This window comes from Bos javanicus, chromosome 17, assembly GCF_032452875.1.
Source record: "Bos javanicus breed banteng chromosome 17, ARS-OSU_banteng_1.0, whole genome shotgun sequence".
Classification (NCBI taxonomy): Eukaryota; Metazoa; Chordata; class Mammalia; order Artiodactyla; family Bovidae; genus Bos; species Bos javanicus.
Genome location: NC_083884.1, coordinates 71,353,883 through 71,487,007, shown reverse-complemented (window position 1 = coordinate 71,487,007; position 133,125 = coordinate 71,353,883). Strand labels below are relative to the sequence as shown.

The window sequence follows — 133,125 nt, the reverse complement described above, 5'->3', positions numbered from 1 at the left end:
AAAGCGGGAGGAGAGGGGACGACAGAGGATGAGATGGTTGGATGGCATCACCGACTTGATGGACATGAGTTTGAGTAAACTCCGGGAGTTGGTGATGGACAGGGAGCCCTGGCGTGCTCCAGTCCGTGGGGTCGCAAAGAGCTGCCCACGCCCTAGCGACTGAACAACGTAGAAAGGTCACTGCAGAAACAAAAAAGACGTCAGATAGTCCTTCTCCTGGACGTGAGCCTCATGCCGCCCCTTAGCCGCATCTTATCAGACCTCCTGCCCCTCGGGCAGGTGCGGCCACCGCGCGTATTCCGGAACCGCCTGGTCCCGGGTAGCCTTTGGCCCCGCCGCGCCCTGCCGCGCGGAGTACGCCGGGAGCTGCCAGCTTCGCCCCGCCCCTCAGAGCACCGCCCCGCACGCGAGCATGACGGGAATGGGCCGACGCCCCGCCTCGCGGGCTGCTTGGCGCGCGGAGCTTGCCGGGAGAAAGGGAATGTGGGTGGGTTGCCCTGGCAACGTGCGGCTTGGCACGAGCTGAACAGTTGGGGTCCCGAGACCAGAGCGGCTGCTGCGCGCGGGCTTTCGAGGGCGGCGGGTGGTTCGGTTACTGCCCGGCGGCGGCCGAGCCTGGAAGGAGAGGGCGGGAAAAACCACGCGGGAGCGGGGCGTAGAAGCGGAAGAGAGGGGTCCGGGGCGAAGGGAGGGTGTGCAGCGTCTCAGGCCGTGTCGAGTGAGGGGAGCTGTGCAGGGTGTCCCAGAGCGAGGGGAGGAAGCGGAGGGGAGACGGGCTCGGAAAGTGCAGGGAAACGGAGAAGAGGGAAGAAACAGCGGGGCGGGCCTCCTGGCAAGGCAGGTTTCGTGGAGTCACATCACTGAGCAGACTGTAGGAGACCCGATTTCACTGCGTCAGCATGCCCCAGCCAGAGACGCCCTATCACCGAGCAAACCCGTACTCAGTGTTGGAAAAAGAATATATTTACGCACACGATAGAGGAGGGAAGAATGGTCAGGGAAAGGGGAGCGGGCAGGTCGGACACCCGAGCCTAGAGCCCCGTTGTGGAGCAGGGAGGGTCGTCATGGGTTGCTTGCGCGTGTAGTTGGAAGTCTGACCACAGAGCCCTTTCTGGCGCCTAGAGATCTAACCACCTTGACTTCCTCTGCCTGTGAGAGACTCATCTTTGGGTTAAGGAGGGGAAAGAGGAAGGGACAAGATGCCCAGTAGGAATTACAAGGAAGGGATGCCGATGGGAGGAAAGGGGAGAGAGCACCATGAAATCCATTCTGGTGAGAACTAGGCACTGGTTTTAAGAGAAGTCCATGTCCTGACACCCAGTCCCATTTTGCGGCTTCTGAGTGAGGTGGACCAAGTTAAGACTAGGGGCTCCGGACAAGAAGACTTTAGGTAATTCTTGTCAACAGAGACTTCACATGGGACCCCACGCACCCACCATCTTGTTGATGCTTTGTTCATTCTTTGCCCGGATACCTTGAGGTCCCAGCTCATTTCCCTCAGGGAGGACCTTGGTGGTCTTTTGATAGAACCTGCTGTGACCTGAGGTGAACGGCCCCTGTGGGCAAAGGCGGGAACACACGTTACCACTGATGACTCCAGGGAACATCACAGATTGAGTTTCCCAAAGTTTTCTGAGGCCGCCTTGTCATCTGTAAAACAATTACAGCTCTCCCCTCTCCAGAGGTGGTTATATATAGAGACCTAGTGAGACCCTGCAAGGGCTTTTAGAGGGTGTGGGCCCTCTAATGCAAGGATGAGTTACTTGAAAGGCCAGTCCCTGTGGCTTGTGGAGCCACTGCGGGAAGGAAGGGGATGGAGCCCGCTATGGAGATGGAGACCAGATGGAGACCACTGGCTAGCCGGGCCAGGTCAGCTTGATGTGTGGACCCTCATGTACCCCCATTCCCCCTGGCTCTGCTCTGGGCCCAGAGACCTGGATTTAAATCCTGGACCTGTCACTTACTAGCTGAGTGATCTTGGGCAAGACATTTTGGCTTTCCTGCTTAAGTAGGACAAAGCTGGCCTGTGAATGAAACCATAGAAACCAAGGCACTTCTGGTTCCAGAAGGAGGCTGCTGTGGTTGGGGAGGGGCCCTGGCCAGGAACCTGTTAGAGACAGTTATTTTGTCACCGACTGGAATGGCCTTGGGACAGAGCACCGCTGTCTACCTCCCCCTGCCTGTCGCGCTGTCTTTCTCAACCCTGTCACCCCCGTCAGCCTTAACGTTGGCCTTCCCCTCAGTTTCCTGCTGTGTTGGCCTGGGGATGGGGATTCCTGCAGAAACCAGTAAGCATACGATGAGGAAGCTCTCAGGTCACATTACAGTTCACGCGCATAGGCGAGGGTGTTCAGTCCTGAAGAGCAGCCGGTTCCCCAGCATGAGAACAGAGCCCTGAACAAACCACGGGGAGCCAGTGAGAGTCCCACCTGTGAGCACCGGGGAAAGTTGAGTCTTGAGTGAAGAGTTGGTTGGAAAAGGAAGCTGAACAGAAAAACTGGGTCGTCAACACACTCAAGATGATAAACAACCTTTACATAAATAAATACATATATGTGTATAAAGCAATTATCTAGATTGAGAAGTTACAAATTTTAAAAATGAGGACCACAGACATCACAAACTCAAGCAAAATACCCTGACATTTTTCTTAACTGGCAGACATAACTTCTCCTTTCAAATACTCCCTCTTCCCCCTATATTTTTTGACTGCAGACTCTTTGATTCACCTTTCATTTTGACCATGATTTTATGTTTCCTGCAGGGAACAGGGGATTCCCCCACCTCTCCTTTGGCAGTAAGCGTGTCCCCAGAAGCCATTTATGCACCAAAGCAGCAGACACAGGAGTGACTTCTAAGCTCGTGGACATATTCCACTCCACCCATACATTAGTGATCCACCGCCTTTACCTTCCCCGTAGCCACACCCCAAATGCCCATGACTCCCACGGGGGATGTGTAACAGAAGGGAACGGCTCTGAGCCATGGCAGCTGTTGGCAGGGGCAGAATTCAAGGGAAGATGGGCGGGCACCTTTGAGCACTGCCAAGCCACCAGTTCACTCTAATTTTGCCTCGTTCGTTTGGTGGGGTCGCACAGGTCCTTCTCCTGCCCCCCGACTCCCGCCGCCGTCCTCCAGCACACACAGCAGGGAGGTTCCTGGGTTTGTGGGCGCCCCCCCCAAAGCCCTCCTCTGGACAAGGGGAGGGTCCTTGGCCCTGAGCAGAGTTCTCCTGGGGGCCCTCCCCGCCCTGTCCACACATAGCCTTGGTCAAGCTGATCCTTGTGCCGCAGGCCGCTTCCTGAGGACAGAAGGGTGGGAGGACTCATTCAGGTCCCACCTCTCTGTCCACTGCGGTGGGGGGGGGGCGGGGGGGGGCGGGGAGGGGGATGGGGGGCGGGGGGAGGATGGGGGGCGGGGGGGGGCGGGGAGGGGGATGGGGGAGGGATATGGGAGGGGAAGTGTAGAAGAAGAAAACTGGGAAGAAAGGCGAGTGGGCCTTGGCTGGGGCGGGGGTGGGGGGAGGGCCGGGGGGTGAGAAGAGGCACCGGTCCTCTCACTGTCTTGCTGTGTGACATGGGGGAGGCCGCCTACGTTACCTCTCTGGGCCTCAGTTTCCCCTTGAAAGTAAGGCCGCTAGTCCCTCCCTCACAGGGTTGTTGTGAGGATAACACGAGGTAGCGTCCGGGGGAAATTGCTTGGGAAATTGGGAAAGGCCACTCATGCTGTGGAGCCTCTGGCTAAGGGGGACAGGAGCCCCGGAGGGCCCCAGACACAGGCCCCAGGGGCCTTGCCTGGGAGGGGAAGCCGCTGGGGCCTTTACTCAAAGCTGAGCCTGCCTTAGGCGGAGCAGCAGCTGTGCTGCCCACCAGAGCCCTGGCCCGAGCTCGGGGGCGGGGGGGCGGCACCCCAGGCTGCGGGAAAAGCCTGGAAAGCAGAGGGACTGCTGTAGTGGCATAGCTCCGGGGGCTGCAGAGGCTGGGGCCCGACAGTCGGCACAGCGGTGATCGGGCAGCTGTGGGGCCCGACCGGGCCGTGAGGAGCAGGGGCCACCTCCACAGGGGGCTGCGGGGCAGGGCTGGTGGACCCCAGTGGGGTGGGCACAGGGCCGGCTTGCTGCCCACCCCCATGGATGGTCTTCCTGCACCTGGTACCTGGCGCTAGCCCCTCTGATCCTGCCCTGCTCCCTGTCGCCTCCGCGATCTGAACACACTCGCCTCTGTCGGTGTGCACAGAGAGACCCCTTTAAGAAACCAAACAAGTGACTTGAAGTGAGAGTTTAGGGTTCATCTCCAGCAGAGAAAACGGGTCACAACGGGTTGAGTGGGCAACAGTGGTCAGAGGGGCGGTACAGCATGGAATGGAAGAGGAGGAGGAAGCCAGGGGGTGGGGGGGCATGGCGAGGCGGCGGGAGGACCGGTCAGCAGCCGGCCTGGGGCCTGGGGCACTTGCCAGAGACCCTCACCTGCCGGGCAGTTTGCTCCGCTTCAGCCTCAACGGGAGCAAGGAGGGCCGCGGGCACCTGCGTGGCAGGGCGGGCCAGGTCCCCAGAGAGGCTGAGGGAGCCGGACGGATGGAAGCTGCCCACTCTGTCCTCCCAAGTTCATGGGTCAGCGATACAGCTGCTGCTCCCCGAGCAGAGTGGCGGGCGGATGTGATGCGAGGGCAGGGGCCACCGGGCGCCTCAGCCGTTTCCCAGGGGTGGGGGCAGGCCCCAAATCTACTCGTCCCCCTATGCGGGCCGCGGGCGGCTTATAGAGCCTCCCACATCAGCCACCTCACGATGGGCCGGAACCCACATCAGTGAACTCTCAGGACACCTTGGACCCCAGACCCGGAACTCTCTCCCTGCCCTTTCCCATCCTGAATTAGGTCCAACCTCAGAGTCCAAATTTGGCTCAGAGGTTCTGCAAGGAGACGAAACAACAGAGATGCTCCCATTAAAGGGTCAGCCTGGAAACAGACCTTCTGTCCTGAATTTCCTAGGGTGAAATGCAAATCAAAAAATTAAATTGCTTTGCCCTTTTAGGTTAAAGTTCAAAGAAAGAAAAATGGAAAATCGAAGGTCAGGGGGATTAAGGCCCAAAGCCTTTCCCAGGGAGCCTGGTGGCCGAGTGCTCCTCGTCCAGGGACTGTGCTGTGCAGCCACCTGCAGGGCTCCCGGGCCGTCTCCACTCCTCGGCACGGTCCCAGCCTGTCGCGTGTGCCCCACCTGCCACCCGCCGGCCTGCGGGCTGCTCGTGGCCTCAGAATCCGCTGTGCTGAGCCCCGTGTGGACCCCTCTTCCTGCTGGCTCAAGGTCTGGCTGGAAATGGACAGAAAGTGGGCAGGAAGGAGCATGCCGGCCCAGCCCCACCCCTGGGGGTCCTGCCCCAGCAGAGGGTGAGCTCAGCCCCGCGGGCACGCACGGGGCCAGGCCCGGAGCCTCTTTGCCTTCAGCCTCCTCTGAGTCCATTCGAGCCACTCCTGCCTGCTCATAACCCTACCCTGTGGGCGGCCCAGCCTTTGGAGCTCATTTGTGATAACTTCCTCCTTCCAAGATTTTCGGAGCCTTGTACTTGCCGTTTCCCTCCAGCCACCCCTGACTGAGCTCCGCCCAGTGTCCATCGCCCACCCGGAGCGGATTCCCCTGCTGAGGGCAGGGCACATGGGGGCCGTCGTCCAGCGGGCACACCTGGCCGGCTCCTCACCGCACAGAGGCCGGCCGCTCTTATTGGATTCCAGGGACTTCCCTCCTCCTGGCCCTTTCTTGTGGCTTCCTGGCCCAAACATTTAAGCATTTCTGACATATTCCTCTAGATGTTGTCCCCTGGGCTCTCCTAGGCAAGAGAAAGAAACACTGCTGAGGCCAGCGTGGTCACAGCATCCGCCGCTGAGACAGCCCCAGGGCTCCACCCCAGAACCGGGCCAGCCCCTCCCACTGGCCTCCAGCCGGGCCTGCCCGAGGCCTCACGCCCGTGTTGGGACCCCTCCCCTAGTCTTGCCAGCCCATCCCGTGCACCCAGAGCTTCTCAGTGCTGCTTGCCCATCTCCTGTCGAAGAGCTTGCCCAGCTTGCCCGGCTCCTCCCCAGCCTCTCTCACAGAGACCCTGCCCACCGGCGTACTGCGCCTCCCAGCTCCAGGGGGCCGGCCGCGTCCCCAGCCTCGGCCCTGGGTTCCCCCACCCCAGGGAGCACCGCTGACCCGGGTGCTCTGTGGGCCTGGCTGCTCGCTGCCTTGCGTCTCTGCCCAGCCTGTCTCTGACTGTCCCAGCCTGTCCTCATGCTCCTTTGAGGACACCCCTCTTTCTCCTTCTTCCGCTGCTCCTGTTTTGAGCGTGAGACCAGGGCGGGCTTTTCAAACCGCTCTGTCCCCCCGCCCGCTGGCTCCCGTGCGCCCCTCTGCTTGCTGTGCCAGCCTCTGGTGGGCAATGACCTCCTGAATTGTTTTTCTGTCTCAGCCCCTCTTCTCTGCCGGTGATGTTGCTGTGAGTTCACAACCCCATACCTCCCACTGGCGGGCCGGCTGGGCTCCCAGCTCCAGGGGCCAGACCTTACCTGGGAATGTTCTGGAAGGTGTAGGCGGGCCCTCCATGGCCCCTCTTCTGACGGCAAACTCGGGGGGCCAGCACCTCCTTGTAAACTGACCCTGGAGAACCCCACCCCCACCCAGAAGCTCTCTGGAGCCCCAGCGAGGCCTCTGACGGCTCACAAACCCACCCACCCATGAGGACCCTGCTGCGTGGCTGGTGGAGCGCCTCCCCATCAAAGACCTCACAGCCTGGGCATCAGCTAGGGCACTGCCAAGGTGTGGCTCGCACCCAGTCCCCGAGGCCCCTGGCATCCATTCCCACAGCCTCAGACCTCACCTGGACTCCTGTGTGGGGTCCACTGGGGTCTGCTCAAAGCTTGACGCCAGTGTGCAAGACGGTGGGCTCGAGGGGCCTGCGTAGACCACTGCTTTCTTCCAATTCCATTTTGGGGGACTTCAGCCATATTGTGGGGGTCCCAGCACGTGCCACAAGGCGGGCTGAGCACATGGAGCCCAGAGGGTCACGCCGGCAGGTGGAGGGGGGTGGTGGGGGGGTGCTGTGGGATAGACGCACCCCACAGGGACCACGCCCCACCTCCGCAGGCCCGCAGCGGCTGGGCACTCAGGGAGGCCAGAGCTAGGCTTGGGAGGAGGCAGCCGGGGGACAGACCTCGTCAGGCAAGGCCTCCGAGGGGTAGGGGCCGGGGGGCCCACACGCACGGCACGTGGCGGTCTTCCTGGCCTTCCCTGACTTCCTTTCTGTGTATGTGTGGGGGGTGGCCACACACACCACATACATACACACAGAAAAATGCGTAGAACTTGAACAAGTGCAACGCAGACACTCGTAACAAGAGTGAGAGACGAGGTCTCCACAGCCCCGCTCCACCGCGGTCACCGCCAGCCTCACCGTGGCGGGCTGTCCCGCTGTCCCCTGGGAGAGGAAGCCTGGCCCGGCCTTCCTCAGGGTCCGAGCGCCTCGGCAGGGCTCTGAACAAGCTGGTTGCGGCTCGCTGGCTGGGACCTGTAAGCGCCCGAAAGGGCCGGGCCCACGGTGGCGCGTGTCCCTGCGGCTGGCCCACGGTGCTGCCCGGCCGTACATGTTGGGTGCCAGGAATGTGTCACGCTTTATTTATCCATTCCCTTCTCGATGGCTGTTGCGTGGTCTCCAGGTTTCTATGGGGTCGGCACCTGGGCGGGGAGCTGCAGTGGCTTCATTACCGCCGACAGGACGGGTAGGAGTGGCAGCTTGTGGTGCCTTAACTGCCTTTCCCTCATCTTTAAGCCGAACATCTTTGCCACTGGCTATTCCGTTTGTGAAGAGGCTTATAAAGTCCTTTGCTAATTTTTTGTTGGTTAGTCTGTCACAAATTTATAAAAGAGTTTTTTGTGTTGTTTTTGATATCTGAATGTGAGCCTCTCACCACACGTCTTTTGACCCGTCGTGGTATCTGACTAATCAGATCAAACGTGTCCAGCTCTCCTTAGTCATCTGTGCTTTCTGCACCTCACTGAAGCAGTCGTGAAGGTGATACGCTCTTCTGTGACCTGTGTGTCTTTAATTCGCTGTTTTATTTTTTTTTTTGGCGTGCGGAGGCCCTGGCGGCTCGCTGACCTGGGCTTCCCGCACACGGATTTTGTTCCCCTCTGCCTGATCCTGCATCGGGCCCACAGGTGTGTGCAGGTTTCTGCCCTGCGCTGATTCACTTCGCCTCACTTACGGCGCTTGATAAGAAATCTTGACATCGAAGCAGGTCCCCCGCCTTGAAAATGTTTTGGTTCCTCCTGACCCTTTGGATTCTCACAAACGTTAGAATTTGGTGATCAAATCCCACCCCAAGTGTGTGGGAATATCTCCTGGGGCTGTGTGGAATCGTGGGGCAGACTGGGGGGAAGTGAAGACACTATGGGGCCCTTCAGTGGCCCCCCGGGTGGGTCTGCGTTTTCTCTGTGGAGTTCAGCGCATCTCTGCTTCCTTCCCGGATGCGAGCGGTGAGCTCAGCAATTGCTGCTTGTCTCCCTCGTCGCCACCTCTCGTCTCGCCTCTTCCACGTGTTTGAAGCCACGTTCGGCGTGGTGTCTGTGAAGTCACAGCCTGTTCTGGAAAGTGTCTGTTTCTGAATCAACATTCACTATACCTCAGCGTTCTTTATTTTGCTTGTCTGGTAAACATGGGTTGTTGACGTAACAGGACAAGGGCTGTGACCGCCGTTCGTGTCCTTCTTTACCCCCCCACGATCACCAAGCCCCTCACCCTTGTCTACACGCGGGATGGCGGTAGAACCTGCACTTGCCTGTCGGCTTCGTCGCTGCGTTTTGTTCTGACTGGCAGCCAGCCACTCAGCAAGGAATCAGCCCTTCATGGGAGGTTCTGCTTTTGCAAACTCCCTTCCAGAACCCTCCTGAGCGCTCAGCTCTCGTGGTGCTTTGCTGTTGGTGGGGGAAAGGCCTGGGCTCTTTCTACTGGACGCGCCTGCTTCCTGGGGGGCAGGGCCGCCTGGGCAGCCCCACCCCAAACGCTGGTGCTGGCTGCAGGGTCACTTGTGTTCTTCTCTGAAGCCATGCGCCTCCCTGGAGGGCGTCGGTACCTGCCCCTTCCCCTCAGACCCACTTCTGGAGCAGAAGACTGGGGGCTCACTAGAACTTTATAGGCTTGAAACCCAAACGGTCTTTCCACTTCTGCCTGAACAAAGACAATATGGGCTTATTTTAGAATCAAGAAAAGTATCCTCCAAATTATCAGAGAGCAAAGGAGGAGAGGCTCACTCCCTGAAGCTGGGCTTCTCCTGGGGAAGCACTGGCAGACCCCGGCAGAGTCCACGCGCTTTTCTCGTGGGTGGCAGTCCTGTTGCCTCATTGCCTACTAGGGATCGGACCCTCGCCCCCCGCCCCCGTGTTGGAAGTGCAGAGTCTTAACCACTGACCACCAGGGAAGTCCCCGTCACAGTGCTTTTTGACCAGCCAGGTCTACTTTTCAGCAAAGCCACAGCGAACTTCATACCACCTTTGAAGGTCATGAGTTAAAGTAACAATTCAGGCAGGCATCGCCCTGCCATCCCCCACTGAGCTAGCAGTGGTGGGAAGAAGCTCTTTGGGGAGGATGGGGGCGGGGGGCTGGCTGCCACCAGACGCCCTAACTTACAAGCTAAGTTGATAGTTGTGGACTTTGGGGAGACACCTCTCCACTGCTGGCAGCATCACTGTGGCCCAAGAGGGCTTCATCCCCGTGGTGCTCTGGCCGGCCGAGGTCCGGGCCCAAGCTGGGGAAAACATTTGCAACTCCCAGCAAAGAGTTAGCTTCTCTGATACACAAAGAGCTTGAACACAACAAACCACTCAGTGGGGAAACGGGCTGGAGGAGTGGACTTGCTTTCCCGAAAAGGTACCAGGAATGGCACAGGTGGGGAGGCCCCGGGCTCCAGACGCGCCCTCTAGGGGGGACTTCTGGTCACTGCACCGATTTTGACCTACTCACCCTGCTAGGGACCTATCCTCCAGATACACCTCCACACGCGTGGCCACCAACAGCATGGGGCTGAGGGCTGAGGGATGGACCGAGCCCAAGCCGTCCTGACCGGGGCTGCTTAAGCAACTGATCTAGACTTAAGAAAAAAAAGCAAAGTCAAACTAGCGTTAGAATAGGCTACCACTTGTGGGCGACAAAAGTTGGGGGAGGGGTGTTATGTGTGTGTAAAGATGCCTCTGGGGGTTTCTGTGGAGCGGGTGGCCGCAGGGAGCTTTCTCTTGGGGGATCTTTGGAATACTCTGAATTTGAGCCCCAGACATATGTCCCCTGCTAAAACGAGAGCAGAATTAGGCAAGAAATCCGGTCATGGGGTCGCACTCACGAGACTTCCCATTTGTAGCTTTGGGATTGGGAGCCCTGTCTGGGGGGTGGACCCGCGAGAGTACCCTGCTGTCCCTGGATGGCAGCCAAGGCTCCAGGAGCGAGGGGACACAGCCAGCTTATGAAAACTGGCCTCTTTTTTTTCCCTCTTACGTGGGCTTCAAACACAGAAAGGGAGACGCACTCACTCAACCAGGAGGGTGAGTCTGGCAGAAGCGGCTCATGGAGCCTTACTATGCACCCACCTTTCCAGCTCATTCTGTAATTCTTGCTGTGAGGCCTGCAGGGCTGGAAGCTGGCTTGGCTCAACTGGGAAGAAGGGCTGAGTGGCAGGAGAGCCTCACGAAGCCCCATCCTGGGGGCCAGCACCGGGTGTGGAGTGGGGAAAAGCGTCAAGGAGGAGCTCACTGGCCCAGAAACGCTGGCATCGTCCTGAGCTCTGGGGTCCACGGAGCCCCCCAGATAATATTAAGACCCTAGTGCAGGCGCAGACCCTGCTGACACTTTCAGCATCCCCGGCAATCGCTGTGCCCATGCTGCTGAGGCTGACGGGGATGGGTCCGTGGTTAGGGAATATGGAGGAAAGATGTTTGGGGAACCCCTTCATTTCATCGATGGGGAAAACTGAGGCCCAGAAGGGGAGCCACAAGCACTTGCCTCCAGAGCCCCTTGAGTCAGGCTCCCAGGGGAAGCAGGCCTTCGGGCAGGGGTCTCAGGCTGGGGGAGAGGGCAGTGGGACAAGCCTGGAGGGGACGAGGGAGGCCTGGAGGGACCTAGGCTGCTAGGCTGTCCAGAGTGGACATGCCCCGAGTGGCCTCCAGGCTGCTGGCCCCAAAGAACACGGAGCTTGGTGCAGCTGCCCAGAAGCTGCTGGGGACACAGGACCAGGAGGAGCGGTGTTCAGGGCCTAGGCTGATGTAGAGGGGCCTTCCTTGGCGTCAGGGCCTCAGGGAGTGCGTCCTAGAAGGCGCTGTGCGGGGCTCCCGGGAGTGAGGAAGGGAGGGCATTCAGTGCACAAGCAACGGAGGCACCAGGCTGCAAACTGGGGCTGAGGGCGGCCGGTCCCCCTGGAGGCCGGGGGTCTTCACTGCAGACGACTGGTAGCACTGGAGTGATGGCAGAGAGCAGGTGGCAGCCGGCGCCCCCACCCCCGTCTGGCCCACCTCTGTGTGAAGTGTTCCTTGGAAATGAGTTTCTGCTGCTGGTTCCAAGGGTGCTGGCACCCCTGTGGGCAGGGCAGCTGCTGGCTCCGGGGGCAATAAGCCCGTGCTTTGGAGCTCACGGGGTGAGACAGGGAGTGAGGTAAGGGAAACGGGATGGCCTGAGCGGGGTGCAGCAGTAACAGTGGTTCGCTTTGGAGAACCCTGGGGTGCAGTAGGCGTGGCCACGAATGTGGGCCCTGACCCGCAGGTGCCCACAGTCTCCTCGGATTCCAAGGAGCCTTTGCCATGCAACACTGCAGCTGACCAGAGCCTCCGGCGGCAAGCCACGCTCCGCTCTCCCAAGCCCCTCCACCCTCCCTGAGACAGCAGGCGCTAAGCCTGGGCCTTCAGACGCCTGCAGCTGGAGAGCCCCCCATGGCTCCCGTGGGGCCACAGTGAGAGTCCTAGCTGGGGCATTGGGGGGCGGAGACGTGAGGCGGGACCCTGGGAGGAGGCAGCCCGAGTCGACGCCCCAGAGACCAGAACCAGGTCCTTAGCTGTGAAATGAGGAAGCTGGACGAGATGCTCCGAGACCCAGACCCCTACTCTCCCTATCACGGGCGCTGGGCCAGGCTGGCAGGAGTTCATACCCAAGAGGGGGACGCTGAGCCAGGCCACAACATGCCTGCCCCAGCCTGGAGACCCTGAGACTCCTGTTGCCTCACCGGTGACAGAAAGAGACCGAGGGGAGCTTGAAGACATCTGTGGGGGGGAGAATGACCCCCCCAGACAGGCCACACCCTCCAGACTCCTCCTTTCTAAGGTCATGACTGTCCCCTGTCCTGGAAGCTAAACCCTCCATAGCCAGGAAGCAGACTTGGGGCTGGGGGATGGAGTGCTTCCCGCCTCCCCAGCTTCAGCCTGGACTTAAGGAGAGCAGCCCTCAGGCGTATCCAGGGGAGCAAGCTGGCCCTGGCAGGCTGCCCCAGTGGAAAGTGCCAGTGAACTGGGTTGTTCTGACCCGTCCTCAACTACTGGCCTGGACTAGGTACCTGGAGCTTCCTGCCCCTGCCTGCGGGAAGCCACATGGGGGGGGCCACTGGCAGCTGCCCAAGAAGGGCCTGGGGTGGCCACACGCATAAAGGGGCCCTTGTCACTGTGGCTCAAAGGCAGGCCTGCTCCTCACTCCCAGCACCAGAGGCCTGCCCAGGCAGTAGAACCCTTTCCCCCAGTATCTCAGCTTCCAAAACCAAATTCACTTCAATTCCGTGGAATTTTAAGTCACCTCTCTCTGGGTGTTCTTGTCTGTCTTAGGGGCTGAGGTTCAGGGCTAGCACGAGTCCATAGGGGAGGCCCCAGAACCCGGGCTGATGAGGCAGGGGGAGGCCATCTCCGTGCCCACAACTGAGTGACTGCACTTTTTCTTATTTGGAAGGAGCTGCCGCCAGGTGGGGCCCAAAGGCAACTGGCCTGGCCACAAGGGAGCGAGCCCCTGCACTTGGAGAAGGGATCCTACCTAGGCCAGGAGACCCCAAGTACACTGGTGTTCCCGACTGTCCCCTCGGCGCCGAGACCTTCCTATCCTACAGGGGCTAACAGCCACCTGGAGGCTCTGACAGCTGCTGTACCCTGAGACTTGAATGGCACCCAAACCACGAGTTTGTTCTCGCAGTTAACTGCTGTGCCCCAGGGCCCGGGGTGGACAGGGCGGATCATCAGGAACTCAACCTTCCAGGCACCTCCCCCACCACCACACTGGAAAACGGCTTCCAAGCTCCAGAACAGGGGGATTTCCCAAATCACGACCCTGAGGCGGGCATCGGGGCAGTGACCCCGACCGAGTCCAGGTTTCTCTCTCCTCCCCGCCCCTCCTCGGCTCTACTGGGATTCTGACCCCTCCCCCAGTTCCTCAGCCAGCCCCGACCCACGTGGTGGCTGGGCCTCTGCAGGAGGTCGGAGTGGGGAGAGGGAACGGAGGGTTCCGGATCTGAGTTGGATGCCTGGATCTGGGTGCAGGCAGGATGCCAACCAAGTGTGGGCCCTCTACTGGGGGCTGAGGCGTGGAAAGGCTAGGCTGCAGACTCCGGGGATAACCCGTCCCGGCCTCGGTTCCACATTCACCGGCCCCGCCCTGCATCGATTCCTCCGCAAGCCAAGAAAAAACGAGGCAGCCCGCGTCTCCACACCGTTTATTGCTCCTTCCAGGGAGGTGGGGTCGGTGGGGGGGGGGGGGCGGGCGGGAAATCTGTGCGCGCCAGGGCTGCGGGCCCTGGGAACCCGAGGCCCGGCCCTCAGGCGAAGGTGGAGCCGTTCCAGCCCACGTTGGCCGCGTTCATGTCGCAGAAGTTGATGTAGATCCTGCGAGGGAGGAAGCGAGGCTGAGCCGGCCGTGCGGGTGCCGCCGAGGCCGCGCGCCCCCCGCCCACCGGCGCCCACGCACCTGTCCGGGCTAATGCGCAGGCGCTCGGTCAGCAGGCCGCACAGCAGCTTGCTGTAGGAGCGGTTCTGCGCGCCGCCGATCTTGCCGATGCTGTGCAGGCTGCAGAGCGCGCAGGGCTCGCTGGAGCCCCCGAAGGTCATGAGCTGGTCTGGGACCACGTGCACCGCGATGTACTGCGGACGAGGGGCCGCGGTCAGCCGGCTTGCACGCCCCCGCCGCTCCCGGCCCGGAGCCCCATCCCGTAGCCGCCCACACTCCCGGCCCGGAGCCCCATCCCGGAGCCGCGCTCCCCGCCCGGCCCTCCCCGCAGACCTGTGCCGGCTTGCCCGTGGCCTGCGCCAGCTGCTGCGTGAGCTCGGAGAGGAGCCCGTCCGGCACGGAGGCGCGGGGCACGTTGGTGTTCACCACGAACATCGGCATGATGGCGAGGGGCGGCGGGGACCGGCACGCAGGACTCGACCGACGCGCGCGCTAAGGCAGCCCGGGAACCTGAGCTACGTGACCACCGCCCGGCGCCCCGCCCCGACGTGGGCCCGCCTCCCGCGACGTCACCGCCGGTCCCGCCCCTGGGCGGTGGCGCGCTCCCGGCCGGTGACGTCACCGCCTCTGGCCCTGCGCGCCCTGTCCGAGCCGTTCTCCGCTGGGCGGCCGGAAGTGTCAGTCCTTTCACTGGGTCACAGCGATGTCTGTGTGCTGGGAACAGCGGTTAGCGGGACAGGTGACCCCTGGCCCTCGAGGAGGGCGCAGGCGGAGTCCCAGTTCATTCTACGGAGTCCTTGTGTGTCCGCAGTCTCCCGGGCCGCAGTCGCGCTCATGCCTGTGTATGTGTGTGCGTGTGAGTGATGGAGAGCGGTGGTCATTGCTGCATGTGGGCAGCGCTTGCCGCAGCGCGTCGCCATCCAGGGACCTTCCTGCACCCAGCTCTTGGAGTGGGTGCGATTGCCCGGAGGTGCCCAGGGGAGGGGCTGGGGGCACACGGAGCCCAGAGGCAGTCCGCAAAGCTTCAGTCCACCGGGCTACCTCTGCAGCGCTGAAAATGCCAGCTCCTCAGGGAAGCCCACCCCATCAGGTCCTCTGGGGGTGCCGTCTCTCAGAGCCCTGGGGGGGAAGTCTCTCTCTGCCACTGCTGGTCAGCTCGGGGCGCACATCGTAGGTGCCAGGCATATGAGAGACGTGGACTAAATACTGGCTGAATGAAGGAGTGAATGAACTTAGCCCTGACAGGGCAGGAAGAGGGCAGGGCCAGGGCTGAGCCTGTAGGCCCTGCCGTCCCTGAGCAGAAAGGCTGCCCAACTCCTGCTCTGAGGAGACCCTGGTCACGGGGCTGTGCTGGGGAGCGGAGCTCTGCCGGGCACTTGAGGCGGCATGCTGGTTGGGCCCAGTCTCAGATCTGTCCAGAGAGGTCCTGTCCTTGGTCTCTGGCAGGTATGGTTTGGTTAAGGGGGACCCTGCACATGCTGGCCTGGACATGGGCCCCCATGCCCATGGGACCAGGCGTACTCAGGCAGGAGGTCCCGTGGCCCAGCTGGGCAGATGCTCTGTAAAAGGCCCCTTCTGTCCCTGCTCTTACCCCAGCAGGCCACCTGTGCCGAGGTCTCTGTTAACCACGGATGCCCTCCACGCCCGTCTTCAGCTCGGGGGCTCCCCCAAGCCCCAGCAGGCAAGCCCGCACAGCCTGTTCTCTATGTCCAAATCCAGGTGCTTGCCTTTCGCCCGTCCCTGATCGCCTGCCAGGGAAATGGACCTCCCTCCACTGTGCTTGGGTCCTCACCCCTCCCGCCCACCCCGCCTAGTCTCTGTGAGCTGCCTGGGGCAGCAGATCCATATGATCATGTGACTTGCCCAGTGATACATGAAGAGAAGTGACCCAAATGACTCCAAGCAGAAGATTTAGTAGCCAGCGCCCGCTTGGCGGTTCTCTGATAGTGGAAGTGGGTGACACGGTGAAGCCCCCACCTCCAGCAGAGACACTTGCACCGATGATGCGTAGGTGAGCCCTGTGGCCCTCAGGCTGTTACTGTGGCACCGGGAGCCTTCCCTGGTCAGCACCGCCTCTGTTCACCCCTGACCTTCCCAGGAGTGTCAGTACTTTGTCTGTAGAAGGGCATCGGAGGAGGTGGCAGCCTCCCGGTCCCACTTCTTCCTAGCGTGGGCACCTGGCTCACCTCTCTGAGCCTGTTTCCCCATGCGTAATTCGGGCATGACGGTAGAGCCCCCTTTACAGAGGGCCGTGGTAGGGATCGAGTAGCCTAACTTCTGGCGATGGTCCGTCTGATCCTCGGGGCAGTGCTGTCACAGTGCCCCGGCTGGCCTGGTCCCCACCCTGCGTCTCACACCGCCCTCCTCGGCGGTGAATCTTGTGTGCTGCCCCGCGATGCCGTGCTCCCAGCCCCTGGCTTGGGCCTTGCTCTTGGAACGCTCATCCGCCTCGGGCTCCGTTCCTCGGGAAAGCCCTCTCCTTCAAGGCCGCCACCCTGTTTCCATCTGAGCTACCGCACTGCTTCCTTGCTAGGCTCCATGCGGTGGGGCACTGTCTTTTTTGGGCTCATGACTTCTGGGCCACATGACTCGGTGGCAGGCAGAGGGCCTCCAAAGACGACCTCGCCCTGATCTCTGGAACCTGTGAAGATGTTAAATTTTGCGGCAAAAGGGACTTCGCAGATGTAATTAGGGTTACAGACTTTACAGTAGGGAGATGATTGTGGATTATCTGGGTGGGGCCAATGTAATCACATGAGCCCTTAAAAGCAGAGAATTTTCTCCAGCTCAAGTCGCAGATGAGACGGAAGGGGCATTCAGAAAGCCTCAAAGCAGAAGGACTCAGAAGTGCTGTAAATAAATGGCTTTGTAGATGAAGGGGCCTCAGTCATCCGGAGCTGAATTCTGCCAACACTGAATTCTGCCAGCATCCCGAATGACCTCAGAAGTGGGCTCCTCCCTAGTTGATCCTGAGATGCCTTGACTTGCCTGAAGCGGAAGGCCAGTCACTTTGTACTCAACGGATGACTTGCAGAAACTGTGAGATAATAAACGTATGTTGTTTCAAGCTGCTCAATTTGTGGTAATTTGTTCGAGGAGCAATAGAACAGCATCACCCCTGCGTCCCCAGGGGCTCTGTAATTAGCTACCGAACAATAACCGGCCCTGCGCACCAGGAGGCCTTGGACCCCCCTACCATCCTCTCCCTCCTCACCGGCAGCATCTGTTTGCTTAGAACCTTCACCACCAGAGCCACTGGCAACCGGGCACTGTCACCGCCCCCCACCCCCGGGGCAGCTGTGTCCACGTGATGTGCAGACTCCGCAGGGAGCAGCTGCCTGCAGATGGGGTCGCCTCCCCGAGCCCTTCCTCCTGCCCTACTTGGAACCTGGACCGGACTGCCCGATAGGCAGTCAGATGGGACCACCAGGAGCCGTGCCCCACAGGTGAGGGCTGCAGGCAGAGACCAGGAGGGGAGGAAACCTCAGGATGTGGAGGACAGCTCTGGGGGACCCAGCATGCCCAGAGGGCTGGCAGCTGGGCCCAGGTCTGAACATCTCCAAGAGCAGGGCCTGAGTCAGCCAGGCTGTGAGGGGTGCCCGGGGAGGACGACTCTGTCCTCCAGTCCTCGTCCATGGGCGGCCCACTGCCCAGCGGCTCCCAGGGCGCCTTTGCCAGCCTCCTTCCCCGGTGTCCCTCCCCCAGCACTCACGGTTCATCTCTCGCGGAAGGATCCAGCTGGGCAGAGCCTTCAGCAAGCCCCTGTGCTCTTGTTTGCTGAGTGTGGTGAAAGGTGCGGCAAAGACCAGCCAAGTCAACCCCCTCCCCTCTAGTCATAGCAGAAGGAGACGTGGGGGCCACCATCCCAGCTGAAGGGACAGGGTTTTAAGAGGGGTGTCCGCCAGGAGACCACCATGCTACCAAAGCAGGGCCGGGACACGGTTCAGAGGGGGCGAGCTGGGCTGAACCTTGTGAATGAACTCTCTGAGTCTCAGCCGGAAAAGTTCAAAATAGGGGAATTCCTCTCCCGCAGACGTGGGTGAAGATGGGAGAGATTAAAGTACCAGCACAAAGCACCTGCATGCAGGAGGTGCTCAGCAAACGCTCCCCGACCTTACTGCATTGTCACCACGTGTCCTGGAGCAGCAAACGGACTAACGGGCCTGACCCTGATGGTGGCCTTGGGCTTTCCCTCCCCGGCGGCCCCGTCCCTTCCCCACCCCCGCCCCCATCCCATCAAAGCCAAGGCCAGGCCAGGTCCCGTCCACCTCCCCTGGCACAGCCTCTCCTATCTGCGGGGTCCCATCCGTGCCTCCTTACCCCGCTGGGGGCGTTCCCTGGGCAACAAGGACTCCCAACACCCAGCCCACACTTTTACAGCCAATTTAGCTGGGTGGGTGGCAAGAGGGACATGGCCCAAGGGCTGGGCCTGGGCTGGGCCTGGGCTGGGTGTATCTCTGCGGCCCATGCCGGGGAGCAGCGTGCTGAAGTGTGACCGATGCAGTCCCAGACCCGAGACACAGCCGGACGCCTGCGCTGCTCCTAGCCTGTACACCTCGGGATTGCAAGGTCAGTAGTGCCCCCTGGAGCCCAAGGAGGATCCAGGGAGGCCGGTCAGCAGAGGCAAAGTTGGGCCAAATGGATGGCAGGGAGAAGCCGGGAGACCCCACGGAGGGCTCCCGCAGTGCCAACTCCCGCCTTCCAGAAAGCACTACGGTGACTGGACCCAGAGGCCCTCATTCCCATCCTCCAACACTCCTGCCTCCAAGGGAGCCCCAGCGGGGCCTGTCCGCAGGAAGCCAGCCCCAGGTGACTTCTCCGCAAGACCTCCCCTGAGCCCGGCTCAGAGAGTTCTCACTCCATGAACAGCCCACTGCCCGAGGCTTCTGCTAACCTGGCGGTCACTGCTCCCTGTGGAAGCCAACAAGGTCTTCATGACACAACAGTGGCCGGCTGGCTTTCGTACCTAGGTGCCAAGGTAATCCAACGGGGAAAATGGTCTTTTCAGTGAACGATGCCGGCACCACTGCACCTCCATTACCAGTAAATGAATAATCGAGTTCCCTAGAGGTCCAGTGGTTGGGGCCTGGCCCTTTTCACTGCCAAGAGCCCGGGGTTCAACCCCTGGTTGGGGAGCTGAGATCCTCCAAGCTGTGGGGCGCAGCTGAAAACACTGGTGGACGCTAGGAGAAAATCTAGACGACTATGGATTTGGTGACGATTTTTAGATACCACACGACCCATGAAAGAATTGATGAGCTCAACTTTTTTAAAATTAAAAACGTCTGCTCTGCGAAAGGCACTGTCAAGAAGATGAAAGGGCAAGCCACAGACTGGGAGAAAATATTTGCAAAAGATGCATCTGATTGAAGGCTATTATCCAAAATATACAAAGAAGTCTTAAAGCTCAACAATAAGAAAGCAAACAACTTGATTTTTTAAAATTGACCAAACAGGGGCTTCCCTGGTGGCTCACTGGTAAAAAAAAAAAAAAAAATATTACGTCAAAGCAGAAGACACAGGTTTGATCCCTGGTCCAGGAAGATCCCACATGCTGCTGAGCACCTAAACCCGTGAGCCACAACTACTGAGCCTGTGCTCCAGGGCGGGGGGAGCACAACTACTGAGCCCACACACCCCAACTACTGAAGGCTGCTCGCCCTGGAGCCCAAGCCCCATAACAAGGGAAGCCGCTGTGGTGAGGAGCCCATGCGCCGCAACTCGAGAAAAGCCCACGCCGCAACAAAGACCCAGCACAGCCAAAAATAAATAATTTTTTTTAAAAAAGAAAATACTTAAAAAATTGGTCACTTTAAAGGGATACTCACCAAAGAAGGTATATACAGATGGAAAATTAGCGTATGAAAAGACGCTCCAGGTGTGAACTCGGGGAAGTGCAAACCACAGCAGAATGCCACCGCACCGTTATTAACAAACAGAACGGCCAGGATCCGGAACACTGACAACTCCGAATGTTGGTGAGGGTGTGGCGCAACGCTCCCCTCGCTGCTGATGGGAATTAGAGCGGCATGGCCACTTCAGAAGAGCATTTAGCGGGTTTTTACGAAGCTCAAGAGACTCTTGCTCTATGACCCAGCAATCATGCTTCTTCGTATTGACCCAAAGGATCAAAATGTATGTCCACACAAAAACCTGCGCATGGATGCGTGTAGCTACTTCACTCATAATTTCCAAAAGCAACCAAAAATGAACTGTGGGACATCCGGACAGTGGAATTTTACTCAGTGCAAAAAGAAATGAACTTTTAAAAGCTATAAAAAGACAGGAAAGAAACTTAAATGCACATTACTAAGTGAAGGAACCCAATCTGCAAAGGCCGCATAACTGCAGGATTCCAACTATTTGACGTTCTGGAGACCACTGTAGACTGTAAAAAGATCAGTGATCGACGGGGTGCGCAGCGCAGGAAAGGGATGACCACACAGAGCAGAGAGTGGATGCACGTCACCATACACCTGTGTAGACCCACAGCATGTACAGCAGAGGAAATCAGCATGGAAAAGTAGCTAAAAATTAGCATGCAAAATGCTGAGGAGAAAACCCCAGTGTAAACCGTGGACTTTGGATAATAATGAGGCGGCAACATAGGGTTGTGCGTTGCGACAGACATCCGCTCTGGTGGGGAACACTGATGAGAGGGGCTGTGCATGTGTGGGGGCCAGGGGCACACGGGAAATGCCTGTACTTTCCTCTCCATTTTGCTGTCAAATTAAAACTGCTCAAAAAAATATTTTTTTTGTTTTAAATAATGGACAAAAGATTTGAACAGATTCTTCACCAAAGGAGATCTGTGAATGGCGTGCCATTTGTATTAGTACATAAAAAGATGCTCACCACGAGGTGCCACTACAGTCAGTGGGATGGCTGGATTGAAGGGACTGAAGATGCCAAGTGCTGAGGAGGACTTGGAGACTCGAGAAGTCTCGTGGACGGCTGGTGGGAATGTAAAACGGTATCATCACCCTGGAAAAGTTTCTTCTACAGGTAAGCATGCATTCGTTATTAAACTCAGCAATTCATTTACCCAAAAGAAATGAAGGCACATGTCTACACAACTTGTGCAGGAATGTTCACAGCAGGTTTATTCATCGTGGCCAACAATGAAAAACAATCCAAAAGTCCACAAACAGGGAAATGGGTTACCAAATTATGGTACATCCATACAGCGAGATGCTACTCAGCCACACAAAGGGGTATGTGCGAATACACGCAACAACATGCGTGAACCTCAAAGCCTTTATCTGGAGCAAGACCAAACACAGACGCATACACACGGCGTGGAGTTTTATCAAACTGTCTGAAAAGGAACAGCCAGTGACAGAAGGCAGGTCCGAGGTTGGGGTGGGGGGTACTGATCACAAAGAGGCAGGAGGGATGGGTGAGCGGTCTCCCTTGGTCGTGGTCGTGGTTCGCAGGTATGCACACCTGTCAAAACTCACCGGATGTACACTTACTGTGGATTCACTTTATTGTATGTAAATTACACCTCAAAAAACTTGATTAAAAAAAAATCAACTCCTCAGAAAATCCTTTCGTGGCCACGCCCCTCTCAAAGGCTTCACAAGCTGTATTTTCTTCGCCTGCGTTTCTCTGAGTTTGTCATTGCTGGTTTCCTGCTGACAGCCTCCAGACATGGGGCGCCGAGAGGCCCCCGAAACCGTCTCTTTGAGGCTGAGCACCTGGCCTGCACACCGAGGGCTCCACAGGAGGGGGAGGGCCCGGGGCCGGCCCGCCGTGCTGGCCGAGCTACAGCTCCGTGGACCGGACGACCTCGGGGCCAGCCCACGCCGGGCCTCGGCTCCTCCCGGGGAAGTTGAGTCTGTGCAGCTCCTCTGATATCTCCATGAAGCTCTTGCCTCTGGTCTCGGGGAGGAAGATGCCCGAGTACACAGCCGCGCAGACGCAGACACAGAGGAACGGCACGTAGATGAAGTGCGACAAGCCCTCCTGGGGGTTGCAAGAGACCCGAGGCCTGCTGTGGCCCACGGAGCCCCCGCCGCACCGGAGGCCCCAGCACAGGCCCCGTGAGGGCCTCCGCCCTCTTGGCTCAGGTGAGCCCCATCCCCATTCAGGGTCACACTCCCTGGATGGATGGAGCCTCCCCAGGGCGGGGGGTTCTCACACTGACAGGGACAAAACAAAGGCAGGCCGCCCCCCGCTCCCGGGGGGGCAGGGGCAGGCAGGCCTACCATGATGAAGGGGAACACCAGCCCCACCAGGAAGAGCATGGTCCACATGAGCGCCCCACAGACCATGTAGGCAGCAGGCCGGGCCATCTGGTCAAACAGCTCCGTGGCCAGGATCCCCGTCACTCCGGCTGGAAGAGGGAGTAGGGACGGGGGGCTGCCAGTCAGGGCTCCCTGGCCTGCCTACCCCCTCCACCTGCCCCCGACAAGAAAGTGGGCCCCCCCAGCCTTCCTCCAGCCACGCCCTCCCAGAAGCCTGTACCAGGCAGGGGTGAGGGTGTCAGGGTTAGGCATGCCCACCCATCCTTCACCCAGACACCCCTGGTCCTTCAGCCAGGCCCAGAGGAGGGAGCCCCCGGGGCCCCAACTCACCAGGGCCGATGCCAAAGCTGAGGATGAAGGCGAAGATGCAGGCCATGGCCAGGTAGGCCATCCAGGAGAAGGAGCCCTGCGGGAGGGGCAGGGGGAGGGGTGAAGGGAAAGTGGGCGGGGCCCAGCCTCCCCCACCCCCACCCCCACGCCCTAACCCGCCATGCCAAAGGGCCCAGCTACCTGGAGGCAAAGGGCCACCGTGAAGACGCTCCCCCAGCAGGTCATCAGGCCGTAGCCCCCCGTCAGCAGCACCCGCCGGCCCGCCCTCTCAATCACCAGGCACTGCGAAGGGAAGGAGCCCTGGCTGACTCACCGCTGCAGCCCCGGTTAAGGTCCCCTAGGCCTCCGGCCCGCAGTGGGCAGGGGCATCATGCAGAAGCCGGGGAGGGCGGTGGGCGCGGCTTGCCACTTCGTGGATTAAGACATTATTAATTTCGCAGAGGGTCGCGATCACTCAATACCCATTGGGTTTCTCCATCTCAAAATGGCGGTGTGAGCAACTGGCAAACAGTAGGTGTTCAATAAATGCTCGCTCGCTCCCTGCATTTTAACACAGAAACCTGAAGTGGAAGTGCCTTAGCTTGGAGGCCTGTGGTGCCTGGAGCCTTAGCTCCCCGAGGGTCTCCACCCCGACAGGCTGCACCCCCAAGGTGAGCACCCCGACGGTCGGCATCCCCAAGGTGAGCACCCCGAGAGTCTGCCGCAGGGCTAGGCGCTGGGGGTCAGCCCCAGCAGACTCACGCTGAGCAGCGTCGCCAGCAGCTCGCAGCCCCCGGTCCCGATGGCCGCGTACTGGATCTTGTCCTGCGGGATCCCTGCCTGGCTGAACACGGCCGACGCGTAGGCGTAAATCTGCGAGGAGAGGGGCCGCTGCGCGCCGGCTCCCATCACGCCCGGCCGCAGCTGCCCCGCCTCCCCGCCTTCCCCGCCCGCTCGCATTCCCCGGCCCCGCGCGGCCGTCTCACCGCGTCGTTCCCGCACAGCTCCATGGCTCCGCCCAGCACCACCAGGCTGGCCACCTGCCGCCGCAGCGCGCGCTCCCGGAACAGCTCCCACGGGCGCCGCGCGCGCCCGCCCCCGCAGACGGCACGCTCCTGCTCCAGCTCGGCCAGCTCCCCGGCCAGGTCCGCGGGGCCCCGCAGCCGCTGCAGCGCTGGGGAGGGAGAGGGGAGGGGAGGGGAAGGAGGGGGTAGGGGAGGGACCGGGGAGGAGGAGGGGCAGAGAGCACTGGGCTGAGTTCCCAGCGTCTAGATGGCCCCCATAGTGAGCTCCCCAAACCCCGCTCCGGGTCACTTCACAGCCCCACGGACTAGGAAGGCTTTAAGAACCCGGGTGGTCTGCGGGTGCCTCACACAGGACACAGTTGTGGCCGGTTGCCACTGCCGCCCCCGGCTCTCCAGGGGTCCCCGTGCCCACGCAGCCCCTGGGGTTGCGGGATTTGGCAGCTGCTCCCACCAAGTGGGCATGTGTGCGCCGCCCCTTGGCTCTACCCCCTGACTCGCTCAAGGCCGCAGGGTTAGCCCAGCTGGGACGGTCCTAGATCAGCCGATGCCCCGCTGACCTTCGACAGTGACCAAGATGAGCAAAACTGCCAGCAAAAGCAGGCTGGACTGGCTGGTCCCCCGCTGACCCTGAAATCAGCAGGGTCCTGCAGCCCAGCTCAACAAGTGAATGAGTAGAGGAGGCCGTCATAAAGGATTGCTGTTTGAAGCTGGAGGTTTGGGGATTGTTCCTTGGGCATGCTTACTGTGGCCTTGGCTAGCAGGTGAGCCCACCAGTCTAGCTGGCATTAGGCCCTTGAGCCCTTGCTTGGGGTTTCATCATCTTGCCTGTGGGGGGGTGGCGGGCTCTTTCTTCACACCCCGCTGGGGTTTCCCAGATGGCAGGGGCTGGGTCTGTTCCCTCCCACTGCCCTGCCACTCAGGACAGGCCCCTGATAAAGAGCGTCGAAGGGACGGATGGATCATGAAATTAAGGCGCAGAGAGAGCAACAGCTTTTCCTACGTGAGAAAGGAGGACCCACATGCTCTGGCCACATGTGCCCCATGGCCAAGCGTGGTCCGGGGGCCCAAGCCAGAGGCTCACCTGCCCGACAGGCTGCAGGGTCTCCACAGTCAATGAGCAGGTAGCGCGGGCTTTCGGGGAGCAGGGGCAGGGAGGCCAGCTGGAGCACCCCGGGCACCAGGCAGCTGGCCAGCAGCAGGGGCCAGGCCTGCGGGCCACCCAGGAGCTCCCTGGGGAGACAGGAGAGGCTGGCCAGCGCCGCCTGGCCAGAGCCCTGTTGCCTCCCGCGCCCGAGGGCAGCGTCCCCGTTCCCCTGTGCCTCCTCCTAGCCAGCTCTGGGTCGGACACCCAGCTAGGGACTCATGGCAGGGCAGGGCCATGGCCTCCCCTTATCCCTGGCGACTCCTCTCTCCAGGGCCCTCCCCAGGGCACCAGGTTCTGCCCTTGCCTCTCTTTTCTGGGACAAACAGCACACGCTCCCTTTCAAAGCCCAAACTTGCCCCGTCCTCTGTCTAGACTTGTCCCTGCTGCCTGGTCCTTCGGGGCTGGAAGAGGCTGACAGGCAGCACGCTGGCCAGAAGCCCATGGACGGCTTTCAACGCCTTCGTTCAAGGAAGCCGTGTCTGAACCTACTTGGGGGTGGGGGGAGGTTTAGGCTGCCCCTTAACCACTCAGTGTGTGGGGGGGCGTGTACCTGAGTCCGACCACCTGACCCATCACGAGCCCCAGGGCGGTGAAGATGGCAGAGGTCATGGCCACGGCCCCTCGGAGCTCCTTGGGGGCGCTCTCCCCCAGGTACATGGGCTGGATGTTCATGCCTACACCTGGCCGTGCAGGGTGACAGTCAGTGGCGGGGCGGGCTCCCCCGCCCCCGTTGGCGCCCTGGCTTCCCATCCACGGCCCGAGTGCTGCTCCCTCAGCCTGAGCCCTGTGGGGCTTCCCCCCCCGCCCCTCCCTGCTGTCGGGCAGGCAAGACTCCAGTCCTCCCACAGTACTCCTGGAAGAGAAGCCCTGGTCACCCTTGGGGAGTGGGAGGGGCAGGAGGGAGCCGGCACCCATCAGCTGTAGGCTGTCCCCCTCCCACCTGCCCCAGGGAGGCATCTGGTGCCCAAGCACCCTGTGGGGCACTGGGACGGGCAGGCGCTGCCCCCCCCACCTGCCGCCCACCCCAGAGGGCGACAGCTGGCTGTGCCCAGGCACCATTCATCTGCCCAGGGAACACGGAACAGGGCTGGAGCGCTCCTGCAGGATTCTTGCAGCCCCTCCCTGCCCTCAGGTCGGGGAAACAGGCCGTGACAAGGCCCTGCCTCTCTGAGCACTGGCTGGGGGAGCTGAGAGGAGCAGGGTTGCGCTGATGGCCAGAAATTCTCAGAGGTACCCTCGCTCTTCCTGCAGACACTGAGGGAGGGGTTCCTTCTGTGCTAGGAACTTGGGGCACAAAGGCACCGTCTGACCTGGCCCCTCTGTCCCTGAGGTCCCTGAGTGTGGGCTGTTGTTAGTGACTCGCTTTGTGGCAAAGCGGATGGTGTGTGACTCCTGAGATCAGGCCATAAGCCTCCCGGGACTCGCTCCTCACGGGCCCACACACAGGTGGGCGCGCGCGCACGTGCGCACACACACACACACAGGCATGCACACACACAGGCGTGTGCGCACACCACACACACACACACACACACACACACACACACAGGCTCTCTGTCACCCATCACTTCCCCTGGAGGAAGCCAGCTGCCATGCTGTGCGGACACTCAGCAGCCCTGCTGGGAGACCCGCGCAGGCTGGGAGCGCAGCTCCCGGGAAACAGCACACAGGGGGACAGCATCTCAGCAGCAGGCCCAGCAGCCACGGCCAAACCTCAGCTCACCACAGCCCCGCCTGGCACGTCACAGCCTCCCGAGCAGCCCCAAGCCGGGACCCCCCAGCTAAGACACTCTGGGTTCCTCACCCCTAGAAACCGTGAGTGAATCAGCGTTGCTGGCTTTAAGCCATTGAATTGTGGAGCGCTTTGTGTCACAGGAACAGACGCCTAGTAAGGACATCGGCACCCGGCTGTATACACAGTAGGGTGTCAAGGGGACTGATGATGGCGCCCCTAAAAGCCCAGGTGGACACGCTCAAGATTCTGCTCCACCCCCCACCCCTGCAGGAGCCCCAGGTCCCTGGCAGGCTCCTCGGCTTCTGTAGGGATGACCAGAGGTCTCCTCTTACATGCCTCTCCACTTTGACCGCCAGGAAGCCCCCGGCTTAGCCTTCTGGGGATGTCTGTCCTCCCAGCCCTGCAGAGTGTTTCCATTTTTCCTAGATCCACTTCAGCTGTCTAGTTATATGAGCCTTTTAAGATAAATCATGACTAAGTGAAGCACGCCTGGAAAAGAGATCAATGAGTGAAAGGAATAAGGAGCAACGGGAAGGAAAGGGGACCCCCAGGCCCACTCCGTACCTGCACTGATGCCCACGAGCAGTCTTCCCAGCATGATCATCTCGAAGGAGCCTGCTCTGCGGCTGAAGCCAAACAGTGCTGCGGCGGCCAGCACGAAGACGTTGTTCACCAGCAGGGACTTCTTCCTTGGGGAAGCGGAACACAGGCGAGGCAGGCTCAGGTTCAGTGCCAAGGATGACCCCCCCCCCGCCCAGGGACCCTTCCCTGCATCCACAGCCAGCCCTGATCATGCCCGTGTGTGTGTGTGTGTGTGTGTGTGTGTGTGTGTGTGTGGAGTGTGAGTTGCCTGCACAGAAGTGACGCCGGCCACTGCAGCTGGGGTCGCCCATGGGATGCCCCCAGGGGCCAACCCCCACCCCCAGCCCCAGTGGTGCCTGCTAAGTTGCTTCAGTCGTGTCTGACTCTTTGCAACCCCGTGGATTGTGGCCCGCCAGGCCCCTCTGTCCATGGGATTCTTTAGGCAAGAGTACTGGAGTGGGTTGCCATGCCCTCCTCCAGGGCATTTTCCCAACCCAGGGATTGAACCCTAGTCTTCCGCGCTGCAGGCAGATTCTTCCATCTGAGCTACCAGGGAAGCCCCACGTCTCCAGTATACCCCTAGATTACTGTCCTTTCTGCCTCCACCACAGCTTGAATGGACAGAACTCATATTTTATGGGTTTATCCCTACAGACTGAGCACCGCTCTCCTCAAAGTCCTTTGTAAAGCCAAGTGCCTAATACCTGATTCCTCAGACCCAGTGAAACCCTGGCAAGGAAAGGAAGGGAAGCCAGGTAACCTCCCGTGTCCTCCATTCATTACAGTCACTGCCCAGAACAGGACATCTGGACGGCCCCTGCCCAGCTGGTTCGGCAGGACAGACTGCCAAACTGGGCAGGGGGCACTGGGCACGGCAGCGGCTCCTCCGACAGGAGGCCTCAGCTCTGGGCTCCTGACGCTGCGCTCGGAGGCGCCATCCTGAGGTCACCAGGAGAGCTGGCAGGAGATCCTGCAGCTCAGGTCCTGATTGGGGAAACGGGCCAGAGGCGGCTTGTAATTCAAAAAAAAGAAAAGGATGGGAAAATCTCTTCTTTCCAGTTTGGAGGCAGCCTGTTCCACGGTGAGTGTCGTGATCTGACACCTACCCCGGGTGATCTGCAAACCTGGGTGATCTGCAAACCTGGGTCCTGTGAGGGGAGTGTTTTCTACTGGGTCCAGACCAACTGCCAGATGCTCTGCCCTTTGACCCTTTAGACTGGGAAGACTGTAGTGCTGAGAGTGCCTCCAGAGAATCAGAATGCAAGACCTTGGACTTTGGAGCAAAGCCACAACTTCAGTGAATTATCTTCTGCTGCTGCTAAGTCGCTTCAGTCGTGTCCGACTCTGTGCGACCCCATAGACGGCAGCCCACCAGGCTCCCCCGTCCCTGGGATTCTCCAGGCAAGAACACTGGAGTGGGGTGCCATTTCCTTCTCCAATGCGTGAAAGTGAAAAGTGAAAGGGAAGTCGCTCAGTCGTGTCCGACTCTTCGAGACCCCATGGACTGCAGCCCACCAGGCTCCTCCATCCATGGGACTTTCCAGGCAAGAGCATTATCTTCTTAACCTGAAATAACTCCTGACTGGTCGCCTTGCCCTGGTAGCGGAGAAACATCAGACTGGGGGTCTGGCTGTTGTTTTAGCCAGCTGAGTCCTGGTTTTCTGTTGCTTGCAGTTGATGCTTCTGTTAAATACACGCCGTCCTGTGCACTTCTGCTTCTGACAGTGGAGGCTACCTCAGTAACGGTGGATGAGAGCCCACGGCACCCGGCGTCATCTCAGGAGCCTTGTGGTGCAGAAGCTGGTGTCCTCAGAGGGTAGAGCCTGCTAAAGGACCCAGGCTTGCAGGACTGTGGCATCCACTCAGCGCAAAGACTGGGGTCACCCTGGTGGGCAAAGAGCTGCAGCCCCTGGAAGCACTGACCCGATACCGGACTGGGAGACCGAAGCATGGACGTCAGCGAGGCGGGCGACAGCGTGAGCGGCTCCAAAACCCCGGAGCAGAGCCCTCCCTTGTTTCCAAGGCTCGGGGTCCTGTGCTCTAAACTAAGTTCACCCGTTAGCTTCCTTTCCCTCGATTAGTCTGTCTGTTCTCTTTCTTGGTCTCTCTTGCCGTGAGAGGTCTTGAGGGCAGTTAAGTTTACCGTCAGCGTGTAGATGGCAGGATATTGAGAGGGCTGCAGGGCTGGCACGCTGGCTGCCTCGTGGAAACCCCGCGTGCGGGCAGCTCAGCTCGGTTGTGTCGGCGCTGGTGGCTGTGGCGAGGCAGTGCCCTGGGCGGGCTCAGGAAGGGCGGGACTGGGTACCGTGAGGCGGCACACGTGGGGAGCCGAAGATACAGGAGACTGGTGCTGACGGGTGCTGGGCGGCCAGCCAAGGAGGGGATGGTGGGAGCCTGGCCTGCCTTCTCTCCCGCCGTCTCGGCCAGTAACAAGCTGTCTCCCAGGACTCTGAGCCCGAGTGCAGACGCTGCAGTCGGAGTGTGGCTGGAGCTGATGCGCTCAAGGTGACCCCCGCCCCAACCCCTCCAGGAGAGCCCAGGCTGCAGGCCCGCCCTCCCCAGGCCAGGCTTCTGAGCACCTCCTTCCGTCCGGTGAGCTGCCTCAGGGCCCTCTGTGCTCTCACAGTGTTCCATTCCTCAGTCAGTCTCCTGCTTTCGACCCAAGAACTGCCTCAGGTGGCTACAAAGGGGGCCTCGGGGAGAAAGCACCTGTTCATGGTCACGTCTAGTCAAACCCGTGGTCTTTCCACGAGTCATGTGTGGACGTGAGAGTTGGACCATGAGGAAGGCTGGGCGCCGAGGAATCGATGCTTTTGAACTGTGGTGTTGGAGAAGACTCAGTCTTCAGAGTCCCTTGGACTGCAAGGAGATCCAACCAGTCCATCCTAAAGGAGATCAGTCCTGGGTGTTCTTTGGAAGGACTGATGCTGAAGCTGAAACTCCAATACTTTGGCCACCTGATGCGAAGAGTTGACTCATTGGGAAAGACCCTGATGCTGGGAAAAGTTGAAGGCGAGAGGAGAAGGGGGCGACAGAGGATGAGATGGTTGGACGGCATCACTGACTCGATGGACATGAGTTTGCACAGATGCCGGGAGTTGGTGATGGGCAGAGAGGCCTGGACCCTGCTGAGCATTGTGCTGCGCTGCGCTGCGTTCCACTGTCAGACGTGGGTCCTCTCTCCCTCCCAGCACGGACTCTTCCCTCTACCATGTCCCCGGGAAATGTGGGCTTCTCGGTGACACGGCAGGCAGAGCCGGGGGCCGGTGCAGAGCTGACCCGGGCCTGGGCCTGCTGGGTGACCTGCCCCCCCCCCAGCCCATGGACTGGGCTGCCCCTTGTTGAGAGGCACTTGGGGGTCCATGGGGAGCACTCACCTTCCCAGCGTGACGGCCAGGGGCCCGGCGAGCAGCGCTCCCAGGAGGCCCCCGAGGGGATACAGGGACACGATGAGGGACCACGCGAGCAGGACCAGGTGGTCGGGCAGCGGCTGGCCGGTTCGCGTCCGCCACGTCTCATTGGTGAATTCCTGAACGTACTGTGGATGCAGATGCTGGTCAGCACCCCCACCACAGGCCTTCTTCCCCAGGCCCTGCCTCCGCAGGGCAGGAAACCTCCCCAGCCACCCTGCCCGTTGTTGGGGGACGGAACTCCCCTGAGTGCGGGGCGCTGTGCCGTCTTTGCTGCAGTGTGCCATCCTGGAGCTCAGAGCCGGCCAGTGTCGATATGGCCCCTCCGAGCCCAGGATCAGCCCCGTCTCTCCCCCAATCCCACCTGGCCCACATCAGCGGGCTCCCCCACGGGCCAGCTTTCTGATCGACTTGGCCGTCGGCGAGCATCAGCAGGGTATCAGAGGAGGCCGGAGGGGCGTTTGTCCCCCGGGCTCCATTCCTGGATGGGAAGTGAGTCCGCTGACAGCTGCTCTCTTGCACCCTAACCCTAACCCCAAAGGGATGGGAGGGCCCCAGTTCCGTCCTGGGACCTTTTTTCCTGCAGCCCCAGCTGTGTGACAGGACACATGACCTTCTCAGTCAGGTGGGTTAGAGGCGGCTTCTATCACTGGGGCTGAGAGATGCTGCCTTTCCACAGGCACTCGCTGAGCATGGGCACAGGTCTGGCGAGCTTGCTGGGGACTCAGAGACAATGGGACCCTGAGAGGGGACCAGCAGAAGGCTTAGTCCAGCTGGGAGCTTGCTGAAGGAAGGCTTCAGGCAGGTGATGGCATCTGGGTGGCTCTTGAGGGGCTTCTGCAGGAGGGGCACGGAGGGCTTGGCCCACGGGGGTGGGGGGTGGGGTCTGTGTTTAACTGCTCTGGGCACAGAGTTGGGGGAATCAAGGCGGGAGACAGGTGGACAAGTTCGGACCCCAGGGGCCCTTGGACTTCAGGTAGATGTGTGTGTGTGTGTGTGTGTGTGTGTGTGTGTGTGTATTAGTTTCTCAGTCATGTCTGACTCTTTGAGACCACATGGACTGTAGCCCGCCAGGCTCCTCTGTCCATGGAATTCTCCAGCTAAGAAGACTGGAGCGTGTTGGCATTCCCCTCTCCGGGAGATCTTCCTGACTCAGGGATTGAACCTGGGTCTCCCGTAGTGCAGACAGATTCTTTATCATCTGAACCCCCAGGGAAGCCCTCAGGTAGATGAGTCTGTCCTTACTCCTATGGGCACTGGGAGTCACAGAAGGTTTCTGAGCAGGGCAGTGGTTTGATCAGACTTGAGAGGACCTACAAGGGGAGAGGCTGAAGGCAGGGAGGCCAGTGGGGAGGCGGGGCTAGTGATCCCGGCAGGAAAGATGGGTCTGAACTAGGATCATGGCAGAGACCCAAGGAAAAATGGCTGGAAGCCAGAGATAGTCAGGAAGGACTTTGTGTTTTTCCAGGAGGGAGGGCAGAGTCAGGGTGGACCTCCTCCCTGGGGGCACAGGGGGAATTGTCTGTGACATCAGAGACACGGGAGCACATGTGAGTTTCAGGGGAGAGTGCAGAGCTGGATTTGAACTTGCAGGGTCTGGGGAACAGCCCAGTGGAGGTGGAGGCGTGGGAGGAAGCTCCACCAAGCGGATGGCAGCCTGAAGATGTGACGTGGGCCGCTGTTGATGCTGGGGTGGTGACAGTGGGCACTCAGGTACGTACCAAGGTCGGGGCATTGATAATGGAGAGGTTGTAGCCGAACTGGAAAGTTCCACCAATACCAGCCGCACAGATGGTCAGGAGCAGGACCCTGCCCTGAGCCTGAGGAGAAAGAAGAGGACCCAGTGGCCGACGGCAGCCCCCACCTCCCTCCGCGGGGCTGCAGCCCACCAGTCCCAGAATGGCGATCTGTCTGAAGCTGGCGGTGGTGACGTCCCCGCTTTGCAGATGAAGAAACGGAGGCAGAGAAAAGTTGCCTCCGTCACACAGCATGGAGCAGGTAGCAGAGGTGTCCGCCGCCTTCTGTTCTGAGCCCGGGATCCCACTGCCCCTCGGCCCTGATGGCATCTTCCTGAGATGGACAGCCATTCCCAGTGCCCTACCCCTAGCCTTGCCCAGCTGCCCCTCGGGCACGCCTGCTGGGGCTCAGGGGACAACACCCTGAGCTGGGGCCCCAGGGGGTGAAGCTCTGTGAAGCTTCTCCACAGACTGGCCGGGCACCCCCCTCTGTTAAGAGAAGGGGCCATGTGGACCTACATGTGTGGGGACCTGGAGGCACCTTGAGCCGCAGAGAGCAGCCGGAGCCCCGCTGATGCTGGTGGCGACCTCCAGGCTGGGGGCAGCCGGCGCACACACAGCTGATACAGCAAGAGGGCATCTTCTCGTCCTGGAGCAGCACCCCTAGACAGGCGGGCGACTCCCCAGGGCACCCCCAGGAGGCTCAGAGCCCTGACGCCCCGTCGTTAGGTTGGTAAGCTTTCCTAGGGATTCACCATCTATTTAGAGTTTGCCTCTTATATATAAATTTTTTTTAAGATTTTTTTTTACACTTTTTAAAAGTTATTTTTAATTGGAGAATAATTGCCTTACAATGTTGTGTTGGTTTCTGCTGCATAACAGCGTGCATCAGCTCTAAGTATACCTATATCCCCTTCCTCTTGAGTCTCCCTCCCACCCCCCACTTAAAGATTTTTTTGGTGTGGGTCATTTCTTTAAAGTATTTATTAAATTTGTTACAACATTGCTTCTGTTTTATGTTTGGGTTTTTTTTTTTTTTTTTTTTTTTCCGGCTGAGAGGCATGTGGATGTTAGCTCCCAGGACCAGGGATGAAACCAGCACCTCCTGCGTTGGAAGGTGAAGTCTTAACCGCTGGGCCACCAGAGACATCCCCGTCTTGTCCCTTTTGATTACAAAAGAGTATGTTCATTAAGGGGCTTCCCTGCTGGCGCAGCGGTAAAGAATTCGCATGTACTGCAGGAGATGCAGGAGACCTGGGTTCGATCCCTGGGTCAGGAAAATTCCTTGGAGGAGGGCATGGCAATCCACTCCAGTATTCTTGCCTGGAGAATCCCATGGACAGAGGAGCCTGGTGAGCCACAGTCTGTGGGGTTGCACAGAGTCGGATACGCCTGAAGCAACTTAGCATGCACACACGCACACACATGCTCATTAAATCTTTTGAAAGCTCAGTACACACTGAAGGTTCTCCACTCTCCCAGAGAGCAGTGACCTGCTTCCCTCAGATGTTTGACGAGACACTCACAAAGCGTTAACTGTACAAAAATCGGATTGTTGATCTTTTCCCAATAACTCTATACTACCTTTCATGTTCTGGAAAATTGTCGCCCAGCTATAAAGTATTGTGTCATATTTATAACTTTTTAAATATTTAAATACAAGTTTCATGGCAGAAGGATGTTTGGCTCAGGACTTTGTGAAAAATTTCCAGAACCTGAAGGCTACTTACTCATTCATCTGTGGAATACCGAGTGCCTGATCCAGCCAGGAACTGAGCTGGGGGGCAGATACGGGGGGCGGGTAGGGGCGATGGAGGGCTGGAAACAGATCTGCTTCCACCGGATGGTGAGAAACTGCGCTGGGGTGGGGAGGTGGGGGAATAGGCTCCCAGGGCAGGACCCTGCCGAGGATGTTGCCACCAGTCTGCGGGCAGCTCTGTGCCGGGCACCCTGGCCGGCCGCCAAGTTCCTATAAGGCTAAGTGACTTCCTCCCAAGCGGGAAGCCACAGAGGGAAGCCAGGTGGGAACCCGGGAGTCCGATCCCGATGGAGTCACGCGGAAGCTCCCTAATGGGCTGCTTGCCCGTGAGAGTCCCACTGGGTGCGCAGATCCGCAGGAAGCTGCAAGTCACCCGGTGAGAACTGAGCCCACGTGGCAGGGAGGAGGCCGGCAGGTCGCCAAGGCAGCATAAATTACTTAATTCCCCGAGACCGTGCATGGAGACCACCTAGGCCTGCGGCGACTGGTCATGAAAGCCTTCAAACACTAGCTATGGTAGCGAGGAGTCATTCAGTGAGTAAAGATGGCTTGCCTTCCCATTCTGGGCAATAAATCTACGGTTCTAGGTGCTGGGGATACAGCAGTGAACCAAAGAGACGAAACCTGGGATCTCACGGAACTTTCCTTCCAGCGGGAGAGTGACAGGCAGTAACTAATGAGCAAGGAGAACACGTAGAGTGTCAGCTGCTGCAGACACTCAGAGAGAGAAGGGGGAAGGGGAGGGGCCGGGGTCTGGGGTGTGCTCAGGGAAGGCGCCCGGAGTTGAGGGGGGCGCCCGCATGAAGACCAAGGAGATGAGGGGAGGCGCCGTGCAGGGGTGTGAAGGGACTCCGCGGGGGGGTTGGCCCTGGCGGGGAGCCCCCAGGGATGGGGCGTTGTGGACCTGCGCTTCCGGATGCCTGGCTCCCTGGGTGAAGCAGGAGGTGAATGGAGACGGAGTTTAGGGGGAGCGTGGAGGAGACGAAGGTGGGAAACAGGCCCCGGAAAGGAAGAGGAGGGGGCGCAGTGGCCAGGGGCTGCTGAGTCTGGGGGCGCTGTCCGGCCCGCACGAGAACCTAAGTGATGCTAGTGGGGGACAGGTCCAGCACCCTGCGCCCCAGCCATACCTTCGCCCGAAGCAGACCCGAGGGGAAGGCGAGACGAATGTGCGGTGGGCGCTTGCGAAGGCTGGGGCAAGGCGCACCTTAACGCGCGCGCAGGCGCACAGGGAGTGAGGGGTGGGGGGGCCCGCGAGCTGGTCTCCAGGGTCCGAGGCTATATTGGGGATGAGGCGGCTCGCGCGCATCCTCCATCCCCCCGTTTCTGCAGCTCCGAAGACTAGCCCGGGCCCACCTCTGCAGACCGGAAGGGAGCTCCGATCCGGGGACTTCTCGCCCAACAAAGCCTGCCTCCACCCCCCGCAGGTCTTGGCAGGCGGCTCTGATCAACGAGCTCGGACTCGCCCGAAATCCCGGCCCTGGTTCCCCGTGCATTGCTCCGCTGCGGCCTTCGGACCGACTTCCTGCCGGTCCCTGCCGCACCCTTCTTTGGATCTCCGCCGCCGCCCCTTCCGGCCCCTCTTCGGGGCCGCCTCTCACCTCCATCTGGCGCCCCCGCCCTCTGTCAGGTTCCGGGAGACCCCTGTCCCCGGGAGGGCCCCGTCCCCGGGCACTCTGAGGCCGAGCCCTTGATTCTGCGCGGACATCCCCACGCTCCTCCAGCCCAGGTGTCTCCGCCCTTCCCCCGGAGGAGGGGCAGGATTCGGAGGGATGAAAGGCCGACCCACCAGTCTCCGGAGCGCTCTCATCTGTCCGTCTCCCGCAGAGCCGCGGAGTAGGAACCCGGATGGGAGAGCGGGTCTCGGGTTGCAACCCAAGCATACATTGTGTGCGAGGCCGCGCTGGCCCCGGAAACAAGATGAGTCCAGTCCAGCGGACTTTGTGAGGTGAGCAACTAGCGGATCCACTGGGCCGGATTAATCTTTCATTTCTTAGGGCTTCTCAGGTCCTGCGTGAATCCAGGAGGTCGATTAAGGTCAAATCGAAACCAGACCTGCCAAAGATGCTATTTGTGGTCATGGAAACATAGACCCGAAAGTCACCCTAGGAAGTCATCTGAGCGACGACGGCGACAGGACACAGACCGCAAGCATTCCTCTTGCTCCTGCTTGGGTTTTATTTTCGTTGCTCTGAACTTTTGAAGCGTCATGTATTTTTAAGGAAAAATACGCAAGATAAAATATTAGCAGTTGCCAAGTGCTCGCCTTTCTGCATCTCTTGAGATGATCCACTGCTGTAGTAGCACCCACTCCGCCTTCCTCCCCCCGCCCCCTATGCCGCCTGGACACCTTGCTGGAGTCAGCTCCCCCCCCCGCCTCAGTGCGTGGGCTCCCCAGACACTAATTATTATCCTTGAGCAAGGAAGCTTGAGATTTCTCTTCGGCAAACATTAACCGGGAGTTTAACCTTCAGCATGTGCAAGTCAAGGTTGTGGGTGTTTGATGACGAATCCTCTCAACACCCCACACGCGGTGGCTTCAGCCTCCCTTGCGGAGGAGTCCCTGAGGCGCCACAAGGTGGAGCTCGCACCCTGTGCCCCGCGGTCGTGCTGGGAGTCCGGGCTGGGCTGTCAGATCTCAAGCGCGGCGCCGCGGACCCTGCGCGACGGGGCCGCCAAACCACGCCCGAGTCGGGGGAGCGTGGACAGCCGCCTCCCCCGCGGGCCTTCCCGCGTGGAGTCCCACCCAGTCTCGGTTTCCCGGGTGGGAAGGCGGAGAAGGCAGCAGGGGAGGAGGGGCGGCCTGCCCGTAGCTACCGTGCTCAGGACCTCCGCGCCCGCGGCCAGCGTGGGTGGTGGCGCCCCTCCCCAGGCCTGGGAGCCAGGCCCGCTCTCGCTCCTACACGCCCGAGCTTCTTATTCTGCAGATCGGGAAACTGAGACCCAGAGCGGCGGGGAGGGCGGAGGCCGGGGAGGCCCGCGCCCAGCATTCAACCGGAGGCGGGAGCAGCAACGGCTCGCACCGCAGGCGATCGATACCGCAAAGCCGCCTGGAGGGCTCCACCGGGTCCGCGCCCCTAAAAGCCGCTGGCTACTCCTAGCCCCGCAGAAGCGGCGGGGCCGCCTGGTCGACCGGAGCCCGCCCCTTCCCCCCCCCCCCCCCCCGCCCCATGAGGCCTCCATCACTACCCGGGCTCGAGGCCTTCCCCAGAGATGCGGCCTCCAGACCCGCGGGTGACCCGTCCAGCCCGCCCCGGGCGCTAGCTCCTAGGGACCCGCCCGCGCCGCGGAGACCCGCTCCGGCTGCGAGGGGCCGACAAAGCCCGCGCTGCCGGCGTCGGCGCGGCGGGACCTTCTGGGGCTCCGCGGGCGGAGACAAAGAGGCTTGAGCCGGCGCCCCGCCAGGCGCGGGCCCCTCCAGCAGGAGCTGCCTCCGCGGCTCCTGGCCGAGTTTGGGCATCCTCGGTTCCGCGATCCCCGGGTGATTTCGCTTCCTCTGTCCTGCGCGCCCAGCCCGCGCCCGGCCCTTGAGCCAGGGCCTTGGAGGGGGCTTGGGAGGTCTGCTACCCAGCCCACCCTGCCTCTGTCTCGCTGCGTGCCTTCCCTCTCTGATCCATGAAGTCGTGGGACAGGAGTCTGGGCAGAGGCCTAAGGCCTGGAACCAGGGCCCAGGCTGGACCCCAGAGGCCCCAGTCTGTCCTTCAGCCCGTCAGCTGGGTGCCCATCTTCCGGTGGAGTGGTGGCTGGGCCCCTACTGCCCCTGACCACCCGTGGGCCGAACGCCTTTGACCTGACTGCCCCCTCTCTGACCTCAGTGTCCTTCTCGGTCAGTGGTGCCTTCCCTAAAGGGCTCAGAAGCTGTTCCAGGCTGCTCGAAGGCTCCTCCTCCTTGTAGCCTTCCCACTTGGGCTGGCATCTCTACTCCACACCAGGAGCCTCCAGAGTGGGCACTGGGCGGAGCTCAGAGGCCAGCTGACCTTGGCCACCAGGCTGCCAAGGTGGGCAGTGAGCCACCACCAAGCTCAGCAGGCCGGTGACGGGCCTGGTTATGGTGGATCCCGATGGAGCCCCTGCGATCCCAGCACTTACTTCCCGTCTCCCAGCCTCTGTCTACTCACCTGTGAAATGGGGACATCATAACAACTGGCCTGCCCCCGACACAGGCGCTGCATCCTCAGCCTCACGTGTATCTACTGACTGCCTGCACCCAGCGTCCTGAGGGCAGCTACCCCGTCCTCTCTTTATCTCCAGACACACCTGGCCCACCTGTGGACCTGGCCAGCCAGAGGCAGACTCTACCCCAAGACCCAGCTCCGCCCGCCTCCCCGCCCCCTCCCCTCTGAGCTGGCATCCACTCCAGTTCTGGGACATATTTCCAACTTAATTCAGAAGAAAGAAAGAAAGAAAACCACAAGCAACCCCCGGGTGAGCAACCCTCCTGACCACCCTCTGATATTCGAGGACTGAGCAGTGGAGCCAACTGCAATTGTGGGACCAGAGATTTAAAGCCATTTTAATTAGAAGGAAAGAATGTCCTTGTGGTTGGCTGTTCTAAAACTACAGCTGTGCCCACATCTGGAGGCAAGGGTCGGGGTGGGGTTGTGGGGCGGTGGGGATGGCAGTTAGAGCGTCTGTAGCGCTGACACCCGCATTCCTTGCTGAGGGAGGCCCCCTCCCAGCAGGGCCCGTGGAGCGGGGGAGGGGGAGAACACCAAAGCAGCCAGTCCCCTGTGGCCGGGCCACCTGGGCAGGTCTGGGACGGAGCTGAACAGGGAGCCCACCCCTTCCTGGGCCCATCCGCCCCCAGTGCCTTCCCCACACCCCAGCCTGTTTCCCTGGGGGCCTAGTTAATGGGGCCTCTCTCTCACCAGCCCCGGCTCGACCTGGGCGCGGCTTCTGACCAGGGAGGGGATTCTGTCCGGCTGTGACATGAAGTGCTATTTATTACCTTTAACGAGCTTGTCGCTGGTTTTGTTTATCCATAGTAAGCCAACGAGGTACTTTCATACCTAATCTTAGATCTGTAATTTTGCTTTTTTTTTTTTTTAAAGAGGCCGTGATACCTCACACAAGTGAAGGGCAGGCGAGGCTGGGAGAAGGTCTTGAGTAAACTGGCGGCAGGTCTTGCGGTGGTGTCTCCAGGGGGCACGAGGGCACGGGGTGCCTGTTCCCGCACCCGGCCTGGGGCTCCCTTTCCCGGGTGTGGGAGCAGGGCTGTCTGGGGACAAGCCAGGAGGGAGGTGTGGTGCCCCGGGCCTCTCCCAGCCTCTCTGAGCGCTGAGTCACTGGTTCTCCCAGAGTGGTGGCCCTGGCCTTCCAGGTCGCTGCCAGACCACAGGCCGGAACTGTCTGATGACCTGGCTGGCCAGCAACGGCTAAGGAAGGCCATGGGACAGCATGGTCTTAGGTTTCATTTGGACCAGATCCCACATGCAGCCCAGTGGGCGGGGGGGCGGGGCAGACCCACGCGGGGACACACGTGTCTCCAGGAACTCGCATCCCCAGCCCTGCCACTTGGCTGACTTGGCCAAGCAGATAATCTTCTTCCAAAACATGGCCCCGCAGCCACACTGAACCCGAACATAGCCCTGGGCGGAGAGGGGGAGGCCCCACCAGCTGCTCTGGGTGCCAGCTGGAGGTGGCGGTCACAGTGGTGAGCAGGAGCGCGGGGCACTTGCCGAGGGTCGTGACAGCCAGGCACTGAGGGTCAGGCTGGCCCGGCAGCTGGGGAGGGACCACTTCATCCAGCCAACCGAGGGCCAGGTGGGGAGCCCCAGGCCACACTGCTCAGCCAGGGAGCAGGCTGGGCGCAGAGCTGCTTGTCAGGACTCCGTGATGGGAGCCAGTCTCTGAACTGGGCCTGGCCCTCCCCGGCTCAGCTCCCTCACCGGGCCAGGTGCTTACTGAGGTCTGTGCCTCCTGCCTCCTGGACCTTCCACCCTCTCTGCCTAGTGCCCATCACTGCAGGCTGTGGCCATCTTCTCCTCTGATCCTCTGCTTCCTCCAAAGAGCCAGCCGCCATCTGACCTCATCCCACTGAGGCGCCTCGCTGCCCGCAGAACAGAGAACACAGCCTGCAGGGCCTGGTGGGCCAGCCTCTCAGCACGTGCAGCCCCCCTCCCTGCCCCCCGCCTCTGTTCCTCCGGCCGCCTCAGGACCTTTGCACGAGCTCTCTGTCCTCCTCCTCCACCCTGACAGCCCCCCTGCCTTCCCCAGCCCACTCGGAGACCCTCAGACTCCTGGAAGGTCGAGTCTGCTACCAGGCTCGGAAGGCCCCGGTCGCCCCCTCTGCTGGGTAGCCCTGAGGCAGCCCACCTGGACTGTGTGTCCGTCTTACCTTCCTGCCACGAGCAGCTGCTGCACAGTGAGTTCCGGAATCAGTGCTAAAAATACCCCCCCCCAAAAAAAAAAAAAAAAAAAAAAATCCCGTGACCCAGAGAGGAAGGGCCACCGGGGACCCAGCTGCTCCTGGGGGCGCGGGCTGGAGCTGCAGTGAGGCCCATCCACAGCAGTGGGGGTGGAGGGAAGGCCCCGTGAGGGCACCCCATCATCCACAGGAAGACTCCGCAGCCCCAGCACTCACCGTGTCTCTGCTTCGGGCCTGTGCTGCGTTCAGAATAAACTAACATTTAAAAATTGAGTGCACAGGGCCCTAAGAGAAGGTAGGTGAGCTCTGGTCCCTTCAGGGAGGCTTCCTGGAGTGGGGGGCATTTCCAGCACCCTTTCTCTATCTCTTTTAACAGAACACCGAGGATGGTAGGGAAAGAAGTGAGTGAACGGAGGAGTCAGATCTGGGCCGTCACAGGAGTGGAATGCTGACTAAGGGGTGGGGGGAGGGCTGGAGGGTTCCCTGTAGGAGGGGATGTGGGCAGGGATGGCCCCCGGTTTTGGGGTTGTTGCTGGGGGCTCGCGAGGGTCTCTCCTGGTGTGAGCCCTGAGAGGAAGGCGGGCACTGTGGGCAGGCAGAGGGTGCTGTCCCGCCTGTAGGATAGGGGAGGAAGCTGGGGGTCTCCATACCTGGGCACCCCGAGCTCCTTGCTCTGCAGCAGGCAGGAGCCCCAGGCCAGCAAGGGACCACAGGCCCCTTCCCCACAGTCCTCAGCCCAGGAGAGAGGAGGCGGCCTTGCTGCTCAGGACAGACAGACAGAGTAGAAGCCGTCAGCATCCAGCACACCACCTTCCTGGGTCAGCCTGGCTCCCGGGAACGTGTGGAGCCCGGGACCTCTTTATGTAATGAACCGTCTGGAGGTGCTGGGGGTGGGAGCCGCGGATCCGGTGCCTCCAGAGCGGCCTGTCCTGGGCCTGATTCTGGGCGGGAAAGCCCGGACACGCGGCGATGGCCTGCCCCAGGCCCTGCTCTGCCTCCTACGGGGCGTGAGTCCCCACCTGGGGACCCCCCGGACTCTCCGGGAGAGGACCCTCCAGGCAGGATGGAAGGTCTGCAGTAGAACCTGCGCTGTCCCTGGCACGTCCTGCCCCCACCCGGGGCTCCCAGCCTCCCAGGAGTGTGCTTCCTCAGCCTCAAACCAGGCTCCTGCCTGACCGGCCCCGTCGAAGGGGAGAGACAGGCTCTATCCCATCATGGCCCTTCCATTAGCCCCAGCCTGACCCCTGCAGAGGGCCAGCCAGCACCTGCTGCTGACGGCTGGCAGGCTGGAATGCCTCCCCTTCCCCACACACACAGGAACCTCAACCCCTCTCGCTGGCTCCTTCAAGCCTGGCGGACGCCCGCCAGGGTGTCTGAGGCCCTGGATCCCTGGCCTGCAGCCGCACCTTCAGCTGGGTGGGCTCTGCTCCTCCGGGTTCACCTCCAGCCTGACCTAGCTCTGGTCACCTGGGAAACAGAGGCTGCCTGAGGGAGGGGTTTTTCAGCCTGCTCCCACCGCCTAGCCTCCCATCTCCTTGATCCGACTCCTGCTGTATCAGACTGACCTCTCCTCATGCCTGAACCAAATGCACAATCCCCCTTCATCCACGCCTCTCTCTCCCCACCTCCCTTCCCAAGTGGACCTCCAAGAGCACGCCCCAGGGGCTCCTCTTAGCCCTCCCGTGATCCATCGGAGATAACCGTCTTGGCTGGTTGTCTCCACTCTGGTCTCCTTGGGGGGACTCAGGGCCCCACCCAGGGCTTCCCTCACCCATCACACTTGAGTCCGAGGTTGAGCTCCCGTTTGGTAAAGGTCTGAACACTTCCTCTCCCTTGTGGCCACTGTTATCCAGGGCCCTTGGCGCGGCTGCGCATCTCGAGACTTCCCAGGCCTCGTGTCCCGGGGCCTCCCACCGCCTGGCCCCTGCAGCCCTGTCCTGGCTCTGTTGCAGCCTCGCGGCTGCGCATCTCAGGGACTTCCCGGGCCTCGTGTCCCAGGGCCTCCCCCCGCCTGGCCCCTGCAGCCCTGTCCTGGCTCTGTTGCAGCCTCGCGGCCGCGCATCTCAGGGACTTCCCAGGCCTCGTGTCCCAGGGCCTCCCACCGCCTGGCCCCTGCAGCCCTGTCCTGGCTCTGTTGCAGCCTCCCTGCTTGTCCACCTTCTCTCTCTAACTCATGAAGGTCGAGCTGGCTGGGCCTGGCCTCGCGCCTTGGGCCTCTCGCGCGGGCCCAAGGCTACGAAGGCCATTGGTCTTCTTAAGACTGGTACCCACACTTGAGCCACCTGCCTGGCCTCTCTGCCACGTGGATTTTTCCACGCGGATGTCACATAGATCACCCAGACTCAGTGAGGCCAGAACAGGACGCTCCATCCGCTTGCCCTCCCCCCAGGCGTTCTCCAGCTCAGGAAAGGCCACTGCCTTCCATCTCCCCTATGGCTCAGTCCCTGAAGTCACCCTTGACTCCTGTCTCACAGCTCCATCTAGTCTGCTGGCAAAACCCCCATCCCGTCCTTCCTGGTCCTCCAGGTTCTGCCCTGCCCAAGCCACCAGCATCCCTGGCATCCTCCACCTGCCCCTGGATTTCTCTGGCCTTCTGCTGTCCTCACAGCAGCCACAGGCATCTTTTTAAAGTGACAATCAAGCATCACTTCTTCACGGAGCCTTCCCAGATCATCGCATCTGGCAAGGGGCCTGCTACCCAACCCTCCAGCCTCCACTTGGCTCTTATCTCCATCAGCGCACTGTCCTGCAAACACTAGTTCTCATCTTAGCAGAAGCCCCTGACCCCCCGGTCTCCTTGGCTGCACCAGGACAGACAGCATCTCTTGTTGGCCACCGTGTCTCCAAGCATCCACAACAGTGCCTGGCACACAGTCCATGCTCAATAAACTATGGACGGTGTTCATTAGAAGGAATACATGGAGTTTCTCTTTTCCACCCAAGTAAGGAGGCTCTCTCCAGCCCGTCCACTTGCACCAGCCGGTCTCGGCACCCTCTCTTCACACAAGTGCTGCAGGTCCCCAGTCTGCCCCTCCTCTGGCGGCCCTCGTTGGGGCTTCCCAAAGGAACCGGCAGTTTCAGCGGGGCCTGGGCTTGCAGGGAGATTTGGACACGCAGCCGCCGAGCGTTTCCCTTGCTGCTCTGGTTCTCAGAGAGGACAGCCTGGGACCCCAGCCAGCCCAGGTGGGTTGGCTGAGCAGGGCGGTCCAACTCCAGGCTCCGCCCCGCCCATGCCCCACCCACGCTGCGTGGGTGGAGGCCAGGAAGCGGCGGGACCTGGTGTGGGGGGCCGGGCGGGAGGCTGCGAGGCCGCACCCCTCAGTCTCTCGGGGGCGGGGAGGCCCCCTTTAACAAGTGCTCGTAGCCTCAGCCTCGCCCGCAGGGTGGGCCAAGGTGTCCCCGCTACCGGCCGCCCCTAAGTCCCCTAAGGGTTCAGTTCCTCATTGGCCACACCTTCTCCCGCGCCGCCGCCTAGGGCACCACAACACGCGCCACGTGCTCCATCGTGGGGCCTGCTCATTGGCCCCGAGTCACGGCCCGCCCACGCCCCGTCCCGCCCTCCGGCCCTCCGCTATCTCTTCCTATTGGCTATCTTCCCCAGGGCCCCTCCCTCCAGCTGCGGGCGCGCTCCACCGCAGACGCGGATTGGCTGAAGGCGGATGGGCGGGGCTTGGAGGCGTGTTAAGAGAGCGCGGCAGTGCGACCACGATGCCTAGGAAGCGTCCATGGCGTGGCAGGGGCTCGCGACCGAATTCCTGCAGGTGCCGGCGGTGACGCGGACGTACACCGTGGCCTGCGTCCTCACCACCGCCGCCGTGGTGAGCCGGGGGCGGCGGTGGGGGAGCGCCGCCGTGGTAACCGCCCCCGGGGGTTGCCAAGGTTACGATTGGACCCTCCCCGCCCCGACCCTGCTCCCCTAGGGTGGGTGGGTCGGGGGGCGGTTTCTAAGATCTCCTGGTTCCGCAGCAGCTGGAACTCCTCAGTCCCTTCCAGCTCTACTTCAACCCGCACCTCGTGTTCCGGAAGTTCCAGGTGAGGCCGCCCCGCCCCTTGCACTTGCTGGCCCAACCCCTCCCGCCCAGCGCTGGTCTGACCGCCCCCCACCCCGCCGCACCCCACGCAGGTTTGGAGGCTCATCACCAACTTCCTCTTCTTCGGGCCCCTGGGATTCAGCTTCTTCTTCAACATGCTCTTCGTGTATCCTGCGCCGTGGTGGAAGCGGGAGGAGGGCGGGGCGGGGGACCGGGCGGGAGGCAGCGGGCCCCGGGAAGCTGAGATCCTCCAAGGGGCACGCTTCCTATACCAAAGCCGCAGGTTCCGCTACTGCCGCATGCTGGAGGAGGGCTCCTTCCGCGGCCGCACGGCCGACTTCGTCTTCATGTTTCTCTTCGGGGGCGTCCTGATGACTGTATCCTTCCCGGGCTCGGGGACCTATGGGTCCGGGCCTCTGCTGGCCCTGAGGCCCTGCTTGAGCGCATGCCACAGAGGGAGAGTTGCGACCCCGAGCTGAGGGTGTTTTTGAGCGTACATCACGTGCTCAGCTGCAGGTGCCCCTGTCGAACTCCAGGGCTACACCCAAAATACCACAGGGCAGGGTGCCCAGGGGCTGAGTCCTGAATGCAGGTAGCCAGGAGGATCTAGGGCTGGGCCCGGGGGCTGGGGTGAAGTGGAGAGGCAGGGCCGATCAGGGGGCCCCTGGAGGCCACGGTTTGGTCTTAGAGTGGGAAGCGAAACCAACCTGCTTGAGGGTTTCAGGGGTTTAGGAAGTCAGAGGGGCCCTGGGCAGGGCACAAGACCTTGACTCTGGCCCAGCTACTGGGGCTCCTGGGTAGCCTCTTCTTCCTGGGCCAGGCCCTCACGGCCATGCTGGTGTACGTGTGGAGCCGCCGCAGCCCTGGGGTGAGGGTCAACTTCTTTGGCCTCCTCACCTTCCAGGCGCCGTTCCTGCCCTGGGCGCTCATGGGCTTTTCAATGCTGCTGGGCAACTCCATCCTGGTGGACCTGCTGGGTGAGCCTGCTGTCCAGGGAGCCCGCCCCAAGCTGGGTGTGCTGGGCCAGAGCCCTGGTCCTCTCCCCGCCCCCCACCCCTCTTCCCCACTCCTGGCGCCCCCATCCTTCCAGCCCCTCCAACAAGCCAGCCTATAGGTTTTACTTATTCGAGCCTGACCCATTTGCTGACGCTTGTGTGGGGCCCGACCCGGTAGGGATGGGTGGCTCAGGGTGCCTGCTCACAGCTCCACTTCTTCTGACGTCCTCAGGCCTGACCTCCTCCCAGGTTCTGCCTACTCTGGGCCAAGCCTGGCCCCACGCTGGGCTGGCTGGCCGTGCAGGGCATCAGACCCCCATGCTTTGGGGGCTTCAGGGCTGTGGAGGGTGGCCTAGGCATTGGCGCCTCTCCCACAGGGATTGCGGTGGGCCATGTCTACTACTTCCTGGAGGACGTCTTCCCCAACCAGCCTGGAGGCAAGAGGCTGCTGCTGACCCCCAGCTTCCTGTGAGTGCTGACAGCCTTCCCCACCCCCTTCCCCAGATGGCTCTCTACCCCATGAGGGGGGGACCCTGCCAGCTGCAGCTCAGCATGGGCTCCTCCCCACAGGAAACTGCTACTGGATGCCCCAGAGGAGGACCCCAATTACCTGCCCCTCCCCGAGGAGCAGCCAGGACCCCTGCAGCAGTGAGGACGACCTCACCCAGAGCCGGGTCCCCCACCCCCACCCCTGGCCTGCAACGAAGCTCCCTGTCCTGGAGGCCGGGCCTGGGCCCAGGGCCCCCGCCCTGAATAAACAAGTGACCTGCAGCCTGTTCGCCACAGCACTGGCTCTCCTGCCGCGGCCAGCCTCTCCACGCGGGGCAGGTGCTGCTGGCCGAGAGCCAGGGCCACCAAGCCTGACGTGCTCTCCGACCCAGAACATTGGCACAGCTGGAGGCCCAGGGAGGGTCCAGAACCTGCCCACTCGCCAGCAGAACTCTGAGCACAGAGGGCAGCCCTGCTGGGGTTCTCATCCCTGCCCTGCCTGTGCCGTAATTCAGCTTCCACTGATGGGGCTCACATCTCAGGGGCGGGGCTGGGACTGGGATGCTGGGTTGTGCTGAGCTTTGGCCGTGGGGGCCCTCCTGTCCCGAACTAGCAACCCCCAAGGGGACCTCTGCTTCATTTCCCAGCCAGGCCACTGAAGGACGGGCCAGGTGCAGAAGAGGGCCAGGCCCTTTCTGTGACTCCGAAGCCTCAAGTGTCAGTGTTTGCAGAGTCCAGTGGCTGAGGCAGAGGCCTCTGGGAAGCTCTGCCCCTGCCGTTTGCAGCTGAGGCCGGCAGGAGCCTCACCTGGTCCCCAGCTCACGGGCATTGGAGGACCAGTCCGCACGGTGGTTTACTCCTGGGTCGGCACCAGCCGCCGCCGGCTGTCCCTTTCACAGAGGATAAAAGTACTCGCTCTGGAGTTGGACTTTAATGTTGTCATGAAACCTCTGGCCCAGCAGCGGGCTCCGCAGTGGGTGGCAGGTGAAGGCCCCTCCCCGGGCCTCTCCAGGCAGGTGCCGCCTGGCCAGCAGGGAAGGCAGGCAGTGTCATCCCCCACTGGCTCTGGGGCTCAGGCCACCTCCTGCTGTGGCTGGAACATCTCCCCCAGTGGTGGAGCCCAGTGTCCGTGAGGCCAGCTGGGCCTGAAACCTTCCTCTCTGAAGCCCCGCTGTCCCCTTGCCCTGTATGGAGGGCAGAGGCTGGAGCGCAAGTTCCTAGGATGTGCTTGCGAGACCCCCGAGCCCAGGGGTGAGGCCCATCTCAGCCCACCCCCCAACTGGAAACCCTTGGAGCTCTGCCCCTCGTGGTGTGAGGCCCCTGCTATGCGACCCTCAGCCCTGCCAGCAACGGAAGGTGCAGGGCCCGGGCCCACGGGCTTAACGCAACTGGGCCTGGGTCACCTGCGGGGCCTGGTCCCAGGAGGAAGACCCAGGTGCCACGCTCCTGGGTGCCACGTCCAGGTCGCGTGGGGACCCGTCCATGTCACAGAAGATGCAGGGTCACCCGGTGAGCTGGCACCGGACCCTGCCAGAGCACCAGCCGCGGGTGGAGGTGGGCCCCAGCTCTCCTGTCAGGCACGTGGTGCTGGGAGGTACGGCTGGAGCAGTGCCCACCAGCTGCAGCAGAACAGGTGGGCACAGGCCCACCAGCAGTGCCCGCACGGGATGGGCCCCTGCAAGGGCCAGAGAAGCCACGCTCCTGGCTGGGGGCTGGGCTGGGACTGACAGGTGGCCCTGCCCTCTGCGCCCCACCACTTCCCAGCCACCCGGGACTCCAAGGACTTGCTGAGCTGGGCAGGTGGGACGCCGAGGGGAGTCAAACTGCTCGTGGGGGCAGGAGGGGCGGTCCACAGGGCTGAGCCCTGAGCTGAACCCTGGCCCTGCTTGTGGTTGTGGGGGTGGGGGGGTCCAGTGGCGCCCTAGCCCTAGTCCAGAGGCCCAGCTGGGACGTGCGCGCGGGAGGGCGAGGGGCCAGCCCATGCCATGCTGTCCCCCGTTCTCAGCTCCATGCTACCACTTTGAAGAAACAGAACCTGTTGCCTTTTTATTTAGAAAGTGTTGCTTGCCCTGCCTGGGGCTTCTATACAAAAAACAAACACAGCTCAACGTGGCCTCTCCTGACCAGAGACGGGCGGTGGGGACTGGGCCTCAGCAGACGGAATGTGTCCCCGGCGGCGGGGGACCAGGAGGCCCCTGGCCCGCTCCTCAGGACGGCCGGGCTGCCCCCACCTGGTCCCCTCCGAGCCAGAAGATGGAGGAGAGGTGGGCTGATCTCCAGATGCTCCCTGGGAGCCAAGCGCCACGGGGTGGTCACCAGGCCGGGGCCGTGTTGGCCAGACGCCTCATCCGCCTGTGGGAGGGGGAGGGCAGCGACCCCCGGATCTCTCAGGCAACCGAGTGAGGAGGCAGGAGCCCCCAGCCCCTCCCTCGGCCGCTCTGCTGCGTGGGGCCCTGAAGTCGTCCTCTGTCTCGCCCCCCTCCCCAGGGAGAGTGAGCCTGTTCTGGGCTGTGGTCAGACCTGCCCGAGGGCCAGCCTCGCCCGGGGCCCTGTCCTGCCTGGAAGGGGCTGGGGCAGCACCTTGTGTTCCGGTCCTGGTCCCGGATCTTCTTCTCCATCTCTGCATCCGTCAGGGTCTCCAGCAGCGGGCACCACTGGTCAGCATCGCCTGTGTTCCGGATGGCAATCTCCACCGTGGGCAGGGGGTTCTCACTGTGGAGGACGAGAGAGGTAGACGGCTCACAGAGCAGCTGCAGGAGAGGCCCCTAGAAAGCAGTGTCCACCCCTCTGCGGGCAGACAGGACATGGAGCCTGGTTTCTGCACCCGGCTCCCGACACAGGGCGGCCAGGCACGCTGCCAACATGGCATCTCCGGGTCTGCATGTGGGGAGAGGTCCACAGGACAGTGCTGCAGGTCCAGCCATTCCCAGTGGACTTGCTGGGAGGAGGAGGGCCGTCCGCCCCGCTCAGTGTCCAGGAGAAAGGAGAGCAAAGGAGTCCATCCACCCAGGAGTGGAGTCCCAGGGCCCCTGCCCTGACCAGCCTGCAGGGGGCCCCTCGGCCCACGTCACAGGGGCCCAGAATCCATAAGCCCTGACTGCTCCACCCCGGGGCCCCTCAAAGACGCGCCTAGACTCCGTCCGAGGGCCACCTGCACACCCTCTGGCGAAGTGGACTCAGGGCTGGGGGTCAGCCTCGGTGAGGCCGCAAAGGCTGGGGACTCCTGGCCGAGCTGCTGCCTCTGCCAGGAGCCAGGCCCAGCCTGCCGGCGAGCCTCAGCCATGCCCTCACCCACCCTGCCCGCGGCGCCACGCTGGCCTCCGGGTCCTCTCCTCTGGCCTCCTGCTGGGCCACTGGTGCTCAGCCCCAGCAGTCGGCCTGCCAGGAGCCCTGCAGAGTCAGCCCCCAGAGGGAGGAGGGGGCCCGGGGGAACAGCACAGGAACAAACAGACCCCTGGCCTTAGTTTTAGCTCCTCATCTGGAAAATGGGGACAGTGTCCTTGCTGCGAGGGGTTTCAGAGGACCACTGCCACGCAACACCCAGCACACACCCACTGCGTGGGGGCTCGGGCCCGAGCCGGTGCCCCCGAGTCCCAGGCTGGTGGCTGGGCCGCCCCAGCCACCCTGCCGACAGCTGCTTCCCAGCCGGGCGGTGCTGCGGCAGTCCAGAAGCCAGCACTGCAGACCCAAATGTCACTCCTCATGTTGCGGCTCCCAGCTGCCTTCCTTGGGGGCAGCAGACACGGAAGTCACCAAGCCCACGCCGACGGGAGCAAACACGTCTTCCTCTTAAACAAGTGCGGGTCCCGGAGGCCCTGTGTTTACCTCCCTGTGGCTCCGGGAAGACTGCATCCCAGGGGGTTGTTCTAAACCAAGGGCTGCTCGGGCCAGGCCTGGAAGGAGGGGCCTGGAGCCAGGAGCCCACCCTTACGGGCATTCGGCTTCCTGGGCCTCAAGGCCGGCTGGGACCCTGCATTCCCACCACCCGCCAGGTGCAAGCAGGGAGGCCGTGTCGGAGGAGGCAGAGGGCCTGGAGGGTCGTCTTCGACGTGACCTCACTTTTACAACCTCACAGGTGCGGCAGCCAGCTGGGAGGCACGGCTGTGCCCTCCTGGTAGATGAGAACAAGACTGCAGGGAGTGATCCCCCTGAACTTCCCCAACCAGGAGGGGACAAAACTCGGTGTCGCCCTCCTGCTTAAGATCAACTGACTCTGGACAAGGGCCCAGCCCACCCGATGGGGAAAGGGCAGTCCTTCCAACAAGCGGTGCTGGGACAGGACCCGGCAGGCCGTGGTTTCTCAGCCATGACACCAACAGAACAAGCACCCCGAGAAAAAACAGATAAGCCGGACACTGTCACGTAAGTGAACTCCAGACCACAGAAACCACAAAAAGCCTGCGGATCTGAAGATACGTGGGAAGGGACCTGTATCTGGAACGTATAACGAACTCCTGAAAAGTGAAAGTGTTAGTCACTCAGTCGTGTTCAGCTCTTTGCAACCCCATGGACGGTCGCCTGCCAGGCTCCTCTGCCCATGGGATTCTCTAGGCAAGAATACTGGAGTGGGTTGCCATGCCTTCCTCCAGGGGATCTTCCCAACCCAGGGATTGAACCTGTGTCTCTCTTGCACTGGCAGGCGGGTTCTTTACCAGTAGCGCCACCTGAGTAGAAACACTCCAGGTGCCCTGAGTGTCAGAGCAGGAGGGACTCGGCCCAGGCCTGTGAGGGGACCCTCTCCGAGTCCCCTGCTGCACAGCAGTGAGAGGTGCGTTCTGAGTCAGCTTCCAGGGATGAGGGACTTGGTGTCGACATCACTCCCAGGACCTCAGGATCTGCTCTGGGAAGCGAGGCTCCCCAGGCTGGCCCCAGGCCCGCTGGCCTCAGCTCGTGAGCCGTGCGTGGACAGGTGCCGTGAGCAGGCCTCCCACGGGACTCGGGGCGTGGCCTGGACCCCGGGGCTGCCAGTGGTCGCGGGGGGCCCCGTGTGGCGGCTATTCCCTCTCTTGCTCAGAGTCCTAGGAACATGGTGGGCGCTGCCTCCTGGGGTTTCTGGAGAAGCAGCTGAGATGCAAACAGCCCCACGCACTCCCTCAGCTGTTCCCTGTCACGGGTGGCCCCTTGGTGATGGCCTCCATGCAGGGACGGTGGCAGCTCGAGCAGCCGCGTAAAGCCTGACATCCAATTTGGAGGCCTCCCGCAGTGGAAGAGGGGCCCGGGGACGGGGCTGCCCGGGGCAAGCTCCACCGGGTCGGGGGTCGCGAGGAGCCCGCCCGCGTCCCCGCCACCAGCACCTGGGACCAGATCCCCTCCCCGCTCTGCGGGCGGCCTGAACGCCGCCCCCTCCCACGGGGGCGCCCACCGCCTGCTCGTGGACTGAACAAGAGGCGGCAGTGGCCTCCAGACCCCCTCGGGGGAGGGCAGACCTGTCCGAGACTGAGCACAAGTCCAGGGAATGAGCAAGGGTCTCAGTAATGTCCCCACCGGGACGGGACGGGAGGAGGCGACAGAGGCCGCTGAGGTGCGGGGCAGCCCTCAGTAGCTGGCACCGAGGCCCCAGGCAGTCCCGGGGCATCCCCGCAGCGGGCGGGGGCGACCACCGGCCCGAGCCCTACCTGAAGGCGTAGGTCTTCTGATGCCAGCTCAGCTGTCCCCGGATGCTGTAGGCGATGGTGGTGACGAACTCCCCGCCCAGCCCCAGCTCGGAGCACAGCTTCAGAGCGAACTTCTCGGGCGAGTTCTCCTTCTCCGACATGTCCCACTCGAACTGATCCACCAAGGAGATGTTCCCCACGTGGATGTTCAGCTGGCCCGGGAGCACAGACATGAGCCGCAGCGGCCCCTCTGGGGCCAGGCCGCACCCTCACCACCCCTTCTCCCCGGCACATCCCCGCCTCGTTCTTGGCCGCGCCCCTGTGCTGCTACTTGGGGTAAGGAAAACAACCCCCATCCCTCTGAAAAGGGTTAACTAGCGAGGAAGACGCGCTGGTAACTGGAAAACTCCCTACAAAGAAAGCTTGGATCTGATGGCTTCACTGGTGAATTCCACCAAACATTTCAAGCACTAACACCAATCCTTATCAAATCCTGCCAAAAAACTGAAAAGGAAGGAACACATCATAACTCCCTGCCTTGATACCAAAGCCAGACAAAGATACTACGAGAAAGGAAAGGTGCAGACCGGCACTTACTGTGGACATTGATGTGAAACCTCAGCAGACACGAGCAAAACTACATTCACCAGCACGTCAGAAGAATCACACACCGTTATAAATGATGGGATGATGACACAAACACATTATAAACGGTGGGGCTTACTCTGGCGATGTAAGGACGGCTCAGTAAGAAAACTGGTCAATGCCATGAACCACTTGAACAGAGTGAAGGACAAAAACCACATAGTCATCTCGATAATCGGAGGAAAATCATTAGACAAACTTCAACGTGCTTTCACGATAAAAGCACTCAGTAAACTAAGATCAGATGGAAACCACGTCAACAAGATTAATTCAGTCAAAAAATTCACTGCAAGTATCACCCACAATGGCAGAAGACTGGTAACTTTTCCTCTAAGATCAGGAACGAGCCAAGGATACCCAGTCTTGCCACTTTTGTTCAATATAGCGTTGGAATTTCTACTCAGTGCAGTGCAGTCGCTCAGTCGTGTCCGACTCTTTTCGACCCCATGGATCACAGCACGCCAGGCCTCCCTGTCCATCACCAACTCCCGGAGTTCACCCAAACTCATGTGCATTGAGTCAGTGATGCCATCCAGCCATCTCATCCTCTGTCGTCCCCTTCTCCTCCTGCCTCCAATCCCTTCCAGCAGTTAGGCAAGAAAAATAAATAAAAGGTATCCACCTGGAATGGAAGAAGTAAAACTATCTCTGGTCCGAGATGTTACAATCTTATATGCAGAATTTAAGATGCTAACAAAATACTATTAGAACTAATGAATGAATTCAGCAAGGTACCAGGATACAAAGTCAACGTGCAAAAATCAGCCGCATTTCTACATGCTAACAGTGCACAATCTGAAGAAGAAAGGATGAACAAATTACAATAACATAAAAAAGAATAAAATCCTTAGAAATTAATCAAAGAGACGTACAATGAACAATATAAAACATACTGAAAGAAATTAAAGATATAAATAAATGGAAAAACATCCTATGTCCATGGATTGGAAGACTTAAAATTATTAAGTTGTCAAGGCTATGGTTTTTCCAGTGGTCATGTATGGATGTGAGAGTTGGACTATAAAGAAAGCTGAGCACCAAAGAAGTGATGCTTTTGAACTGTGGTGTTGGAGAAGACTCTTGAGAGGTCCTTGGACTGCAAGGAGATCCAACCAGTCCATCCTAAAGGAGATCAGTCCTGGGTGTTCATTGGAAGGACTGATGTTAAAGCTGAAACTCCAATACTTTGGCCACCTGATGCGAAGAGCTGACTCATTTGAAAAGACCCTGATGCTGGGTAAGATTGAGGGCGGGAGGGGAAGGGGACGACAGAGGATGAGATGGTTGGATGGCATCACGGACTCAATGGACATGGGTTTGGGTGGACTCTGGAAGTTGGTGATGGACAGGGAGGCCTGGCGTGCTGCGGTTCATGGGGTTGTGAGGAGTCGGACACGACTGAGCGACTGAACTGAACTGAACATGAATACCCAAAGCAATCTACAAAGCCAAATGTAATCCCTATCAAAATCCCAATAGCATTTCTGCAGAAACAGGAAAAAAAATCTTAAAATTCATATGGAATCTAAGGAAAAGCAAAGGATGTCTGGTCAAAACAATGACGAAAAGAACAACAAAGCTGGAAGACTCACACTTCCTGATTTCAGAACTTACTGCAAAGATACAATAATGAAAACACTGTGGGACTAACGTAAAAGCAGACACGTGGGCCAACGGGACAGCCCAGAAATAAACTCTCAAATAAGCAGTCAAATGATTTTCAACAGAGATGCCAAGACCACTCAGTGAAGGAAAGTGTTTGCAACCAACGGTTTTGGGAAAAAAGAACCCACATGCGAAAGAATGAAGTGGGACCCTTACCCAGCCCCATCTACAGAAATCAACTCAAAACAGACAGAACATATAAGCCTAAGAGCTCAAGCCATAAAACGCTCAGAAAAACAGAGCAAAGCTTTATGATGTTGGATTTGGCGGTGATTTCTCAGATATGACGTCAAAGGCATAGGTGATAAGTGAAAAAATAAACTGGACTTCACCAAAATACAACACTTCTATGCATCCAAGGACACTACCGACAGCATAACAAGGCAGCCCAGGGAAAGGAGGAAACATCCGCAAATCACAGCATCTGGGAACAGACCGCTGCCTGTGAGATACAGGGAACCGATAAAAACAAGAAAACAGCAAAACCCGGACTCAAAAATGGGAAGGACTCCAGCAGACACAGGAGACAGACAAGCCGCCAGCAGGTCACTAATCAGCAAGCAAGGCCCGCAAAGGCCCGTATCCAAGGCTGTGGTTTTTCCAGTGGTCATGTAGGGAAGAGAGCTGGATCGTAAGAAAGCTGAGCGCCGAAGAATTGATTGAACTGTGGTGTTGGAGAAGACTCTTGAGAGTCCCTTGGACTGCAAGATCAAACCAGTCCATTCTGAAGGAGATCAGTCCCGAATAGTCACTGAAGGACTGATGCTGTAGCTCCAATACTTTGGCCACCTGATTCGAAGAACTGACTCATTGGCAAAGACCCTGATGCTGGGAAAGATTGAAGGCAGGAGGAGAAGGGAACGACAGAGGATGAGATGGTTGGATGGCATCACTGACTCCATGGACATGAGCTTGGGCAAGCTCCGGGAGAGAGTGAAGGACAGGGAAGCCTGGCGTGCTGCAGCCCGTGGGTCCCAAATCTTTGGACCGAGCGACTGAACAATAACAAATCAACAGGGAAATGCAAATCAAAACCACAGTGAGATACTGTCCACCACCAGGCAGGCGTTCTTCAGCGGGGTTCGGGGCAGGTGGTGCCCTCTTCTCTCGTAACGCCCCCAGGACCGCGGGGGCTGCTGAGACAGCATGGGGTGTGCTTGGCCTAGCCTGCCCGTGACAAGAGTGGCAGTGTGCTCGCCTCACTGCGCCCTTCCCTGCTCTGCCCACCAGCTGGGCCACCCCTGGGACCACCCAGCTTCCGCTCCATGCACGGCAAGGCCGCAGCAGTGCCCGGACACGCCCAGAACGCGGTGCCCTCCTCAGAAGTCGGCCTGTGCCCTTCCTGGGACAAGCCGCCCAAGAGACAGTCTTCCAGAGCCCTGCCCCACAACACGGACCCCAGACAGGCTCCTGTCGAGGCCTCCACGCACCTCCGCACCTCGCAAGCCCCGAGGACAAGGCAGGCCCACTGCGGGTGAGGAGCCGCCTACCTTGATAATGACGCGCTGGTCTGACTGGTCTTCCAGGATGCTGTCCGTGGGGTAGGACTCGATCTGCTGTCTGATGGCAGAGGCAATGGCTGGCACGAACGTCAGTGGGTTCAGATCCAGGTCGTCACAGAGAATCTCTGAGAACATCTCCGGGGTCATCAGCTTCTCTGAAACGATGACGGAGCGGGGGAACCCCCAGTGGACCACAGGGCCTACGGTCAGCGCGCTCAGCCCCGGCCTCCCCCAGCCTTGCCTCCTCTGCCACCGCCCCCCCGGGTGACGACAGGACCCCCCGGCACCACGCAGACAGAGCTGAGTGCACGCCAGCCAGGGCGGCGGACGGACCATTCATGTTCCAGGTAAAGGCATCCCGCAGCTTCTGCCCGTCAATCTCCATGTCCAGTCGGATGGGGACCAGCACCTCGGGCTGGGACGCGTTCTCGTGGATCACGGCTGGGTCGTGGTCGTCGAAGCTGGAAGGGGAGCGGCCGCGTGCTCAGCAAAGCGGGCTGGGTCCCTGTGCCCAGGGCCTCCCTCTCTGCACCACTGGTCGCTGAGACCTGCCCAGAGAGGACCTGTCCACTACGGGCTGGGCCGGCAGAAACAGGGCTGGCGGGGGTCCACGCGGGGCGGGAGGGGAGCTGCCGACTCGGCAGCGGGACAAGCTCAGAGGTTCCCTGCAGGAAGAGAGGTTTAAGCCCCAGAGCAGGCAGGATTCTCCCAGCAGCTGTGGGGAAGAAAGGGTATGTCCAGAAGAAGAAACCCTGGAACAAAGGCCGAGGGGCAGGAGGGTTGAGGAGCTGCTTGGGGAGCAGTGAAGGGGGGCTGGGCGGCTGGGGGGTGCTGGGGAGCCTCGGTGGCCAAGCACCCAGGGCTCCCCACCTGCAGCCTGGACCCCGAGGGAGCCCCAGAGGATGGAGAGCAAGGCAGCTCTGCACTCACACCTGCCCTTTAGGATGGGGAAGAGGGAAGAGACGGGGGCTGCGGGAGGCAAGGAAACCAGGCACGCCCCGCTTAGACCCGGGGGTGAGAACCACTTTCCAAGAACGCAGGGGCGCCAATGATGAACAATGGGCAGCAGCCCGCAGGCGGGAGGCCCGGTGGCCGAGGCCCCTCACCAGAGCGGGAAGGTCCGCTTCTTGTCGCGGCCCATGCGGTTCCTGTTGATGGTGGTGGAGCAGGGCACGGCGTCCAGGTGGTGCGAGCTGTTGGGCAGGGTGGGCACCCACTGGCTGTTCCTCTTGGCCTTCTGTTCCCTGGGAGACACGGACACCCGTCCGCTCAGCCTATGGGCCAAAAGCCGCCCCCCAGCCGCCAGGTTGTGGCCAGTGGACGCCCGCCATGGCCCTGCTGGGCCCAGGCCCCCATGGGGACCTCTGTGCGCCCAGCTCCGCGGTGGTTATTCCCCAGGCTCCAAGCGGCACCTGCTCGGGGTCACCAGTTTTAGGGGAGGAGGAGAGGGCAGGGGCCCCAGCCCAGTCTGTGAGCTGTCACCCGTGCTATGTGCTGGGCTGGGCACTCAGGAAAGAGGGTCAGGGTTCACGGGGGGGTGGCGCGCAGATTTCCAGGAGAGCCCCGAGGGCAGCAGAGAGGAGGCTCAGGTCAATGGTTGGGCAGGGGGCCAGGGCTGGAGACACAGAGAGGGTCCCGACTCGGGGGGGTGCCCTCAGCGGGTGGCTGGGAGTCCCTGGGGGTTTGCACACTTTCGATCAGGCTGTTATTTCAGACGCTTGGTCCAGCCTGAGACAGGTAATGCCTCTGGCCTCCGGGCCTTCAGGGATGGAAAGATACTCTAGAAAGCGGGACTCAAAGTAACTCAAGGAACTCGCGTCCCACAGTGGGGAGCCCTTCTCTCCAATTTACATGGGGCGTTTACTACAAGGAAAATACCGAAGGCCGTTTTGAGCTGAGGCTCCCGGGCCGGGCTGTCCGTTTGTGAGACTGCTCGTCACCCCTGGGCCACATCCCTGGTGGCCAAGGGGGCAATCAGTGCGGTGACTGCACGACACACCTCTGCAGCCCTGCCCCACAGCTGTCACCATCGGTGACGTCCACCCCCTGGAGAACCTGACCACTGCCCGGTTTCCCGCTAAAACAGCGCCCTTCCAGGATGGGGGGCAGAGGGAGAGGCCTTGGCCTTTTCACTCCTCTTCTGCAGCGGGGGCCCCTCGCACCCCAGTGCCCGGGCCCAGGAGCGCCCCTTGGGGTGGGGCAGGGAGGGATCCACACACCAAGGGGAGCCAGGACCCCCCCAAATCTGCTGCCCTGCCCTGATGCCAGAGACCTGGGGAAACGGGGGACTGGGGCTGATGCGGGCAGGACCAAGAACTGAGGCGGTGAGACGGGGTCCCCACCACAGGCCATCTGGCTGGCAGTTTCTACTCCGGGCCTGCAGGCCAAGAGGGAAAAGGCGCCCCACTCAGATCAGGCGCCTCCCGTCCCCAGGGAGGGCCTACAAGGTCAGATCCTTTGTAACTTCCACGGGCAAAACTGGCTTGCTGGGCCTGTGTGGGCCGCATGGGCGTGGACCACCACACCTTTCCCCACTGAGTCTCCAGCCGGAGCTGTCACCCAGGTCCCCCCAGGCCAGCCCCACCCCGCCACCTTGCAGCAGCCTCTCGTATCCAGGCCGAGGCTGCCCGGTCGACCCCTCCTGCCTGATGGCCTCAAGTGGACAATGCGAGTCACGTTGCAGCATGTGAGTGGGACGGGCAGCGCCACTCGGGGTCCGGGCATCCGAGTCCCACCACTCAGCCTCCCTTCCGCTGCAGAGAGGTCTGTCCAAGAGCCCTGGGGGCCATCCAGCCCCTGCCCGACCTGGCCGGTGTGGGAGAGGGGTGTGCCACCCCTCCTGGGGGGCTGGCTGGGCGCTGGGCAGGCGCCTCCTAAGAGTGGAGCCCACTGGTGGCTTTCCTGCAGCCCCACCTCCACACAGCAGTTCTCACTGCCCAGTAACAGGAGGCTACTGGCCTAGCTCTCTCCCTCGTGTGATGGACTCAACCAGGAGCGTTCACGGCCCCACAAAGGGTTCTCGGCTGCTGCATGCGGATCTCAAAGCCCCACCCACGTGCATGTAGTCTCCTCCGGTGACTTCTCTAGGGAAGCCCGGCTATCCTGCCATCCTCACCGCACCACCGGGGCGAGAAAAGCCATCTCCAGCGCTCACATCCACAATGGGCCAGGCCGTGAGCACACCACCTTCTTCGGGAGGTTGTGGGGGCGGGGGGGGGGGGGGTGGTTAGAAAAACAATCCGATGGTGCAGTTGGGAGAAAACCTGGAAGGGGACTGTCCACACGGCCGCCCCCTCCCCCTCCTCCCCCACCACCAGTGCCCCGGGTCTCGTGCCCAGAGAGCTGAAGATGCCAGCAGGCCCGCTGCCTTCCTCGCTCGCGTGGCCCGGGCTCGCTGCCGGTCTGCCTGCCCAGCACACAGATGCAGCCCCAGCTCTCGCTGCCACCCGCCTCCCCCAGGCAGGACTCTCCCACAACACCAAGGGCGTCTCTGGGTTCAGGATGGCCCTCGTTGAGGTGTAAAGTGCTTCCCGGGGCTGAGACGAATGGGCCGGAGATCCAAACGCGGCCAAGGCCGCCACGGCGCCTGGCGCAGGGCACCCATGGTGCAGAGCGGCCCAGCTCCCTCCCTCCCTCCCTGCTTCTTTATGCTCCCGGCTATGTCTATTTTTACTCTGCATTTTAGAAATGATACCGAAGGACAAACACCGTTCCCCCTGTGTGTCTGCTCTAAACCCTTTATCTACTGATCTATTAGCGTGTCCAAGTTTTGCTGCTAAGTCTGAATGAAGGAACACTACCCACAAGCAGCAACGTCCCCACGACCCTCGCCTGTTCAACTGGGAACGTAAATGTACTTTCAAAGGACCTAAGTTTCTATGTTCAAAACCGTTGTGTGTTTCTTTTGGGAGTGAACCTAGGCCACTCGTTGTTCTGCCTTTCAAAGCATTCTTAACAACTCTCCAGAACCCAGGGCTTGGCTTACGTTTCTAGAAATTCCAAAGACAGACACTGGGAAACCTGATGAAGAAGGCCTGTGAGCACAGCAGGGGCCGGGGTACCTGAGGTAGGTGGGGGGCTCGGTGCTGATGGACACGGCCTTGTACTTCTCATCGTTGCCGTCCAGGATCTCCTCCACCTCGGAGGCTTTCAGCAGGGTCACGCTGGTGGCCAGGGTCGTGTATCCATGATCTGCAACCAGAGACGGGGCTGCGGTCAGCCCGCGGGCGGGCGGCAGGCAGGAGCAGCCAGGACACGCAGCACACCGAGGCCCTCACGTGCAGGAGGTGGGGAGCGGCTGTGGACCTCACGACTGCCCGATGTGGGCCTCTTCCAAAGGGCCGGCCTGGACCCTGGCTTTCTCCAGAGGCCCTGCTGGGCCGTCCGCACAGGCTCCAGCCACAGGGCCTCTTGGGACAGGAGGGCTCCAGAGTGAGCCGGCCGGCGGGAAGAGGTCTGACACCGCTGCAGTCCACAACACGAAGCGAGGTGGAGATGGGATGAGGGATGAGAAACACTTTTCTTTTAAAACAAGAGCCCAGAGAGTTGGAAAGAGCTGCTGCACACGCAACATGAACTCCTGGCCCCGGTGCCAGCGGCGCTGGGAGCCCGAGTTCTCGGCAATCCGACCACAGCTTGCCTAGGGAGCCGGGTGGAGACGGAGGGTTAGGGGAAGGCGGCTCCCCAGGGAGCGCGAGGCCCGGGGTCGCCAAGGCTCGCCAGGGGCAAGCGCAGCTAGGGGCGCAGGGTTAGTGACCGGCACTGCACCCGGCGCAGGAGGGCCAGGGAGGGGCTGAAAGGTCACAGCAGTGCGTGGACAAGAGGCTCCGGCTCCTGCGTTAAAAGAACGCGGTGGACAGACCACGCGGTGGACAGACCACGGCAGCGCCACGGACACACTCATACCGGACGGACTGCGGAGTGCACGCACGCGCGCGCGCACACACACACACACACACACCGGACGGACTGCGGAGTGCACGCACGCGCGCGCGCGCACACACACACACACACACACACACACACACACACACACACACACACACACACACACACACACACACACACACACACACACACACACACACACACACACACACACACACACACACACACACACACACACACACACACACACACACACACACACACACACGGGGCCCGGGCCGGTTCCACCAGGGCGCCTGGAGGCGGCGCCCCGGCCCGGAGGCGGCGCCCGGTGGCCCCAGGCGCACACAGCACGGAGCAAACATGCACAGAGCGAGCGCTAGCGGACCGGCTGCCAGACCAGGTGCCACGCGATGGATTGGGGGCGGGGACGGGGAGGGGCGGGAGCGAAGCGGTGAAGCCCGGAGCGGGGTGGGGCCGGGGCCGCCCCACCGCCCGGGCGCATGGAGGGTGAGGATGGCGCACGCCCGCGGATGGCACAGCATCACAGCAATCCTAAAACGTTTTCAGACCGGTGCGTCTTCACCGCGCGCGCGCCCCGCCCGGCCCTCCGCCCGCCCTGACCGCGGACCCCCACCCGCACCGGGGAGCCCACCCCCACCCCGGGGACGCTCCGCCACGCTAAGGTCAGGACTGCCGTGAAGACGCGCCGGGGTGAAAACGTTTTATCTTCATGACATAAGCGAGTGGTTTTGAAACAGGTTTACAAACCCTCGTGAAGACGCACCCTTAGCGTTAGGTTTTGTTTTTTTACCATGTGACGATGCAACTATTTTCTTCCTCTCTTCCACAGTGGCTAGTCGCCTCCAGAGCGAGGGGTATCTCTTGTACAGAGAACCTCGGAACATACGGAGGTAGTTTCCCACCTAGGGGTAAAGCGAGAAGGCTCATTACGAGGGCCGGGGCTCCTCGGGGAAGGGCAGGGCCCTGGCGCAGAGGCTCTGCCACCTCAGTGACACGCAGACCACGCGCGGCCTGCAGGCGCCGGGCTCCGAAAGCAGGCAAAGCCCGATCTGCTGACATCAGGGGTTCCGCAGCAGCGAAGGTCTGGCCCGCACCTGGCCCACTGGCAGGGGGTAAGCTCTGCCTCCCGACGACAGCACCAAGTTCAGGAAGGGCCACGCAGACACTGGTGAGACACGGCCCCCCCGAGCTCCCGGAGAAGCTCTGACTTTGCACTAAAGATCTCTGGCGCGGTCCAAAAATGTAAGGCCTCTCTTCCTTTTATCTTAAGACTTTGATATTTTTACGATGTAATAAATACCAAGAAGGGCTTTTAATTTCAGACAGATGTAGGATAATTTCCCCCGTAGCCCTTGCTGCTTTGTTTAGGAACGAAACTCAAACCAGAAATACCAAAGGAATTTTCCAAAGAGTTTCAAAAGCGCTTATCAGCAATCACTAGACTGCTGCATACATCATCACTGCCCCAAACAATAGCCTGCCTGTGCCAGTTACTCAAAGTACAACTTACTTGACGAAAACAAATCTAGTCCTAACGTTTTTACAAAGAAACTCCACTCTTCCGCCAACTTTTCAGAAACAACCACTCGATCACGTGGCAGGGGACCGTGGCTGGACTGGGTGCTGGCTCCTTCTGTGACCAGGCAACACTGCCCCCTTCTCGGCCTCCCTACGCCTCTTGACAAATGTTCATCAGCTGTAAAGTTCACCCCACGAGGGACCCACTTCTGCTATTTCCCACGTACCTACCCCATTATAGGAGTTTTCTTTGTGACAGTTTCTGCATTTTTCATGGATTTAGAGGTTTACATAATCAGGGCTGCTGAACAGCATAAGAGACGTGGCCACAAGGTCCCTCCTGCACCTTGCCGCAGGGGCAGGGCGAGTTATCTGGCTTGAGCGTGGTTACCATCAGGGGGTAAACACAGTTTCCAGGACGTTTTTGACAAGACACTGACCCGGACGCCCCCACTACCACCGTGCAGGCCTGCAGGCCTCCCAGCCTCCCAGGCCCTTCCCGGGTCCCTTAGGAACTTAGGGGACTCGGTCTGCCCCCCTGGGTTTTCCCTGCACCAGCTTTTGCCCGCTCTAGACCCAGGTTTCCCAAATGGAAAACGAAGGTGTGGGTATGGAAGCTCCCTGGGCTCCTCTCAGCTGTGCCTCTGCATGGTGATGACGGCTGCCCATTGGGGGGGCAGGACTGGGGCAGCTGCGGACACCCTCCCAAGGCTGCTACCCCCGAGTGGTGTGGGGCGCTGTGGGCACGGTCTGCTCAGCGCACCTCCTGGAAACCAGCGCCTGCCGTCTGCCCGGGGCAACCGGCCCGGGAGCCAAGCACCACTGCCGTCAGAGGAGCTGCTGGCTGTGAGTAGACGCCAGTCTAGCCCTGAACCCTGCCCAGGCCTCCTGAGGTCTGAACATTGTAAAGTCAGGCCCCGGACGGCAACTGCCTCTCCCTCCTGCCGTCTGGTCTCCATAAACTGCATCTCAGGACAAATCTTCTCACTCACCAGGGCTGAAACAGAAGACTGCAGCTATCTTTCTCAAATCCAAGGTGTGCTACAGGGCAAGTCACAGAAACTGTCTGGCCTAAGCATCTCATCAGATGCCTGAGACAAGAGCTGTGGACGCCAAGCTGGAGCCAGAGCTCCTCGCGTTCTGCCCACCTGGCACCGCGTTCCACCCAGTAAACGCAGGCTTGATTTTCAAAAGTACCACCAACTCAGAGCCAATGCTAAACCGACCACTCTTCCTGCCCATTAGATTGGGTGAAGGTTTCTTTAATCAATCTGCCGGTCACCACATGCCGCCTCTGTGCCCACAGGCTGGCGAAGACCTTTCTGAGCTACGGCATGTGGCAGGCAGTGGCACCTCTCTTCAGTACGGCCAGCTGTCAAGGGGAGCGTTTCTGTGATGATGTGAAAATACATTGCATCCGGCCCCGTGTTTCATGAACACCGGTGAGGAAAGGAAACACACAAAGTTCTGATGCCACTGACAGCACGGGTCTCATAACTCAATACAAGTCAGACAAACCACAGGGAGTCACAGGGAATCCCAATAGCCTCATCAAGTGTGACCATCATGAGGCTTAGTTTATTCAGTGTATTCAATCATAAAGAGGGGGAAAATTGTAAAAAAAAAAAAAAAAAGTGAAATGTGTAATACTGAAAACTGTTGCTAGGAGAAGCAAGCATTGACGTTTGTAACTGCTTTGACTCCCCAAGACCCACACTCGCCTTGCTACAAAAGGGAGGCACTGCTGCTCAGTACTTGCACACCCGAACTGCGGATTTGTAATTTAAAAATGTGTGTGTGGACACAGCACAAGCCAGAGACTGCCAAAGATTGAGGGACACTGGAAGAACTTAATATACTTGGTGCATGCTGCCAGTGACAGTCAGTCACCAGCTGATTCAACAGAGTGCCGAAAGGTCACCTTTTAGGTAAGGATGAAGGGGTTCTGGGCTCGTTCACTTGCACTAACTCAGAGTTAGTCCGAGATATCCGAAGTGCCAGGTGCCTCCCATTTGCTGATGGATCTAGCTCAGGGACGGCTGGGCCCTAGCCATCCAAAAATCAAGCATCGTTCTCCCAACCTGTCTTCTCGCTGATAATGGAAGGTCAGAACGCCCACCCGCCCACCTCAAAGTCAAAGAACACCAAGCGGGTGAGTCCCCACTAAGCTCGGTGTTTCCAATCAGCGGTTTCAGGATTCCAGCTGGGGCAATGAGGGAGGGAGCTTGCGAGGGATCCAACACCTCGCCCCGTGCGCAGCAAGGGATAACCCAACACCCCGTTTCTGTACGTCCGGCTGGAGTTGTGGAACTCAGCGCGGACTGGGGGCCACCGCGACCCCCGGGACCCTGGCTGCGAGGCGCATCCCCGCTGCCGGGACACGGGTAAGCGTCCCCAAACTGCCGGACGCGGGGCGGGGCCTTCTCGGCCACGCCCCGATAGGCCACGCCCAAGGACAAGGGTGGTCGTGCCCAGACGGCCGGGGCGGGGGCTGCTCGGCCACGCCCCAACAGGCCACGCCCCCGGTGCTCCCGGCCGCGCACGCGCACGCAGGCCCTCCGCGATGAATGGAGACGCGCGTTCCCGGCGCGCAGACCCGCCCCGAGGCTCCCGCGGGAACCGGGCCGGCCGGGAGGCCCGGAAGGCAAGGACGCGCCGCGGGCTACCTCAGAGCCGATCATGTAGAACTCGCCGTCATCTTCCAGCTGGAACTTGACGGGCTTCTGCCCGAAGGTCTTGCTCAGCGCCATCATCATCATTGCGGCGGCAGAAGCGGGCGGCCACGGCCGGGCTGCGAGGATCGGAAGGGCCGAGGCGGGGCCGGGGACGCTCCTAGCCCGGGGAAGCCGACGCGGGAGGCGAAGGGCGGGCCGGGCCGGGGTCGCTCGCGCCGCCGCTGGGCTTCTCCGCCGCCGCCGCCGCCGCCGCCGCCGCCGCCGCAGACAAGCAGGCCGCCCTCAGTGCGCAGGCGCGGGCGTTGACGCTGACGCGCGCGTCGCCGCCGCCGCCACCCGGACAAAAGGGCCGGGCGCGCCCCCACGGGCCCCTTAAAGGAGCCTCGGCCCGTTTCTCGGCCTTCCCGGCCGCCTCTCAAGTGGAGGGAAGGCCGCTCACCGGCAGAAATAACAGCCGCGGCCCTGACTCGAACGGCGCCCTTCTCCGTCTCACAGCCGGGGCTGGAATACTGCCCTGGTGAGGAGGAACGAGGCGAGGCCCGGAAGGCGGGGAGGAAGCCGGAGGCGCCCGTGCCTCAGTTTCCCCGCCCGGAGGACGCTGTGCGGCCGAGCACATGGGCGGGCCCAGGGACCAGTATCCCAGCTCCGGGCCACCCCCCAGCTCCCGTTCCTGTGGCTCTGGGGATGGGGCGAGCATGGGCAGAGACTACCGGGTTTGGCAGGATTCCTAGGCCCAGCCGGCGTTTGTTTTGCCTGCTGCATCCGCTGAGAGCTGGGGAGGAGCTAACGTCCCCATCCCCTCCTTAACTCTGTGCCCTGTGCCTCCCGACAGCCCTGCCCTTGGGCGCTGACAGCCGAGTGGGCCCGACACACAGGAAGGCACCCGTGTATCCGGTGGAACAAGGCAGTGGGTCAGAAACGGCCCCCTGCTGATGGCTGCCCATGCCAACGCCTGATACATGGCAGCTATGAGGTGCCGCTATGAGCATCCACGTAGGGCTCTGTGTGTGTGACTTGCTCAGTCGTGTCTCTTTGCACCCTATGGGCTGTAGGCCTCCAGGCTCCTTTGTCCATGGGATTCCCCAGTCAAGAATACTGAAGCAGGTTGTCATTCCCTTCTCCAGGGGATCTTCCCCACCCAGAGACTGAACCTAGGTCTCCTGCATTGCCTGGTGGCTCAGACGGTAAAGAGTCTGCCTGCTATGCGGGAGACCAGGGTTGGGAAGATCCCCTGGAGAAGGAAATGGCAACCCACTCCAGTATTCTTGCCTGAAAAATCCCATAGACAGAGGAGCCTGGTAGGCTACAGTCCTATGGGGTTGCAAAGAGTCGGACTCGGCTGAGCGACTTCACTCACTCCTGCATCACAGGCGGATCCTTGGCTCTCTGAGGGTGGCAGGCAAGTAGACCCCAGAGAGTGAGGAGTCAGCCACAGTAACCTTGAGTTCGGTTCTGTGTCCTGACAGTGGCTGGATCGGAAAACGTGAGCAGCACTTGGTGGACGACGGTCTGAGAGGCCGCTGGGGAGATGGGGAGCAGACTGTGAAGCCACTGTAGGCATTCAAGCAGGATGAGATGGAGCAGGGGGAGCCCTGAACCAACACCCAGCCCTGAGGACCAGGGGACTGAGCGGGTCCCCAGCCAAGCCTCCCAACTCCCTGGTCCAGTTCCACCCTATACTGGCCTTGCACTCACAGAGACACCCCAGCAGGCAGGTAGAAAACGACCGTGTTTAATGACAGTCGGTTAAAAAATGAAAAACAAAACAGCTTTATACACACTGTACACATTTACATGGCTTTGGAGGATCTGACCCGTGATAGGACTGAGGTATGCTGGGGCCCCCAGGGTGCAGGGTCTCTGGCAGGAAGCACCCCCACCAGCTGACCTGGCCTTTTGGCCAGGATCTTGGGGAATAGGTCTCCAGAACCACCAAACTGGAAGGCAGCACCTACGCAGAGCCAACCCCTGTGGGAGGCAGGAGGCGCAGGACCCTGACACCCACGTGCCAGCCCCCTATGGGACCCCACAGCGAGGACGGTGAGGGCTCCAGCTCCCCCAGCCCTGCTGAGGCCCGACCCTGAGGGGTGTGGATGGAGACCATGGGCAGCTGGGTTCCATGTGACCTGCACAGGCTGCGTGGAGCCAGCCCAAGACCACCCTCAGCCTCCATGCCAGAGCCCCCCTGCCCAGTCTCAGACAGTCGCTGGCAGTGGCCACGACCCGCGTGGCCCTCCCTGCAGTCCTGGTGGCAGCGCCCTGCCTTGCCCCCATAGCAGCCGCGACTCCGTGCCCTGCCTGGTACCTACAGCCACAGGCACGGCCACGGTCTCCTGTGTGGAGGTGTCAGGGCCTGAGGACAGCCAGGCGGTGATCAGCGGAAAGTGTTGGCAGCCTCAGTACAGCTGAAGAAGTCGGGGCCCACGAGCCGGGGGAAGCCCTCCAGGGCTTTCACCTTCACGGGGTCAAACTTCCAGTAGAGGCGGCCACGCAGGAAGTAGGCGAAGCCTGAGGAGACAGGAGGGTCAGGGCCTGGTAAGTGGACAGAGGGATGGGCACAGGCCTTGGCCACTGCTGGGTTCCTTGAAACCTGAGGACCTCAGGTGGCCCTTAAGACAGTGAAGTCGCTCCATCGTGTCTGACTCTTCGCGACCCCATGGAGCTTCCAGGCTGCTCTGTCCATGGAATTTTCCAGGCAACAGTACTGGAGGGCATTGCCATTTCCTTCTCCAGGGGATCTCCCTGACCCAGGGATCGAATCCAGGTCTCCCGCATTGCAGGCAGACGCTTTACTGTCTGAGCCACCAAGGAAGCCCCAGGGTCTTTCTACCCTTGGGCGAGCCCTTCCGCCTGCCCTCAGGGTCTGGTCTGAGCTGCCACCCAGCCTGACAGAGGCTGGAGCCTCGGACTGATTTCACTAGCCACATCCGAGGGACCTGGGCACGGGCCTCAGTCTCCATGCCGTGCCTGGTGCCCACAGCCACAAAGATGGAGCACAGGGAGTTAGCACAGTCCTTGGCAGGAGGAGGGGCGGAATGGGAGGGGGCCGGGCAGAGGCCTGCCCCCTGCACACCTTCAGCATCCTGGAAGGCCGCGTCGATCTCCGAGGGCACCCCTCGCCAGTCAGTGACCCGGCGCGGCACAGGGCTGTCCACGCGGCGGGCGCTGGGCTGGAAGCGCCAGTAGTCCCCACTTCGGAAGAAGTAGATCTTGTTCTTCTCGGAGCCCCACACCAGGGCGGCATGGATCGGGGACCCCTGCAGGCCCAGCTCGGAGAGGGGCGCGGGGCCCAGGACCGGCTTCTCACCGTCATACACCCAGTACTGAGCTCCTGTTGGAGAAACGGTGGGTGGGGGGCGTGTGCTGCAACAGGGCTGCCCAGCGGCCACCTTCCGCCACCAACACCACCTCGGACCTTCCCAGCCTCAGTTTCGTTGTCCATAAAACACAAAAGGCCAGTAATAATGCCTGCTTGGTACCCCTGCCCCCAAGAAGGACACTGGGCAATGCCAGCGGCGCTGGGAGGTATACATGGGAAAGGTCGTTCTGAGCAGCAAAGAGGCCACCTGGGCGCCCGCTCCCTCCCTGCACTTGGCTGCCCACCCCAGTGCCAGCTGTCAGACAGCAGGCCCTGCCCCTTGGCATGCTCCAGGCTCCCATCTCTGGCACACTGAGCTCACATCCCTCCCGACATTCTCCAAGCTGTGCCCTCATGTGGGTCACTTCACCACCTCTGAGCCCCAGAGCCTTGTCTCTAGGGGCAAGGATCACACGTGCTTCATGGGGTGCAGTACCTTTTATCCTACTCCAGCTTCGAGAACCGCCTCCTCCAGGAAGCCTCCCAGCTGTGCCCAGAGGAGTGAGTCACGCTCTTCCTGGGCCCCAAAACTCCGGGACCCCCTCCGTCTGTCCATCTGCTCATCACGTCTGTCTGTCCCTACCCTTGGCCATGACGTTCCTGGCTCCCCGCAGTCTCCTGAGTGTGACCTGGCTCCCACTCACCTTGGAAGAACCAGATGTGGCCCTGAGCATCCTCGAAGGCTGCATCCACAGGGCTGGGCAGCCCCTGCCAGTGGCGAGAGGCCAGCGCAGGGTAGCCAGGCTGCAGCCGGCCCCCGCGCAGCCGCCACACAAAGCCTGCCTTGAAGAAGAAGAGCTCGCCACGGATGGTGGCGGCTGCGTCAAAGGAGACCTGGCAGGCATCCGGTGGGGCGTCCGGCTGGGGTGAGAGCGAAGGGTTAGGATGAGCCCATGTTGGAGCCGCAGAGGCAGCCGTGGGCAGGGGGAGCAGGGCCTCACCTCCAGCGGCGCGATCTCGTTGGTGTCCGCCCCCGTGCCAGGGCCCAGGTCCGGAGGCCTGGACGTGGGAGCTAGCTGAGGCCGGCCGTACAGCTGCTGGATGCCCCTGCGGTCGTCTGGGCTGAGGCTCAGTGGGTAGCGGAAGGTGTAGAAAGGGGACATCAGGGCCTTCGCAGCTGTCGTGTGCTGCAGCCCGAGCACGTGGCCAAACTCGTGTGCCGCCACCTGCAGGAGATCCGTGCCTGGAAGAGGGAGACAGCCCGGCAATGCGCGAGCTCCCCAGCAGACGCAGAGCCCGGGCCCGGCTCCGGGGCCTCGACAGGGCCCCTCCGGAAAGTGGGGCCCCAGCCCCTACCCTGGTTGTCCCCGATGGTCCAGGTCTCATCATAGTCGAAGTGGACATCCCCTTCTCGGTGGGTCTTGGGGAAGAAGGCGTGGGCCAGGATGCCCCCAGGTCCATCAAAGGGCAGATTGTCCCCGTGCCAGTACCTGTCGGGGGGGTGGGTAGGGGCAGAGTCAGTGGCTGCCGGCAGATGGGTTTCCTTCCCAGGGTGGGGGTGCCCTCAGGCCCCCGCTCACCTGGTGAAGTCGATCACGATGTCGGCGCGGCCCTCGTGCACCTCGGTGAAGGTGAGCGGTGTGACATCGCTCCACACCTGGAGGGCCTCCGCCACCGTCTGCCGCACCTGTTCCCGCAGCAGCTGCCATGGGAACCGGAGGATCCTGGGGAGGACAGGGGCGGTGAGGGGGGCCTGGGTCTGGCTCATGGGGTAGCGTCAGCCCCGCTGGCTGTCGGGGCCAGGAGTTTCCCCAGATGCACAGTGGGGGGGCAGGCGTGCGTGATGTGGGCCCAGTGTGCTCTGAGGGTGCGCACCGCTCCCCACACTGCATGGGCACAGCTTTGTGTGGTCTGTGTGCCCTTAGGTGGCCGCGAGGGTCTGCACTGGGCGGAAAGGACCCAGGAGCCCCGAGGCCCCCTCCCAGACCTGACCGTGGGGAGGCCTTGGACCCCAAGACCTGCCCTTCCTGCTCCCCAGGCTCCCCGCCCAGGACACTTCCGAGGCCCCAGGAGTCCCCGCTGCAACGACGTGGGACACCACACCCATCTTCGCCGCCCACTGCAGGAAGTGTAGTCTCAGCGCCAGGGGCCGAGGTCACCCGAGCCGTCACCTGGCCTGCCCCAGCGGGTCCCTCCCTGTGAGGGTCCCGAGTGCGGTGCTAGAGCTGAACCGGGCGTGGGGAGCACCTCACTCCCCCGGAGGAGGGGCCGTGTCTGCCTCCCTCACCGAGAGTCCCAGGGCCTGGCCCGCAGCACGGTGCCCGCAGAGGTTGCGTGGGTGACTGACGGCCGTGCCCCACGGGTGTGTGGGGTGGCCAGGTGGGTGTGGAGACCGTGCTCCCAAGGGAGGGCATGGGAGTGCATCTAAGTGTGGGTTTGGGGTGTTGAGCAGTGGGCACGGGAGTTTGGGGACATTCCAGCCTGTTGGCCATAGGGATCTGCCCTCCCCCCAGCTCCAGTGTGTCTCAGACAGCAGGTGGAGGTCAAAGGCCAGCTCGTGGCCACTGGCCCTACCTGTAGGTGAGGTCCGTCTTCTCCCAGCGCCCGCCCGACAGCACGAACCGCTTCTGTCGGTTGCGGGCACTCGGCCCATCGGGCAGGTCGGGCACGCCGCAGCGGGGAGGTCTGGGGCGGCCAGCAAGCGGGAGGGCCTCCTGGGTGGCCAGGGCGGGGGCGTCACTGTCGGGAGGGGCGTCAGGCCAGGGCTGTGGCCCTCTGCTCACGGGGTGGCGGCGGGGGGCATCCTGAGCGGGAGAGAGGCCCGGGTCAGCGGTGTGGGCGTCAGCGCAGCCTCACTCCAGCGGAGGCCGTCGGGGAGCATGGCGCTCTGGCGCGGGCTGACTGGCGTCCAGATGCTGATCCCAAGGCCTCCCGCCCCCTCCTGGAGGGCCCCAGGTGCCCAGGGTCACTTACTCCCGCCGTTTGGGCCGGGGACAGGTAGGTGGGGCTGCAGGCCCGCCTGCCCTCTTCACGCACAGCCTCGAAGGGACCCCCACCCCCAGCAGACACCTCTCCCCCTGCATTTCTTCCTGGGCGCCCCCAGCCCCCCAGGTCTGTCCTCTCCAGCTCCGTGAGCTGGCTCCTGCCCAGGACACCCACCACGGCCACCCACCAGCATGGAGGGGCTGCCGCCCTCCCCCCCTGCATCTGCTCACCTGACTAGTAGGGGTGATCCCTCCCTTTAGCGTGGATCTGGGGGTGAACCAACCAGGCCATGCTCAGCACAGGGCCGGCACCACTCAGGGCACCGGGAACTGGGGTCCGATCACTGGGGCACACTTGTTTTTTTAAGTAACGATCTTTAAAACTTTTATTATTTAGTTATTTATGTTTGGCCGCGGCTGGGTGTTCTCCAGTTGCTGCAGCGGAGGCACAGCCTCCGTGTGGTCTGTATGTCCCCTCTGCATAGGTGGGGGTGGCTGGCAGTTCCCAGATGCTCGGTCCCCACCCTGCCAGGGCCCCTGGACCACGCTCTCCCAGTGGAGGGGTGATTCTGACCTGGCGCACACACCCTCCCCGCGTCCCAGCCTGGAGGTCGCGGTTCCCCTGCCTGGAAAAGGCGGAAGCTCAGAGAGGCAGGGAGAGCCCGTGGGATCAGCCTGTAAGGACACGGCAGAACCAAGCGGGGGCCCTGGCACCCCGGGCCGCAGGTGAGGGTCACAGCGGAGCTGGGGGAGAGGCCTGGAGCCTCAGCGCCCGTCTGGCCCGGCCTGTCTGCTCAGTGCCGCTGTGGCCTTCCCGAGCCATATTTGGGGCAGGAGCCGGGCCGCCAGGGCCCCACCCTCGGCCTCAGCCTCTGGCAACTCTCCCAGGCCCTGGGCACCCCAGAGCTCAGACGAGCACCCCAGCCGCTCCCCACCAGCTGCCGACTCCAGAGCCACCAGGAATGACCAGCAGGCAGAGCAGGAGGCTCTCTGCGCTCCCAGCACACCCCTGACCCCAGCTCTGCTCTGTTCTTCAGGCTGGGGTCCCCCTTCCCCAGGGGAGGGACTGTCCCCACCAGGGCAAACGAAGAGGAGGAAGGGGAAATGACCAAGTACCTGCTGTCTTCCAGACAATTTGGGGGCAGGGTTCACTGGATCCCCCCCTGGCCCCCACCCCCCACCCCCAGCGTCAGGTGGGAGGACACACGTCCAGGTCTCACACTGAGGATGTGGGCCCCGGGCCTGCCCCTGCTCCTCCCCATGTCGGCTCCGTGACCTCCAGGAGGAACAGAAATCCTTTCCTCAACCCTGGCGGAGGTCCGAGGACCCTCCTCAGAAAGGCCAGGGCTGCATTGTTCCCCCGGAGCCCCAGAGAGCCCAGGGCCTAGCCTGCCAGCGAGTAAAATCTCCCCTCTCCTCTGCCCCCAGGAAGGCCTGAGCAACAAGCCACGGTGGGGTGGAGGGTGACAGGCAGGCCCAGCGTGCCTTCCTCTCTTGCCCCCACGAGGCGCTAGGTCCAGGCCCAGACCCCTGCATCCTGGCGTGCTCAGTGCAGCAGCGAGATCCCCGGCCTGAGACTCAGAAGGCCCAGTTCCATGCCACGGAGACCCTGGGCAAGTCACAGCCTTCTCTCAGCCTCCACTTTCCCATCTGTTCAATGGGAACGGGGCCATGGCGAAGGGGTAACCGACCTCTCTCTATAACGCCCTTTGGGGCAGCAGGCATGGAGAGAGTCCCCTCCATGGGCTGGCTTCTCCCACTCTGGGACGCTGCTCTGCCAAATTCCTGCCCTCCCCCACCTGGCAGTCAGCCCCCACCTGCCCCCCAGGCCTCCAGACTTGACATTAGAACACAGGAGCAGCAGCTGGAAGGAAGCTCTCAGGGCCAGAGAGGAAGAGTGACTCGCGCCGGGTCCACCTGCAAGCCGGGGCCTCCGGTTCCCTGCCCACGTCATGGTCACCGCTCCTGGAGGCTCTAGGATCCGGGCCCCAGGCAGCGAGGTCCTTTCCTGGAGCACATCGTCCACAGGCTGTTGGCCTCAGTTTCCCCACCGCTGGCCCCTGCTCTGCCGCTCTCCTGCATTCTGTCTCCCCGTGTCCTTTCTGGCCTGGGGCTGGGGGGCCCTCCCTAGCTCCAAGGCCTGATCCTCACCTGGGTGCGCCAGTCCCCCCGCCCGCCCCGCCCGGGGCTGCTGGAAAGCAGTGAGGTGGGGATGAGCACACACCTCGTCTGCCTCATCCACAGCCCTGGGGGATTGGGGAGCAGGCATCGCCCCACCTCCCAGGGGAAGAGACGGGGCCCAGAGAGGTCCAGGTCTTGGCCCAGGGTCACACGGCGAGGGAGCCCAGAGCTGGACCTAGACCTGGGGATCAGGCCTCCCCACCCATGGCCCCCCCCCACCCCCCCAGCTGTGGCTTGTCTCCAAAACCCACATTCCTGAGATGGCTGCTCGTCCTCCTTGCAGGCCTGCCTGCTCGTCAGCCAGCGTCTCCCTGGGCCTGCCCTGGGCGGAGGTGCCCAGTCCGCTCACCCCACCTCTCCCGGACAGGCACCACACCACAGCCTCACACATCCTTGAGGAATTGCTTGGGGAATTCAGTCTCCCAGCTGAGCCAGAGGCTCCGGTCAGCCTCGGGGCCAACCTGCAATCGGGAAAATGGGAGGCAGCCAGCGGCTGGGAGTGGCGGGGGCCCCTGGACTGGGAAGTGCTGGGCACGGCTGGGCCGGGCATGCCCTCTCCGGCCTGCCTGCCATTGGCCCAGGTCCCCATAGCCACCCCCTCTGCAGTGGGCAGGAGGCGACCCCGAGGGGAGGACACTGGTCAGGCTGGGAGGAAGGCAGAGAGCATCCGCACACCATCCCGGGCCCTCCCTGAGGCTCAGAGAGGTCAAGTGACCTGCCAGAGTCACACCGCCTGCTCCTGGGCAGGCAGGTCCATCTCCCCCACCCCCTCACCCCGCTGGCTCCAGAAGGGAAGGCGGGGTCCCCCACAGTGGGCGGGCGGCGGGGCTTTCATCAACCCTGAAAGCTGTGAGCTGGGATGGATAAATATTTACAGAGCCTTCCCGGCCCTGCCAACAGCCGTCCAGGGATAAGCATGTCCGAGGCGACCCCGAGTGCCCCCTGCATATCTGTGGCGTGACAGATGACAGCCCGGCTCAGACCCCGCCTGACCCCGCACAAGTGGCACAGTGGCAGCTCCAGGTGATGGACGTGTCCGTGTGCCCAGCTCTCCTGGCCTCCCTGCAGACGCTGTTCAGCCCAGCAGTGGGCACTGTCGCCTCCCACCCGCCCACCTGGACAAGGCTGGGGGTGAGGGCTACCGAGGCGCCGGAGGGCTCACCTAGGGCCACGTGGTTCAAAAGCCCAGGTCCCTCCGGTTCCTAAACCCGCGGATTCAGCAGCTCCCCAGGGTGACCCCTAGACTCTGCCCCTAGGCCTAGGGGGCCGGGCGCGGCTGGGGAGGAGGCAGGGCCCCCAGACTGAGGTACCCGCTCCCCCTTCCATCCCCAGCGCTGCCAGGGGGCAAGACTGGCCAGGGCAGAGCTGGCGTGGCTGGACAGAAGGGGCCCAGGCTTGCCAGACCTCCCTTGTCACCGGAGCTGTGCCCAGAGAGTCTGCCTGGGCGTCTGCCCCCAACCCCGCTAACGACCCCATCCCTGCCCCCCACCCCTGCCCCGACAGGCTGGAGGCTCAGCGGCACACCCGCGTGGGCCGGGCTCCCGGGGAGCTATGCGCCTGCAGTAGCCTAGGCTGTGACTGGTCCCCCGAAGCCCCAGCAGTGGGGGAGGGCGCAGCCTTTAGGGCACACGCAGGCTGGCACACACAGGGGCGTCCCCCCCCTACCACCCCCGCCAGGCCACACCGGAGCTCTCACGCTTAGGCTGCCTCCTGATTCCATAGCCTCCCAATCCCGCCACTCACAGGTCCCAGGCGGTAGCATCCGTCTCTTCCAGGCTCAGACCCCGCATGCCCTCCCCACAGCGCTTCCCTCAACCCTCCCGCCTGGAGGTGTGCTCACCGAGGCCACACACCTGGCGGCTGACGCCAGCTGGGGACCCGCGGGTCTTTGTCCCTGCGGTGAGTCGGGAGCCCTGTAGCCACTCCCGCTGTCCCTCCCCTGCAACACACACACACACCCGGGATCGCGGCCGGGCGGGCGCGGAGGGGGCAGGTCTGGGAGCTGGGGGGCTGGCGGCGTGCGTCTAGCGCCCGACCGAGTCCCGCCCGCTCACCAGCCAGCCCGAGCGATCCCGGCGCCGGCTCCACTTGCATACTTACAGGGACGGGAAGCTCACTATCCACCACGCCCCCGGGGCACCCAGACAGCGTTTCGGGGTAACGGGCCGCGCCGGGCCACTCCCGGGCACCCCCTTGGATCCAGCTCTGCGAGCCGGCGCCCCTCGGCGTGGAGGGCGGGGCGGGGCGGGGGGGAACTGGAGGACGGCGGGCACTCACCGGCGGCCGCGGGGCCCGGGCCAGCAGCAGCGGCGGCGGCGGGAGCAGCAGCAGCAGCAGCAGCGGGAGCAGGAGGGCGCGCGAGGCCGCGCCGCGGAGCCCGGCGGCCGGAGCCATCCGCCCCGGGGCTGCAGGGCCTGCTGGGCTGCCGCCGGCCGCCGCCCCTTATAGCCTCCGCCCCGCCCCCGCCCCGGCCCCGCCCCCCGCTTTTGTTCTGCACTCGCCCCGCGCCCGCGGCCAGGGAAGGGGGGTGGCCCGGCCCGCAGATCCGGTCCTTCCCGGGGCGGGCCGGGCTGCGGTCTCGGAGGCCCGGAGGAACGGGGCGGGGCGGGAGAATGACCCTGGCCAGGAGGGTGCCGCTGCTCCGGGCCTCAGCGTCCCCAATGCGATGGGCCGTCTGAGAGGAGTCGGGTTTCCCTGCTCGCCCCCGCCTCCTGACAGGCCAACTTGGGAAGGTGCATCCCGAGCAGGGACATTCAGCTGTGTCCCGGGGGACACTGAGCCACGGGGAGGCGGCTGGCCAGGACGTCAGCTTGGCAGAATCCGCCAGTTCACAGAGGGGGAAACTGAGGCCCCGAGAAGGAGGGGCCAGATGAGGCTTTCTCCAAACCACCGGGCAGGATGAGGGGTCAGGAGGCCTTCTTGGCAGGTAAGCTGTTGGGAGGAGGTGGTCAGAAGGCAGTGTCTGTGCGGGGCGCTGGGGACCCCACGCCGCCCCTTGGCCTGGGATGAGCAGCCTCCTGAGGCGAGGGCGCGTCTCTGAGAATCAGAGGGAGGGTGGTGAGCACACTGGGAAACGGTCATACAATCCTTGTGATGACCCGGGGTGCAGGCAATCTGTTTTATCTCCGGGGAGCCGAAACACGGGCAGTGGCCCGCAGGGTGAGGCTGCGCCTAAAAAGGGCGCCCAGCTTGTGCCTAAAAAGGGAGGAGACGGGCAGCGAGGGGAGGGCCACCGGCTGACTCAACCCCCCCTCCCCCTCCAGTCCCCGGAGCCGCCGCGGCCTCTCCAGGGAGGCTCCACAGAGACCCCTAGAGGGCGAGAAGAGGGAAGACAGCCGTGATTTCTCACTCCCTAGGCCGAATGGCACCCCACTCCAGTACTCTTGCCTGGAAAATCCCATGGATGGAGGACCCTGGTAGGCTGCAGTCCATTGGGTCACTAAGAGTCGGACACGACTGAGCAATTTCACTTTAACTTTTCACTTTCATGCATTGGAGAAGGAAATGGCAACCCACTCCAGTGTTCTTGCCTGGAGAATCCCAGGGACGGGGGAGCCTGGTGGGCTGCCGTCTATGGGGTCGCACAGAGTTGGACACGACTGAAGCGATTTAGCAGCAGTAGCAGGCCGTTTGCCTGGAGAAGGCAATGGCACCCCACTCCAGTACGGAGGAGTCTGGTAGGCTGCAGTCCATGGGGTTGCTAAGAGTCGCACACGACTGAGCGACTTCACTTTCCCTTTTCCCTTTCATGCACTGGAGAAGGAAATGGCAACCCACTCCAGTGTTCTTGCCTGGAGAATCCCAGGGATGGGGGAGCCATCTTTTTCTTCCTTTTTAAAATTTTCAGGGATCGAACCCATGCCCCCAGCACTGGAAGCATGGACTGTTAACCACCGGACCACCAGGGAAGCCTGCCATCTGTTTCTTCAGAGTGATTCAGTTTTTTAAAAATGGAAATGCCTATTTCAGCCTCATCTTAGCAATATTGGTCAAGAAATCATGGATTTGATGAACTAATGATACATTTTTTTTCTTTCTGATACACATGAAAATGCATAAAGTAAAAATGTTTAACTACCTTAAATGGTCTCGAGGGCCTCCAGGGATGCGTGGCCTTGTTCTGGGGACCGGCAATCCACCAGTCATGGGAGTTTTAAGTAACAGCCTCCCACGTTGCAGGTCACAGTGGAAAAGCCACAGTTACAGCAAGCTGGGCTTGTCCCAGAGGGCTTCCTGCAGGAGGGGGGCCCTGATCAGCCCAGGAGGGGCCGGTGTGGCAAACAGGAGCATGTCAGCAGGGGCTGCAGGAGCAAAGGGGTGGAGGCTGGCCCAGGCCTGGCATGTCTGCCAGAAGAGAGTGGCCACCTTTACATGCTCCCCTCTCCTGGAGGCAAACAGTCACCCCATTGCAGGGAGGAGAAAACTGAAGCCCAGGCCCAGATGGGGGTCAGGGGAGGGCCCTGCTTCTCGGGCTGGCTGAGAGGACTGTGTGGTCGGGACGTAGTCGTGACATCACCCAGCTTGCCAGGCACTGCCGGTGCCCCTGTTCCCTCCTCGCTTGCCGTTCCTCCTCACAGAGGGGCCTCCTCTGCCCACCTGAGCCCCCTACCCCATGCTTCTGCTCCTGACTTCATCCTCCCTGCAGTCCCTGGGCCAAGAGGCCTCTCTTGGGGGTTGGGGACAGTGATGTGAAGATAGGAAAGTCAGGAGCCCTCCCTGCCAAGGGCACCGATATGACCACTGAGAACTCATTCAGAAAGGACCATGAAAACCTGCCATTCCTGAAGGGCTGGGAAGCATCCTGAATCCGGATGGCCCTGCCCTGGACCTGGAACTAAGGCGTAAAATTCAAGGCCACAGGATTCAAACCCGCACCAGTGCCCCTAGGCCCGCAGGAGACAGCCATTGGAAAGGACACACGGGGTAAACGCGGTCGGTGTCTGGCGCTGCATCCAGCCAGTCCATCCTAAAGGAAATCAGTCCTGAGTGTTCATTGGAAGGACTGATGCTGAAGCTGAAACTCCAATACTCTGACCACCTGATGTGAAGAACTGGCTCATAGGAAAAGACCCTGATGCTGGGAAAGATTGAAAGTGGGAGGAGAAGGGGACAACAGAGGATGAGATGGTTGGATGGCATCACTGACTCAGTAGATGAGTTTGAGTAAACTCCGGGAGTTGGTGATGGACAGGGAAGCTTGGGGTGCTGCAGTCCATGGGGTCGCAAAGAGTTGGACACGACTGAGCAACTGAACTGAGCAGAGGGGGGAACCGGATGCCTCCTGGCGGGTGCTCTGTGAGAGTCCTGGGAGGCTTTCTGGGGGCGGGACGGGGGTGAGTGCTTTGTACCCGCCCCAGTCCACCCGCGACCCTGGGGCCACGCGGGAGGGGGGAGCAGGGCTCGGCCGATCGCCGGACCGCCCTCGGTTCGGCTCGCCGCGCTCCGCCGCGGCCTTTGAAGGTCCGTCCCGTGGCCCTTGCGCGCGCCCTCCGCGTGCTGCCACAGCGGCTCCGATTCTCCAGGGCGCACACAGCTCGGGCCGGCGGCCCGGAGGGCGCAGGCTCACCGACCCCCGGAGCTGCCGAAGGAGAAGCCAGGGACCCGCGGGGGTGCCGCGTGACCGGGCCCCGGGCCTCCCGCCGGGGGCGTGTCTCCGCAGTCCCGCCCCGGCCCCGCCCCGCCGGCGGGGACCGGCGCCGCCGCCGCCGTCCCTGAGCCACAGCCAGCGCCGCCGTCGCCATCTCCGACTCGGCTCGTCCGGCCCCGCCGCGCCGCCGCCGCCGCCATGCCCCGGGGGAGCCGCAGCGTGGCCTCGCGGCCAGCCAGGTAGGAGCCGGCACGGGCGCCGGGGGCGGGCGCGGGGGAAGCGCGGCCCCGCAAGGACGCGGCGGCGTGACCTTGGTGACGGCCGCGCCATCTTGGCGGGGGCGGGGCGGGGGCTGCCGCCGCGCGTCTAGGACGGTGGTCGCCCGGCCTGGGGTCCGGCCGGGAATGACCCCGCCTCTCCCCGCATCCCGCAGCCGCCCCGCCGCGCCCTCTGCCGCGCACCCGCCTGCGCACCCGCCGCCCTCGGCCGCGGCCCCGGCCCCCGCCCCGTCGGGCCAGCCCGGCCTGATGGCGCAGATGGCGACCACCGCCGCCGGAGTGGCCGTGGGCTCGGCTGTGGGCCACGTCGTGGGCAGCGCTCTGACCGGAGCCTTCAGTGGGGGGGGCTCAGAGCCCGCCCAGCCTGCGGCCCAGCAGGTGAGCAAGGGCTCAGGGGAAACTGAGGCCCGACACAGAGCCGCAGCAAGAAGGATCCTACTGGTCACTCGGCTGTTGGCCTGGGGTCATCACAGGCGGGCTCTCCCAACCCATCCCCTGAGGCCAAGGTCCCTAGAACCCCGTGGGCAGACACCAACCAGCCCTTTAAATCTGGGGAAACCAAGGTGCTTAGGGGTCAGAGATAGCCCTAGGTCGCCCAACCCTAGTAGAAGGGAGGGCTGTTGGAGTTCCTGAGTGCCCTCTCTCCCACCCCCCGGGAGGCCCCTTCCTGAGCCCAAGGGTGACTGGTAGTCAGTGACTTTGGGCCTGCCGACCTGTACCCCACTGGGCACCCCACCAGTCCTGAGCCACATTTGGGCTTAGTGACGGGGTCAGGGATCATGAGGATCAGTGTGGCTGAGCCAGGAAGGTGTTAGAACCTGTCGGCCTGGAGTTCATACCAGCACTGCCCTGGGCTTTTCTAGACCCATGTCCCGCCTCCTGCCCCACCTGCCCCTGTTCCCGCACCCCACCAGCAGCGGCAGGGGCTTCGAGAGGGCTGTGGGCTCACCCTATTTCAGGGATGGAGCCGCTAAGACCTGGGGCACACTGCCCGCTAGGGACCCCTGAGGCACCAGGGCCGGGGGCTCTGCGGAGGGGCAGCCGCCACCCCCAGCTTTGGAGTCCTCTCCCGGGTGCCCAGCCCGAGCTGATCCGGCTGCCTCCCACGCTGTGCCCCAGGCCCCGGAGCGCGCCGCCCCGCAGCCCCTGCAGATGGGGCCCTGTGCCTATGAGATCAGGCAGTTCCTGGACTGCTCCACCACCCAGAGCGACCTGACCCTGTGTGAGGGCTTCAGCGAGGCCCTGAAGCAGTGCAAGTACAACCACGGTGAGCGGCTGCTGCCCGACTGGCGCCAGGGTGGGAAGGGCGGTCCACGGCTCCCAGTCCTTCGGGGTGCTCCCGCTATTCCCAGGTGCTCCTGCACTTCCCATGTGCTCCCGATTCTCCCTGGTGCTCCCTCTCCTCCTGGCTGCTCCTTTGCCTCCCAGGTGCTCCCACTTCTCCCTGGTGCTCCTGCTCCTCCCGGCGGCTCCTGTACCTTCGGCCTGACCTCCTCCCTCTACAGGTCTGAGCTCCCTGCCCTAAGAGACCAGAGCAGATTGGGTGGCCAGCCCTGCACCCACCTGCACCCCCCTCCCACCGACAGCCGGACCATGACGTCAGATTGTACCCACCGAGCTGGGACCCAGAGTGAGGAGGGGGTCCCTCACCCCACAGATGACCTGAGATGAAAACGTGCAATTAAAAGCCTTTATTTTAGCCGCACCTGCTGTGTCTCCTCTTGTTGGACTGTCTGCGGGGGGCAGGGGGAGGGAGATGGAAGTCCCACTGCGGGGTGGGGTGCCACCCCTTCAGCTGCTGCCCCCTGTGGGGAGGGCGACCTTGTCGTCCTGCGTAATCCGACGGGCAGCGCAGACCGGATGGTGAGGCACTAACTGCTGACCTCAAGCCTCAAGGGCGTCCGACCCCGGCCAGCTGGAGACCCTGGAGGAGCGTGCCGCCTCCCCCTCGTCTCTGGGGGCCCCTCGGTGGCCTCACGCTCTGTCGGTCACCTTGCCGCTCTTGCTGATGCGGTTTCCCCGTAATTGCAGATTCAGCGGGAGGAATGCTTCGGGCCTTTGCACCTGACCGCATGAGCAGAGGTCACGGCCAGCCCCCTTGGATCTCAGTCCAGCTCGGCCGCTTGGCTGTGACGTTCCAGGTCACAGGGCCTGCCGGCACAGAGGAGCAGGCCCTTCAGTGCCGTCGAGCACTCGGAGCTGCTGCCTCCACTGAGTTCACTCAGTGTCTATGCACAGAGCGCCCACTGTGTACCAGGCCCTATTCCACGTTCCCCAGTCACCGAGCCCCAGGGCTGGTGGGGACCTGCCCTCGGGTACACTGTGTCCCGTCACGTGGCTTTACGTGTGTCTCCGAGGGAGGCTGGCATTGCGGTCCACCTCTCAGCACAAACATCTGTCCCCTGGGAAGGGGGTCCCATTTCTGGGTGCGAGCAGCCCCCTGGGGTCCATGTCTCCTCCTTACCTGGCTCAAGGCCCCGGCTCCTGGGTCCTGGACAGCAGGGAGCCCACCCTTCGGGGCTGTGGAGGAGGGCCTTGCTCCTGGTGGCCACGCCGAGTGCCCAGGCGCCGCCTCCGGCCGTCGCCCTGAGAGAGCAGGCCCGACCGCCAGCGCGGCTCCTCTGTGAGGCCCGGGAAACCCTGCTTGAGGGTGCGGGTGGGCAGGTGCCCCTGCCCCCAGGCTCTCCTGTGTGAGTGACACTCACGGGCCAGCTCTGGATGCCACCTATCCGGGTTCTCCAGGAGGCACTCATAGCGGGTGGGGTCCCCTCCCTCCCCCTCTGTGGAGGGAGGGAGTCTGATCACTGGGAGGCTGGTGGTCCGTACCCGCCCCCCCGACTCTGGACGTGTTTACTACCCCCGCCTGGGCTCAGGACAGGGCATTGGATGGGAAGGACAGGGCTGGGTCCTGGCCAGGCTGGGGGCTCTGCAGGGCATGGGTGCCCCTGTCTCTTCTTATATTCCAACGTCACTGCAGGGGGGCGCAAATCTTGGACCCCACTTACTGATGATCTGCATCAGGACATAGGTCCCCCCTCCTGCAGCGGGGGGCTGGCCACGGAGGGCGCTGGGGAAGGCCCCTCCTCCAGCCCCTCGGCGAGGCTCACCAGGTGCCCATCCTCAGCCAGCAGGGCGACGCTCGCTGGGAGGGCGGAGAGGGAGGCAGGGCAGGGCTGGTACGACCCCCGCTGGGCGGGGGGGCCCTCGGCCGGTCCTCCAGCACCCTTGCTGCCCCCTCACCGTCAGGGGGCACCTGGCCGCTCTGCCTCAGGTGGGCGGTGAGGGTCCCAAGGCCACACCAGGTGTTCACCAGCTCCCAGCAGCTGGCTGTGGGAGAGGGGCAGAGGTGGGCGCATGGCACCCGCCTTCCCCCGAGACCAGGATGCTCTGCCTCCCTCCCACCCATCTCCCCAGACATCTGAAGCACTCTTGCCTCCACCATGCAGCCCCGCCTCCACCAGAAGCTCAGGTGCCCCGCCCCCCCCTCCCCGAAGCTGCAGGACCCCTGACCAGCGAAGAGATGGGACAGTTGGAACACACGCTTCCCCAGCAGCGGGACAGCAGCTGTGTGGCCCAGAAGAGCCGGCCTGTTTCGCCCAGGACCCAGCTTGGGGGCGGGGTTTCCCTCAAGCAACTCCCCATGGGTGTCATCCCATGGACACCCCCTTCCCCACACCGCCTCTTCGTTCTCCCCCTCCAAGGCAGAGGGAACGCACCCCCACCTGTCTGCTAGGACAGGGGACCCCACTTACCTCCGAACATCACCTTGATAAACATGGCCGTGGTGGGGACAGATCCCTCCGACCCCCAACTTCCGACCTGGGGAAGGAGCTGGGGTGGAGCTCGACTGCAGGGTGGGGCCCTGTGGGAGGTGTACGGGTGGAGGGGGTGATGGGTGGGTGGGCTCAAGCGGAGCTCCTTGCTCAGTCCAGGCGGTCCCTGCAGCTAGTCCAGGATCCTCAGCCTTCTCCCGCTCACTGGATCAGGGAAGACTGAGGTTCCCTCCCCTGCCCCCCCACCCAGCTTCCAAGCTGGTCTCCGTGGCAGTGGGAGCTGCCAAGAGGTCTGAGCGGCCAGTATCCGGGTAACGGGGTTTGTGGAGGGTCCGGGCATTCCCGGTGCAGGGCTCTAGTGGGGGCTGGAGCCTCAGGCCCAGAGCTGTCCAGAGACCAGTGCCCTCCCACCGCCGCCGCCCACAAGGAGAGACAGAGCTCCCAGGCGGGGAGTCGGAGGTTCCTGGAGGGGGAGCATCCTCAACTTTGCAGGCCCCCTTCCCAGGCGCACTCCCGGCCTCCCCGTCTTCTGTCCCCTGTTCTTGTTGAAGTATGATTGGCATACAGTTCACAGCCACTCTTCGGAGTGTTCTCCACACTAAGGATACAGAACATGTCCCTCGTCCCCCCAAACTCCCAGCCAGGCTGTCACGAAGAGGGAGGCGGCCGACGGGGCAGGGCCTTGCACTCCCTGCGTGTGGGGTCCACCGGGGTCGTCCCCGTGTCGGTGGCCCCTTCCTCTCACGCCAGGAGGGTCCCCTTGCCTGGAGGTGCCGTGGATCCGCTCGCTGCCTGCTCTTTGGGTTGTTTCCCGCATGGGGTGATGATGAAGAGGCCAGTACAGACACTCGCCAGCAGGTCTCTGGGTGAACAGGCATTTATTTCTCTTTCCTGAGGGCAGATCCTGGGAGTGGGGTGCCGGGCCGTCCGGGGAGAGTATGCTTCCGTTTCTAAGAAGCTGCCGTGTTCTCCACTGTGCTGCACCATGTCACGGCCCCTCTGTGCGTCTGGACTCAGGAGACCTCCTTCTCAGCGGCCCTCCCCGCCGGGTGGTCAGGCCATCTGTGCCCTTCTGGGGACAGAGCTCAGCGCCGGAGGCGGGAGGAGGCCCAGATCCCAGCGCAGCCCGCCAGCATTGCTCTGCTTCCCTCGGCATTCATAGCTGGAGAAAGGGCAAGGAGCACCGGCTGCAGCCCCACCTGGAGGACGCACTTCGATGGCAGCAGGCGCTCAGAGGTGGCCCCGGGCAGCATTCCCCAGACGCACAGGCCAGTGCTTTCTCCCCAGGACACCACTGTGTCTGGGGACCCGAGTCCTGCAGCACGGTCGGGAGCGGCTGTGCCCAGATTCCGGCCTGCACCCTTGGCTCCAGCCACCACCCCTGTTTGTCAAGGGGATTTTGTCTTTCGAGCCGCCGAGGAGGGAGTCTTTTGTCTGCAGTGTCACAGAAGTGCCATAAAGAGGGGCCCAGAGTGGGAGCGGAGGGCTGTAACAGGTCAGGGAGGCACTTGAGGGAGCCTTCTAGGGCGATGGAGATGTTCTAAAATTTGGTCTGGGTACAGGCTACAGAGATGTGTGTGTGTGTGTAAAACCCTCGAGCCACACGTGTGAGGTCTGTGCATGTGACCGTACACAGGAGACCTCGGTGGAAAGCAGCCACCTGCTCTGACTGCACCTGTGGATTTCCAGCTCCTGCCCTCAGGCGGCCCTGCGGGGCCCACTGGCTGACGGGGAGACGGCACCGCCCTCCCCCGCTGTCAGGGTGGGGGGGCTGATGATTTGCATGTCGTGTCGGGGTCCAGCGGCCTCCCTTGCGTGGAGGTCCCGAAGCACCTGGAGCGCCGCCCGCAGAACAGCGGACTCCTGCCTGCCTCCCTGCCTCTGGCCATGGCCTGCCCGCCTCTGGCCCTCTTTCTGCTCGGGGCCCTCCTGGCAGGTGAGCCCTCCCAAGGCCTGGCTCACCTGGGGGTGTGTAAGACAGCACGGGGCTCTAGAAGTAAATCGCGGGGAAGTAAATCGTAGTGGGCAGGGGGGATGGTTTCCGAAGGGGCCCTGAGGGGGACAGGAGACCTGGCCTCAGTTTCCCCACTGGTGAGTGACCAGATAGCCAGGGTACCTTTGGACTCTGACTCTGGGGGGCTCTCAGAGACTGGTCTCCTACTCAGTTTTTCAGAGGGGAAGCTGGTGTGGCCTTGTCACTGCCCTGCAGGGCCTCAGGGACAAGCTATCCCTGAGGAGGTCTCCAGCAGTCAGTGGCCGGAGGCTGAGCCGATGGATATAGTAACAGCCCAGGCGGCCTCTTGGGGGTGGTCAGCCTGTAGCCAGGTTTTGGACGAGCCGAAGTGACCTAAGTGATGGGGGTCTGCAGGGCAAGGGATGAGGGTGGGCAGCAGGAGGACCCAGAGCCCACCAGCCCACCCTCTGAATTCTGGACCCTTAGCTGCATGTGGCTCCTTGGGAAGACGGGGCTTAAGGGTCGCCCGCTCAGTGGCCCACACAGTGCTGATTCCACAGCACTGGCTGTGAGCTTTTGGGAGCAGATTCTCCCAGGGAGTCTGACCCAGGCTTTGTGGGGCAGGGGCTGGAGGGAAGGGGCCCAGGCCAGACCTGAGTGTGTGTCTCTCAGCCTCCCAGCCAGCCCTGACCAAGCCAGAAGCACTGCTGGTCTTCCCAGGACAAGTGGCCCAACTGTCCTGCACGATCAGCCCCCATTACGCCATCGTCGGGGACCTCGGCGTGTCCTGGTATCAGCAGCGAGCAGGCAGCGCCCCCCGCCTGCTCCTCTACTACCGCTCAGAGGAGCACCAACACCGGGCCCCCGGCATTCCGGACCGCTTCTCCGCAGCTGCGGATGCAGCCCACAACACCTGCATCCTGACCATCAGCCCCGTGCAGCCCGAAGATGACGCCGATTATTACTGCTTTGTGGGTGACTTATTCTAGGGGTGTGGGATGAGTGTCTTCCGTCTGCCTGCCACTTCTACTCCTGACCTTGGGACCCTCTCTCTGAGCCTCCGTTTTCCTCCTCTGTGAAATGGGTTAATAACACTCACCATGTCAACAATAACTGCTCTGAGGGTCATGAGATCCCTGTGGCTCGGGGTGTGGGGGTAGGGATGGTCCTGGGGATTACTGCAGAAGAGGAAGCACCTGAGACCCTTGGCGTGGGGCCCAGCCTCCCCACCAGCCCCTAGGGGCCCAGACTGGTGGCTCTTGCCTTCCTGTGACGGGAGGAGCTGGAGTGAGAGAAAAAGGAACCAGCCTTTGCTGGTCCCGGCTCTGCATGGCTGGTTGGGTTCCAACACTCAACGAGGGGACTGGACCGGGTCTTCGGGAGCCCCTGCCTACTCCTGGGTGGGGCAAGGGGGCAGGTGTGAGTGTGTGTGTGGGGTGCAGACACTCAGAGGCACCTGAAGGCAGGTGGGCAGAGGGCAGGGGAGGCATGGGCAGCAGCCCTCCTGGGGTAGAGAGGCAGTCTTGCCACCAGAAGCAGAACTTAGCCCTGGGAGGGGGGTGGGGGGGTTGAAGAACACAGCTCTCTTCTCTCCCGGTTCCTCTAAGAGGCGCCACATGAACAGGGGGACTACCCATCAGATGCATGAGAGGGTCCCGCCCAGGCGACAAGCCATCTCCTGGGCTCTCATCGGTCTTTGAGGGGACGAGATGGGCAGGCGGGTCCCGGGCTCCCCACGAAGGCGGCGGGTGGAAAATCCCAACAGGCGTGATGGGCACGCCTGCCCTTCTCCCGGGGACCCCAGCGCCCCCCTCGGCCTCCGGCCGGCCCCACCCGCAGGACAGGTACCCAGCCCGCCCAGCCGGCCGGGACGCGCTCGGGGACCGCCCCGAGAGCCGCGCGCCCACGGGACGGCCCGCTCCCTACCCCCCCCCCCCCCCGGAGTCCGGCATCCAGGGGCCTGGCGTGCAGGCGGCGGGACCAGCGAGACGCGGGCCTCCGCGCGGCCTAGAGCGGCCCCGGAAGTGCCGCGGGCGGGGGCGGGGCCGCGGGCTTCGCGTCAGCAGCCGCCAGCGAGCGAGGCCACGGCCGCGGGGCTGGAGGCGCTGAGCTGCGGCCCCGCCCCGCCCGGGAGAGCGGCCCCGCCCCGGCCCGGGAGAGCGGCCACCTGTCCCTCTGGGGGCGCAGGTGTGGGCGGCCCCCGGCGCTGGGAGCAGGTGCGGGGCCGCGGCCGCTCGTGAGCCTCCAGCCCGGAGGACGGGCCCCGGGGGCCGGCCCGGTGCCCAGGCCCTGGGAGCCCCGGAGGACAGAGTGACAGAGGCCGGAGGAGCCGGGAAGGCCCGAGAGAGGTGGGAAGCACGGGGTTCCAGACCTAGGACATTTCAGCCCCAAAGCATCGGTGAAAACATTGCTGGGCACAGATAAAAGCGTCGCCAACTTTTTCAACACGGCGGAGACTTTAGCGGGTAGCTGGCACCTAGGGGGAATGGAAAAACCAGGATTTAGCAGGTGGGTGGAGGTCACAACTGCCCAGATCCTGAGAAAGAGGGGTCAGCGGGGCGGGAAGATTAGTGGGGAGAGGAGCTTTCAGAAACCAAGGGTATGAAACGAGGCTTGAGGTTGGTTATCCAGCAGCCGCCTCCTGCCCCGTGAGTGAGCGAAGGCTGGGCCCCTTATCGTCACATCTTCCAGCTCTTCGCTAGAAAACCTAGAGTTTTAAATACTGTGGCAGCTGAGTCAAACAATAAGGAAAAGCCCGACTCTTTGAGAGCCAGGCACAAGGCGTCTGTGACAGGGTCTCCAGGCTGCCCATTTGCAGTCTCTGAAACGGAGGGTTTTTCGAGAAGGAGGTCTTGGGGTGCCTGCCAGAATTGGAGGGGGGGCGCGGGAAGTGAGGACCCAGAAGAGAGGGCTTGGCCCGCTGCAAGGAGGTCACTGGACACTGGAGCTGAAGCGCCAGCTGAAACTGGAAACTCGAAATCTGTCTCCGTGCCAGCCACAAGGCCTATGATTTTCCTTGGCGACGTTCAGCATCTTAGAAGGAGCTGGCGGGGGAGGCGGGTAGTTCGTGGGCGGTTGCAGCAGGGCAGGAAGGTGAGGAACCTGAGGCTGGTCAGAGAGCTGGTTGGAGTGATGCCCATTGGTGGACCCGCTGGAGAAGGCCTGAGTAGAGAAGGTCTAAGCTTAACGGGGAAGGGGTGGGCCAGGGTGGAAATGGGGTGGGAAGTTTGAGGAGGGGGAGCAGTGGAGATGGGGGTTGTGAGGAATGGGAGTGAGCTTAGACGTCTTGAGGATACTGCAGTTCTGTGCTTTTTTTCACACCTGGCTGAAAATTCACTGAAAACAAAACAACCCTTGCTCTGTGACAGCCTAGAGGGGTGGGAGGGAGGCTTAAGAGGGAGGGGACGTGCGTGTGCCTATGGGCGATTCATGTGGGTGTACGGCAGAAAGCAACACGGTATGTAATTACCCTCCAATTAAAGATCAAGTACAACTTAAAAACCCCAAACACAACATTGTAAGTCAGCTAGACTCCAGTAAACATTTCAGTAAAAAGATGCAACTGGGAATGAGTTCCGCCGTGACTATCCTGATGAATTTCCCGTGTCTTCTTGAGGCCATTCCTCTTTGAACTTCCGTGTTTGGGGAAGCGTGCCTTTGTATGGAGTCCTGAGGAGTAAATGAGACGGGCTTGTAGAAGGCCTAGTAGTGCCTTGCACGCAGCAGATGCTCAATAACCTCGAGTTGTCACCATTATGGTACCTCAAGAGTCTCCTTGGAGCTTGCACGGTTTCTGAATGGGGTCCTGCGGGGCTCCCTTGGGGCTCCCACATGGGGCTGGGGGGCTGAGTGGGGGTGTTCCCCTCCTTGCTTGTCGCTGTGGAACACCCCCTTCCACCCGAGCAGCTCTGCTTTGGTCTCTTGTGTTTGTTTATATCTCCTAGATTGTTGTTCAGTCGCTCAGTCGTGTCCAACTCTCCGACCCCATGGACTGCAGCACACCAGGCCTTCTGCCTTCACCATCTCCCGGAGCTTGCTCAAACTCCTGTCCATTGAGTTGCTGATGCCGTCCAACCATCTCGTCCTCTGTCGTCCCCTTCTCCTTTTGACCTCAGTCTTTCCCAGCATCAGGGTCTTTTCCAATGAGTCAGCTCTTTGACTCAGGTGGCCAAGTATTGGAGCTTCAGCTTCATTATCAGTCCTTCCAATGAATATTCAGGGTTGATTTCTTTTAGGATTGAGTGACTTGATCTCCTTGCAGTCCAAGGGACTCTCAAGAGTCTTCAACACCACAGTTCAAAAGCATCAGTTCTTCGGCACTCAGCCTTCTTTATGATCCAACGCCCACATCCGTACATGACTACTGGAAAAACTTTGGCTCAGAGATAATTGACTTGATTGAATACAAAGTTCTTTGGCAAAAAATAAAAGTGTGGCAAGCAGTACTGACACAAAAGCAAGTGGCTTTTCCTCCGTTGAGTCATTTATTTATTCAGTGGGTGTGTGCGTGTAGAGACGGAGCGGCTGTGCTGGGAGCTGGGGCTTCCACTTCAGAGGAGCCCCGGACCTGCCCTCGGGGAGTTCACAGGCAGTGCTGCGGGGGGTCCTGCCAGGACGCCTGCCCTGCGAGTGCCCAGTGCTGTGATGGATGCGTGTCCCGCAACTGGGGCCACGTGCCCGAGATTGTCCGGGTCTGAGGGTGCAGAGAAGAGGAGGCATTTGGACTGAATCTGGAAAAATGAGCATGTGGCCACCTGAGAAGCCAGTGGTGAGGGGACCAGTCAGGCGGAGGAAAGAGCGGCTCATACGAGTTGTGGAGCTGGAAGCATGAGGGTGTGTGGAAGCAGAGGCCGGGGACAGGGCCGCAGGGCCGGCCATGGAGGGCGTGGGCTGCTGCAGGCTCCTGAGAAGGGGGACGCCGCCATCAGGACCGGGTTTAGGTGTTTGACCCTGGTGTCCACGTAGAGAACAGATGTGTGGGGGCGGAGCTGGAGATGGGCATCCATCGGGAGTCAGCCTGGAGAGAGGCAGAGACCCCGTCAGTGGGCCCTCAGGACGTGGATGGGGCAGGTGTTGGGAAGATCTGACTCCTGGGTTCCGGCTGGGGCTCCGGGCTGGAGGGGTGCCGCCCACCGAGCACAGGAGGCAAACAGATGCCCTCTCCCAGCAAGACCCCAGCCCCAGCACCCTCCGGGGCCGGACTCCGCCCCTCTTCCAGAATGGCTCCCCTGATGTCCTCGCCCATCTTTCCGGTGCCCTGAGCCTTTAGGGTCTGGATCCCCTGATGTCCTCGCCCCGCTTTCCGGTGCCCTGAGCCTTTCCGGTCTGGATCCCCTTGATGTCCTCGCCCATCTTTCCGGTGCCCTGAGCCTTTCGGGTCTGGATCCCCTGATGTCCTCGCCCATCTTTCCGGTGCCCTGAGCCTTTAGGGTCTGGACACCAGCGTCCGCCTTGCGCTTGTTTCTGGGGAGTCTCTGGCTTGTCTCTGACTCACCCAGGACCGTCTTCGAGGGCAAGGTTGTGTCCTTGGTTCCATCTGCTTTGGGCTCCGGCTCCTCGCTGCTTGACCTGCTGACTTGACAGTGTCTCTTGTTTTCTTTTCAGAATCCGAGAGCAGCTGTGTGTGTCCCAGACAGACCCAGCCGCTGGGATGACGGGCCCCTCTGTGGAGATCCCCCCGGCCGCCAAGCTGGGTGAGGCTTTCGTGTTTGCCGGCGGGCTGGACATGCAGGCCGACCTGTTCGCGGAGGAGGACCTGGGGGCCCCCTTTCTTCAGGGGAGGGCTCTGGAGCAGATGGCCGTCATCTACAAGGAGATCCCTCTCGGGGAGCAAGGCGGGGAGCAGGACGATTACCGGGGGGACTTCGATCTGTGCTCCAGCCCCGTTCCGCCTCAGAGCATCCCCCCGGGAGACAGGGCCCAGGACGATGAGCTGTTCGGCCCGACCTTCCTCCAGAAATCAGACCCGACTGCGTACCGGATCACGGGCAGCGGGGAAGCCGCCGATGCGCCTGCCAGGGAGGCGGTGGGCAGGGGTGACTTGGGGCTGGAGGGGCCGCCCAGGACCGCGCAGCCCGCCAAGCCCTACGCGTGTCGGGAGTGCGGCAAGGCCTTCAGCCAGAGCTCGCACCTGCTCCGGCACCTGGTGATTCACACCGGGGAGAAGCCGTACGAGTGCGGCGAGTGCGGCAAGGCCTTCAGCCAGAGCTCGCACCTGCTCCGGCACCAGGCCATCCACACCGGGGAGAAGCCGTACGAGTGCGGCGAGTGCGGCAAGGCCTTCCGGCAGAGCTCGGCCCTGGCGCAGCACGCGAAGACGCACAGCGGGAGGCGGCCGTACGCCTGCCGCGAGTGCGGCAAGGACTTCAGCCGCAGCTCCAGCCTGCGCAAGCACGAGCGCATCCACACCGGGGAGAAGCCCTACGCGTGCCAGGAGTGCGGCAAGGCCTTCAACCAGAGCTCGGGCCTGAGCCAGCACCGCAAGATCCACTCGCTGCAGAGGCCGCACGCCTGCGAGCTGTGCGGGAAGGCCTTCTGCCACCGCTCGCACCTGCTGCGGCACCAGCGCGTCCACACGGGCAAGAAGCCGTACGCCTGCGCGGACTGCGGCAAGGCCTTCAGCCAGAGCTCCAACCTCATCGAGCACCGCAAGACGCACACGGGCGAGAGGCCCTACCGGTGCCACAAGTGCGGCAAGGCCTTCAGCCAGAGCTCGGCGCTCATCGAGCACCAGCGCACCCACACGGGCGAGAGGCCTTACGAGTGCGGCCAGTGCGGCAAGGCCTTCCGCCACAGCTCGGCGCTCATCCAGCACCAGCGCACCCACACGGGCCGCAAGCCCTACGTGTGCAACGAGTGCGGCAAGGCCTTCCGCCACCGCTCGGCGCTCATCGAGCACTACAAGACGCACACGCGCGAGCGGCCCTACGAGTGCAACCGCTGCGGCAAGGCCTTCCGGGGCAGCTCGCACCTCCTCCGCCACCAGAAGGTCCACGCGGCGGACAAGCTCTAGGGTCCGCCCGGGGCGAGGGCACGCCGGCCCTGGCGCCCCCGGCCCAGCGGGTGGACATGGGGGGCCAGCCGGACGGCGGAATCCCGGCCGGCTCTTCTCTGCTGTGACCCCGGGGGGTTGGTTTTGCCCTCCATTCGCTTTTTCTAAAGTGCAGACGAATACACGTCAGAGGGACGAAGTGGGGTTAAGCCCCCGGGAGACGTCCGGCGAGCTCTAACCTCAGACACTTGCAGAAGTGAAGCGGACTCGCAGCCCGTACAGCCCGGGGAAGATGAGTCCAAAGTCGAGGGTCACCTTGGCCACTGCAGGGTCGCTCGGCGGTGGGGCGGAGCGGGTGCAGGAGGGCTCCTCCTGGGCTTGGGGTGGCAGGCGAGGACCCCGCGCCTCTCAGCCCTCGGCCTGGGTTGGCTGAGGGCGGGCCTGGCTGTAGGCCCTCCAGCGGAGGTGGAGGCGCTGCCCGGCTCAGCCAGGCACAGGACCCTGCCACGAGGAGTAGCCCTCCGCCAGACCCGGGGTCCAGGCTGGGGCGCCTGCGGGGCCTCCGTTCTGTGGCTGGGCAGCCTGCGCCCTGTCCAGGGATGAAGGGGTTCCGGTCTGAAGGGCTGGGTTCAGGGTCCAGCTCTGGCCCCTCCTGCCTTGGTGTCCTGGAGGAAGCCCCAAGGCTCCGTTTCCCTCTCCAGGAGGTGGGGACGTTGGGAATGCCACATTCCCCTGGGGGGTGTGTGTGTGTGTTCAAGGCTCCCATTCAGACTGGGACTGGGCACTCACGAGCTTTGGCAACTGGCAACTGAGGACGGAGACCCAGGGTGACACCCCACCTCTTGCTGCGGCGCCCCCGGCAGGGGAGACACAGGCCCGTCTGGTTCCCAAGATGGCAGGGCCCCTCCCCCTCCAGCTTGTGCCCTGGGTGTGGTGCCTGGGGCTACAGCGACCCTTTCCGGTTCCCCGGGCCAGTTCAGCTGGGCATCCTCAGGGCGGGGCTCTGAGGGTGCCATGTTTCCAGAGCTCCTCCTCCCACCAGTAGCAGGCGGGGGGCCAGCTCCCAGGCAGCCCCCTGGCATCGCCTAGGTGCAGACCTGCCCTCTGTGACCCAGCAAGGCTTGAAGGTGGCCATCCCAGTTAAGTCCCCTGCCCCTGGCCCAGGAATGGGCTCGGGCAGGGCCGCATCTGGCTGCCCCAGAAGCGTCTGTCCCTGGCCTCTGGGAGTTGGCGGTGGTCTCTGGTACTGTCCCTCGCAGGGCCCCTTAGCACTGCTCGGGGAGGAGGTGGGCTGAACTGATTTTGAAGTTTTACATGTCTGCGGCCGCAGTCCTACGAGCCCGTCAGGGTCATGCTGGTTATTTCAGCAGATGGGGCTTGGCTCGGCAGCTAGGATGGTCCTGAATAAAAATGGGAAGGCCAGAGCTGTTCCTCCATCAGCAGGCTTGGCAGCTGGGGACGTTGAAAGGACAGGTCTGCTGGTCTGGGGAGACCAGCTCTGTGCAGCCCCTCTGCTGTCCGTGGGGGTACTAAACCAGCCCCTGTGTGCGCCCATCTGAGTGGCAGCCCGCCTGGAGGATCGCCCATCACTTGTGAGAATTGAGAGAATGCTGACACCCCCGCTCGGTGCAGGGGGACAGGGCCCCCTAAGATCTACCTCCTTGCCCCACCCCCGGGACCCCCTCAGCCTTGGCCAGGACTGTCCTTACTGGGCAGGGCAGTCATCCACTTCCAACCTTTGCCGTCTCCTCCGCGCGCTGTGCTCCCAGCCAAATTGTTTTATTTTTTTCCAAGCATCACTTTGCACACGTCACCACTCTCCTTAAAACCACCCTTCCGGAGTCTCCTGCTCGTAAATCGCCGGTTTCAGCCAACCTGGGTCGCCCCCCAAGCCCAGCAAGCCTGCCGAGCCCCGTGCCTCCCAGCTACTTCACGCTCGCCTCAAGCTTCTAAACGCGGACCTTCTCCCCCCCACCCCCATCCCTTTCTTTTCTGATGATTTATGTAACACGGCAGGTAAGACTCCTCTCCTGAAGGGTTGACAGACTCACACAAAACCGTGGTCAGACCAGGCAAGTGCTTTTTTTCAGAAGTGTGAGCGGAACCTAGTCTTCAGCTCACGCTCTTTCCTTGTTTTCTTATGTGTTCTAAGTCCTTTGACTTAGGCTCCCAGACAGCGACGTTGTAAGAGGCCGTCCTGGTAGCATTTGAATTGTCCTCGAGGTTCGTTGTCGGATTTTGTTTTATTGTCTTAGTTTTCCCTTCTTTTAGCAGACGTTGTTGACTGTCGTAAAGCTCCAGTTCTTGGTTGTGTTTACTAATCGAATTGTTTTGTCAAAGTACATGTATTCTGCTCTTTTCTTTATCTTTTTTGTTGCTTAATATTAACACTTTACATTTCTAAGATTAATTATTTAGGTAATTAATAATTTTTAACATTTCTAGTAAACGTGGGTACTTTGGTTTGTGTTTGTTTTCTTGTAGTTACAGCTTTTTCTGCTCTATACTGTTGACGTCTGGGTTTTTTTTTGCTCTTAGGAATTTCCCTTTGACCCCATTATTATTATTTTAATTAGTATTTTTTAATACTAATTAAAAATTAGTATTTTTAAATTAACCCTAATCCTAACCCCAGTGATGACTGCTTCAGTCATTGCTGTTACTTATTATGTGCTGGTGTCAGGATTTTTAAGTGTCCATAGACATTCTCTGAGCCTGAATATATTATCAGTTTTTATACAGCATTTGTGTACTCTCAAGAAACGTGTTTCCACTCTGTCAGTTCGGTTTGTTACCTCAGTCTTTATGTTATTTTGCTCCAGTCCGCACTTGCTCTAACTTGTCTTCCCTTCGAGGTGTGAGGACGCCTGGCAGCCGGTGAGCATGCCGGGGTCCGGGGTCGTGGGCCCAGGGTCCCAGCAAAGCCGTGTGGGTGTGTGCACGGCTGGGCTGCTCCGGGAGGAAGCCTGTGGCCCTCGAAGGGCCTGTGGCCCCACGGTAGTTAGGAGCGCTGGTTTACCTGGTCACACCACGGTCTGGTTTGGTGTGTTTTTCCCTGACGTGTCTCTGTTTTGCCTTGGTTTCTGTTCTGTTTTATGAGCGCCGTTACGCTGTTAGTCATGCCGTTATCTCGATAGACAGGGTGTACGTGATCAAGTGATTACCGTCTTTGGAGCAGATGTCTATTTAACAGAGATGAACTGAGAACCTGTGCCTTTGCATGCCCTCTTTGCCTCTTTTAATGCTTCTAGCTTCAACTTCTCTTTTCCAAACATCATAATGGAAACCCCTTGCTTGTTTTTTTTTTAATTTGCATTTGCATGAGAGTTTATTTAGCTCGGCATTTTATTTTTAAAATTTGTGTATATATTTTTGCTATATATCTGTAACTTATAAACAGCAAATTATTGGATTTTGCTTTCTGATTATTTCTGTAATTCTTCTTACGTAAGAAGTTCTCCTATGAGTAACATTGCTGTTTAGAGTGAGGCATGATTTATTTCCAGCTTAGTATGTATTGGGTCGGTTAACCCCCAAAGGTCATGCTCATCCCCGCCCCATCTCTGAGAGTTATTGTCCGAGTGTGGAGCGCCCTGTCTAGGCCGACGAGAGACCCACCATCGGGCACACCTGCCCCTCCTGGTCTGGTCAGTGCCGGGCTCTGTCCTGAGTCCACTCCTGACGTCACAGGCTGGTGCTTCAGCGACCTCGGCTGTGACACGGAGGGTGTGATGGCACTGCCCAGCCCCGTGGGGCTTGGAGGACTAAAGGATGCACACCTGCCTGGCAGACTGAGGGCACAGGTGTTTCTCACACTGTCAGCGTTTTGAAATATTCCTTTGATTTTCTACCCTAACTCCCAAAGGCCGTTCAACATAAGCTAGAATGCTACGTGGTGCTTGATTACATTTTAGAAAAGTTTCAGCAAATACCACGAGATGCAGCAAAGAACTAGACCTCACAGATCAGGCCGCCTGCATAAGGGAGCCCACACAGTCGTGGGAGACGGGGACCCTCTCCCACGTCCTGTCTGTCCCAGGATGGTCCCCTCACCCGCCCCCTCTCTCCCCTCGCCCTCCTGTGGTGGGGGCCGGCCACCATCACAGCTGCAGAGCCTCAAGAAGGGGGTCGCCCTGGCCGCTCCCGTGGCAGGAGGGACGCGAGGGCAGGAGCTTACCGCGGGTGCAGTGGTCTCGGATCAGCTCAGCTGGCCACTGCGGGGTCGGGGGGACAGTTCAGTGGGAGGCAGGAGCCCCCACTACAGCTGCCGGGACTTCTCAGAGGTGACAAGGGGGTTCAGTCACCTCAGCCCAGGTGGAAACCAAATGGCCTCTTGCGCGGCTCCTGGGGCCACGCGGAGGTTCGCTGGGATCACAGGTATCTGGATGTGTGCGCCATGGACATGCACCACCTTCAGGGGGTAAGGGGTGGGGAAAGGCAGCCCCTTTCTTTTGGGGCACCCCCTCTTCAGTGTCTGATAACCAGGAAACCAAATCAGAAGGTGGTCTGGGGGTGCTGAGCAGGGTGTCTCCGACACCACAGGCCACACACTCACACAGCCTCCAGGACTCCAGTGGGGCTGAGCGCTGGAGACTCACCCACGTTTGCTACCCCCCCACCCAAGGCCATCCCAGAACAGCTGCCTGCGTCCTCACGGCTGGCCCCTCCCCTCTGGTCTAACCCGGTGTGGGTGGGCCGGCCTGGGGTCTCCACCTGCCTCCTGCTGTTCCCTGGGCTGCTGGCTGTCTGCAGGTGCGGGGCCCTGGCCCGGAGAAGCCCCATCAGAGCCCAGAGGACGGCAGTGGAGCGGGGAGGTGAGCCCCGGAGTCTCGAGGGGCCAGAGGCAAAATACTGGGCTGTGTCCCTGGAAGGCAGTTTCCCATGAAACCTTCAATATAGGCCGCCCCAGACGATCAGCCTGATCTGCTACGTGGACTCCTCCCCGTAGCGAATGGTGATTGGGTTCTACATGGACCCGGGACTTCTGTTTGAATTATAATCTTTCCCCCACTGCCCCTCCAGGGATCTGGAAAACGGAGGCCTGGGCTAGACGGAAGCTTCCTCCAAGATTCTTTATTGAAGGGATTCGAAGAGAAACAGGTGGTCAGTAATCTGTGGGGGATGGAGGGGTGAGCGCTACGTGTAACGGTTTTACTGTTGCTACGGGACCAGTTTTGATGTCTTTCCCCTTCAAGAAGCAGACCCAAACACCGAGATGCTGAGGTTAGCAGCACAGAGCGGGTTCATCCACAAGGCAACCAGGCAGGGAGACCAGAGACGCTCTGGAATCTGCCTCCCTGTGGGCACGGGCTGGGTGCTCACGGATGAAGACCAAGCAGCAGGTGGCGTGGGGCGTGGGGAGCCTGCGGAAAGCGATGGACAAGGTGCGGGACCGCGGTCCGCGCGGTGGACCCAAGCTCCGCCTCTGCGCTCGCAGCGCGAGCTGGGGGCGGAGCTTCCAGGGACCCGCGACCACGCCCAGTGGGAGGGTCCGCGGTCCACCCAGTCCTAACAGCTCAGCTCCAACTAGACGCCGCTGAGTCCGGCTTTCTAGAGAGCAATCCCGGCGAGTATTTTATTGTTTTGGCTTCGTGACTGTAGGACCCCCGAGTCTTTTTTAACACTTGGTTAAATCTAATCAAGGGCCTTGATTAGTGCAGGCAGGCGGAATGGATTTGACTGATCACGACCCGCAGTTTCACCATCTCAGGGGCCGCCCTCACCCCCACCTATCCTGCCAAAGGGGGGGCCTCGGTGCTGAGATCGGGGCCACACGTGCACTAGACGGTCGGTCAGCGCTGCTGCTGAGCGGACCCGGGGCCATCCTCACACCGCCACTGGCCCCTGTGCTCAATAAAAGGAAGGAAAGCGGGAAAAGCGCTTTCTGGCCGCGGTGGCCTTGCGCGTTCCTCCATCGCCATCTGCTGGCAGAGCCCGGCATGGCACCCGCTGCACAGAAACCTCGGTGTCCGTTTGGGTGCCCCATCCTTGACCCCGAGAGAGCACCCTCCGTCCAAAATGAAAAACAGCTGCTCCCAAGAGTCATTATAATCACAGCCAATTGTGTTAATTCGTCCTCGGATCCACTCACAGTTCCACGGAACATTCTGCTAACCTCTGACAACTCCTACATACTGAGAAGAATACTGAGAAGAAAAGAACGTGGTTGATAAATACAAAGGCATACAACAATAAGGAGCAAAGAAAAAAGACAGTCCTCGCAGTTCTGTTTTGTTCATCTCTCATGAGTAGGATGGCAGATAAAACACAGAATGCCCAGTGAATAATTTTAGTCTAAGTATGTCCCAAATACTGCCTAATCTTCAAATCTAACCTTATTTTAAAATATATATTTTTTGCTGGTCACTCATTAGTTCATGCACCAAAGCCTTTGTTTCTTGACTAACTTTTTGACCCCTCTGGGGTGAGGAGCACCCCTAACCTCGAGAGCCCATCACACAGTCCCCTTGGGACTAGACCCTTCTTTGCCCATCACAGCTGACCGGAAGGGCCAGCCCATGGCCAGCGCTCGCGCCCCCTGGCGGACAGACTCTGCGCGGCAGCCTCGGGAGCCCGGGTGCGACCCCGCGGTCTCTGGCGCCCTCTAGTGTGGAAAGATCTCCTCCTGGTGTTCCCAGTCATTGGGCTGTATTTTATTCGAGAAGATGCTCGCGTGACGATGATGATGGTCCTTTACCGGGAGGCACGTTTGGGGCGCGTCGGCTCAGGGGCCGAGCTATTAGCCTGCATCGCGCCCACAGGCATCGCGTCCCCCTGAGCCGGGTCAGCTGTGGGCTGTCCTGACACGGGTTTCCCCCAGTCTCTGGCCCGCTGTCCCTCCCAGGTCAGTGTCCAGCGTTGCCCTTCCGGTTGTGGACTTGTGCAGCGGTCTCAGCAGATGGAGGGGCGACCCTAAAGGATGTATTGAGGCATCTCAGCACTGTCCTCCGCCCAGGTTTGCTGGTCAGCAGTGAAGTGACCGGGAAAAGGGGCTGTTTTGGGGTCCTTTCAGAGGCCTGGGTTAGACCAAAGTTTTCTAGAAGATTCACCATTGCAGGGAGTCAAAGACAAAACTAGGGTGGTCAGCAATCTGTGGGGGATTCGGCGGTGAGGGAATTCTGAATGCTACATGTAATGGTTTTACTATTGTTAGGGAACATTTTTTCCCCCCTACAAACAGCAGGCCAAAATACTGAGATGTCAGGTTTGCATCAAAGAGCGGGTTCATCCACAAGGCAACCAGAGAACGCTCTGGAATCTGCCTCCCTGCGGGCACAGGCTGGGTGCTCACGGATGAAGACCAAGCAGCAGGTGGCGTGGGGAGTGGGGAGCCTCGGGAAAGCGATGGACAAGGTGCGAGGACCTCCAGCGCGAGCTGGAGGCGGAGCTTCCAGGGACACGCGGCCACGCCCAGTGGGAGGGTCAGCGGTCCATCCAGTCCTAACAGCTCAGCTCCAACTAGACGCTGCTGAGTCTGGCTTTCTAGAGAACACTCCGGGCGGGTATTTTATTGTTTTGGCTTCGTGACTGGAGGACGTTCAAGTCTTAAAACACCCTTGATTAGTGCGGGGAGGCGGAATGGATTTGACTGATCACGACCCGCAGTTTCACCATCTCAGGGGCCGCCCTCACCCCCTCCTACCCTACCAAAGGTGGGGGCATCGGTGCTGAGATCTGGGGTGACACATAAAATCAGGTGAAGTCTTAGGACAGGGGGCCGATTCCAGGTCCTAGGGTGCAGAAAAAACCTACCTGGCCCCGGGCTAGACAGCGTGGAGGGCGTGGCCCGGGCTGGTGCACAGAAGTGGCCCCCAACTGGTCAGAAGGTGTGGGAGCCCAGGGCTGGTCTACTGCAGAAGGGGTCGCCTGGTGGACAGAGTGGGGCCTGAGTGCCTGCTGAACTGGTCCGTCAGGGCTGCTGAGCAGACACGGGCCCATCATCACTGGCTCCTGTGCTCGATAGAAGGGAGGGAAACCAGGAAAGCAAAGGCGCTTTATGGCCGCTTTTGTGTTTCGCGTTCCTCTAGCACCGTCTGCCGGCAGAACGCGGCATTACATCCGCTGGCCAAACCTCGGGGTCCGGCTTGGATGTCCCCATCCTTGTCTCGGAGATCTCACCTCTCAGCAGTTCCCCTGGGGACAATGTCGAGAAGATGCGACCTTGACCCGGAGCTCGGTGGAGAGGGTGCCCTGGGTTCTTTCCGCAGTTGCTTGGAGTGGAGGTGCCTCATGTTGGGCTGGGAACGGGAGGAAGGAAACAGGTCATGATTGAGATGCTCTAGACAGTCCCTGCTCTTGCCAAATTTCAGAAGATTGTCTTTAATAAATATTCCATTTTTTGTATGCCCTTAGGTCTATTTCCAGACACTTTAAATATATTGAAAGACTTTAAATATTTATATAAAAATATTATTTATAGACTGTATAAAAGGAACAGTTAGAACTGGACTTGGAACAACAGACTGGTTCCAAATAGGAAAAGGAGTACGTCAAGGCTGTATATTGTCACCCTGCTTATTTAACTTATATGCAGAGTACATCATGAGAAACGCTGGGCTGGAAGAAACACAAGCTGGAATCAAGATTGCCGGGAGAAATATCAATAACCTCAGATATGCAGATGACACCACCCTTATGGCAGAAAGTGAAGAGGAACTAAAAAGCCTCTTGATGAAGGTGAAAGAGGAGAGCGAAAAAGTTGGCTTAAAGCTCAACATTTAGAAAACGAAGATCATGGCATCTGGTCCCATCACTTCATGGAAATAGATGGGGAAACAGTTGAGACAGTGTCAGACTTTATTTTTTGGGGCTCCAAAATCACTGCAGATGGTGACTGCAGCCATGAAATTAAAAGACGCTTACTTCTTGGAAGGAAAGTTATGACCAACCTAGACAGCATATTAAAAAGCAGAGACACTACTTTGCCAGCAAAGGTCCGTCTAGTCAAGGCTATGGTTTTTCCAGTGGTCATGTATGGATGTGAGAGTTGGACTGTGAAGAAGACTGAGCACCAAAGAAGTGATGCTTTTGAACTGTGGTGTTGGAGAAGACTCTTGAGAGTCCCTTGGACTGCAAGGAGATCCAACCAGTCCATCGTAAAGGAGATCAGTCCTGGGTGTTCATTGGAAGGACTGATGTTGAAGCTGAAACTCCAGTACTTTGGCTACCTAATGCGAAGAGCTGACTCATTGGAAAAGACCCTGATGCTGGGAAAGATTGAAGGTGGGAGGAGAAGGGGACAACAGAGGATGAGATGGCTGGATTGCATCACTGACTCGATGGACGTGAGTCTGAGTGAAGTCTGGGAGTTGGTGATGGACAGGGAGGCCTGGCGTGCTGCGGTTCATGGGGTCGCAAAGAGTCGGACATGACTGAGTGACTGAACTGAACTGATACAGAAATTTTAAATTAATATATAAAACAAATACATGCAGACAATTATAAGCATATATTATAAATGCATAATTATAAGCAAGTATATATTATATTTATAATAGTTTATAATGTATTTATAAGCAAGTATATATTATTATAAGCATAATTGTAAGTAGAAGTAACTTTGGGCTTTCCTGGTGGCTCAGACAGTAAAGAATCTGCCTGCAGTACAGGAGACCGGGTTCGATCCCTGGTTTGGGGAAATTCCCTGGAGAAGGGAATGGCAACCAACTCCAACATGTTTGCCTGGAGAATTCCATGGACAGAGGAGCCCGGAAGGTTGCAGTCCATGGGGTTGCAAAGAGCTGGATACAACAGAGTGACTAACACATGTATATAAATAAATTTACCTATATATTGTATATATATTTATAAACATATTCAGATATTATAAATAATTAGAAACATATGATACATGTATTTAAATACTGTTATAAACATAAATTTAAAAAATAATTTTCAGCCCTTTGGCTTGGGGGTGTGTTTGTGGACGTCTTTGTGCTACTGTTCCTGAAGTGGAGCTCTCCCCTCCCAAACCAGCTTTTGAAATGACTGGGAAAGCAATGGAATACATAAGCATCAGGAAGATAGCAACAGAGCTGTCATTCTTCACAGAGGGTGTGCTTGAGTGTGTAGCAAGTCCCGCAGAATGTAGACAGATTAATATAGTCTATTAAAAATAGTGTAGCAAATTTACCAGGTGCGATTTCAAGTATAAAGACTTACTGGGTCTCTCAGTTCAGTTCAGTCGCTTGGTTGTGTCCGACTCTTTTTGACCCCATGGACCGCAGCACGCCAGGCCTCCCTGTCCATCACCAACTCCTGGAGTTCACTCAAACTCATGTCCATCGAGTCGGTGATGCCATCCAACCATCTCATCCTCTGGCGTCCCCTTCTCCTCCCACCTTCAATCTTTCCCAGCATCAGGGTCTTTCCCAGTGAGTCAGTTCTTTGCATCAGGTGGCCAGAGTAGTGGAGTTTCAGCTTCAGCATCGGTCCTTCCAATGAATATTCCGGACTGATTTCCTTTAGGATTGACTGGTTGGATCTCCTTGCAGTCCAAGGGACTCTCAAGAGTCTTCTCCAACAGCACAGTCTATGAATAGAATAGCAAATGAATAGAGAATAACATTTACGAGGATATATTTTACCATTGCATAAAATATATCAGCTTGTAGAGAACAGACTTGTTCCCAGGGGAGAGGGTGGGTAGGGATGGAGTGGGAGTTTGGGATCAGCAGAAGCGAGCTGTTATATAGAAGATGGATAAAAAGGATACACAACAATGTCCTACTGTGTGGCACCGGGAACTATATTCAGTAGCTTGTGAGAAACCATAACCGACAAGACTGAGAAAAAGTATATATATGTACTTGAGTCGCTTTGCTGTACAGAAGAAATTAACACAACATTGTAAATCGATATTTCAATAGAATCCACCCCCCCAAATATATAAGTTTCCTGGAGATGGAGACGGCAACCCACTCCATTTCTTGCACCCAATATTCTTGCCTGGAGGATCCCATGGATAGAGGATCGCAAAGACTCGGACATAACCCAGCGACTAACACTTTCCCTTTCAAATGTGTAGGTTTACTAGCGTGAATCTACAGAGATGCCCAAGACATTCGTTTATGAGGAAAACTCCACACGCAGCTTCACTGAGAATTATTAAACCTATTAAAGGGAGAGAGCGCCAGGATATTCATGGATTGAAAGATTCGGTGTGGTCAACTTGCCAGTTTCCCCCAAACTGATTGGTAAATTCCCCAGGAGCTGGCTCAAGGCGCAAAATTCCCTTTACCTTTTTTTAAGAGACGAAGCCAAGGAGCCGATTCTGGTTGAGAGACGCTCAGGTCCTCCTGCGGGAGAGCAGCCCTCTTCCTCCCGGTCGCCTGGGCAGTTTCGAGGCCACGACCAGAAAGACTTGGCTCCCTGTGTCGCGCACTCAGAAGTCTCCCTCTCCGTCCCAAGGACTCAGAAGCTGGGCGTCCTGCCCGCAGCAGAGGAGGCAGCCTGGAGGGGCCCCGCGGGCACAGCCGTCCGGGTTTCAGCCGAGTTGCCCGCCCCGCCCCTCTCCCTGGGCGCTGCCGCGCGGCTCCGGGGCCGGCCGTGCCCTCCGTGGCCGCAAGGCGTCGCTGTCCCCCCGCTGGAAGTGCTGACCCGGAGGAAGGGGCCCAGACGGAGGACTCGGAGCCTCCGAGTGACACCCTGGGACTCCGAGCGCTGGAGCCTGGCGTCACCCCAGGCAGGGGCAGTGGGGGCCCGGGGCGGGGTCAGGGGCCTCCCCCGGTTCTCATTTGACACCGCGGGGGTGCGCTGGGCACAGTGTCCAGGGGCCACGTTCCGAGCAGGGGCGCGATGCAGGCCCGGGTGCGGCCTGTCCCGGGGCGTGAGTCCAGCTGCTTTGCAGAGGTGGCGGCAGGCCGCAGTGACCCCCACAGAGACGCCCCACTCTGCGGCTCCAGGTGGGCCTGTGCCCCCCAGAAGTGCTGACCTGTGCACCGGGAAGGCACAGGGCCCCCCAGCCATGTCTGCGATGGAAGAGCCGGAACTGCGCCATGTCCGTCCTCGCTGACCGGCAGGCACCCGCCGTGTGTCCACACGCTGAGCCATCTGGCTCCCCTTGCTTGACATACACCCAGGACCTGAGTGTGCAGGAAGTTAGAAGGGGCAGGTGTGGTGACGCGATGCCATCCAGCATCACCTGAGAACCTGGACAAACCTCAGGGGCTCAGCCTGCTCTGTGAGGCCCCGAGGGCCGGCCCCTCCCCGGACCCCTGCCTTGCATCCGGCCACACTGCCCACCTTGCTGCTCCTGCGGCTTGTCAGACACGCCTGAGCCCAGGGCCTGTGCACTCGCTGTCCCTTCTGCCAGGACTGCTCCTCCCCAGGCTCTTGCTGGGGCTCCCCTTCTTCATTCGGGGGTGGCCTCTCTTGTTCAGTGGCTCAGCTGTGCCCAGTCTTTGCAACCCCATGGACTGCAGCACGCCAGGCTTCCCTGTCCTTCACTAGCTCCTGGAGTTTGCTCAAACTCATGTCCATTGAGTCAGTGATGCTATCCAACCATCTCATCCTTTGCTGCCCACTTCTTCTCCTGCTCTCAATCTTTCCCAGCATCAGGGTCTTTTCCAATGAGTTAGCTCTCTGCATCAGGAGGCCAAAGTATTGGAGCTTCAGCATCAGTCCTTCCAGTGAATATGCGGGGTTGATTTCCCTTAGAATTGACTGGTTGGATCTCCTTCCTGTCCAGAGAACTCTCAAGAGTCTTCTCCAGCACCACACTTGGAGAGCATCAGTTCTTCAGTGCTCAGGTTTCTTTATAGCCCAGCTCTCACATCGGTACATGACTATTGGAAAACCCATAGCTTTGATTAGATGGACCTTCATTGGCAAAGTGATGGGCCTTCATTGGCCCTGCTTTTTAATACACCATCTAGGTTTGTCGTAGCTTTCCTTCCGAAGAGCAAACATCTTTTAATTTCCTGGCTGCAGTAACCATCCATAGTGATTTTGGAGCCCAAGAAAATAAAATCTGCCACTGTTTCCACTTTTTCCCCTTCTATTTGCTATGAAGTGAGGGGACTGGATGCCATGATCTTAGTTTAAACCAGCAGTTGTCACCCCAACCGTTTCCTTTCCTAAAGAGCTCATCACACCTCCCGTTAGAATGTAATGTGTTGCTTGTCCGCCTGCTTCACCTCCTGGGACTTTGCTGCAGGTCTTGGTCTCTGAGGCCCCTGCCGTATCCCCAGGGCCCAGAGCAGTGCTGGGCTTCGAGTCCGATCAGGGACTATGTGTGTGGACTGGATGGTGCTTGCTTCTTCTGGGGAACGAGAGACCTGGGCCTGGGGAACAAGGGGACCTGGTGTGACCGTATCTCCTCCCTCGGGAGAGGAGCCAAGCGAGTGGACACAGGTCAGTGTCTTGCTCCTGTGTGGCAGGTGTCCCGTCTGTGTCCGTCATCTTGGCATTTCGGTGTTTCTGTGAACCCAGCCCCTCCCCTCCTGATACCCCATCCCATCAGCACAGAGGAGACTGGGCTTGGGGACTCTCTGGTCCTGAGATTCCTCTCCGCATGTGACTCCCCCCTCCTGGGGGGAGCAGGCACCCTGTGTGAGGAGGGTGGAAGCTTTTCAAGACCCCCAGCTTTTCTGTCCCAGGGGGCTCTGGCAGGGCCTTGGGAGCTGGAATGAGCTGGAATCTGGGCCAGTGGGGGTTTCCCTGGTGGTAAAGAACCCGCCTGCCCATGCACGAGGCATAAGAGACGCGGGTTCGATCACTGGGTCGGGAAGATCCCCTAGAGGAGGGCATGGCAACCCATTCCAGTATTCTTTCCTGAAGAATCCCTTGGACAGAGGAGCCTGGTGGGCTACAGTCTCTGGGGTGGCAAGGAGTCGGACACGACTGAAGCGACTTACCATGCACGCACGCGGGGTCAGGGGTCAGGGCCGCGCTGCTTACCTGCTGTGTGACCTTAGCCAGGTCACACCCCCCAGGCTGTGAAAGGAGAGAACAGTCTTCCCAGACTCCGGCATCCGGGTCTTTACAGACGTGCCTGTGAGCTTTGTGACTCTGGCTCTGTGGCCGCTAGAGGGCGCTGTCCGCCGGGCCCTATGTGCGTGCACGCATGTGAGCATGTTCGCATACGTGTGGGCATCTGTCGGGGGCGCACGGTGCGGGGACACGGGCACGCGGTCAGGAACGCAGCCGGGACACCTCCACGTGGCCCGCGAGTACCGTCAGGTGGGGGCTGTGGCTCCGCTGTGTGGGTGACCCGCCCTCCCCACCGCGAACGTGGTGCATAGTGACCGCCTGGCTGGGCTCCTGAGCTCAGCCATCCTGCCCCCGGGTCAGCTCCCGACAGGCCCAGCTCTAGGCCCCAGGTGTGGACCGAGGCCCCCAGGCCCCGGCCTGTGAGATGGGACCTCCGTCTGGGGGGCTCATTCTGCTCCCGGAGGCCTGGCAGGCCCCTCCTCTTTGGCATTGCACACCCTCGCATTGGGGTGGGTAAGCACAGTACCCCATGCCTGTGGCCCCGTGGGAGCGGCCTGCTCAGGGAGCCGGAGCCTCAGCTACAGGGCTGTCACACCGGGCTGCAGAGGAAGAAGACGGGAGCGAGGCCTACAGGAACCTAGCCAGGCCCTGGCCCACTGAGCCGACAGGAGCCTGGCCAGAGGCCTGCACAGGACGGGGTGGGGGGGCTGGGGGTGGGGGGGTGGGGGGGTGGGGGGGGGGGGGGGTGGGGGGTGGGGGGGTGGGGGGGTGGGGGGGTGGGGGGGTGGGGGGGGGGGGGGGGTGGGGGGGGTGGGGTGCTGGGCCCCGTGGCCTTGACTGCAGATCCCGAGGGCTCCTCAGCTTAGAACGGCCAAGCCTGAGTCTTGGGGGTGCAGGTCAGGGGGCTTGACCCTGTCCGAGTTGAGGGGGCCCTCAGGGCCATCATGGGTGGGGGACAGCCCTGGGCCTTGAGTCCAGCAGCTGGGCTCACAGTGTGACCCTGGCGAGTCCCTTGTGCCCTGTGGGCCTCCGTTTCTCCTGTGAAAGCTGGGTGGTGGCCCCCGATCTCTAAGCCCCCCTTCCTGGTCCCTCAGTAACCCCCACCTCCCCCACTGACTTCTGAGTCAGCCAGAGAGAGTAGCCAGGACCCCCGATGGACCTGCTGAGCCCAGACTCTGAGATCAGGGCCCGGTGGGTTGGGGAACCAGGTCCCGCTCCTGGAGGTCCTGGGGCTGGGGGCCTCCCCTCCAATCCCCCCCTACCAAGGCCAGACTGGGGTCCCCGGCCTCAGAAGCTGAGGAACCAGAGGGGCCCGAACCCCTTCCTTTGGCCCTGACTCTGGGGACCACTGACCAGGCCTCCTGTGTCCTGGCACAGCTCTACCCGTGCGGACCTCGCAGAGCCCGACCAACAGCCCACTGACCTCGAGGTGCTTTCACAGCCCCGACCCCCAGCACTCATGGCCTCCCAGCGACCCCCACCCCCCACACTGCCAGAGCAGCCAGGGGCCAAGATCACAGCCTGGAGCTGTCTCTTCTCACTGGGGCTCCCTGCTGCCAGGAGACAGAGCAAGCGGAGGTGGAGGGGAGTGGTCCGGGGACACCTTGAGGAGGGGGCTTCTGGCCTGGTTCAGGCCCAGTGGGTGCTCCCAAGAACTGGGAAGAGGCCTCGGGGCCCCTCTCTGCGCCCCGCCTCAGAGCAGAGCAGGAGTGAGGTGGGACAGGTTGGGGGCAGCGTCCTGGGGCCGCTCCCCGTCCAGGCCGTGCGGTCCCTTCCCTAGGACTCAGGGGTCCTCCTGGGCTCTGCGGGGTAGGCGGTTGTGCGCTGTCTTCCCAGAAGTAGGTCTGTAACTTGCTCTCAAGGCCTTAGACAGCACGACCTTCCTGCGGGGAGGGTCCACCCCAGTCGGTGGTGGGATTCCTGCCTGGGGATGGAGCCGGGAGTCTGCTGTGTGGGACGCTGGGGCTGGAGGGACCCAGCTGGTGTTGTGAGAGCAGCAGGTTCACAAGTATGACAGCCGGCTCACCACACCCATGTGGGTGTGTGGTCAGTGACCAAGGATGGTGTCTTCCGTCCGTCTGTCCCCTCGCTCGGTGTCTTAGCGTCTGTCTATCCATCATCTGTCTGTATATCTCTCTGTCTACTGTTTGTCACCGACCTATCCCCCATCTACCCAGCCTTCTGGGTAGATCTCGCAGCCTTCTGATGTCTGCGTGAAATGTGAGGTCCAGCCTGGAAGGACACCCCAGGTGCACCCGGCGTGATCTCCAGGCTGTGCTGGGAACTTCCATTCTTTATACTTTTCCCCTGTTTTATTTGTGGAGAACCTGTGTACTTCTTTTTATAATCAGGGAAATATTACGCTGCCTCCACTTTTGAAAACAAAACCAGTAGGAACAGTGGACAGTGACCGGCCCTGGAGAGGCCCCTGCCTTGTCCCCAGTGCCGGGGGCCCCACTCTGGGCGGGCAGGTCTGCTCGGCAGTGACCGGCCGGCACGCAGCTGTGGGGCAGGGGGCCTCCCGTCCACGGGGAATGCAGCGCTGGGCAGTGTGGGTGGGGTCAGACGCAGTGTTGAGAGAAGGAAGACACACACAGCCTAAACTTAAAAAATGTGTTTTTCTTTCATGTTGCAGCACAGTGGATTAGCACTGTGTTAGCTTCAGGTATGGGGGGTCGTTGGAAGGGCTGATGCTGAAGCTGAAACTCCAATACTCTGGCCACCTGGTGTGAAGAACTGACTCATTTGAAAAGACCCTGATGCTGGAAAAGATTGAAGGCGGGAGGAGAAGGGGACGACAGAGGATGAGACGGTTGGACGGCATCACCGAGTCGACGGACATGTGTTTGAGTGAACTCCGGGAGTTGGTGATGGGCAGGGAAGCCTGGCGTGCTGCAGTCCGTGGGGTCGCAGGGTCGGACACGACTGAGCGGCTGCACTCGAGTTTCAGGTGTACACCAAAGTGATTCAGTTATGCATGTACAAGTGTCTGCTCTTTTTTCAAATTCTTTCCATTTAGATTATTACAGAATACTGAGCAAAGTTTCCTGAAACACAGCCTAACTTTATTATAAAGTCCAAAATCAGATGAGGTTGAAACATGGTGGGTTTAAGGGCAGAAACAGAAGCCATAAAACTCTAAGGAAAAGTAAAGGACCAGTGGACTCGGGCTTCCTGAGGGCCTGGCTGCATTCTGAGCCTGTGAAGTGCATCAATGGGAAATTCACGTCACCTAAAACTCACCATTTACAAAAAATTCTTTTTGGCCACTCCATACAGCATGTGGGATCTTAGTTCCCCAACCAGGGATCAAACCCACGGCTCCTGCAATGGAAGCAAAATCTCACCCACTGGACCACCAGGGGGTCCCTAGAATTTACCGTTTTGAAACGAGTGTTCACGGTGTGGCACAGCCATCGCCACCGCCATGCTTACTTTTTAAACTTCACAGAGACCTTTAATTTATTTATGATGTGGTTTTTACAGTTTACAATGAAAACAGGGTTAAAATAGAAGGCAACCCGTCAAAGTGTTAGAGGCGGCTCTTCCGGGTGAAATGCCCGGGCTGCGTTGTTTTCCTCCTGTTTGTTTTTTTTCACGTTGTTTACGGAGAACAGTTGTTATTTTAAAACCAAAGACCAGGACCCATAAAGGCTATTTTAAGAGAAACTCAGAAAACAAACAAGGTGATCCTCCCTGACGTGGGGCTCACAGCAGAGTCCTTGCAGCTCAGCCCCACCCTGTAGCCCCCAGCCAGGTCTGGAGCTCGGGGGGTCTCGGAGGGCCCTGCACCGCTCTGCCAGGACGGCCCTCAGACAGGACACCGGTCTGTCATGGGCTTGGCAGGTCCCTTCCTGGATTATCTCCTCCACATCACGCCCGTGTTTGATGAACTCAGCTTCCCTCTGTCTGGGCCTCTCGTTGGGTTGATTTTTGTTAGCACAGCTCATGAACCAGAGCGCTGCAGGTCCCCTGGGAGCGTGGGTGCGGTGTTTTGCCACCAGTCACTGCCTCTTCCTGTCTCAACTTGAAGCTAAGTCGATTCAGTCGTGTGCGACCCCGTGGACTGTAGCCCGCCAGCCTCCTCTGTCCGTGAGGCTTTCCAGGCAAGAATACTGGAGTGGGTTGCCATTTCCTTCTCCAGGGGAATCCTCCTGAACCAGGGATCTAACCCACATCTCTTATGTCTCCTAAAACCAGCCGGCGGGTTCTTCACCGCAAGTGCCGCCTGGGAAGTCCCTTTCAACTTTTAAGTTACTGGTAAAGTCCGCTTGTAACAGCCTTGAGAGACAGATTTAAAAAGTAAGTTGAAATTCCTCACAATCCTACTGCTGAATCCGACAGGGTCTCCGGTGGCCCTTCGGCCGTGCCCTCGCCCTGGACAGGGAGGGCACCGTGCCGGACTGAGTGCTGAGTGCTTGGCTCTCTCCTCCCCACCGAGTCCTCCTGGGGGAGCTTTGAATCTCGGTTTTTCCTTAATGAGGGTCTTGGATTAGATCAGTGAGGGGAGGGACGTTCCTGGCGGTCTGGGTTAAGACTTCGCCTTCCAGTGCAGGGGCTGTGGGTGCAGTCCTGGTTGAGGAGATACGATCACACAAACCTTGCAGCCGAAGAAACCAGAGCATAAACCAGAAGCAATATTGTAGCAAATTCAATGAAGGCTTTAAAAATGGTCCACATCAAAACAAAAACCTTTTAAAAAAGATCAGCGTGGTTGGCCCTCCACAGGCCACGGCCGCTTTTCTGCTCAAAGCTCTGGACCTGTCCCCCCACAAAACACATCTTCACAGACACACTTCGGGGTTCCTCGAACCCCTGGGTCAGTGTCCTGGACACTTCCCGGTCTCCAGGGCTCCTTGCTGCCAAGACGCGGGATTGGGCCTCTTCTTTGGGACCCCAGATCCATCCCTGCGCCCTTGGTGGGTGCTGTGCTGAGTGCCTTCCCGAACGATCCCCCTGAATCCTCCCACAGCCCTGAGCGGTCATCGTGTCCACCTCCCAGAGGAGGACAGTCATCTGCCCAAGGTCACATACTTGGAAAAGGGTGGAGCCAGGACTGGAACCCAGGTCTGTCTGGGCCCCAAGTGCAGGCTCTTCCCACCGCAGATGTCATCCAAGCCTGGGGTCGGAGTGCAGGGGCCCCTTAAAGGGCCTGAGTGTGCCTGAACAGTCTCTCGGGCTTCTAAAGCATCTCCACGCAGTCTGTCCTTCCCGCCGGCCTGTGAGGTGGGCAGGGCAGGGGCTGGGGTCCTCTTGGCCTGCAGGGGGCAAGGCTTCGAGGCACTGAGGAAATGGCCAAGGTCACACCAAGTCAGGACCAGAGCTGGGTTTGGAACCTGGGTGTTGAGTTCAGCTGCTTTCCACAGAGCAGCCCGGGGCTGAGGGTCTATGTTCTTCATGACTACGGCCTACCCACATACTCAACTGTCCATTCACGCATCTGACTACTAACCTGCTCATGAACCCCCGGTCCAATAACTCATCTACCCACCCAGCCACTGACCCATCCACCCTCACAGCCTTCATCCATCCATCTAACCACACACCCACCCATCCACCCACATATCCAGCAGTCGTTCACCTGCTATCCCATCCATTCACCTACCCACCCAGCTATCCATTCATCCACTCACCCACCCAGCTACCCACACAACCGTGCACCCCCAAACCTACCCACTCATCCGCCCTCCCGTCTCATCTCCCTTCCTTCCTTCCCACCCTCGTTCAAACTCTTTGCCGAGAGCCTTGAAGCGGTCAGGCACGGGGCTGGGGGTGAGATGCCTTGAAGCGGTCAGGCACGGGGCTGGGGGTGAGATGCCCGGGGAGGGCGGTCAGGCACGGGGCTGGGGGTGAGATGCCCGGGGAGGGGCTGCGCCTCCTCCTTTGTGCAGGGGGTCGAGGAGTGGGAGCTGAGGCAGGAGACTGGCAGGCTGGAGAGATGGCTGTTGACTTCCTGCCTGTTTGAACTCACAGTCACAGTGCCAGACCCACTGAATTGGGCTAAATACCATATTTTTCTGGGGAGAGAGTGTAGAGCGAGCGACTGAGGCGAGCTCATGTCATCTACAGGGCCGCCAGCTGCAGGACTTTGTGTGTGTCATGCTCGTTGCTCAGTTGTGTCCGACTCTTTATGACTTCATGGACTGTAACCTGCCAGGCTCCTCTGTCTGTGGAATTCTCCAGGCAAGAATACTGGAGTGGGTAGCCATTCTCATCTCCGGGGGATCTTCCTGACCCAAGAATCAAACCTGAGTCTCCTGCATTGCAGGCAACTTCTTTCTTGTCTGAGCCACCAGGGAAGCCCCTTAAGTGGAGGATCTAAATAGAGTGTTTAGGAGTATAAGAGAAAGGAAGGACGTCTATACAAGATCCTTCGGTTCCTGTAACTACGACTAGAGTTAACAAGCCCTGTGTGAGTGAGTTGCCAGTAATTATTGCTAACCTGTTTCTTTCACTCACTGAGCCAGGTATCCTGTGAGACGGCATACTTACCTCCTCTTCTGCATTCCTCGGGATGGAGCTGTGCGGTGGCCTCTAGGACTACCACATCGACCAGGTCAGACCCAGGGACAGAGGATTGCTGAGATGCACTGAGAAGTTTGTCAGCCTAGGTCTTCACCCACACAGACTGTGCTGTCGTCTACCACGTAATTCTTCCTGTCCAAAGAACTGGTTAAACGCTCCTGAAGCGTATTCTGGTCTGCTTCAAAAAGTGCCTCTTTCCTTTATAAGTTCCGCCAATCCTGGACTTTGTCCCAGGCCAGTCTACTTTATTTGGGGGAGAGGTTTTTTTGGTCTTTTTTGTTTTAAACTCTGCAGAAATTGCTTACACGTTTGGTGTGCAATGGCTCACTCTTACGGTTTTAGCTGTATTAAAAGGGGCTGCTTTTCTTTGTTTTTAAAGCTTTTTGGACGTGGGTCATTTTTAAAGTCTTTATTAAACTTCTAATGTCGTTTCTGTTTTATTTTCTGGTGGTCTGGCCATGAGGCCTATGGGTCTTAGCTCCCCTACCAGGGTCCAACCCACATCCCTTGCACTGGACGGCAAGGTCTTAACCTGTGAACCACCAGAGAGCTTCTGAAAGGGGCTGCTTTTCTCCAATCCTCTTTGCTCCCTGCCTGCTGGTGGGGATTCAGCACCCCTGCAATAGCCCTGTCTGTTCTTAGAGGCTCAGTAGCCTTTCTGCCTGGGTGTGGAGCTGGGGTTGTAAGAGAGCTTCATGGATTTGGACATGACCTACGACTCAGAGGTAAGACTCCATCTTAGCGTTGTAATGACCTCTTTCCAACAACCACCCCCACCACCCTGGACCACTGATCAGGAGAGATGATTCTCTCTCTTATCATCAACGTGGTCAGTCCCAAACTTGCACCCGGCCTGTCATAGATGTAGCAGGGAAGCAATAAATATTTGTTGAATGTTAAGTGAATTGAAATAACACAAGTGAAAAAGAAAACACTTAAAAACATGTGTTTTTATAATTACACAGTAAACATATAATCATTGTAGAAAAAAATCGAAAGAGTGGCGAGGGCCAAGTGAAAACCACCATCCCTGGTATGTCCACCCGCCCGGGTAGCCCCAGGTAAGAGGTGCGGACACGGATGGCCCTGTAGACACAGAGACACACGCTCATATGCTGGGTCTTGTCTTGTGACCTCTTGGGGATGATGTTATTTTCACGATGCCATTCAAACCTTCTACCACACCATTTTTAGAGGGTCGTTCATCGTAAATCAGTTCACTGCTTTGTTTTCTGATTTTGAAAGTGTCACATTCTTCGAGAAATGAGAAGGAACAGGCGCGCATAAGGAAGAAAATAAACACGTGGCCTTGCTTCCAGGGGGCACTCAGCGTGTTGGTGTGCACGCTGGCAGTCTTTTCTCTGTGACAGTCATGGCCTTTTCCCAAAGGTGGGCTCAGATAAGACCGCCTCCCATCCCCTGTCCCTGTCCCCGTCCCCTACGGTGGAACCCACCCACGGCACGTCTCCGAGGCCCTTTGGGGCTGTGGACGTTAGGCTGTGTGGACATGCTGCTGGTGGGGACCCAGGGCTGGGCAGCACGTTGTCCCTGGGTCCCGGGCCAGTGAGGAGCTCCCAAGGAGCAGGGCTGCTGGGCCAAAGGGCAGTGCGTCCCGAGGCCATGGACAAGGGGATACATTTCCTGCTGAAGGGCTGGACTGCGTCTCCCTGGGGCCCCTTGGAGTCATGGGCAGTGGGGAGGCCTCTGCTCACCCCGTTGCCCACCCATGGCTCAGTCTGCAGCCAGGAGCGCCTGGGGCTGGGACGCCGGGGCTGGAGCCCCTCCCTGCTGTGCTGACGGGCTCGGTGACCCTGCCGCCCCCTCCCTGGGGCCCTGCTGACCGCGGGGGCCACCCCGGCCAGTTCTGAGATTCCCCTGGGGTCCAGCCCTCCAGGATCCCAGGACCCAGGATGGCAAGGATGTTGAGGAGGCAGCTAGGGGGCAGCATCAGGCCCAGACCGGGGCTGGGCAGGGGCTGGGCGCAGGCGGGTGGGGGGGTCTGCACACCCCCACCTGCGAGCTGCACAAACATCTGACAACGTCAGCCCTGAAACTGGCCTGTCCCGCCGCGCGGGCCACACCTGGCCCTGTTTGTCCCCCGTCCCACGCCCCGCCGACCGCGGCTCGGTTTCTCTTCCCCTTACAGCTCCCGGCTGGCACCCGCAGTTCTGGTTTCAGCCAGGGCAGGGTTAACTTTAGCCTGGGGATTCCCAGGGGCAGCCAGCTGCAGGCAGAGCCTCACCCCACCCGCTCCCTTCCCTGCTCCCACCTCCGGCCCCACTGCCCCTTCAGGCCCAGGGCCTGGCTGCCCAGCTCCCTGGCCCAGGAATCTAATGGTCTTCCTGATGCTTCTGGCCTGCAAGTCCCACCACCCGCTTCTCCCCAAGCAGAGGGGAAGGCTGAGGCCAAGAGAGGGGAAGCGTTTTGCCCAGGGTCACACAGCACGGCAGAGGCAGGCCCTGGACAAGGAGCCCAGGAGGGGACGGAGTGACTGGGGTGGGCGAGGGTCACTGGGGTCCAAGCACGTCACAGGCATCATCTCCTTTAATCCCCGGCTCCCCTTCAGGGAGACTCACTACCCGCACCCCTGCCCCTGTGTAGAGGGAACTGAACTTGGAGGAAGGCACGTGGCCCCAGGTCACGTCTGAGAAGGGCTGTGGGTGGGAGACCCCCCCCCACCCTGGGGTCTGGGCTCCTCTAGGCCCTTGGCCACCAGCTCCCGGCTCCTCCCGGCTGTGGGGTAGGGGGTGGCCAGGGGGTCCACGCTTGGGCCTCCCATCTGTCCCCCAGGGCTGGGATGATAGAGGCGGGGGTCACCCGTGGGGTGTCCAGGGCCTGGCAGAGGGCAGCCCCATGGAGCCCCTGTGTGGCCTCGGTTTCCCACCCTGCAGAGGGGAGGCCCCAGGCCGGGAGAGGGGACCCCAGGGGCTGGCTCTGACCTGCTCGCCGGGATGTTCGTCATCTGGGCCTCGGTTTCCCTCCCTGTGGGATGGAGCGATGAGCCCGCTGGGAGCCTCCCGGAAGGCAGGAGTGGCTCCGCCTGGGAACGTGTGTCCCATGTTTCAGCGGTGGTTCGGGACACGGGGCCACTCAGTGGCCTCAGGGCGCAGCTGCCTTCTGGACCCATAGGTCTGGTCAGGGCTCGGCCTTTGGGTCCTTTGAGCCCCGTCCCTGCCCCTCTGCTGGGTTCCCAGGCCTGGGACACCCGGGGCCTCTGTGCTCACCGAGCATAGCACAGCGCCGTCCACCCTGGAGAACTCCTGCCCCCCTGCCCCCCAGGCCTCCCCGGGCCCCCTCCCAGCATCCTCTGCTCGCCCCTCTCTGCCCTGGCATCCTGTCTGTCTGAATCTCCTTCCTCCCCAGGGCAGGGCCCAGTCACATGGCACCGCACTCAGGGATTTCTGGGTGGTGAGCAGGATGGCAGGCCAGGCGGGAGACGGGAGCCCAGGGTCTCCGAGGGGGAAGGTACTGCAGTGGGGGCCTGTGTGTGCCAGTCGAGGGGTGCTCAGCCCCCACCTGGGTGCCTTTGCTCATGCCAACCCCCCAGGAGGCCTTCCTTCCCTCTGCCCCTCAGCCCTGGGAGTCCAGCTCCTGGGCCTTGTTTTGGGGTGCCTGAGGCTGCTGCTGCTCCCAGACCCCTTCATCTGATCCCCCAGGACCCCAGAACCCCCCGGCTCTTGTCTTTCCCACTAATGTTTCCTGACGGAGGGAAGAAGCATTTCTTGACGGCGCTGTGGGCTCCGGGCTGGGCATGGATGAGGCTCCCTGACTTAGCTTCACCCCCAGGACTTGACCTGGGCCCACAGGGGAGGCCAGGGCGCTGGGAGTGGACAGCAGTTGCTGAGCCGACTGACCGCGGCTGGGGCAGGCAAGGGCCACACTCTCCAGGCTCGCGGGTGGGGGCACCTGTCCACCGGCCACTGTCTCTCTGTGTCAGCTGACATGGTGTTATGGCTGTGGACTTGCAGGCCTGGCCCCTGGCTTCCTGGGGCTGGGGGACCCCCTGGCAGCTCCCCTGAGAACGAGCTGGTGAAGTCCCACCGGTGGAGGGATTTTTTTGTGTGTGTTTGGGGGTGGGCTCAGGAGAGCGTGCCGGGTACTTGTTCCCCACCTTTTATTCCTATGAGGACCACGGAGCCCTGGAATGCCGGGACCTCTCTGATTGGAGCCGGACAGGGAGGCAGGGAGGGCAGGGGACATCAGGGAGACCTGTACCTGGGGTGAGGGGGGCAGTCTGCTCACCCGCAGCCAGGCGGCAGCTGGCCCCCCACGCTGGCCTGTCTGTCCCACCTCCTGCCCCCCCGTTGCCCTCAGCGTCTCGGCCGAGCACGGGGGGCAGGCTGGGCAGGGCATGGGGCGCCCTGTGTCCACAGCCCCCCTCCTCCCGTGGTGAAGCAGGCACCTTCCAGGTCTGACTTTGGCCTTGACTGTGCCGGGCCTGACTGGCCTGGGATGAGCAGCTGAGGGCCGCATGCAGGCTGGGTTCCCGGGGAGGCCTCAGGGAAGCTTTCAGATGGATGGAGGGAAGGGTGATGGTTGGACGGATGGGTGGACAGACGGATGGATGAGTGACTGGCCATCTGAGGTCCCGTCCCCTGGAGAAGGACCCTGTGAGGCCTCGTGGGGAATGGATGAGTGACTGGCCATCTGAGGTCCCGTCCCCTGGAGAAGGACCCTGTGAGACCTCATGGGGAATGGATGAGTGACTGGCCCATCTGAGGTCCCGTCCCCTGGAGAAGGACCCTGTGAGGCCTCGTGGGGAACAGCTGTGCTTCGAGTCACCGCATTGTTACTCCAGATGCACCAGGGCTCCCAGGGCAGTGATAGTGAGGGTCCCCATTTTTCTCCCCATCCCCATACTTGGCTCAGTCCCTCCCCACAAAGAGTCCCAAGTGAGGGGCGGCAGGGGAAGTGTGACCGCGGTGCCCTAGGCCAGCCCCAGCTCCTCTGTGTCCCGCGGCAGCCTCAGCTCTGAGCCTGGCACTTAGATGGGCTCCTGGGGCCCTGAGAGGGGCCATGACCTCCAGGATCCCAGACACAGGATCGTGGGATAAGAGATGCTGCTTCTGATGGACGTGGTCTCAGGCGGCCAGGCCTGGACACAGGGGCCTGGGCGGCCTGGGTGCTGGGATGTGGGCCTTTCTCCAGCTGGGCTGGTGGAAGCTTCCAGAACTGGAGCAACCCCTCCCCCCACCCCGGGGAGAGGGAGGCACCTGCTGCCAGGGCTGGGCGGTCGGTCGGGGTTTCCTGGCTATTTCGGGTGTCAGGGCCTCTTGGTTTCGCCAGGCCAGCTGCGTGGGGTGAGGGTGCGGGGCCCGTGGGGAGCCCCGGGGGTGCTGGCCTGAGGCTGCTGGGCCCCAACAGCCCAGTGCCAACGGCGACAACTGTCAACCCCAGAGACCCGCAAACGTCCATTTTCCACCTGACCGTCCCTCCTGGGCCCCCAGGGAGCGAGGCGCCACTGTCACCGGCCCAGCTGCACAGAGGGCACTCTGGCCCCCAGCCCCCAACCCAGAATCAGGGCTGTCCCGGCCCCTGGCCGCCTCCGGGCTCAGCTGTGGCCCCTGGGGCAGCCTGGCAGGGCGCCCGGCCATGCCCTGGCTGTTTCTCCAGGGGAGCACTCGCTCTCTGCATGCTGTCCCCAGTCGGGAGCCCCCAACAGGGCTGCCTTACCATCGCCGAGGTCCCTGCAAGCAGTGGGCGCTCAGGAAATCACTGCTGAGCCGGGGCTTTGCTCTGGGCCCTGGCCCACCCGGGCCTCACCCACTCGCCCTGTCCACCCGGGCCTCACCCACTCGCCCTGGTCCACCCGGGCCTCACCCACTCGCCCTGTCCACCCGGGCCTCACCCACTCGCCCTGGTCCACCCGGGCCTCACCCACTCACCCTGTCCACCCGGGCCTCACCCACTTGCCCTGGTGCACCTGGGCCTCACCCACTCACCCTCGTCCACACTAGTGCTGGGCTGGTGGCCCGTGTGAGCAGAGACACTGCGGGTGGCTCACAGGTGGTCTGGGGTCCCACGTCTCTCAGAGAGCTGCTCTCGGCTGGCCCACGGCAGCCTTTCTGTCCTCCTTAGGGAGCCCACTGGGGGTCTGGCCCAGGCTTCTCCCTCCTCCCCCGATGTGTACCCAGGAGGCTGGGTGCTGGATGGGCAGGAGTTGCCCGTCCTGGTGAGACCCGAGAGGGGGTGCAGGTGCTGGTGACCAGCACAGTCCCGGGCATGGGATGCTCAGTGGACACCAGCCCTGACGTCCCCGGGGCGGGGAAGAGGTTCCCAGGCCAGGAGCTGGGGAGCAGGAGGGACCTGAGGGGGCGAGATGTGGCCACAGGAAAAGAGTGTCACCATGAGGGGGCGGCCTGTGTGCAAGCACGCGTCGGTGCCCTGGTGGGTCATGCTGACCATCAGCTGCTCTTTCCCGGGAGTGGGCACAGGGCCTCTGCTGGACCCAGCCCTGCCCCCCCAGCCCCTGATCTGTGGCCGCCCTGAGACATTCTCCCTGAGTCCTGCCAGGTTCCCTGGGGACAAGAGCAGGTTTCCACACAGGCGGATCTGTCACTGGGTGGGAAATGGTTAGGGCTGCACCCAGCCTCTCACGGGCTGGGAGGGAATGGACTCACTCCAGGGGCTCCGGTCGAGGCCCACGGGGGCCAGGAACTCCACGGCGGCCTCACACTCGATGGGGCTGCACAGGGTCTGCCCAGCTGACTGCGGGGTCTGGTCCTGGCCTTGGGCCCCACATTTTAACCCATGAGAAGGAGTGTCAGTCACTCAGCAAACGGTTACCCTGAGCTTGGACAACCCCAGTTCACCGTCCACAATGGGACGTTTCCAGGATTGGAAGTCGCTCAGTCGTGTCCGACTCTTTGCAAACCCATGGACTATATGGTCCTTGGAATTTTCCAGGCCAGAATACTGGAGTGGGTAGCCTTTCCCTTCTCCAGGGGATCTTCCCAGCCTAGGGATCGAACCCAGGTCTCCTGCATTGCAGGAGGATTCTTTACCAGCTGAGCCACCAGGGAAGCCCACCCCACCATCTGTTTTGTAAACAAGTTCATTTACACCCCCGCTGTTAAAAATCATGCCAGCTTTGTACACACAGTCAGAACTCAGGGAGCCCGACTCTTCCAGCTCCATTTTTCTTTCTCAAGATTGCTCTGGCTCTTTAGGATCTTTCTTGTTTCCCTGAAACTTGTAAAACTTTTTGTTCTAATTCTGATTCTGTGAAAAATGCCGTTGGGAATTTGATAGGGGTTGTACTGAATCTGTATGTTTCTCTGGGTAGTATAGTCATTGTCACACTATCGATTCTTCTCATCCAAGAGCGTGGTATCTCTCTCTCTGTGTCGTCTGATTTCTTTTGTCAGTATTTTATAGTTTTCTGAGTACAGGTCTTTTGCCTCTTTAGGTAGCTTTATTCCTAGGTATTTTACTCTTTTTCATGCCGTGGGATGGTTTCCTTAATTTCTCTCTCAGATCTTTTGTTGTCAGTCTATAGGAATGCAGGAGATTTCTGTGTATTAATTTTGTATCCTGCAACAAATTCACTGATGAGCTCTAATAGTTATCTGGTAGCATCTCTAGGATTTTCTGGGTATAAGTGTCATGTCATTTGCAAAGAGTGAGTTTTACTTCTTCTTTTCCAATTTGGATTCCTTAATTTCTTTCTCTTCTCTGATTGCCATGGCTAGGACGTTCAGGGCTGTGTTGAGTAAAAACGGAGTGAGTGGACATCCTCGTCTTGTTTTTGATCTTAGAGGAAATGCTTTCAGTCTTTCACCATTGAGCATGTTTGCTGTGGGCTTGCCACGTATGTGCAGAATCTAAAAAAGTGGTGTAAATGAACTTGTTTACAAAACAGAAATAGAGTCGCAGATGTAGAAAACAAACATGACTACCAATCGGCGGCGGAGGGGGTGATAAATTGCGAGATTGGGGCTGACACGTGCGCACTGCTATATATAAAATAGAAAACTAATAAGGACTTTCCGTACTGTTCATGGGGTTCTCAGGGCAAGAATACCGAAGTGGTTTGCCATTCCCTTCTCTAGGGGGTGCTGGGAAAGACTGAAGGCAGGAGGAGAGGGAACGACAGAGGATGAGATGGTTGGATGGCATCACCGGCTCGATGGACATGAGTTTGAATAAGCTCCAGGAGTTGGTGATGGACAGGGGAGCCTGGCGTGCTGCAGTCCATGGGGTCACAAGGAGTCGGACACGACTGAGCTGAACTGAATAAGGCCCTACTGCGTAGCACAGGAAGCTCTACCTGACACTCCATAATGACCTGTATGGGAACAGAATCGTAGGAAGAGCTGGATATATGTGTATGCGTAACTGATTGACTTTGCTGCGCCACAGAAACTCACACACCACTAAATCAACTCCATCCAACACAAATTAATTTTACCAAATCATGGACTTGTCAAGACACGGGCGTGAGCTGGGAATGTAGGGGAAATACAGGAGGCAAGTCTACCCCCTGGAGCCCCCACTGGGCCCGATGTTCTGGAGGAGGCCGTCACTGGGAGACTCCTGGCCAAACAGGATCAGCTTTGCTGTGACCCCAGGTCGCCAACTGGCTTTTCAGAAAAACGGGTCCAAAGACCGGCCCTGCTGGGACCCACTACCCTCTGTCACATCACTGAACCTGTGTCCCTGAGACCCACATGCAATCCCTCCTGGTGACCTCAGAGAAGCAGGGGACCCGGGCCTGACCGGGCGGAGGACAGCGCGCTCTGAGAGATGCGGACTTCGTCTCTCTGCGTCCGGGTCACCGGCCCAGAGGGCACGGCTGCTGTTATTGGAAAGCGGCCGGACCCTTGTGCGGGGTGTGAGGGTCTGTGTCTCCCGCCAGACGCAGGGACCATGCTGGGCTCGTGACCACTGTGGGGTGAAGGACACGTGTGCCCTGCCCAGGTTTGGCCAGGCTGTGCTCTCCCGTCGACTCTCAGGGGGTTGGGCAGTCGGGAGAGGCACCCAGCTCAGCTCGGCAGAAACTCCTGGGCCCTCCCCCAGGGCCCAGCAGTCACTTCTCCTCCCACCTCCCCCCACAGCCCGAGGCTATTCTAGGCCTCTTTCCGGCAGTGGAGGAAGTCACAGCCCCCCTCCCCCACCCAACTCAATTGCCTCTCCCTGCCTTGGCCTCAGCAAGCAAGCCCGGGCCAAGGGTGCTGCCCAGCGTGGCTCAGCGAGGCAGGGCAGGGCCAGGCCAAGCCCCCTCTTCTGACCTGACCCTGGGGCCATGAGCTGGGACCGCTCAAGCCAGTGCTCTGGGGCCTTCAGTCCGCAGAGGCTGCGCCAGCGCTTGGCTGAGCAGGACAAGCCTGGTGTGTTTGAATTTGGTCAATCTGCCCTCTGTCAACTTAAAAATAAAAAGCACAGCGTGAGAGTTGCAAGTTTCATCTGGGACAATATGAGGACTGTGGCCCAGGAGATAGCCCCTCAGATAGCTCTGAGAAACTGCCCCGAAGAGGCAGGGGGAGAAAGGCCAGTATATGTGTGATTTCGGTGAAGGGGAAGACATGCAGCCGAGCACGTATCTTTTCAGATTTCTACCAGTCTTGAGAAGCTTTTGCCAGGCACGAGGAGCAATCATCACCATGAAGGATTTGGTACTTTTCTAGATATGAGGACATACAAGAATTGGGCTCATAAAGTCAGTCTAACTCTCTGAAGACCCCCTGCTCCCAGCACAGAGGGCCTCCTTTCTGCTTTCCGCCCTGAACTCCTTTCGGCGGGTGTTGAGGGTTGGCAGCTGCAGCAGCGTGTGCTTTAATCCTTGTAGAAGCAGGTGGCGAGTGCCCACGGCAAGCGCCAGTTTGTAGCTGACACCTCTGAAGTGGGCAACGACAGCCCTGATGGACCTGGAGCCTCTGAAGAAGGGATTCACAGGGCCTGGAGCCCATCTCAGGCCTGTTCGTGCTGCTCATGCCACCTCTCCAATGGACTCTGAACTCTGTGTTTAGAGCCTGTGGAAACCTCAGTAGAAGGAAAAGACCCCCTCTGGACAGGGGAATCTTGAAGATCACATCCAGGTTACTCATCGCCTAAGAGAAAACATACTCTAATCACCCCTGCCTCCAGACAGGTCATAAATTCTTTCTGTGTCTATCGGAGTGCAGTCTTATTGATTATTAACTGTTTGAACACCTAACACTCGAATGATGGGGTTATTGCGATTGTATTTACCCTTCCTTGGTTTATGTAAGTCTCAAGGAAATTGGGGTGGTGAGTTCAGACACGTACACACAGGTATTAAAGATTTTCACAAATGCTGGTTGGGGTCCTCGGCTAAGAGGAAACTCTGCCTTGGGCCCGCCGGTGTAATAAACTTCGCTCCACTATCTGCATTGTCCTTCTGAGTGAGTTTGTTTCCCGGAACGCATGGCTATAACACCTCCTTGAGGGGTGAGATGGGGGCAGAGGTCAAAGGGGAAAGGAGAGAGGTGAGAAGCTGCTGCGGCTTTGAAGCAGAGGGGGAGGGTTGAGCCGAGGACTGGGCTCATCTGGATGCTGGAAGGTCTCGGTTCTCGGTTCACGATTGCTGAAGCCCAGCTTGAAGGATTCTGAGCACAGCTTACTAGCACGGGAGCAATTGTATGACAGTTTGAATAGTCTTTGGCGTTGCCCTTCTTTGGGATTGGACACTGACACTGACCAATCCAATGAAAGCTGACCATTTCCAGTCCTGTGGCCCCTGCTGAGTTTTTCAAATTTGCTGACATATTGAGTGCAGCAGTATGGGCTTCCCTGTGGCTCAGCTAGTAAAGAAGCCACCTGCAATGTGGGAGACCTGGGTTCAATCCCTGGGTTGGGCAGATCCCCCGGAGAAGGGAAAGGCTACCCACTCCAGTGTTCTGGCCTAGAGAATTCCATGGACTGTATAGACCATGGGGTTGCTATGTCGGACATGGGGTTGCTCAGTCGGACACGACTGAGCGACTTTCACTTCTCGAGTACAGCACTTTAAAAGCATCATCTGTGAGGATTTTGAATAGTTCAGCTGGAATTCCATCACCTCCACTAGCTTTGTTCATAGTAATGCTTCCTACTACTTCAAGCTAGCCTTCAGCAGTATGTGAACCGAGAACTTCCAGATGTACAAGCAGGATTTAGAAAAAGCAGAGGAACCAGAGATCAAATTGCCAACATCCATTGGGTCATAGAGAAAGCAAGGGAATTCCAAAAGGACATAATGTAATACTTCTGCTTCACTGACTATGCCAAAGCCTTTGACTGTGTGGGTCACAACAAACTGTAGAAAATTCTTATTAAAGACATGGGAGTACTGGGCCATCTTACCTGCCTTCTGAGAAACCTGTATGCGGGTCAAGAAGCAACAGTTAGAACCGGACATGGAACAATGGACTGGCTCCAAATTGGGAAAGGAGTCCGTCAAGGCTGCATATTGTCACCCTGCTTATTTAACTTATATGCAGAGCACATTATGTGACATTCTGGGTTGAATGAATCACAAGCTGGAATTAAGATTATTGGGAGAAATATCAATAATCTGAGATATGCAGATGATACCACTTTAATGGCAGAAAGTGAAGAGGAACTAAACAGCCTCTTCATGAGGGTGAACGAGGAGAGTAAAAAAAACTGGCTTAAAGCTTAACATTCAAAAATCTAAGATCATGGCATCCGGTCCCATCACTTGATGGCAAATAGAAGGGGAAAAAGTGGAAGCAGTGATAGATTTTTTTTTTTTAGGGCGGGCTCCAAAATCACTGTGGCCGGTGACTGCAGCCATGAAATTAAAAGATGCTTGCTCTGTGAAAGGAAAGCTGTAACAAACCTAGACAGTGTATTAAAAAGCAGAGACATCACTTCGCTGACAAAGATGAGTGTAGTCAGCGCCATGGTTTTTCCAGTAGTCATGTATGGATGTGAGAGCTGGACCACAAAGAAGGCTGAGAGCCAAAGAATTGATGCTCTCAAGTTGTGGTGTGGAGAAGACTCTTGAGAGTCCGTTGGACTGCAAGGAGATCAAGCCAGTCAATCCTAAAGGAAATCAAGCCTGGATATTCATTGGAAGGACTGATGCTGAAGCTCAATACTTTGGCCACCTGATGCAAAGAACTGACTCACTGGAAAAGACCCTGACGCTGGGAAAGATTGAGGGCAGGAGGAGAAGGGGACGACAGAGGATGAGATGGTTAGACGGCATCACCGACTCAATGGACATGAATTTGATCAAATTCCAGGAGATGGTGAAGGACAGGGGGGCCTGTCCTGCTGCAGTTCATGGGTGTGCAAAGAGTCGGACAAGACTGAGCGACTGAACAACAAATAGCAGAGGCTGGAAAAAACCCCCGGAAGGAGCTCAGCCTGAGATGCCTTGAACTTCTCCTGTAGGACTCATTTTGTACTTCTGCCCCCTGACCTGTAAGAATAAATGTGTATTGATTGCTTAAAGCCTGTGTTTGGGTGACTCATTATAGCCGCTAATGCAAGAGCCAAGGGACAGAGCCACCAAGGGACACCCCGAGCCCTGACTGCAGCCTACCTTTCTAGCCCCCAAGTGCAGCAGGAGGGGGGCACCGCCCAGGGCCCCAGCATGGAAGGCTTCTTTGGGGCCCATCACACCCCTCGTCGTCAGAGCCCCTGGATCCCCCAGACCCTGGGGGCCTCACAGAGGGAGTGAGTCCTGACGTCATAGTGGAAGGGAGCAAGTGGCCAGTGGACAAGCCCCGGGGAGGTGGCAGGCGCCTTCCTGGGCCTCAGGCCTGGGAGAGCAGCCCTCTCCTCTTTGCTCCCACCTGGCAGAGGTGGGTGGTGAGTTGGGGGACAGCTTGGGGGCCCGGGGACACCCAAGGGATCTCAGGCAGGGGTGGGAGAGGCCTTAGGTGTGCTGTGTGTGCAGGGTGGTGGGTTTTTGTTCCAAGGGCCCACCCTGGGTGCAGAGGCAGGAGGGGCACCTCCCATGGGCCAAACCCAGGGACCGTTACTGTGTAGCCGTCGCCCGGCCCCAGATGGAACCCGAGACGGGAACATGGTGGGCTCCCTGTGCAGGGGCAGCCGTGCCAGCTCATGGTCTTCGCCCCGTCCCGAGGCTGCCGGACCATCACCTGTGTGTGTGTGTGTCAGAGCCTGGCTCCCGGCAGGGCTGAGGTCTCCAGTAAAACATGACCCCACTTTTAACTGCGGTACAAGGTGCCTGGCTTCGGCACAGAGACACTAGCTTCCCTCCAGCGAAGGCTTTGTTGCAAATCTCGGAGCTTCCGAGGCGCCTCTTGCCGCCTTCCTTAGGAGCTCAGAGCTCATCTCTGTCGCGGGCTCAAGCCTCCTCCAGGTGGGTCTTTCATGCAACCGTTTTCCTTCCTGGCTTCCTTCCAGCCTCTTGCACCCCTGAACCTGTCGTGGGGTGGAGAGCTGAGACGCACCCTAGATTTAAGAGCCTAGGACGCTGACAGTGCTGCAGTGGCCTGGCCCCCGTGGGTGGTCCAGGCCTCGGGGGTGACAAGGAAGACGTGGGGGTGGGCAGGAGATGAACTGGGCAGCGAGGGAGGGGGGCGTTCCAGGGGCAGGGCCAGGGCAGGAAAGAGATGACACAGTGGTGGCGGTGGCGGGGTCGCCGTCTAGAGGGTCTTGAGCAGGGCAGGGAGGGAGGGCTCATCTGGATGGCACCAGTCCAGGAAGGTGGAGGGGTGGGCAAGGCCCTGAGCTGGAGGAGGAGAGGGCGGGTGGGGGTGGGTCCCAACCAGTCTCCCAGAGACGCTCCCCCACCCCGACACTGTAAGCTGCTCCCCTAGAGGTATTTTCCTCCTTGGTGCCTGGGTTTCCCCACCCCAGTTCCAGAATCCTGGAGAGGTTGACGATTAAATACGGGACAAGGAAAAACATGAGCAGAGAGCGGGGTTTCTGAATGACAATGAGGACGTTTTATTGCAAGTTGATTGGGTGCAGGGAGAGGGCTGGGGTGGGCCTGTGGACCCTCCTGGATCCCGTTAGGACCCAAGCCCTAATCTCGGGAGCTCCGGGCCCCCCCCCGCCGCGTGTCACTCTGACTCTTCAGGGTCACATGTCCTGTCCTGTCTGCATGACTTGCCCCCGGCCTGTGCTCCCTGCAGCTGCTGGCGTCGGCGGCCATGACCTCTCACCCCGCCTGGGGCATCAGTCTGCAGTGATCACGGTCCCCGCCAGACCCCACTTACTCCCAGGGTCCCCACACAGCACGTTCATCTGCACTGGGGTCGGGTCTCCTCCCTTTTGGGGAGGGGGTTTCTTGCCTCACAGTCTCAGAAGGTGAAGCATCCAGGGAGGCAGCTCAGACATTATCCGGAGGCCGCGGGGAGCCCAGGGTAAAAGGGCCCGGGGGCTGGTGGTGGACTAGCCTGCCGTCCCATATTGCCTGCCCCATCTGGATACTCTCTGGGCTTTGCTGGGTGACAGTGAAACTTTCCCTCAAGGAAACGTGAAGAAGCCCAGAGGGAACAGGCTAAAAGGGGGAGGGTTACAGGCCTAGGGCGACGGAGACCTCAGCCCCAGATGGGTAAGAAAAACACAAGAATCTACCCAGTTGTCACTCCTGACTCTGGAAAGCTGGAAAGGGGAGACTCACCCCGGATGGCCAGCTGGGTCCCTCCACCGAGCAAACACGCACAGTGACACAGCCTCGAGCATAAACCCTGCCGCCAGCCCCGCCACCCCCGGGGGCCCGCCTGCAGCTGCACTCGGAGCCCCAGGGCCGCCCCCCTCCCGGTCAAAGGGGCTGGTTGACCCTCCGGGCGGGTGAGGGGAGCGACCCCTCCCGTCCTGTGAGTTCACCCCTGGGAAATGGGGCGCCGGCCATCTCCAGGCGGGGGAGGGGCAGGAGGGACGGCTGGGTGTCACACCGGGTCCCAGGGAACTTCTCCTGGAGGAGGTGGGGGCTCCTCTTGAGCAGCTTTGGGGGTCACCCCGGTGGGAGGGTGAGGAGACGGTTTACAGCCCGGAGGGGATGGAGCTGTGGTCTCCGCAGAGTGAGGCCACGGCGGATTCTGGAAGCGCCTCTGGTCCTAGAGATGCATCCAACCAACATGGCCGTGTTTGCAGTGACCCGTGTGTGTGTGTGTGTGTGTGTCTAACGGTGCTCACGTGTGGTCCCGTGGGAGTGCCTAGCACAGCCTATCCGTGTCTCAGCTCCCATTCTGAGCTCCTAAGAAAGCGCCCAAGGTCAGAGATGAACATGCCACGACCTCCCTAACCTGATTCTGGGCTTGAGCTCACGGAACACATCAACCAAAACGGGCACTTGGACCTGAGATGGTGCTGGGCTCCGTGGTGGGCTGAGTTCTAAGGGGTCGCAGAGCAGAGCTGGGCTGGTCAGAGACCTCGAAGTCAGCTGGGACCCTCCTGACACGCAAGTGGGAGGAGGGCGACCTGGGGGAACTGTGAGATGAGTGACCAGGGTTGGGGGCTTGCTGGTCCCCTGAAGAATGTGAGGGGGAGGCCTGGGGGAGGGGCAGAGGGTAGTGGCCTTGGAAAGGTCGAGTCGGGGGGAGTCTTGGCTGTGACGACTGGGAATCACCAGGGTGGGGTTTCAGCCAAAACACGCATGACTTCAGGGGGGTCATCATCTAAGTGGACAGAGGGCCGCTTGAGCAGGAGCAGCTTCCAGATGTGATTGCTGAGCACCCAGTGGAGGGAGCCGAGATACTGCCCTGGGCCCGTGGCAACCAGAGTGTGTTGCCGTGACCATCAGAGCCGGACACAGTCCACACAGAGGAGGAAGCATGGCGGCTGATGGGGAGGGTGGACAGACTTCCACTCCTGCAGTGGTCCCATCCCCTGTTCCAGAATGTTCTCTGGGGGATTCTGGATGACAGTGAAATCATCCCTCCCCAAACCCCCAAGCTTCCACCCTCTCTCCTGATTCCCAAAGGCTAAGAGGATTTGTTTCCTTTGAAGATAACTGAGCTCAGGGCACCAAATGTATCAACAAAAATGAGCAGAGAGCATTCATTTCTGAATGACAATGAGGACATTTTATTAAGAGCTGATTGTGTGCAGGAGGAAGGTCTAGGGGGAACCAGGGTGGGAGGGTAGAACTTTCCGGGGTGGGGGCCCAGGGCCCTAAGAACACTCTGAGGGCTTCACTGTCTTCGTCACGGTGCTCCCCTCGTGCGTGACCTCGCAGCTGTAACTGCCTTTCGATTTCCAGTCGCTGCCCGTCAGGCTCAGGTAGCTGCTGGCCGCGTACTTGCTGTTGCTCTGTTTGGAGGCCCGGGTGGTCTCCACGTTGCGGGTGATGGTGCTGCCGTCTGCCTTCCAGACCACGGTCACGCTACCCGGGTAGAAGTCGCTGATGAGACGCACCAGGGTGGCCTTGTTGGCGCTGAGCTCCTCCTTGGAGGGCGGGAACAGGGTGACCGAGGGTGCGGACTTGGGCTGACCTGCAAAGTGGGCGAGGGGAAGAAGACCACAATCAGAGGTCTGGTGCCCGTCATGGGAGCCCCTGAGTCTGTGTCACAGGGGGACACAGGATCCTTTGAGAGCCCAGCAGGACCCCAAGTCCAGGCACCACTGTGAGCCAGAGGGCCTGTGCCAGGGAAGGTGGGTGGGGTTTTCTCAGGCACCTCCCCATCTTCCTGGGAAAGCCTGAGCCTGGACCCCTGCCAGCACAGTCCTGAGTCCCCCTGGTTCTTGGTTTCCCACACAGACATCTGACCCTCACTCTCCTTGCCTTCCCGTCTGACGGTTGATGGGGGTCTACCTGGGGCTGGCAGTCTGTCTGTCTGTCCCCTGAGTGGATGATGTGGCCTCCCTGGCCTCCTGTGAGTCAGTCCAGGTATATTTTGAGCTGACATGTCTGTTCGAGCCTTTGCCCGAAGGCGTCCGTTGGTCTCCAAGTCTGTGTCCCTTGGAGCCTCTGTTCTGGTCGAGGGGGAGCCTGTCTGCCTGTCCTCGGTCCCCCAATTGGCAGATCTGAGTTCAGGTTCCTCTCTGAGTCTTCTTGGGTGGAGATTTCCTACCCTAGTACCTGTCTCTCTGCTTCTTCAGGGACTCCTGCCTCTGAGGAGTGTGTTCTGCAGACTCAGGAGTCCGTGTCCCCTGCATCCTGACCTCCTATCTCTTTCCCCGGTTCTGAGTTCAGCACCTTCTCCTCCCCCGTCTTCCCCTTGCACTTTCCCTGGGTCCCTGGCCGGCCCAGGATCTGCAGGTCCGCCCCATGGAGGCCTGATGGAGCCCCTCCACCTCTGCCGAGTCCCTGACCCGGATCCCTAGACCCAAGGTCCCCAGCCTGTCCTGGCCCTCTGACTCTGGTCCCCAGCTCTGACGGTTCTGCGTCCCTCTGATGTCTCCCTAGGGTCCCTCATCTGTAGTCCAGTTCCTGCTTCCCCATGAGATGGGGACCCCAAGTGACCCTCAGAGACAAAGTTGGGTCAGCATAGAGCCCAGACTGGGGGTTGGGGGGACAGAGGAGAGCGAGGTCTGGGAGCCAGACAGACAAGTCCGTAGGTCAGCCTGCTCATTCCCCTGCCTCTGGGGTCAGAGGGGAGGCTCTGTTGGGACCTCAGACAAGTAGGAGAGGTCTGGGGTCAGGGGAGGGGAAGAGGTCAGGGCCCCAGAGGTGGGTCCTGGTTGAAGGGTTGACCACAGGTTGACACTGGGCACAGAAAAGAGCAAAGTGACAGAAAAGTGTCCAAACCTGGGGGAAAGAAGAGGGAGAGAAAGGAGGAGGGAGACTCACCCAGGACAGTCAGCCTGGTCCTGCCAATGAAAATAGGACACAGTGACATAGGCTGGCACAAAAACCCCTCCTGGGAGGCCCGCCGCAGCCCCCACCTGCAGCTGTGCTGGAGAACGTGGGTCACCACCCCAGGCTGGCGTCTGCTCACAGAGGGGCTTCATCAGCCTCCCCCACAGCAGATGACAGGACAGGGAACCCCGTGCTAAGCAGCAGGAGCCTTGGAAGGCAGGTTCCCTAAGCAGGTTTGCGTGTTGGATGCCCGTCTTCCCACCAGGCGGCAAGGGGTGGGAATGGAATAGTGGGGGGGGGGCGGGGGCCTTCACAAACCCAAGAGCGAAGTGCCCCGGAGGAGAAAGCCGCTTCTCTTCTCTGTGGAGTTGGCAGCAGCCTGACCCCGTGGTGAGAGTACAGGCTGAGGGCAGGGGCGTCCCCATCCCCCCACGGACAGGGCTGGAATGGATTTGCCGTGAACATCTTCCATCTGACCCTAACTGGGGCTCCAGGGGCTCACCCCCAGTTCCCCGGGGTTCTCCCGGCTTCAAATGGGCACCTGTAGTGAGGCTTGGGCTGGTTGCAATCCAAGTCCGGCCTCCGTCTACTGGGAGGACTGGACAGTGTCCTGGCCAGCCCTCAGGGTCTCATCTGATGTTTGGGTGCATCTGGGAGCATCTTATTCAGAACAGAGATGCGAGCAAGCCCCTCACTGTGGTCCTGAGACAGACAGCATCGCTTTAAAGAGAATCAGGCTGCTGGGCTACATGGGCCATCCCAGGCCTAAGTCGGGCCAGGCACCAGATCAGCCTGGAACACACGGTCCCCACAGAATGCAATAAGTTGTGAGGTCTCCTGTGCCTGAGCGGTAAGACCTGGGGCCATGAGCAGAGGCTGCCCTGGACAAAGGTGGGAACTCCAGCACCAAGAGGGTATAACCAGGGCGGATTCAAACATCACCTGCATGTACCCTAGCCTTCCCTGCGACACGACGGACTGTTCTCCTTCAGAAGGTGGCAGAGACCACTCATTATTTTGTAAAAGTGCTCCACTAAAGGGCAGAAATAAGACCCGAAACCACTCCTGGAGACGTGAAGAGCGTCTGAAGGGCCTCCCTTTGTGGAGCAATTACTGCTTTCACTTCTGGAGAAGGAAATGGCGACCCACTCCCGTAGCTTTGCCTGGAAAGTCCCATGGGTAGGGGAGCCTGGGAGGCTACAGTCCATGGAGTCGCAAAGAGTCAGACAGGACTGAGCGACTTCCCTTTCTTTCACTTACTGCTTCACTAGAGCAAGGAGGACGGAACTACAATTGTCCCTGGCTTCCCATCCCACCTGAGGGACCTGGGATTGGAACTTCCACGGAAGATAACTTGGCTAAATGACCTATGATCCCGAAAGGGCACTGTGGAGGGAAATGGCCAACTGTCCTAGGATTGCCTCTGGCCAAAATATCCCCCAGAACCCTGCCAGCCCCTTCTAGCTAGCACCACTTTGCAGGCACGTAGAGCAGTGAGCACTTCCCAGATACAGCTTGAGGTGGAGGGGCCGGGGGCTGCACCCCTACCCTGGGGGAGTCCTGCATCAGCAAGCGCACTGTTGCAGCCTCTTCTAGCTAGGAAAAGCCAGAGCCATTTGGGAGAGACTGAAGGACCCACCAGGCCCTAGACACACCCACCAATCAAAGGCTCAAGGCTTTCCAAGCCTCTTGGAAAGAACACAAAATACACCAAGTCAAACAGCGCCCAAAACACAAGTAACCAAGAGGCACATGGAAAGATGCTCAACATCCCTAAGTATTAGAGAAATGCAGATCAAAGCTACAGTGAGCACACCTCCAAATGGTCAGAATGGCCATCATCCAAATGTCTACGAAGAGTGAATGCTGGAGAGGCTGTGATGAAAAGGGAGCAGTCTTGTATTGCTTGCAGGAATATCAACTGGTGCAGGCCCCAGGGAGAAGAGCATGAAGGCTGCTTAACGTACCGGATGTGATCCAGCAATCCCAGCACTGGGCATACACCCCGAGAAAACCACCATTCAAAGAGACACGTGAACTCCAGCGTTCATTGCAGCACTGTTTACAATAGCTGGGGCGTGGAAACAGCTTAAATGTCCGGCGACAGATGACTGGATACAGAAGATGTGGTACATACATGCAAGGGAATATGATCACCCGTAAAGAAGCATGAAGCAATGCCATGTGCAGAGACACGGATGGACCTGGAGCTTGTCATCCTGAGTGAAGTCAGACAGCGAAGGACAAGCAGCTCTCAATACGGCTAAATGTGGAATCTAAGAAGATGGTCAGAGGGACTGATTTACAAAACAGAAATGAAGTCACAGATGTAGGAAACAAAATTCTGGTTGCCAAGGGGGACGGAAAGGGAGAGATAAACTGGAAGATCGAGATTGACATACACACGCTGCTCTTGTAAGGTCTGTGTATAAAGCAGACGACTCATGAGAAGCTACCATACAGCACAGAGGAGGCGAGGCAGTCCTCTGTGATGACCTGGATGGAAAAGGAATCTACAAAGTGGGGGTGCACGTGCGTGTATATATACACATATCTGATTCACTTTGTTGTGCAGCAGAAACTAATCCAACTCTGTAAGTCAACCGTAGCTCAATAAAAATGAGTGAACACTGGATTTTCTCAGTGGTCCAGTGGTTAAGAATCCGCCTGCCGGTGCAGGAGACATGGGTTTGATCTTCCCTGGTCTGAGAAGGTCCCACAGGTCTCGGGGTGCCTAAGTCCTCACAGCACAGCTGTTGAGCCTGGGCTCCAGAGCCTGAGCTCTGCAACAGGAGGAGCCACTGGAACGAGCAGCCTGCACACTGCAAGGACAGAGCAGGCCGTGCTCGCTGCAACCAGAGAAAAACTTGGGAAGCAGTGAAGAGCCAGCAACACAAAAATGAATATGATAAAATAAGAAGACTTTAAAAACTGATCACTATTAACATGAAAATTACCGGAAAGAAAGAGACATTAAAAAAAAGTGAATGAAAACAAAACACAACCAACTACATATTCTATGACAATTGTGAGTCACGTCATGAGCAGCTATTTTCCGGGCTTCAGGAATTATGGACGATTTCTGTTTGGGTTTGCTCATGATAATTTAGTTACAGCTTAGGTTCTTTCTTTCTAGGCCACGAGCGACATGTTTTCAGATGAGATGACGTGGTGGGGGATGGGCGGCCGAGGCCCCCACTGGGGAGGAGGGATTCTGTTGTGGGCAGGAGTTGGCAGCATCCTGAATTGATGACCTGGGATCCAGGCGACAAGAACCGGGGGATATTATTATTCCTACGCCTTCTCATGTCATGTCCTCGGTTCTTCATGATGAAAACGTATGACAATACAGGGGAGTTAGATTTGGGCGGGCACAACTCTGGGTGGGGGACCCGGTGGCATTGTGCCCAGCAGGGCCATCAAGATGAGGGCGACCTGGGTGGTCCCCTTCTCCTTTGAGGTCTTAGTTTTCCCCTCATGGAAATGGGATCAGGCAGCAGCCATGGAACACCACGACCCTGGCTTCTCTCAGCTCCTCGTCTGTGATTTTGGGTCGGGGTACCAGGGATGACGACCTGGGGGGGGGTCTCTCCTCTGCCGCAGGGAGGCCGCAGAGTCCTCTGTCCACGTGGACTTCGTCCCTGGGCTGACCCGGCTGTCTGCTGGAGGCTAAAGC

General features: G+C 60.2%; 9 protein-coding genes and 3 long non-coding RNA genes across 27 annotated transcripts; 6 read left to right on the top strand and 6 right to left on the bottom strand.

Annotated features, from left to right (window-relative positions):
• Nucleotides 1–13,672: 13,672 nt before the first annotated feature.
• On the bottom strand, nucleotides 13,673–14,470 carry MIF (macrophage migration inhibitory factor). Its single transcript, XM_061385507.1, has 3 exons — nucleotides 14,253–14,470; nucleotides 13,941–14,113; nucleotides 13,673–13,858 (listed from the first exon to the last, which is right to left on the bottom strand). Exons 1-3 carry the CDS (start codon nucleotides 14,358–14,360, stop codon nucleotides 13,792–13,794), a joined length of 348 nt encoding a protein of 115 aa, XP_061241491.1. The 5' UTR covers nucleotides 14,361–14,470; the 3' UTR covers nucleotides 13,673–13,791.
• A 6,526-nt stretch (nucleotides 14,471–20,996) lies between these two features.
• Nucleotides 20,997–36,003, bottom strand: SLC2A11 (solute carrier family 2 member 11). 9 transcript variants are annotated; one of them, XM_061385502.1, is made up of 12 exons: nucleotides 35,467–36,002; nucleotides 32,095–32,193; nucleotides 30,341–30,501; nucleotides 26,946–27,070; nucleotides 25,197–25,326; nucleotides 24,584–24,732; nucleotides 23,464–23,651; nucleotides 23,240–23,350; nucleotides 22,679–22,780; nucleotides 22,499–22,574; nucleotides 22,130–22,257; nucleotides 20,997–21,887 (listed from the first exon to the last, which is right to left on the bottom strand). In XM_061385502.1, the coding sequence occupies exons 1-12, from the start codon at nucleotides 35,746–35,748 to the stop codon at nucleotides 21,687–21,689; spliced, it is 1,752 nt and encodes a 583-aa protein (XP_061241486.1). In that variant the 5' UTR covers nucleotides 35,749–36,002; the 3' UTR covers nucleotides 20,997–21,686. The 9 variants fall into 9 exon arrangements, with proteins under 9 accessions (XP_061241486.1, XP_061241488.1, XP_061241481.1 ...); XM_061385504.1 differs by having other exon boundaries at nucleotides 35,655–36,002; XM_061385497.1 differs by having other exon boundaries at nucleotides 20,997–22,257; nucleotides 35,467–36,001.
• Nucleotides 36,004–43,905: 7,902 nt separating this feature from the next.
• DERL3 (derlin 3) lies at nucleotides 43,906–46,669 on the top strand. 2 transcript variants are annotated; one of them, XM_061385495.1, is made up of 7 exons: nucleotides 43,906–44,050; nucleotides 44,202–44,264; nucleotides 44,356–44,429; nucleotides 44,547–44,640; nucleotides 45,045–45,240; nucleotides 45,636–45,726; nucleotides 45,829–46,669. In XM_061385495.1, exons 1-7 carry the CDS (start codon nucleotides 43,958–43,960, stop codon nucleotides 45,908–45,910), a joined length of 693 nt encoding a protein of 230 aa, XP_061241479.1. In that variant the 5' UTR covers nucleotides 43,906–43,957; the 3' UTR covers nucleotides 45,911–46,669. The 2 variants fall into 2 exon arrangements, with proteins under 2 accessions (XP_061241479.1, XP_061241478.1); XM_061385494.1 differs by having other exon boundaries at nucleotides 43,907–44,050; nucleotides 44,199–44,264.
• A 1,097-nt stretch (nucleotides 46,670–47,766) lies between these two features.
• SMARCB1 (SWI/SNF related, matrix associated, actin dependent regulator of chromatin, subfamily b, member 1) lies at nucleotides 47,767–64,541 on the bottom strand. 2 transcript variants are annotated; one of them, XM_061385492.1, is made up of 9 exons: nucleotides 64,249–64,541; nucleotides 60,828–60,966; nucleotides 59,215–59,344; nucleotides 56,260–56,397; nucleotides 55,487–55,614; nucleotides 55,142–55,308; nucleotides 51,363–51,553; nucleotides 48,328–48,459; nucleotides 47,767–48,099 (listed from the first exon to the last, which is right to left on the bottom strand). In XM_061385492.1, the coding sequence occupies exons 1-9, from the start codon at nucleotides 64,339–64,341 to the stop codon at nucleotides 48,060–48,062; spliced, it is 1,158 nt and encodes a 385-aa protein (XP_061241476.1). In that variant the 5' UTR covers nucleotides 64,342–64,541; the 3' UTR covers nucleotides 47,767–48,059. The 2 variants fall into 2 exon arrangements, with proteins under 2 accessions (XP_061241476.1, XP_061241477.1); XM_061385493.1 differs by having other exon boundaries at nucleotides 60,855–60,966; nucleotides 64,249–64,535.
• Nucleotides 64,542–65,973: 1,432 nt separating this feature from the next.
• Nucleotides 65,974–75,211, bottom strand: MMP11 (matrix metallopeptidase 11). Its single transcript, XM_061385491.1, has 8 exons — nucleotides 74,998–75,211; nucleotides 70,130–70,359; nucleotides 69,136–69,279; nucleotides 68,912–69,045; nucleotides 68,557–68,798; nucleotides 68,260–68,476; nucleotides 67,331–67,588; nucleotides 65,974–66,765 (listed from the first exon to the last, which is right to left on the bottom strand). The coding sequence occupies exons 1-8, from the start codon at nucleotides 75,112–75,114 to the stop codon at nucleotides 66,632–66,634; spliced, it is 1,476 nt and encodes a 491-aa protein (XP_061241475.1). The 5' UTR covers nucleotides 75,115–75,211; the 3' UTR covers nucleotides 65,974–66,631.
• A 344-nt stretch (nucleotides 75,212–75,555) lies between these two features.
• LOC133229148 (uncharacterized) lies at nucleotides 75,556–77,567 on the top strand. The gene is made up of 3 exons (XR_009730493.1): nucleotides 75,556–75,646; nucleotides 75,984–76,136; nucleotides 76,568–77,567. It is a non-coding gene; the product is annotated as an uncharacterized LOC133229148 (long non-coding RNA).
• An 856-nt stretch (nucleotides 77,568–78,423) lies between these two features.
• On the top strand, nucleotides 78,424–80,288 carry CHCHD10 (coiled-coil-helix-coiled-coil-helix domain containing 10). The gene is made up of 4 exons (XM_061385496.1): nucleotides 78,424–78,546; nucleotides 78,741–78,963; nucleotides 79,705–79,852; nucleotides 80,091–80,288. Exons 1-4 carry the CDS (start codon nucleotides 78,506–78,508, stop codon nucleotides 80,108–80,110), a joined length of 432 nt encoding a protein of 143 aa, XP_061241480.1. The 5' UTR covers nucleotides 78,424–78,505; the 3' UTR covers nucleotides 80,111–80,288.
• A 766-nt stretch (nucleotides 80,289–81,054) lies between these two features.
• On the bottom strand, nucleotides 81,055–82,158 carry C17H22orf15 (chromosome 17 C22orf15 homolog). Its single transcript, XM_061383862.1, has 3 exons — nucleotides 81,826–82,158; nucleotides 81,638–81,727; nucleotides 81,055–81,425 (listed from the first exon to the last, which is right to left on the bottom strand). Exons 1-3 carry the CDS (start codon nucleotides 82,025–82,027, stop codon nucleotides 81,055–81,057), a joined length of 663 nt encoding a protein of 220 aa, XP_061239846.1. The 5' UTR covers nucleotides 82,028–82,158.
• Nucleotides 82,159–84,139: 1,981 nt separating this feature from the next.
• On the top strand, nucleotides 84,140–85,425 carry VPREB3 (V-set pre-B cell surrogate light chain 3). Its single transcript, XM_061385490.1, has 2 exons — nucleotides 84,140–84,294; nucleotides 84,985–85,425. Exons 1-2 carry the CDS (start codon nucleotides 84,246–84,248, stop codon nucleotides 85,299–85,301), a joined length of 366 nt encoding a protein of 121 aa, XP_061241474.1. The 5' UTR covers nucleotides 84,140–84,245; the 3' UTR covers nucleotides 85,302–85,425.
• A 959-nt stretch (nucleotides 85,426–86,384) lies between these two features.
• On the top strand, nucleotides 86,385–94,715 carry ZNF70 (zinc finger protein 70). 4 transcript variants are annotated; one of them, XR_009730490.1, is made up of 2 exons: nucleotides 86,385–86,660; nucleotides 88,257–88,772. XR_009730490.1 is itself a non-coding variant. In XM_061385488.1 (2 exons), the coding sequence occupies exon 2, from the start codon at nucleotides 89,963–89,965 to the stop codon at nucleotides 91,322–91,324; it is 1,362 nt and encodes a 453-aa protein (XP_061241472.1). In that variant the 5' UTR covers nucleotides 86,385–86,660; nucleotides 89,917–89,962; the 3' UTR covers nucleotides 91,325–94,715. The 4 variants fall into 4 exon arrangements, 2 of the variants coding, with proteins under 2 accessions (XP_061241472.1, XP_061241471.1); XR_009730489.1 differs by having other exon boundaries at nucleotides 86,385–86,820; XM_061385488.1 differs by lacking the exon at nucleotides 88,257–88,772 and adding an exon at nucleotides 89,917–94,715.
• A 2,630-nt stretch (nucleotides 94,716–97,345) lies between these two features.
• On the bottom strand, nucleotides 97,346–102,807 carry LOC133229141 (uncharacterized). 2 transcript variants are annotated; one of them, XR_009730492.1, is made up of 4 exons: nucleotides 102,543–102,807; nucleotides 101,465–101,834; nucleotides 99,056–99,540; nucleotides 97,346–98,215 (listed from the first exon to the last, which is right to left on the bottom strand). It is a non-coding gene; the product is annotated as an uncharacterized LOC133229141 (long non-coding RNA). The 2 variants fall into 2 exon arrangements; XR_009730491.1 differs by having other exon boundaries at nucleotides 97,346–99,540.
• A 3,129-nt stretch (nucleotides 102,808–105,936) lies between these two features.
• On the top strand, nucleotides 105,937–128,143 carry LOC133229139 (uncharacterized). 2 transcript variants are annotated; one of them, XR_009730487.1, is made up of 2 exons: nucleotides 105,937–106,036; nucleotides 127,783–128,143. It is a non-coding gene; the product is annotated as an uncharacterized LOC133229139 (long non-coding RNA). The 2 variants fall into 2 exon arrangements; XR_009730488.1 differs by having other exon boundaries at nucleotides 105,937–106,045.
• The last annotated feature ends 4,982 nt before the right edge of the window (nucleotides 128,144–133,125 follow it).

Bases quoted from the DNA above. Each gene is read 5' to 3' on its own strand.
- MIF (XM_061385507.1), bottom strand. From the start codon at position 14,360: ATGCCGATGTTCGTGGTGAACACCAACGTGCCCCGCGCCTCCGTGCCG. The intron at 14,114-14,252 runs GTCTGCGGGGAG...CCTCGTCCGCAG, and splicing joins CCACGGGCAAGCCGGCACAG to TACATCGCGGTGCACGTGGT. The intron at 13,859-13,940 runs GTGCGTGGGCGC...CCTCCCTCGCAG, and splicing joins CTGCGCATTAGCCCGGACAG to GATCTACATCAACTTCTGCG.
- SLC2A11 (XM_061385497.1), bottom strand. From the start codon at position 35,748: ATGCTTGGGTTGCAACCCGAGACCCGCTCTCCCATCCGGGTTCCTACT. The intron at 27,071-30,340 runs GTGAGTGCTCCC...CGCTTCCCCAAG, and splicing joins CTGGCCGTCACGCTGGGAAG to GAAGAAGTCCCTGCTGGTGA. The intron at 25,327-26,945 runs GTACGGAGTGGG...CTGCACGGCCAG, and splicing joins GCTCGTGGGCATCAGTGCAG to GTGTAGGCATGAACATCCAG.
- DERL3 (XM_061385494.1), top strand. From the start codon at position 43,958: ATGGCGTGGCAGGGGCTCGCGACCGAATTCCTGCAGGTGCCGGCGGTG. The intron at 45,241-45,635 runs GTGAGCCTGCTG...CCTCTCCCACAG, and splicing joins CATCCTGGTGGACCTGCTGG to GGATTGCGGTGGGCCATGTC. The intron at 45,727-45,828 runs GTGAGTGCTGAC...TCCTCCCCACAG, and splicing joins CTGCTGACCCCCAGCTTCCT to GAAACTGCTACTGGATGCCC.
- SMARCB1 (XM_061385492.1), bottom strand. From the start codon at position 64,341: ATGATGATGATGGCGCTGAGCAAGACCTTCGGGCAGAAGCCCGTCAAG. The intron at 59,345-60,827 runs GTGCGTCTTCAC...CTCTGGTTGCAG, and splicing joins AACAAAACCTAACGCTAAGG to ATCATGGATACACGACCCTG. The intron at 56,398-59,214 runs GTACCCCGGCCC...CGTGTCTCCCAG, and splicing joins GAGCCCCCCACCTACCTCAG to GGAACAGAAGGCCAAGAGGA.
- MMP11 (XM_061385491.1), bottom strand. From the start codon at position 75,114: ATGGCTCCGGCCGCCGGGCTCCGCGGCGCGGCCTCGCGCGCCCTCCTG. The intron at 68,799-68,911 runs GTAGGGGCTGGG...TCCCTCTTCCAG, and splicing joins GACCATCGGGGACAACCAGG to GCACGGATCTCCTGCAGGTG. The intron at 67,589-68,259 runs GTGAGTGGGAGC...TTTCTCCAACAG, and splicing joins CCACATCTGGTTCTTCCAAG to GAGCTCAGTACTGGGTGTAT.
- CHCHD10 (XM_061385496.1), top strand. From the start codon at position 78,506: ATGCCCCGGGGGAGCCGCAGCGTGGCCTCGCGGCCAGCCAG. The intron at 78,964-79,704 runs GTGAGCAAGGGC...GCTGTGCCCCAG, and splicing joins CCCAGCCTGCGGCCCAGCAG to GCCCCGGAGCGCGCCGCCCC. The intron at 79,853-80,090 runs GTGAGCGGCTGC...CTCCCTCTACAG, and splicing joins GCAGTGCAAGTACAACCACG to GTCTGAGCTCCCTGCCCTAA.
- C17H22orf15 (XM_061383862.1), bottom strand. From the start codon at position 82,027: ATGGTGGAGGCAAGAGTGCTTCAGATGTCTGGGGAGATGGGTGGGAGG. The intron at 81,728-81,825 runs GTGAGGGGGCAG...CCGCCCTCCCAG, and splicing joins CGGCCAGGTGCCCCCTGACG to CGAGCGTCGCCCTGCTGGCT. The intron at 81,426-81,637 runs GCCCCCCGCTGC...AAACACGTCCAG, and splicing joins CCCAGCGCCCTCCGTGGCCA to AGTCGGGGGGGCGGGTACGG.
- VPREB3 (XM_061385490.1), top strand. From the start codon at position 84,246: ATGGCCTGCCCGCCTCTGGCCCTCTTTCTGCTCGGGGCCCTCCTGGCA. The intron at 84,295-84,984 runs GTGAGCCCTCCC...TGTGTCTCTCAG, and splicing joins GCTCGGGGCCCTCCTGGCAG to CCTCCCAGCCAGCCCTGACC.
- ZNF70 (XM_061385487.1), top strand. From the start codon at position 86,798: ATGGAAAAACCAGGATTTAGCAG. The intron at 86,821-89,916 runs GTGGGTGGAGGT...TTTTCTTTTCAG, and splicing joins GAAAAACCAGGATTTAGCAG to AATCCGAGAGCAGCTGTGTG.